At 41.5% G+C, this 144179-nt stretch overlaps 3 protein-coding genes and 1 long non-coding RNA gene across 7 annotated transcripts in view; 2 read left to right on the top strand and 2 right to left on the bottom strand.

Moving 5' to 3' along the window:
• The window catches only part of LOC307243248 (tenascin-like), a 37184-nt gene extending 30045 nt beyond the window's left edge, over positions 1 to 7139 (top strand). For all 3 annotated transcript variants that reach the window (XM_080017955.1, XM_080017954.1, XM_080017953.1), the window contains 5 exons: positions 365 to 516; positions 1136 to 1232; positions 1324 to 1485; positions 5770 to 5933; positions 6037 to 7139. In XM_080017955.1, coding sequence (XP_079874081.1) covers positions 365 to 516; positions 1136 to 1232; positions 1324 to 1485; positions 5770 to 5933; positions 6037 to 6147 — 686 coding nt within the window. In that variant the 3' untranslated portion in view covers positions 6148 to 7139. The remainder of the gene's footprint in view (positions 1 to 364; positions 517 to 1135; positions 1233 to 1323; positions 1486 to 5769; positions 5934 to 6036) is intronic.
• A 5730-nt stretch (positions 7140 to 12869) lies between these two features.
• pik3r1 (phosphoinositide-3-kinase, regulatory subunit 1 (alpha)) lies at positions 12870 to 42890 on the bottom strand. Of its 2 annotated transcripts, XM_080017957.1 has the most exons (15): positions 42751 to 42890; positions 41181 to 41658; positions 27017 to 27109; positions 26853 to 26927; positions 26324 to 26455; positions 24396 to 24597; positions 24024 to 24106; positions 17353 to 17554; positions 17068 to 17248; positions 16835 to 16960; positions 16602 to 16744; positions 16331 to 16507; positions 16104 to 16178; positions 15814 to 15984; positions 12870 to 15579 (listed from the first exon to the last, which is right to left on the bottom strand). In XM_080017957.1, the coding sequence occupies exons 2-15, from the start codon at positions 41515 to 41517 to the stop codon at positions 15390 to 15392; spliced, it is 2187 nt and encodes a 728-aa protein (XP_079874083.1). In that variant the 5' UTR covers positions 41518 to 41658; positions 42751 to 42890; the 3' UTR covers positions 12870 to 15389. The 2 variants fall into 2 exon arrangements, with proteins under 2 accessions (XP_079874083.1, XP_079874082.1); XM_080017956.1 differs by having other exon boundaries at positions 16602 to 16960.
• A 16879-nt stretch (positions 42891 to 59769) lies between these two features.
• On the top strand, positions 59770 to 60754 carry LOC307243254. The gene is made up of 2 exons (XR_013844616.1): positions 59770 to 59861; positions 60294 to 60754. It is a non-coding gene; the product is annotated as an uncharacterized lncRNA (long non-coding RNA).
• A 5573-nt stretch (positions 60755 to 66327) lies between these two features.
• Positions 66328 to 141869, bottom strand: mast4 (microtubule associated serine/threonine kinase family member 4). The gene is made up of 32 exons (XM_080017952.1): positions 141755 to 141869; positions 124836 to 124989; positions 119264 to 119379; positions 108408 to 108439; positions 103045 to 103125; positions 90508 to 90596; positions 88749 to 88818; positions 88431 to 88451; positions 88097 to 88175; positions 86331 to 86485; positions 86140 to 86215; positions 85841 to 86050; positions 84634 to 84735; positions 84405 to 84537; positions 82040 to 82101; positions 81847 to 81938; positions 81337 to 81545; positions 81078 to 81216; positions 80837 to 80969; positions 80568 to 80733; positions 79741 to 79842; positions 79082 to 79204; positions 77084 to 77193; positions 76162 to 76283; positions 74384 to 74598; positions 73945 to 74148; positions 73569 to 73795; positions 73325 to 73447; positions 73096 to 73232; positions 72516 to 72700; positions 71392 to 72138; positions 66328 to 71313 (listed from the first exon to the last, which is right to left on the bottom strand). The coding sequence occupies exons 1-32, from the start codon at positions 141818 to 141820 to the stop codon at positions 68342 to 68344; spliced, it is 7452 nt and encodes a 2483-aa protein (XP_079874078.1). The 5' UTR covers positions 141821 to 141869; the 3' UTR covers positions 66328 to 68341.
• Positions 141870 to 144179: the final 2310 nt, after the last annotated feature.

Genomic DNA, 144179 nt, shown 5'->3' with positions numbered 1-144179 from the left:
CTCGTCGCGGTTGGCCTTCTTCATTGTTGTCAGGGATCAGGCCCACCACAACGATGTTGTCAGCAAACTTGATGATGGTGTTGCTGTATACCAAAATAGCCAGCATTCAAAGAAAATAGCCAAATATACAAAAATATGCAGAATATGCAAAAAGTGACAGCATAGTTGCTACTATGGGTATAAAATGTAGATGTAGATGGATATATGTACCAAGAATGAATATGACTACAATAACACAAGCATGGATAACAACGAACAAGTCATTGTTATTACAATATTATTACCTTATCACAACATTATTACAACGTTTTTACAGTTTTGCCATGCGAGGTACAAATGAAAACAGCGTCCGTGTACTTTTCAGTTGGAAAGCTGTACCGACGTCCCAAGGACTGCGCCCAGGTCTTGCTGAACGGGGACAGCAGCTCGGGGCTGTACACCGTCTACCTGGGCGGGGAGGACAGCCAGCCCACCCAGGTCTACTGCGACATGACCACGGACGGTGGAGGATGGCTGGTGAGGAAGGGCTCTGAAGAGTTAGAACTACATGATCATTTTATTTTTATATAATAAATAATTATTATAATAAATATACATTTTAACACATGTTTAGATAGAGAGATAGACGGTAATATACAACTGTGATACTCTCATCAGCATAGTGATGAAAACTCATTATGATGATGGTCGATAGATAGATGGAGGGAGAGATGGATGATGGATGATGGATAGATAGATAGATAGATAGATAGATAGATAGATAGATAGATAGATAGATAGATAGATAGATAGATAGATAGATAGATAGATAGATGCTTCATTCATCCACATTGAGAATGTGTTGTGTCAAAGCAGCTAAAAATAGGCTAAAATTATAACGCAATAAGAATGACATCGGAAAAATGGACAAATGCAACAAACATAAGATTTAAATCTAAAAATTAAAACAAAAAGAGAAAAATTGGAAATATATATCGTGAATTGAATTGAATCTTATCCAGTGGCTCAATAATAAGGCATATTATCATGGCTTTAGGTCACATCTACAGGGAACAAGGCCACTTAGATAAGTGAGGTTGAGTAACCCACAGAGTGCCTCAGCCCTGACGCCGCACTACCCTGTGCTGTGTTCTAGGTGTTTCTGCGGCGGCAGAACGGGAAGCTGGAATTCTTCCGGAACTGGAAAAATTACACCGCCGGCTTTGGCAACATGAACAACGAGTTCTGGCTGGGTTAGTGTGCTCGCTGTCTTCTTCGTGTCGTCATGTTCTTTTCACTCTCACGGATGATCTGGTGCACTCAAGTCGCTGTCCTCTGCCGCAGGTCTGTCCAACCTCCATAAGATCACCAACTCGGGCCAGTACGAGCTGCGTGTCGACCTGAGGGACAGCGGCGAGTCGGCCTACGCTCAGTACGACAAGTTCACCGTTGCAGAGCCGCGGACGCGCTATAAAGTATACATAGGCTCTTACAGTGGAACGGCAGGTAGGCTTTGGTGTTGGTTCTATCCTATCAGGGATAATAGAGAGATAGACAGACAGACAGACAGACAGACAGACAGATAGATAGATAGATAGATAGATAGATAGATAGATAGATAGATAGATAGATAGATAGATAGATAGATAGATAGATAGATAGATAGATAGATAGATAGATAGATAGATAGATAGATCACATAAAGAAACAGGCAATAATAATAAAGCAATGGAATTCAAATATAAAAAGGAAAAGGCAATATATGTGAAAATATACAGTAAACCTAACAGTTAACTGTACACAGTAAAAAAAAATATGACAATATACACTAAACCTTATGATAAACAACAAATATCACCTAAAAAATAACAAAAACAAATATTTCAAAAAATTCAGGCAGCAATACACATGGTCCATGTTAGTAGTGTTAGTTAAGAATTCCAATTTTCAGAGTTCCTATGAAACGCAGCATCACTTCCTACTGACACCCAATACAAATTTCCAAGTTCCCATGGAACGCTTGGTGGACGTTCTGCCCACTGCGTCTTTATTGTCTTAGACTTTCAGCTTCTCTTTGGCATCTGGAACAGGAAAACACACCAACAAATTATTTGACAACACAGCTTATAACCCAAATATTTCTAAACTCAACAAAAACATCTCTTGAAAAAAAACAAAACATATAATAACATGAATGAATTACAGCTATCCGAGTTCAATTAATGCAGCATTACTTACGAGTTTTAGAGCTCCGTGAACGCAGCATCACTTCCTGTTTTGGAGCGCTTAAACCGGAGAGCCGCGTGTCCGCATCTTAGCGGAGAACAGGTTCACAAGTTAATCGATTGCGGATGGCGTCGCTCTCCCAGACGAAAAAATAATTAATGAATTTATTTATTTAATAAAATGATGGCGACAGTTTCACCTGCCACACGCTGCCCTAGTGGTGTTTTCAGGGCACTTGGACACAGAGACACAGACAGAGATGTTGCGAACACACCAGTTTATTGTGGAGAGTAGGCAAGGTGGAATAAGCCCAGAGCAGATAGAAAATGTGTCATGACAAGGGCTCCTTGCCTGTGTGTGTGTGTGTGTGTGTGTGTGGTGATGGGGGTTTTACCTGTTGCCACCCTGATCCTGGGCTCAATTACCTAGACCAGCGGTTCCCAACTTTTATAGACTGCCCTTTTTGGACTTGCGGCCCACTTGAAAAGCACAAAAGTGTCGGCGGCCCACATTCGACCAGAAGTAATACAGGAGCCAAACAGTGGGCTCTCAGAGGACGTATATTTTACCAATCATATGCATTCTCATACATACAGTGCAGTAGTGGTAAAACAACAAAAAAGAGGTGGGTTAAAACTCATGACGGTGCTGTTAAAACTAACATTAACAGGAGCACATTAATATGAACTCACCTCATGAGAAGGCTGATGTTGCACGGCAGACACCAAAAGCTTAATGTCTGGCTTAAGGGACGACAGTCTAAGGCGAAGATCTGGCTCAACATTGACTGTATTCCTGTATTTCCTCTTCAATGCCACAAGCGCCAAAAAGCCAGTCTCACAGAGACACGTCGTCGGGAAAGGCATCAGAGGTCGGACAGATTGGGATTCGCGTTCTCGGTTCAAGCGGCTTGGACATGTCCTGTTGGTGTTTTGTCTCGAGGTGACGGTGCAGTTTACATGGCTTCAGAGCTTTGCTTGACAAAATCTCAGAACACACCACGCGACGACAGACAAACGTAACGGTTTGTCTGTCGTGCCTGTCCAAAACAATCCCAATGATAAATATTCAGAGCTATATTTTCTCTGATCCTTTCTTTTTTGTTTGACATGCGGCACTGTCCCGCCTTTCCTTACCAGTGTGTCTGATGTTGGCCAACCATCCATTTTGATTATCAACTCAAGTTTAAAAAGGTACAGGTGCACGTTGATTGTGGTCTGGCTTGACGTAGTACGCCCTACCATAAGTTCCTATCTGTCAGTTATGATGCATTTTTGAAGGTTTTAAAGAAAAAATTCCATGAAATGATTTTTTTTTTTTTCATTTATAAATGTTTTTGTAATTAATAGTTATTTATTTATTTTTTCAATAAAATCGACGTCTTTTGCGCATGATTTTGCGGCCCACTGGCAATACCCATAGGTTGGGAATTGCTGACCTAGAGCCAAGACAGGGGTAGCTGCACAAACCGCACCACCCCCACACCACAATGATCTTTCCTATTCATCGCATTTCAGTCTTTTGTGTTAGGTTTGTTGTGTTTACGATTGCACATGATTGTCCGCAGTGTAGGGCTGCACGATCACCGCGGACCTCACCGGGTGCAAATGAGCACAGAGACGAAAACCTGGACATATTTAACAACCGTGTCCGTAGGTTTCAGTGATTGTCGGGTTCCAGACACTTTTTCACCGAAAAATGCTCAGGAGAATAATAATAATAAACATAGCTGCAGGCAGCAATACACGGGGTCCAGCTTTGTCCTGTGAGGTATGTATTACAGGTTTCCAAGGTTCTGATGTTCCGTAATATGAGGTTACGGAATCTGCCCTCTGTGAGAGAGACGTTTGGAGCAGACCGGCGCTTCCCTCATCCAAGTGGGATGGGGGCCGCGCCGGGCTCGGGTTGGGAGGAGGTCGAGTCCGAGTTCAAATTGCCGTTTGAGGAAGACCCACCCCGACAGCTCCAGGGGGCGTCATCCCTGCTGCGCCCGGGGAGAGAGCGGAGGAAGCCCCGGCGCTCCTGCTGTATGATTAGCTGTTCCTGTCACATGGTTGTTTCTCTACTCTGTACAATTGGCTGTTTGTGTCACATTTTCAAGTTCAAGTTCAAGAGATAATTAGCCGCATGCATATGCTTGTAAAACACTGCACGAGTTACAGTTTTCCTTCAAACGCAGCCCTGTGGACTGGACCCCTAAATATAGCTGCAGGCAGCAATACAGGGAGTCCAGTTAAGTCGTGCTAGGTACAATTTTCTGAGTTTCAGTAATTTTTTCACATGAGCATTTCTCATGCTCGACTAATCACGTGCACTTATGTCATTGAATGTTCCTCTTCTGTCGTTCAGTTTAAATATCCCTCAAGAATGGTGGTTATTAAATGGTTTTAACAATTACGATCGTTCCTGGATCATGCAGTGCGGACACAAAAGAGAAGGTCGGTTCCTCCAAAGGTTCTTCGAACTTCCTGCAGTACGAAGACGCCTTCTGTAACCGAATATAGTTTTTGGGGTTTTGTAAAATTTTGCACGGGTTACAGTTTTCAGAGTCTCCTCTAAACGCAGCATTGGCTCAAGTTGTCTGTCTAAGTGTCGCGAGTGGCTGGATGCGAATGAGTTCCGAGAGATGAAGCCTGGACTTATCTTTGGATGAGGATGTCACAAAGCGGGCCGCTCCTGAAACTAATCAAGTCATCTCAATGTCCTCCTACTTCCAGTAAAATCACGACAGTGTTTAACTTTCTGCTCCAAATGTACATAGATATCCGAACGCATCTGTCATGTTCAACCATACTTTTACTCCGAAAAATGTCAAGATTAAAAATTTAAAAATCCCATCAATAACAATATGGATCCAGCCCTGTGGGCTGGACCCTGGAAAATCAAAAAGACTCCTGACCCCCCCTAAAAATATAAATAAATAAACGAGAACATTTATGTCATATACAGTACAAACCTAATGAAATATACCTACCAGTGAACCAGAAAGATAAACCCATAAGATAAGAAAGTAAGTGGAAATGGACAATTAATCTGGTAATAAACTTACATAGAAGCCTAAACAAAATTATTGAGCATATAACCAGTGGCATCTTTACCAGAATCAGAATCAGAATCTGTTTATTCTGTGGATATTTATAGATGAGAAATTTGTGACCGTGAGGATTGGTGCATTTCTGTACAGACGGAATATGCAACAATAAAAGGTAAAAAAGACTGAATTATTTTTTTCCATAAAATGACATAAAATAAAAATAAATACAGACACATATACAGAAATATAATAAAAATACGGTACAAAAATAGACAAATATAAATAAAAATATACGAAATACACAAAGTGTGATTCATGCACAGAATAAATGTTGGTATACAGTAGGTATACTGTATAAGCCATTGCATATACCGTATATATATTAACAAATTGTATACAGCAAGCAAATGCATTTATGATTGCTTCTACCTTATCACTTAAGTACAAAGTCATACATAATATATTTTGCAGTGTGTAGCCAATGATCAACAATTATTATGTGTTGAAATCCGTTCTCTTCCCTTTAACAGGTGATTCCATGACCTACCACCAGGGACGCCCCTTCTCCACCTTTGACAACGATAATGACATCGCTGTGACCAACTGCGCTCTGTCCTACAAGGGAGCGTTCTGGTACAAAAACTGCCATCGGGTCAACCTCATGGGAAAATACGGTGATGCAAGTCACAGCAAGGTGCCTATAGATACATTTCGAATTATTCACATTTAAACCACAGTTCTGCTCTTTTGGAAGGCAGATTGTTCATCAAAATGCCCTTTTTTCCATCTTTCCACAGGGGATTAACTGGTTCCACTGGAAAGGCCACGAGCATTCCATTCAGTTTGCAGAGATGAAAATCAGACCTGTCGACTTCAGAAATTTTGAAAGCAGATGGAAAAGATCATAGAACTAATGAACACTCCACCCACCCCCATTCTCCACTCCCAAACTCATTTTTAACAATAAGGGCCTCTGAGCCCCGATTGCTCCCTCTCCGATGGTACCACTGTGCCCAGGGTGCGCCAGCGATGGGGCGCCATGATCGGCATGCAAAGCAGTGTGTTTATTTTAGATGTAGGTTATTTTATTTTAACGAAACAAGCACCGTGCGTAATGGGGACACGTCTCCGCAAGTGTCTGGCTAAAAAAATGGCTAGATCCCGCTTGGGCTAAGCCACTGATGTCTTTGCATCCCAGCAACGCCCCTGCCCCTCGTCATCAATTCACTGTCAAAAAGACAACTATGTGCCAAATGTTTAGGAAATGGATTTCAGAAATGAACATGATTATAACAAATCACACGTGAAATAAAACAAATTGCGATCCCCAGCCGCCAAAAGAAAATGTGTTTCAAGTGTTGCTATAAAATGTAAAAGTGTTGACTCTGTAATGTCTGTGTACGGCCGTGTTTTATTTACTTTGAATTCCATTAGGGAGCCTCCTCCAAACTGATAAATATGAAGCGATCAAACATACTTTTATTAAATTCTATCTTCAGTCATTACACATATTGCCAATACCGCCAAAGGGGGTAAAGATTAAATGTTTTTACTGAATAATTTTGTACAAACCACTGTGTTCACAAAGAAAATATCACTATGAAATACTGCAAATCAATTCCCTGAACCAGTTAATTTGCAATTCACAGGATCTCTTTCCAAATTTCCGACTATTGGATGCAATGATGAGTGAGTAAATGAATACTTAATTTACCTGTTGAACATGTTGAGTTTTGGGAAAAGTCAAAGCCACCAAGGTGTTTTAAATTATGTTTTGTTTGTTTTATTTTATTGGAAGTGCAAATGTTTCTCTTTAACCTTCAATATGATTAAAGTTCATTTGTAAACTGATGTCAGTGCTTTTCTTAAATTAATGATTAAAAGCAATACTGACAGGTAACACCAGATGTCGCTGTTTCTTCTCTATTCGGTACATTTCAGTAAATCACTGGGAGAAAGGGGGGTTTGGGAATTGGATTTCTTAACACTACCATGAAAGACACTTTTTTTTTTTTTTATCTATTTTTGCAAACTCATATTTTACCCATCTGGGCTTAGACCTGGGGTTGGGAACATATTGCTCATGAACGATATTGGACATTGGACATGGACATATTGAAATCCCGTAATAGATAGAATCCATACACTTTAATCGCTCTAGCAGGGCTTTTAAGGTTACACAGAAAACATGTCATGTACTGTACATCTGCACAGTACTGGCCTTGGAATGCAGCATTTTGCTCAAGGATTAAACTCGGACTTGGTCTGCCTCCTGGCAACATGACCGATTTGGAGTCCTTTTTAAAACTGCAGTGTAATCCCGTGGTTAAAGGTATTTTGGCCAACCCCAAAGTCCTCCTGCTTTCCTGTTGCTATTACTATTAGGATGAGTACCAATAACGAGTTGTCACAGGCGGATTATCCATACGGCATCGAGGGGGCCTCGTGAATTTGTGCAGATTATTCTTACTTTTTCATGAAAACTGATATATTTCTCCATATCCAGTGCTAAAACAGTTTTATCGAACACAATAGCCCAAAATGGGTTTTAGACGGACAATCCAGATCCTGTTCCTGTTGCGATGATGCAAGGGGGTTTTCCTAGAGAAAGGCCCGGCAAAGTGTTGAAACGCCTAAAAACTGACTGTTGACTGAGATGAGTGGAGCTGTGTGTGGAGCTGTAGGTTCTAATGATCTCCTTTTAGCGTAGATGTAAGATGAGTAAATACCTAGACTATTCTACTGGTAATATATGCCTTATAGATGATGTATCTCTGAATGAGCACTACTTATTTGTGACCATCTAACGTGGTGCTTGAGACAGTACCCTGTTTTTCTTCATAAAGCTAAGACATATGTTATTGATCTTAGAAGATGCCAATGGATGTTCCAACTTCCAGCCCCAGCTGCAGTGAAACACCGTCTTCATTCAACAATCACTTGTAAGGTGTTTCAAAGATCCAGATGTCTCCCAGAAGAGCCCCGAGCGTAATCGTTCCCGGTGGCTGGGGGACATCAAGCCACCGGGTCGCCTTCACACGGAGCACCGGTCTCTGGTCGCTTTCAAACGCGTTGCTGGCTTTCAAAAGCTCATCGGGCATCGAACCCTCAAGTTCTTATCCAACATCTAATCTCTTTGCGCCACTGAGTCTTATGGGCTTATGGTCGTCTCCTCCAATCAATTGATTAAAGGAACAGGGCTTGGATTGAAGATTGAAGTTGTTTAAACGCGTCCCTGTGTTGCCGGCTTTCAAAAGACAACCCGGCTGCGAACCGTGAAGCACTCCGACAGCTGCTTACCTCTTTGAGCCACTTGGTCTTGGTCCTCTTCTCCAAACATTTGATTGAAGGAACAGGACTTGGATGGGAAAACAAGGTCTTGAACTTGTCACGGCAGTTCTGGAAGGAAGCCTATGAACCATCCAGCCACCGGGCCTCCTTCACGCCCCAACACACCTTTGGGGTGCTGCCTTTGGTTGAATGTTTAGGTTAGAATCCTCATTTAGTTTTGCTCACTCAATAGTAGTAAAAGTTTTTGTCTCCTAGCTATGCTTGTATTAAGTGAGGTGGAGAAGGGTCTCACATCGGTCCTGCCTGGAGCCTCATTAATCACTAAGACCACCCCTGCATGTTTTGCACTAGTAGGTCTCTACAGTATTTAAAGTGTAGGCATATAGGCTCCAAAAGGTCATGGAGGCCATCGCAAAAAATATCCAATTTTTTTGTTATAGATTTATCTGTTTATTTATTTATCTGTTTATTTTATTTTATTTTATTTTGTTTATTTTTTTATTTTATTTTATTTTATTTCACTTTATTTTACTTTACTTTATTGTATTCTATTTTATTTTATTTTATTTTATTTTATTTTATTTTATTTTATTTTATTTTATTTTATATATAAGGCCAAATAGCGAACATGGTTCGTAGAAGTGTAACGATTATTGCTGCGCATTATGAGGTGGGCCGTGTTTGAACAGTGTTATATCACTATTTGCATAAAGAGTCGCCTCAAATGCATCCGTGGAATTCCTGTGATTACAACCATCTCCAGGAGACAGGGAAATCATATGTATGTGTGTCCTGTGCAGCTAGCTGTTGCTATACATTTGCTGCGACCTCATAGCCTCGTATAACTACTGTATAGAGAATGATATCTCCAGAATTGACAATACACAGAATTTGATCTGGCCTACATTTAATCTACAAAGTACTTAACCTGCCCATAGCCAAATAGTGTGCGGATCGATGCGATTCTCTCGTATATTCGCTTTGCAAACGCTGTCCTGTTGCCTAACAAACTCTATTTACATAAGTCATGCCATGCGGCCTCCATGGAACTCGACGAATTGCCATTAATCATGTTTTTCAGGGAAACCTTTTCCCAAGAGCCCGTGCTATATTTGAATTGGCTCCATTCTCATAGTCCAGAGTCCCTGGCACCAGGAAAGCACGAACCTAAATCATCTGGCCCTGTCAGCAGGGTCCAGACTTTCACACAGCTTTATCTATCTATCTATCTATCTATCTATCTATCTATCTATCTATCTGTCTATCTATCTGTCTATCTATCTGTCTATCTATCTATCTATCTATCTATCTGTCTATCTATCTATCTATCTATCTGTCTATCTATCTGTCTATCTATCTATCTATCTATCTATCTATCTATCTATCTATCTATCTATCTATCTATCTGTCTATCTACCTATCTATCTACCTATCTATCTATCTATCTATCTATCTATCTATCTATCTATCTATCTATCTATCTATCTATCTATCTATCTGTCTATCTGTCTATCTGTCTATCTATCTATCTATCTATCTATCTATCTATCTATCTATCTGTCTGTCTGTCTGTCTGTCTGTCTGTCTATCTATCTGCGAGTGTGCGTGCACGTTTCATATGGATCAGTGTTGTGTGGAGACACTTGCATTTATTGATGCGGTTTGAAACACTATCTCAGGAGGGACGTTTAAAATTCAAATGTCATCCATCGAAACCAACCCCTGGCCGCACCCTCCTCCCTGTCTCCCGTCGGAGGAAGGTCGGAGCTCGTCTTCATCGGGTCGTGACATAACCACCCGACGCGGAGCAAGACCCGCGGATTACGATTCATCCAGAGCCGTGAGGTTATTTTGGGCTTTAACTGGATAAAACGGGATTAGCATCACAATCAATCGTCAGAGGTCTTCTCAGATTGCCATCTGTGTTGCGATAACTAAACATAGATTCCATCGGCTGTCCTGACCGGCCGCACACCTCTCTTCTGTATTGAGTTCTGCTGCTACATTTTAATCGGATATTTGTTGTTTTCTGTCCTCCAGTCGGCCGGAGTTCTCTCAAGAACATATGTGACCTCGAAAAATTGGTGGCCCCCCCCCTTATACGTCTTATATATGAACTATGGCTGATCCTTAAATTGACTTGTAACGGCTTGGAGTAGTGTAGGAGTAGATTTTTTCTCACCGATAGCCAATTGCAGTCGTACTGTACACACTACGAAATGATCTCTCAATCTTGATTATTTTTAATCAAATGAATTATAAAAAAAAAAAAAGGGTTGTTAGCTGAGAAGAGAAGCCCGTTTAAATTCATAATCACATCCCACGATCGAAATATTCTTCAAATATCTAATAACTGGAAGTCCCACAATTTCTCGAAATATTATTGGAACGCAAGTGTAAAATTACGAAGTAAGCGTACAATTTATGTTATCCAGGACATATTATGGATTACTATCTTTTATCGCATCAAAAACATTCCATAATCAATCTAAATATTTGGTCATTTGGAATTTTATCTGTATCAACAGGTGATGAGATATTTTACTCTTACGTGGTTTCAAGAACGAGTCGTCTGGTTCAAAGACCTCCATTAACCATGAATTCAGTATAAAGAAGTCATAAGTATTGTATACACTGTCCCATTATAATTATAGATTTAATAGTTAAAGTTTAAGTACATGACATTCTATTGTTTCCGAAATCCCATTAAGGTAGACGCTTTCTTGATATGATTATTGATTAACATTATGTATTAAAAAAAAAAAACGCACTCGGAGTACAACCCCATTTCCGTGAAGACTCGTGGGGGAGTTTGGCGTAAGAACCTTTTATTATCTATATGTAGATATGGGATTTCTTTCTGCAATTCAGTTTTCCGTCATAGACAATGAAATCAGATTTAAGATAATCGGTAATTGAGACACAATCTGGGGACGCTTATCTGGTCAATATAATCGAACGGCTGTAATCAAAGGCAATATAACTCGTAAATAAATCTATTTCTTCCAACAAGAGTCTAGTTTAGTTTCCTGGATTTATTCTCCAATACGAAAAGTCGGAACCCGTTTAACCTTTTATTTGAGATCAGCTTGAAACAATGTCACGGTGGTTAATATTCTCTCGGCCATCGATAAGGGAGAGGAGGTTCATTTCCCAATTACTTGCCTGAGATCCATCCCTGGGAGTCACGCGTTAATGTTTCTGACAGAGTGGTTAAACATTAACCCCAAAAATATTGTGTAACGGGAAAAGCCAATGGTCACGCTATCAGGGCTTTAAGAAAAAGAAAGATAAGCGATTCCGAACCCGCCACTTTATCTTTCACCGAAAAACGCATGCGACGATGTCACCGGTGTGGCAATAATGCACTGCGTTCAGCTGACCCACAAGAATACGCTGAACCTCCTGAACCACAAGGCTGGAGTTTGGGGCGTTCCAAAATTGGACGTGGATAAAAAAAAAAACTCAAAAGCTATAAGTGTTCTTCAAGGCATCATTTTACTTAGAATGACAAATGATTGAATTTGCGAGTCATGTTTTTTGTAGCATTTACCGTTCCAAGTCTGTCATTATACTTGGAAGTACATTATCTTTAATACATATTCAGCTATGGCTGAGGTGCAAATTGGGCAAAGATTAAACGATAACCAATAAGCATCGAACACTGAAATCTACAGTAAATACACCATCTAAGAAATGTCAAAATAGAATGTCATCTCACTGGACTTCATATTTAATATTACTTTTACATGTTTTGCTTACTTACTTATGCTTCAATAAAAGCTCATCTGCCTCAGTTACTGAAAGTTCATTTTCAGGCGCATTGGGGTTTTGATGTTTTATTCTGCAGATTTCTTTTTTTTAACGATGGATCGTAGGTACCGACGGTCAGTGTAGTTTCCAAAAATAGCATCTTGGTATGTCTGTTAGTAAAATATAAACAATTCAGGCTTAGTCAGACTGCATTTGATGCTGATGCATAGGCTACTTGGCGCCGCCCCTGTGGTCACCTGCGAGAACGCTCCATGTAGATTATACACAGTTCAGTATTTTTTTAGTTATTGTGCCAGTTAGCTATTGACTAGTTAGTTACTTATTGTACATAATATCCAGACGCGTGGCAATGTCATTTCACTACATATCTGTATATGTATGAGACAAATAAACATCTTGAATCTTGAATTTGTGGAATTCTTTTAACAGGAACTTTCTAAGATCTAAGCCAACAAGCTAACAAGAGGTTGGCTGACATAGTTCAAAAGAATCAACTCCATATTTGAAAGTTTGCTCTTTTTGCAGATAATCAAACCTTCTGGTATCAAAAATGCGAAGGATCACATTCATTTAAAAACAAAATCTTTATTTAACAAAAAGCTCAATACAGGTTTAAAGCAAAAATAAAATAAAAAAAATAAAAAAAAACACTGGTGAATCTCAATTCCTTCCTACTGTCAAGATACCTTACACAGAAGATGAGGTTGACATCGAAGTCGTGAGGGCTGAAAGAAAGAAAATGTTTCAAAATCCAGTGATGACTTTTCCAAGAGCAGATCATGGAAGAAAAAACATGAATAACGGAATAAAGACCATGTCACCAGAACCTGGGAATCATAATAAAATCCATTATTACTTTCCGATTATAAGTGAATTGAACCAATAGCTCTGAAACACTTAGTTTTTCTTTGACATTTGTCATTCAAGCTTTTTAATGGTTGTTTTCCACTTCCACAGTGGCTGAAATAAAATAATGGGTTATAGTTTTATTAAACCAATGATCTTGTGTGTTAGAATTTATGGCTTTGGCATGAGAGGCTTTGTAACAAGAGCTCTGAAAACACACAATTGGACACTTTTCATGATATAAAAAAAAACCCCCAAAAAATGAATAGTACCAGATTTTTGAGGAAAGGGAAACATTACGGTAAAGAAAAGAAAAAAAATATTTCTCAAACTAATAATCATTATGTTTATTTATGAAGACAAAGGAAAAAATGTTAAATTTGCCAGCTATGATGGCCTTAGAGGGAGGGAAGGGGGGTGGAATTGTATTACTTTTTTTAAGGCTAATAGATCTATATGGCAATATGTTAGAAATAAAATTATTATTTAAATAGGTGGACATTAATTAATTAGTTTTAGCGTTTGTCTGGTTAACTTTTTTCTTTTACACCAATCAGGTTCATAACTCAAATAACATTTAGGTTCATAAGTCTAATTTGACGTAATTACAGACAAACTAAAAATGGACAGACAAATTTAAAGTTACGTTTGGGCCGCTTTTCAGATTTCGGCAATTATTTTTTGTTATCTTCTAATCGCTTAAGATTATAGACGTGTGAAATGAAAACGGGGCGAGAACATTTTTCGCCGCTGAATTTTCGTACCTCCTTTGAAAAAATAAGCAATCACAGACTGTTTTGAAATGAGCTAATCGACCCACAAACACGTAATGATTTTCTGATACAGAAAAAGTACTAAGTGGACAATGTGTGTGTATATATATATATATATATATATATATATATATATATATATATATATATATATATATACACATATATATATATACACATATATATATATACACATATATATATCATCCTCCTCCTACATGTCATCATATCACATCATATCTGTCCTTTTCACTTTGAAGCATTTCAAGACATCAAAGGCATCGACATAACAAAATAAATCTCTGCTTTCGAGTTGAGGGCGTCGCTTGGCAGATCCTACTCCCCGCATAAAATACTCCTCTGTTCCATATTTTCATAACAGTTGATAAAATAATCTGTTATAAAGTATACATTATTATTTTCTTTACAAATCAAAAGCAGTTTGTTGTTTTTTCCCTCCGGAATCTCGCCGCTTGACACAAAACATCCTCTTGGATTTCACAGGAAGAAGAAAAAACATTATTGAGAGCAAAAATAAAACAAAAGCTTATATCGGTCGGTTCGCAACGGAAGGAAAAAAAAAAAAAGACAACATTTTGGGAAGAGGATATAGAATTGATCAGAATATAAACCAAAACAGGAACTAATCTTTTTTTTTTTTTTTGGTATGGTACACCAAGTTTGATCGAGATATCCCGGTAGTTCTCGTTGCACGTGTGCGTCCACAGTTCAGAGTCCTCGCTGCTCTTCTCTTTCAGTCCATACTTGTGAGTTCGTACACTTTCCGTCTTTAAGAAATCAAACTTTGAGTCAAAAGTGCCATTTTGCTACATTTATCAGCTGATCCATGGTCTGCTACTCAACACTTAATACAAACAAATGTGTTGGACACTCCCCAACATGCGCCCTGGTTCTGAAGGTTTTGGTCACATGGACTTAGGACACACACACACACACACACACACACACACACACACACACACACACACACACACACACACACACACACACACACACACACACACACACACACACACACACACACACACACAGCGAGAGAGAGAAATGGGGGGGAGGGGCTTAAAAAGTTGTGGATACAGATCTGCCGTGTCCAGACATTCCAGCTGGTAAAGCTTTGACAACTACAAGCACCGTTGGGAAAAGGCCTCCAAGTCCTCCGCCGGGGGGGGGGGGGGGAGGAGTTCAGCAGCTTCTGCTCGATTCTGTTCTCCAACGAAAAAGTGTCTGAACCAAATAAATCTACATTCGGGCTTACCACTTGCTCACGGTTAGTTAAAAAAAAACAAAAAAAAAAAACACGTCCGTTTTCCCCCACTTGGCTTGTGTCCGTTTCCTCTCGCGGCAGAAGTCTGCGTGAGCAAAAAAGCGCCGGCGTTTCCACCCTCCAAGCTCGTCCATGAGCACATCGTCCGCCGGGGAGGCCCGTCCCTCCTCCCGTCCGCTCCTCACCGCCTCTGCTGGGCGTAGACGGGGTAGGCCAGCGTGACGTTCAGGGAGTCGTTGTGCTGCACCAGGGACGTGTGCTGGTAGTGGAGGACCAGCTCCTTCAGCGAGCCGTACAGGTTGTAGGGCTCAGCGAAGCCGTAACCTGAGGGTGTCTTGTTGATGACACAGTGCTTCACCTCGCTTTCCACGCTGTAGGGGGGAGGGGAGCCACGGTTAGTTATCAGGAAGGGTGCTCAGCAGAGCATTTGTACAATCAAATGTTAAACTGCTTGACAGTGAGAGCTGGGTTTTGAGCTCCCTCTCTCTCTCTCTCTCTCAATCACTCACTCAGAGCCCTATGGACAGCAGCCCACACATTACATTTAACAGATATGGATCAATGAAACGACTCTGTGGATGACAAGCGTTTGGTGAGAAACGTACACAACGCTGCAGGCGTAGCATCCCGCCTTGCTGCTGTCCCGAACCAGGAATGTTCCGTCTCTCTTCCCCCGGAGCAGGGCTTCGGCCTGCAGGCGTTTCATGTTGCCCAGCTTCCAGGACCACTCGTCGTGATGAGGCAGGTCCTCGTCGTCCTCCACCATAGAATATTGACTGAAAGGATTGCGTGTGGGAAAAAAAAAAAAGATACGTTCATAGGATTCTCGCATTAGCGGATAAATTAGGCGTCCACGTTTAAAACAAGCAAACAAAAACAGGTCGGCAGCACTCACTCTTCTGTGTTGTCGTTCTTGATTCCAAGCCACTCGTTTAGTTTCTTCTGCCTCACCCCCTTCTGGGTCAACCACCTAGAACACACAAAAAAAAAAGGCAGTCTGTTAGAAACCGTGAAGGCCCCCACTTTTTTTTTTCTTGGTTTGGTTTTTCCATTTCCTCAAGCGTGACGCAGGCTCTTCCTGTGTGCTAATAGCGGCTACGACGCACTGAACAAGTCACTCACATGAGATACTGATCTCTGGTCTTCCTGAGCTGGATCAGGTCAGGCTTAATGCTGTTCATTCTCTTGTCAATCTCCCTGTAGTCCGCCGCCTGCTTCTTCAGATCCTCCTCCAGACGCCGCTTGCTGTCGACAATCTCGCTGATCCTCGACTTCAGCTTCTCGTAGTTGCCCATGATCCTGAAGACGGTGGGAGCGTAACATCTGAGCGACTGACCTTTGATGGTCTGGAACACAACGTTTTGACGGCATCGGGAGGAGGACGAGGGCTCACCTCTGGATCTCCTTCTCGTTGCCTTCTCTCCGGAACTTCTCGATGTACTCCTTGCTGTATCGCTCCTGTGTTTGGCACTGCTCCTCGAAGATCTTGATGGTTTCATTGAAAGCCTCGATGGCGGTCCTCTTCATCTGGATTTCCTGAAAAGCAGAAAACAATATGGTTGGGTTTTTGAAACAACATTGGTGTGTGTTGTAAAAACGCATGGAGGCCACACCGTTGAAGCGTACCTGCGACGTCCTGGTGTACTCCTCGTAGAGACGGTCGTACTCCTTGTTCTTCTCCTGGTACTGCTCGTGGTACTCGCACAACTTCTTCCCCACGGCGTCAATGCTGTCCTCCTTCACGACCTGATCCTATAAAACAAAAAACATCATCATCAAAAAACATGAATGGACACAAATTTGAAGTGGCTTGTTATTCGTCATTTCGTGTGCACGTCTTGGTTGGGCTGAATTCTCACCTGCTGGTGTTTAGAAACTGGATACTGTAGTTTGACATCCAGTTTGGGGTTGTACTGAGCCAACGACTCATTGCGATAGTGGTTGATGAGCTCCACGACAGAGTTGAAAGTCAATGGGTCGGAGAAGCCGTACTTCCCATCTCGGTGGAATATTTTGATGAGCTTGTTGTTACCTCCTTTCCTGTAAACACAGAATGAAAAGCCTTTGAAGACATCTGCCAACTAGTGAAATACATTGGAATGGGCCGAGCGAGAGAGTGAGGAAAAATAAGGGGTGAGCTGTACCTCAGGGTTAGAGTGTAGTCTCCATGCATCTTTGTGGAGGCGTCTCTGACCAGGAACGTACCATCTGCAGTGTCCCTCAACTTCTCATTGACTTCCTCCCTTGAGATGTCCCCCCAGTACCACTCAGCGTCTTGGAGCGCCATGTTGTTGTTCATACTGTTGTTAATCACAGCTGTGGGCTTGGGCGGCTTTGGAGGTAGTGCTAAAGGGTCAAGAGATACACAATTCCATTTTAACAGCATAATAATACGCAGTGTTATTATTGTATACCAAGTATACACTATAATGTGGGTATATTATAAGTGAACACAATATTATTTAAGGAGGTTAATAACTGTGTTATGCTGCTAACTCACTTCTATTGTCAACCTTGAAAGGGACTTATATTCCCTTGTAATAATTCCCTTCCCAATACAATTGTATTAGCCTGGTTGGAAATGGAACTGGGTGATAATTCTGATCTTATTACATATTCATTTGTGAGTCTCCCGACTCTGGAAGCAGAGCACTCATATAAACAAAAAGTCAAAAACAGCTCTCCAAGGCTAGCACAACCCAAAGTCATTGGTTCTCCTTACTGGGTGCAAAGAAACGTGCCCTTCTCCAGTGAAGGCAGGTGTAACAGGCAATGTAACGCATGAGAATGGATTTCATTACAAGACCCTTTACATACATATCTTTCTGTAGAGATACACCTTGGAAAAAATGATTAAATACATCCTCATGAGCCTGCAATCCTGCTTATATTTCCCTACGGCTTTGAAGGTGCAATTTATTCAATTTCCTTTGCCTTTAGGCAAAAGCTCACTGTCTCAGTATCCTACACAGCATAGACATGGTGTGAAATTACCTAAAGTGAGTATCCTTCTAGTAGCACGAACAGTTTCAAAGCAACGCTACTAGCAGCACAGCTTAATCATTAGGGTATTTGTAACCCACAAATTTGCATTCCCTTTGTTTGCTTCGACTGCATTACCAGCCTTTTTGCTGCAGTGGAGCATGCAGGACTTAGCTCCTGTAGGCAGCCACAAGCCACCAAGTTAATCATAAAACCACAATCATGATAAGCAACAACATTCAAAAACGGGGAATCTGTAAGGACTGATGGACGGCTAGAAATGACAATCTGGGCCCATCTGCCCATTTGGTCCACTAAATCCTCAAATTCCCACCCCTGAGCAGTTGTATCACATGCCCTGGCAAATTGCTTCAATTTCATATAACACAGCTAATTTTTACTCATCATTTCAAGTACTGCATTTCTATCAAGAGTCAAAATGCACAACCAGAACAAGCTCTATCTGTCATGCACATTCAAAGTGAAAATGAATTGTTCACCTTTTGAATAACTCCCTAAAAATCAATTTCAGAGCCCATTAAGAGAAGCCTGCTCAGTAACTTGTTACATCACTTACCACAGCCAATCAGATTGGGGGTCTGTCACCAACTGCTCCAGCATCTTTCATACCCTGAGAGCGCTGAGGTCATTCTGAAAGACCATTAGCTTGTGCTACTAATACGACTTCCTGTCAAACCGAATCTAACCAACATGGAATAAACCCCACTAGCTAGGCTAAAATAAAATCCACCTTTGCGTCCGGCATTTTGTCCTGCTATGTCCCTGTGAAGCGAACACGATCGAATAATCTCCGGTGCAGAGCAGAGACAGAGCTGCAGCCTCGTTCATTCTCTGCCTCCGCCACGCTCTCTCTCCAGCGTTGCCTCTCAGCCTCTTGCTGATCGCTCGGCCCCTCCTCCCTCTGCGTGTCATGCAGTGGTTTGGTCCGTCCCACTCCTGGCACTCATTCAAAGCAAGCTCTGCTGCAGCAGCACGTAGGCAGCTACATCCTAAAGCTCTGACGGGTCAGTGGCACCCAGAGGTCCAAAATATGCCTATAATCCCATAGAGTGACACTCAGGAAATCCAGAGAGCCCTCTCTGTCGGGCTGAGTAACACTTAAATAGACCCAGTTCTTGGTAAGCTTTAAATTACATGAGTGGCACACTCCAGTCAACCTAGATCTGACTAGGAAAGGTTCTCTCCGTGCTCCATTTAGAAGTGATGAAACAGACTACAATGTCCAAAAGTCAATGTACATAAAGTCGAAGATAACTGCTGTAGACGAGCATGTTGGCTACATTATGAAACCGACCAGCTTTTGTTACAGTTAGGTAGTTCTTTCCAACATTAAGTTCAAAGAAACCTGGGAAAGAGTAAATATCACAAAGAGAAAACTAGATGACTTGGAACATAGCATGAATTAAATGCCAAATTAAGACTATTTCAATAGATGCAATACACTGAATGCAAATTAAAATGAACTGCGTGGCAAGAGTTAACCGGTGTGACTCTGACCACACAGCGGTGTGGAGTGATATATGGAGCCTTTAAGAACAGCTCCTAAATGTGGAGCAGCAGAAAATGCCCCGGGGAAAACCTGTTTTCTGACACCTCCAGCTGGAGACGTTCAGTAGGGAGTTTTGCACCTAAAAACCTGACAATCTTGTTTGTTTTTTATCTCAGCAGCAGATATTTTTTTGGTTTGAAATTCTTTGCAGAACATTTTCTTTTCTCTTGACCATTTCAACCATAAAGAAAGACTGGTTATTGAACTTACGTTGCATATTGTGCATGATTTGTTGGACGAGTCTCTCCTTTTAAAGCTCCTTTTTTATGAGCCAAAAATGAAATTCCCCAAAGAGATTCAAAATTCAAGTCCTCCAGTGAAGCTCCATTTTATAGCCACTCAAAGCACTCAAATGCTGGACTTTTAATGAAGTTCGGACGTGGGCGGGCAGTTCTTAACGAAATCCAAGTAATCCGCTCAAATGGAGGCAGGTGCAACACACGACCGCCGAGCCCTCTGTCTCTTCAGCTTGTGATCTGAGAATGCAAGTGTGAGGAAGGGAGGGAGGGAGGGATGGGCCTCGCTGCCTCCCCCTGCTGCGCTAGCTTGAAGCCAGCTTGTGCAAGGTGACACTCGGCTGTATCGCACTGGTGTGGAAGTGGCCCAGCCTGAAAGCCAGCCCCTCGCGCCGCACGCGCACGAACACACACACACACACGCGCACACACACACACACACACACACACACACACACACACACACACACACACACACACACACACACACACACACACACACACACACACACTTCAATGGATGCGCGCTTCCCTCGCGACCCCGTTCTCGCTCTGTTTGTAATGGAAGAGGCAGGGGTGTTCGGTATTATGATTAACTTGCAAAGCTTCAAATATTTGCTGAGCCGCACGCTTTGAGGCAGGGAGGACATGTGTATGGGGCAGGGGGAGGAGGATTTGGGGGTGGGTGCTTCTAGAAACTAGAAGCAGCCGTCTGTTAACAAGAAGTGCTCGGGAGTGGGCCGGCGTTCTGGCCAACCAAATCTAAGTGGGCCCTTTGTCACATACTTTAAATAGGCACCCGGTAGCTGGGAGGAGGCACGCGTGCACATATGCATCGTCATTCATGGAAACTCATGAACATGTCGGGATGTCTTCAGGTGTCAGGGTTCCATTTGATGCTTTTTTTAAGACCACTTTAGGAAGAAAATCATCTCTCTCTTCTTTAATTAAGTATTGCAGGTGGGTATGAAGGTAAATATTACGATCCATCCATGTGTGACCACAAAAATAAGCAGACAGCATCGAATTCATGGAAGGAGATATCATCTACTATACTTGGTATACAGCAGAGGTAAGGTTATGAACAGGAAAGTTTAGGAACTAGATACGTTTATTAACACTGTTTCCTTTAGATCAGATAGCAAGGTAAGCGATTCAGAACTGGAATAAACCCAACCATTAATTTTTTCCCCCCACAGAACTTCATACAGGTAAGTAGAAGGATTTTCTATGATTTCTCTCTATAGGCAAGTATGACAGGTAAGTATCGTACAGGTAGTAGTGTTGTCTTTCTTTTAATGTTGAATAGGATTTACTGTAGGCCAAACTTCCATATCTATTGTACTATAGTCAGGGAGATTATAGTGAAACTAGGATCAAAACATTCATTATTGTACATTCCCTAACAGTGAGGATGTCTTGTAAATTTGTGGGAGAAATGGTGAGGTTTAACTATTCATAATTTTGCTAGCTACATATAACATGGAATCGTACCTAATTCTGTCTAAATCTATGAAAATATAAAATGTTTGTATATTTGACTTTGCCTATATATTTTTTTTATCTTGTTACTATGTTTTTGGGAGGAGTTTTGGGGCTTGTGTGTGTGTTTGTATGCATGTCTATGAGTGACATAAAAATTACTTGAAAAAATATATATCTCTCTAGTTGGTTTGCAACTACCCTCCATGCCAATCAATAAATCTATCCATTCGTCCACCCGTACATCAACACGTCCTGTGTGCATTCGGTGTTGTGCCCCTGCAAGGAAAAAATAAAAAATACTGACAGCTGAGAGTGTCCCATGCAAAGGTGTATTATAAATAGTCCTAACAGGTAATAAAATGTTTAAACAGCCACACTCAGATCTGGGCCTCTACGCCCACCAAATAGAGCCCTTTTAACTAGCACTATAAAAACAGAACTCATGCAAGGCTCCGCTCTCTCACACCACCAAGCTGGAGGAAACGGCCCGTGGCGAGCCCATTCCATTGGTTAATGTACTTTTACGATGCATTGCCAGTTAACGTCCGCCATAAAGAAAAAAACTGAGAGGAAAACAAAATATAACATCCAAACTCCCCTGCCTTCCCGATTTTTCTCATGGATTGATGCATGCATCGATATTTATACATAACCAACTGAAGCCAACCCCAACCCTATCCCCTCCCAACAGATGTATTGAAAGTTACAAAGCAGAGGGTAATATCATGTGAGAATTAAAAAAAAAATTTGGGAGGCAACAGATATATACCTCCACATTTAACACAGCAGCTGTTAGTCATTAGCAAACCAACATTACAGGCAGAAACCACTGCCAATGCATTTGGTAGAAGTTCATTTTGGATGATAAAGTAGCAAAATGAATGCAGTTGGTGTAAGTGTTGCGGTAACACAAAATTGTTAACCCGTAAAGATGCCAGATTTGGCACACAATGAACGTAGTTCAGGGCTCGACATTAACTCTTGTCCGCTTTCCCAGGGCAAGTAATCTGTGTTCAGGCAAGTGGAATGCCTCATGGAGTTGTCTGATAAGGCAAGTGAAAAATTAATGGGACTCTAAAGTAATGTTATCAGAGAATAAACTGCATGCTGTATTGCTGCTTTTCCAAATGTGATCTCTACGTTATGTGAAAATTAACTTTGTACCGTATCGTTGAAGCAGAGCTTTTCCAGCTCCATCCATGCAGAAAATGATGCTGTGCATAGGCATAGATTTCGAGAGGATGCTGGGGATTTGTGGCCCTCAATATTTATAACACGTGCATTTCAGGGCGCAATCTGCACCCTCTTCTCCTTGTGCATGTCTGAGAGCCAGGCAGAGGTAGCCGGCCCCGCCCGTGGCTTGAGCAGATTTACGAATAATCATCTATCGCTTTTCGACTCCATTGATCGTGATTGACATTGATGACAGAGGATTTTTTTTGTGCACCAGAAGAAATCCGGGCATTGAAACGGGGAAAGTGCAGTTTACTGTGTTCTGAAAGTGGAGCGGAGAGGGGGCGGAGGCTCTCTTGCTCTCTGTTCAGAGCTGTTGAGTAACAACTGATGATCGGATCTAACTTCCCCGCTCTACAGGCCCGTGCAGAGACTTTAAGAGGGGCACAAAAATAAAAAGGCCCATGGACCCCAAGCTAAGCTTCTAGGCATTTTGCCGCTCTGGGAAAACGGAGCAGCACAGTGGAGCGCAGATCACGGGCATCCGTGATGCATATCGGGACTCCCATGATCTAAGCTCCACTGTGCGCACATTGCGGGCATGCCGAGGAAACACTGCTCATGAATGTGCATATCTTGCCCAGATAATCCGCTACCTTGATGCCCATTTACAGTTAAAAAACCCCACGTCTGATTAAAAGGACACCATGAGTTATCAATGGGCAAAGGGGCAGGTGCTCAGGCACCCTTCGCCTCCCCATTGCTTTTCGTTTTTTTGGGACATAATTTAGGAAAAATTGGATGTTTTTGTGTAAATACTTTACTTTTAAATAAAAAAATCCTGCAGTTCTGTAACAGGGAGACAGCATTTAGTACATTACATTACATTATGTTCTGCACAAAATGTAAATTCTGAGTCGGGTACAGCCCTACTTTCTTTCTACACACTTTCTATTAAAATTTTACTGCTCTTTTGTAGTTATTCAGATCCTTCCTTCCTTCTGGACTTCTTTGTAATGTTTACAGCATTTCTGTCAGGTTCCCCTGGTTGTTTGTGTACAGCAGCCCCTGTCTTTCAGGAGAATATCGCCATGGCATCTACACAGCACTGTGTCAACTACAAAGCTTGCGCTCTCTGGTAGTGCGTGCGCTATGAGCTGCGCGGCTTGCATGCGGCGACTATAACAGAGCCTTTAATGACACGTTAACTCCACTAATCATAGCATTTACCTAAAACCATCAATAGAATTTGCCTGCAAATCATTAATCATTAAATATATACATAATTATACATTATTTATTGAGGCAAGATGATGAACTTTTTAGATGCTAAAGCATTAATGCAAAAAAACAAAAGGTTTAAAAATACCTGGAGCTGCCTGGCATTCAATCCATTCACTGGTAATCAGGGTCTCGAGGATCTTGATGTGAGCCTCCAGGCTGGGTTCACAACTGGAGTCAGAGGAGTCAAACCACATAGGGTCAGCGTTTCACAGACAGATTTAAATAACAAAAAAAATATATATATAAAATTCACCTGTGGCTGCTTTAAATCAAACTTAAGTTAAATCTCAGAATGTGTCGGGAGAGTACAGAGCACCCATGTGAGTGCTTGGTTCGTGTGTGTTTCGGAGTGGGTATCCCAGTCAGCTTGGTGGAGCATCCGTACTTGTATTTGTGACAGACCATGTGTTGTGGGTCGCGGCGCTCCCTCGACAAACTGCGCTTCCAATGCACCCACCTGGCAGCCTGCTGTCTGAAAAAGACAGGGCAGAATATTTCTCCCAGGGCTCTTGCGGTGAGCAGGTTTTTGGAGCCGTTGTGGCACACCCTGGCGAAATGCCTCAGCAGGCAGTGTAGCGCAAGCCAGTACTGGGCCGGCAGACTGGGAGAGCTGGCGGCGCTACGCAGCAGCTGGGCACACTCCTCGGGACTCACCGCCTCTGTGGGATTAAGGGACAACACAAAGGTGTGGAAGGAGCATTGAGATTAAGATAAGACAAGAGCTTTATTAATCTCCCACGGAAGGCATTTGGAAGTTACGGCAGCTCAGTGAGAAAAGTGAATCAAGTACAGAAAGTACGGGTATACACACAAAGTTAACAGAATAATTAAATACAAAATAAAAATAAACAATTTATAGATCAAGAAAAACATAGGGTACAATGAAATAAAATAGAATGGAAATATAAAATAAAAACATGTGCAATGTAGCACATGGAAATGATATAACAGAAACCACAAAAAAAAAAATCAAATTAAATAAAAAATAAATCAAAAAACAATCCTTGCCCTACATTTTGGGCTCTATGCTGAAGAAGTACTTAGTAGAACACGTTAGTTCACACAGAGACAGGCAGTAGGAAACCACTGCGTGTTTGTGTGGTTTACAAAGAGTAGAAGGTACACTGGCAGTTGATTGGCTGGCTAAGAGATGTTACAGATAATCTCTCAGGTTTGTTTTAGTTCCCATTAACCACAGATATCCTGTTTCTGGCCATGTGACGGCAAGAGAGAACACATAGTCCTACAGAACGACGGCTGTGTGTGCAGTAATGCAGCATGTTGGTGTGCTACAGACACACACAAGACACACAGAATAAAATACATTCTTTATATTGGGTTATTATTAAAAGCACATATATTAGAGACCAAAGGCAGAGTGAGGAGTAGTGTTTTCCGTCAAGGGCCAATATCGACTCTTGAACCAAGTCCTGTGCATTTGTGAACAAAGGTACAGGTTGTTCAATAGCAGGCCATGGGTAGATTAGAGCAGCACTTCTAATTTTAGCCAATCATTAACTAGACATATGTACTTTTAGGCTGATATACGGCCAAATATGAGCCAACATTGAAATATATCTAACTATGGAAGGAAGCAGATTGTGTGCAGAAGTGAAGGGACAGCCAAGTTTTGGACATTTCTTTGAATGCACACAAATGGCTAAAGAGTGATTAAGGCTTCTTGAACAATGTTGCCATAGAGTTTCAAAAACTTGAAGGATAGGTTTGACATTTTTCAACACAGGCCTTATTAAAATGCTAGTTCCCATCATTTATAAAGGTTGTTAGCACAACCAGGCTGAACGCGTCACTATTGGGAAACTTACCATTCTGCTGCAGCATCTCACTGTGGTATTTATGCAACCCAATGGGGCAAACGTTTTTAAAAAAAGCTTTCAGCCTTTAAAAAAAAACAAACATTTAGTTCCTTGTCCAAAACAGGAAACTCATGTCAAGTCATGTGTTTTGACCAAGTTTTGAATAACATAACAGTAATAGCTCATTTTCTTTCAACCGCTTTTTGCAATTTTCATCCAATGCTAGAACAGGAAGCAGCAGAAATTCCTGTTTCTAATTTGCGCAAGTGCAAAAGACTCAACAAAACCCTGGAAAACCAGATAGAATCTACGGTTTGTACAATATTGTGAGCAAAAAGGACAGTGAACATGAAAAGTTTAAATGCTGGGAAACAATATTTTAATAAGGCTGGGGTTGAAAAAAATGACAAACCTATTACTAAATGACAGTGATTTTTTTATGATATCATAAATTAACAAAGGCCCATGTCAGAACATAACTATGGATGTTGAAATGAGAACCAACTTATCAACGCCCCAGTAAATGTTCATCAATTCATTGGTCCAGTACACCACAGCACCATCTCACCTTGGGCAGTGTGGACCATCTGGGCATAAATGGATGTCGGGATTACAGGCTGGGGAAGGTCCTGCAGGTATCTACGAAGGCCATCAGATAGGACTGAAAGTTCCAGCTGATCCAGTTCTGCAGAAGGTTGATCTGTATAAAAACCACAACACATACATCCCTCAATTATTTGGCATTTGATTAGAAATTATTTGTATGTGGATTAGGAGATATCTTGGTAGGCAACATTTGTATTGTTCTGATTTAGTGAAAAAACAAACAAAAAGAAATCCAGCTCATGATGCATACTTTCAGTGAGTTCCTAATCCTGCAAATTCAATTTGAGAGTGCAAAATATAAATATAAAAACCAATGGGGATGAGTTAAGGCAAGCCAGTTGAGAATTCAAACCGCAACTGATTTGGTAGTTCACACAACGGGCCTTCAAAACAATGGCAACCTGAACGCAAAGGCCCAACCATACCATCAGGGCTGGATTCATATAACCTCAGGTTGTTTTTGTATATATTTAACAAAAAAGGCAATTTACCGCATTCAAAGAACTGTCTGATCTCCAGCCCACCACCAGCAGTGAATGTCCGATATAATGTGGGGTTATCTAGACCTGCAAATATCAAAACAGAAGAACATTAGATGATAGAATTTATAAGCAGACTGTCATATACAGCAGAAAATCCCATGAACACGACTCACCTTTCCTTTCAATAGCCTCCAGTAGCCTAGCCAACATGGGTGGAGCAGTTTCTGGGGGAGCAAACTGCTCAGTCAGGTCCAGCAAACTAAAGCCTGGTAGGAACATAGGATATAAGACAGGATGATCAATAAGACAAAAAGGGTTGAGCACTAAATATGATGGGTAATGCTATGTTGCTTTGCAGTAAACTACAAAATAAAATGGTTTGGGGGAGGGGGACTAAATACAAAATAAAACATCAACGCATCATTGCCTTTGTCCCTGGGCTCTTTTAGACATTTATTATACTTATTCATAATATATATTTTTAGTTTATATTTATTATTATTGCTTTAACTAAAAAAAAGTACCTTCAAAGTCCATGTTTCTTTCTTAAAACATCTTTCTTTGTCCCATTAAAAACTGTGAATATCCAGTTTGCTTTGTGAGCACAGCATCGTTATTTTGGGACTACCCCCCACCTTTTGTCACAATCATAGTTGAAAAGGAGGTTTTAGTAAAAATCCAATCCAAAAAGTCTTGACCATGTTTCCATTCCACACACAGGTCACATTTCAAAATGCCAAAAATGAGGGTAATTGTATTAGATATGAAGGGAATACAGCCACACAGAATTAACTACTCCACTATGATGTGACGGGTGGATTAAAAATGAAAAAAAAAAAGTTTTTGATATGGTTTTTTTACGTTAAATTTTCAATGTCAGTTAGTGGTTTGAGCGCTACAACCCATCTACACATGGAGTGATTTGGGGGCCAACTTGACCATTAGTCAAAGCTTCAAAGATGTAGCAGGCACGAGACCAAAGGAGTGGCTGAAAGACCCAAAGGTGACCACGAGGGAAAACAAAGGAATGATTCAGAAGAAGGAGTTTCTGAGCAGGAGAATATATTAGGTTAGCCCTAGGTGGACCCAAGGACTAAGAAAATACCCTGTGAAATGAGGTAAGCCAGGTCAGAGTTTTTTTTACCCTCTCTGTTCTTCAGATCTTTGAGTCCAGGTGTAGACATGAAAGGAAGAAGTTCTGGCAAGGATTTTATTTGAATTTGCAAAAGCTTATTTTGAAAAGACACTTTTCTAAAAGGCCTTACTGTTTGAGACTGAGTCTGCAATTTCTAAATGCTGAGGGTGATGAATGAAGCCCCTTTCTGTTAGCGTTGTTTTCTTTTCTATCTACCCTGAATTATTGCAGTTAAAAAAAATAATAATATTAATAATAAAATCACACATTAACATGCCTCCAGTAAAGTCATCAAACAATACAACCTGGCCATTAGCATGGAAATACTTGTTCTCCCCAGCAAAGCTCAATCAATTAAATAAAATTGATTGCTCTTGCAAATTCTATAGCACAATTTCGGAAACATTGCACACATGTCAAACTATTAGAAGTAAAAGGCTGGATAAACATTCTTTGAGCTGCCTGATATGCAAAAGTCAATGTAGGACAACTACTCATCTGGAACACGTTATTGGGACCGAGGAGCGGGGGCTTTTCTCAGAAGCCATGAACTGTGAGATGGAACACCAAAGTTTCCCCAAATATAGATCTAGACACGCAGTGCTGCCAGCACACACCTTGGAAGTGTAACCTTTCTCCCAGACAGATATCCAGCACAGCTGACCCTCCTCACCCGACGCACTTCTGAGAATCCCAATGCATGAGCTGGAGTTAAAATTATACTCACAACCTGCTATATTTCCATGTAGTAAAGAATTCAACTCATTAAAGCATTGATCAATGTAATTACACTAATAGAATAAGTATTTTTAGTGATACTAATAAAGACCTTGTGTCTTTTATGCTTTTATACTATTTGTTTTAGACAAACTATTTCATCTTTGTTATAAAAAAGGTGTCACGAAAAATTTGACGATTCAGTAGCCGGCACAAAGACAATTGTCTGTCTTGTTGTCATGCAGTTGTCATTTACTTCTCTTAAAGCTTAGTGTGTTCTTTTTGACATGACTATTCAGATGTGTGTTTATTTAGTCTTTCAATAGTTGCCCGGTAACTGACATGGACCGGGCTGCGATAGAGTTACTTCTTAGTACGGTTGAGCGACGTGATAAGTTTCAGCACCAATGGAAACGTGTCAAGTAACAGACAAAATATGGCAGACATTTCTTAAGCCATCAGTGGTGATTTCCAGGAGGCCCTGGCACGAGATCAATCAAAGCGTCAACATGATTCTACTCAAAGCACATTATCTCTGTGGATTGATGGATAGAATGATAGAATCTATAAAGGGTTTATAATTGTTCTCTGACTCCATGATTTGGGGCATTTCAAAATAGTGCGTAAGAGGTAATTCTAAACATTAGCACATAAGACACATAGCACAAGACTATGCATCTTATGTGCTAAAATTCTGTATGTGCTAACACAAAAGTTGTAGCCTTTCTTATACATAATCTGAAAGAATGCAAATAAATTATCAATGTCCCCAAATAAATGATTAATCGCAAAATGTCTGTAATTAATCATGACTTACTTTGAAATCTCATCTATAAATCTATAAAAAAATGCATTTGAAAATTTAAGGAATCTTATATTCCCAAACAATTCAAGTTAAGTAGACACTAGGACAAGGTAAGGATGACACAAATTGCGTATTATGGTACTTATGGCTGTTGAGCTGTCTGGCAGCTTTAAACCAGCAATTTAGTACTTCACCTTTCTTATCCATCACCAGCACTGTTACTCTGGAAAATAAATGAGCATAGATCTATGCAAAAGATATAGAGGAGCATGATTTTCCCTTGTGAGATCATCAATTGTGCAGAAAGCCAAGAAGCCAAAAAGGACAGGATAAGTGCTTAGTAAAATAAAGGCTATTCATTAAAAATTAAAAATGAATAAAAAGCATTATGCTTCTTAAGTTGATACACATATTTTAACGTGTTACCTTTGATAGTCTAACAGAAAGTCTTCCTTTTCTTCTATTGTACTGCAAATATACGATTGCTACAAATTAAAAAAGTCAAGACTGAACCAATCAGGAGTCTGTTCAAACTTTCTCCAAGCACTAAAACTCTGTTGCCCTGGAAACATGGGTAAGAAGAGTAAGGGTGGCAGGGGCCCCTTGAATGTGTCTCTACAAGCCTGCATGTTGTGACTGATATTCAGGTTGAGGAAGTCCGTGCAGCTGCCTGGAGCTACCCTGGTATGGGTGACAGTCTCCCCAGTTCAAACAGTCTGTCTCAAATGCAGACTATAGTAAAGACAGGGCACGGGCAGCACGGCCAGACTAAAACATAGCACTTCAGTTTAAATTTAGACGACCAACTCAAGTATCCAGTATTTTAAGAGTTGGCCTTTTTTGATTTTGGTGTAGCTGAAGGACCACATGTGGTACAATTATTGCAAACAATAACTGCAGCTAGTACAATTATTGGTAACAACCTAAAAGCTTTCAATTTGTCTCAAGTTAACAATTTGAAATAGTGCGTATTTTAAGTTGAGGAAAGCTGCAAAAGCCATAGCTTTAACTAAATAAATATTTTAAGCTTTAATATACAGGTACTCCTCACTTAGTGACCGAGTTCTGTTCCCAGGACCAGGTCGTTAAGCGAATTGGTCGATAAGCGAGGACCCGTGTTATTTCACGGTAAGGGGGCGTGCCATTGTGAACGCTAGTGTAGTGAATACTGACAGACTGTGGGAACGAGACTGAGACTGACAATGGTGATAAGAGGTATACAGTATATTTAGTGTATATAGTATATAAAAGGGTGATGTGCGATGACATGCTTGACGCTGAGACGCCGCGGTATTGTACCCAGCCTACCTTACAGACTGGTCAGAGAGCTGGTCATAAGTCTGAACAGTCGTTAAACAGGTAGGTCGTTGAGTGAGGAGTACCTGTATACACTGAATGCAGCAATCTAGAGCAACACAGCAGCATCATCCAATTTCCCTCCGGCGGGACACTATAGCTCAGTAGTTTAGACAAATTAGTGGAGGGATGGCAGAAGTAAGTTACTGCTAGCTGGAAACAACAGTACCAAAATTTGTGACAGACAGTGGTCAAACTGTTGGTCTTGCTTAGAAAAATTTTACATTTTTACATTTCTGACTTAACATCCAAGAAGACTGGAAAAGAATAGAATAAATTTGGCTGCAATCCATTTTGCAAGCCAAAGCCACAAATGAGAAAAGGTGAACTTGTGTTTTAATTTTGAAAATACCTTACCACCTTTATGTCAACAAAGGAAAGTATTACTTGAAGCATTGTGATTCTCTTGAATGATTCTAAATTGATGCACAAAACTCAATCTAACTTTTATAGTTCTGTTGTGCTGTATAGGCTGTAGAGGCTTATGAACGAATATTGTATAGCCAAAACATTTCCAATATATGCAATACAATCTAAAGGATAAATTGGAGGATCATTTATTAAGATTATTTCTGACAATTCATTCTGCACTTTGCAGCTAGTGCACACATGGGGATTGATCAAAATAACAATGCAGTTGCATTTTTGTTGTGAAAAATGACAGGTTGGAAAAGCAACTACGATTTAGAGAGGTGGTCAGAGAAGATGGCAGCTGTGTGATGGCTGTGAAGAACTGTACAAATATGACAGCCATAAGAGAGACATCCAACATGGCACGACATGTGTATGGACTGGGAAGCCATCCCAGCCAAATAGGGAACCAGCAGGTGTTTCTTCCAGCTGCCCCAGACTATATCGTCCTTCATGCGTGGTTAGTCTGTGTTGTGAAGGCTATCTACTGTGCTGGAGAAAAACTGAATGCACATAAAAACCTTAATTTAACGTAACAATCTTCATTTTCAAAAAAAGAGAACCAACCCTCGATAGCTGCAAAGTTTCAAAATTCCTCTGATTTATCGAAGTTACAGTCAAGCAAATTCATGAGATATCTATAATGAAAGATGACAACTGCAGTGTAATTTTGTTTAAGCACATTTTAAAAAAAGAAAGAAGAGGAAACTCCAGGCTCCAGAGGTAAACCTGCGTCTCTACTGGACAGCCACTATGAGATTTGAACCTGCGCCGTCTAGTGGACAACTGAAATAATTAATTTCACAAAATTAAATACATAATTTAATGCTTTAAATGTAGATGCTTTACAAAAATTATATTATGGAGTATGGAATTTGGCCATTTAATCAAAAAATATTCTCATTACTTTACAGACAGTTCTTGGTAGTGGACTCCGATTTTTGTATCCCAGTGTTAGGAGAGAGGATTATAAAGGATCCTGCTTTGGGCTAAAGGTTAAAGCATAAAACCTTGAACGGTGGGCATGCGAGTGTTGACTCAGCATTAGAAATGCAGACTTTGTCTCCCCCTGCAGGATGGAACTTGTAATGCAGAAGCCCAGGAGTGACCAATGCGAAGCTTGTTGCTATAGCGTGACCATTAACCCTGTAAGGGCCAGAACACAAAGGAACTAAAGAACTTAACTTCAACGGCCTCTTTTTATAATGTGCAGAGTCCAATCCAACTTAAAAAAATAAAAGCTGACATCTAGGTGAAAGATTTTCTTCCAGGCGCTAAAGCATATAAAAGATAATACCCAACCTCATGAAAAAAAACAAAAAAAACATATTGCTGCAATAGATCCCTGCTATGATCCATGAGTGTAGCTTTAGTTATTATATAGTCCTCAGAATGACCCGAGGTTTCGGGAAGCCTATGATCTGCCTTATTTTAGCAGTTACATAATGCCACACCTCCGCAGCACAAGGCTTTCACAGAACCTAGCAACACTGGCTTGTGCAATCGGAAGCCGTTCTAATTCTCTCTCCCCCTCCCTCTCTCGCTCCATCTCCCTCTCTCCAAGACTCGAGTCTCTAGAGGTGATCCAAGTAATGAAAGACACATGTGCACACTCTCACGCACAGTCCCATGACAGTGTAGAACATTGGATGCATTAAAAACAAAAAAAAAAAAAAAAAGAACACAAAAGCAATTTATTCAAATTAGCACATTAGCCTCAGCTTTGTAAAGAGCACATTTTATGGTAGTAATTTAAACATAAGAGGCTAGATTCGAAGCGAGATATTCTCCAAACTTTCATAATAAATACAGAACTGAGAAAAATGGTCCTAAATAAGCTACCTGCCAGTAGCAAAATAAAAGCTGTTTAATCCGTAGCAATAGCAAAAGGCAGCAGGAGAGTGGATGACCATCCACATGGTAAAACAGTGGTCATTGGCTCCCCATTCACTGTGCATCCATTTTGGCTCTGGCGCCATTGTGCGCCAAGTTACTGCAATCAGCACTTAGTACAATACTGATTCATCACAATGCAACAAATTGGTCCACCACGCAGTCTGTGTGCACCCCTCTACCACCATCACATTCCCAAATCCAGTTGATTTTAGTCCTATATGTTGTATTAATGCATGTTAACAGTTTTTAGGCTAGATGTTTTGGGCTTCATGAGATATGAAAGGCATAGGCCTTCGTGTAAACAGGAAACTCAATTGTGATAATCCAATATAGCAGGAAATGACATTTTTTGCATAAAAGCAAACACTAATACGACAACAAAAAACTCCAATGTTGAATACAGCAGATGTTTGCCTGCGTGCTGAGGAGGCCTCCAAAAAGGAGAGACACATTATCTCAATCACTAGCTATGTAGAGCACTCTGCACACAACTGCCTCAACTGCAGCCTACTCCTTACAGGCCTTCTCAACCACCAGACGCAGTCCAAAACCTTACATTTGGTACAACCAGCACAACTTCAAACATGGTCTTTGTGTGGAAAATAACTAGGTCAGTAACTGTATAAAGCCTGTTTTATATATAAGGCTTTTTTATATGCTCACAAAAGGACAGTAAATATGTACCCTGATACACCTCGGAAGGATCAGAAGATAACGGCATCGAATATTTCTAAAACAAGCCCGAGCATGTACTTTTACAGCCATGACCAGCTATGTAGACTTTCAACTCATTTTAGACAAGTAGTCCCTTAGAGAGAATGTTGGAAAATAGGGTGGAAGAAATGTACCATAAATAACGGAACTTCAGGGATGTGACAAAAGAACATTTTAATAATTTAAAGCCTCCATAAATCAAATACATTCCTTGTATACTGCCTACTGCCTTCAATCCTCATTTAGTAAAAGAGCGATGTTTATGTCGATAAACACAGAAGGCTAGCATTTCCCCTCAAAAACAAAATTCAGGCCCGATCTGCAGACAGAGTACAGATCTACATATGCAAACAGAGACGATGCAGACAATAAAATTGAACCATTAACTGTTTATTTAAATTCAGCAATTTTGTGTCTCATTCCTAATATGATATCGGCAATATATATCGGCCAGCGGCCACCATGCTCGCTAAATATCGGCATTGACACCGGCCATTAAAAAACCCACATCGGTTAATCACTAGTATCCAGTAGATAAATTGAAGACTGCGTCGTGCGATCCAAACAAAACCAATTACAATTGTGTGTTTTTATTGGAGAGGTATTTTCTTCTATTTTATTTTCCGACATTTACATGAAACTGTGCTGTGTCCTTGTCCCCAACAAGCTTGAAGCACACCACCGAAAGTCTCAAAGAAACCCTTTTAAATTAGGCCTTGTAGATCTTATGAGTGAAGATTCAGTAACTGGATTACTTATTTCTCGCCTCAAATTTGTTCAGAAACAGATTTTGGTGGACTGATAAGGTAAAGTCAGTGAAAGTTTACAGACAAAATTACAACGGAACTTGGAAATCAACCTCAAACCCCGGTGGCTCACAGAACCCGGAACTTGCGCTCAAACCCCATTGGCTCACAGAACTAGGGGCCTCAGAAGAAAAGCAGCACCACTAAACAGACTGTCCTGGAACAGGTTGGTTTAGAGGAGGTGTGTCACGATTCTCAGAATCCACAATTCGATTTGACTTTCAATTTTAAGGTCACAATTCGATTTTAACATCCCCCCCTCCCCAGCACTGACGGCTATGCCATTGTTATACTATCGATTGAGTCTTGATTTGTGGAGAAAAACACTTGTTTCGCATTAAGTAACATTTATTTGAATACATTTTTAACAAAAATGAGAATATTTACACAGAAACTTAAACAGCTTCAGCAAAACTAGACTTTAGAGTAATAAACAATAAGTTACTTATTACACTACTTTTAAGTTACTCACCAAAATAAGTGCAGAATAAAGGATGCTATTTTTGCCAGGGGACAGCGCTGGTAGTAAAAGGCAAAATACTAGCAGCTCCGAACAGAGTGATCTTTTCTCCAAACACGACAAATAACTCTCTCGATGTATTTTATTTACTCTGTTTCCTGCTACTGCTCTGCTGTGGAGCAGATCGCAGATCGCCACTGAAAAATCCCACCTGCATCGTCACGGTCCAGTGGCAAATTCCCCACGGCCCGGCACAGTCCATGAGCCGGTAGTTGGGAACCTCTGTACTAAAGGACATTCCGTCAGTGATGGTCGAGTTTATTTCCCACTTTCATCACCACATCTGTGGAATTACTGGACATTCTGGTCAAAGGCGCACTCTCCCTTGTACACACAGTGAAACGCTGGAGGAGAGGAAAACACGTGTGCTAGTGCCAGGTGGACGGGTGCAGTGTGCGTTGAGGGATGCAGCATAGCGGACCCCTTTGTGGAGCTGCAGCTTTCCCAACTCTGGAGCAAATTTCATTAAAGTCGGCTCGGAGCCGAGCGAGCCACAGTCTACTCCCTCCAGCACACGCTGCATTTGTTTACCGGCGGATCTTGACACTCCCAATATGGCGACCATGTCGAACAACATTACTACCCACAAAAATACGGGGAGAATCGCAAACCTGTTTGTGGTTTTGGAAATTCTAAATCAACAAAAGATCATTACAATCGCTTTTCTATTTTGAATCGCAATCGTGACCCCTTGTTTCGAGGTATGTTACAATGGCTAGAATGCGTAATCTGAGTGGTATTTTTAGCAAAGAAACTTCAAAAACATGTTTTGGACCTCAGAGCAGATATTAACTGCCTGATGTGCAATTCAACTTAGAATTTGCAACAAGTAAGCTACCATACAAGATAACAGTAGGCTTGGGCAATCATGCAAAATTCCAATCACTGAAGATTTTATTGGGGTGAGGGGTGTTTGCACATAGAATATAATGTAATGTGGCAAATGCGGTCTCCCCGTTCCAGAAGTGCAGGATTTATTAAGTTAAGTCAGGTATTTACACAAAACATCCAGTTTTTACTAAATTAAGTCCCATAGCAACAGAGAGACGTGCCATCCCCACAGTGTTTTTTTTTTTTTTTTTTTAAACGGGACAGAACGTGACAGTCCCTTAAATCAGACGTGTTAAATTTTTTTGTTTAATACATGTAGGAAACAAACAAAATTAAATAGATCTAAAATAAAAACAAGTTACAGGAGCCAGGTTCTAGCCAGGTATGTTTTTCATTTTCCATACAAGAAAGAAAGAAAGGAAAAAAAACCAAATTGAAATCTTTCTCTATGAAATTGTATTATATATTGCTTTATTATAATCACAAGATTTGCCTATTGAGCAGCAGGCACATGCGGGGGGGGGGGGTCTGGGCAAGATATACATATTCATGAGGAACGTGGTCCTCGGCGCACTCGCAATGTACACACGGCAGAAGGCAGATCACCCCCGCGATGGTGCGCATCGGGACGCCCACGATCTGTGCTCCGCTGTGTGTGCTGCTCCGAATTGCCCAGAGTAGCAATATGCCTCGAAGCTTAGCTGGGGGTCTGTGTGCCTTTTCTTTTTCTGAGCACCTGCCCCTTTTAACATCTCTGCACGGGCCTGTTACGATTTAATCGTAAATCTGCCCAAGCACAGCTAACAGCAAACAAACATTTCACACCAAGCAAGACTGTCAAAATGCTAAACATTTCTCAAGCACAAATAAAGTTAAGTGAAGGACCAAAGAAAGAAAGGACAAAAAAGAAATGAGCAGAACTACATTCTAACATTTTTAACCCTGCTCTTGCCCAGTGTGTCCAAACACACATGTATTCTGAAGCGAGAGGCCCAGAAAAGGAGCAATTCACTAGTGTTTTAAAAAGGCTGAAGCTGGAATGAGTCTAAATAGTTTCCCAGCGCAGCGCTCTCTTGTTCTCTCCCTCTCCTTCTCCACATCTACAGCTCTGATGTAAACCCCTGTGGCTCAGAGAGGCCCCTTTCCAAGGCTGAACTCTCCACCTCCATCGTCCTGCCAGAGAAGACTCTGGGAACATTATCAAAACAGTAAAAAAAAAAAAAAAAAGAAAGGAAAAAAAAAGATAAAAAAAAGAAAATGCTTAAGGGGTAGGCAAAGGGGAGTGGGGGCCCATTGGTGGTTGTCAATAAATCACAAACACTGTGGAGCAACAAGAAGCCTGACTATCTCAGATACACCAGACCCCACGGCCCCTTTGCTGTCCCTCCCAGGAGCCGTTCCCCCCAGCCCCTCTTTCAAGCCCCCAGCTATTCTGAAGCACTGATCCCTCCGCACACTAACCCCAGACACACAGAGACTTCTCTTCTCCTGGTGCTACATTCACACCCGCTCCAGGCTTAGCATCACCGCCTAACCACGCAGCAGCCATTCAACACATGTCCCCTTCATATTTCTCCTCACCCGGCCAGCAAGCCCTGCAAAGAATTTCACAATCACACCACAAAGGGCAGAAAGTGGAAACCTGGCAACCAGAGCTGTCCATTTAGGTGAGCTAAAAGATTTAAGCACAGGCAGATGAAGGCCAGGATGTCATAAGTTGCATGGTTTAATTGCTATAAAAAAGCATGGTTAAGACTATGGTAATACCTTATGCTGGCTTCCAGACTGGTTGTGGTTACATGCAAATTACACTTCGAGGTATTAAAAAGAACCTAAGGAATTAGGAAATACAGCACCACTAAAAGTTTTATTTAACCCAATTTAAATATTTACAAAAAAAGCTCAAAATCCTGAAGGGTGTTTCTAGAGGGCAACGTTAACAGTTTCCTGTCACATGGTGTCCTTTGCTTGTCCAAAAAAATGTAAATGTCACTGTAAATGTCAAATAGTCAGACAATATTGTGACACAACGCGGAAACGTTTTGCTTCGAAATTAGGTTGCAGCAAAGAGGTTGAAAAACATTCACCAAGAAACAGACGGTGACTTGGGAGTTGGATTAAAAAGTTGGACGATGTGGTTGCTGAAGATAGCAATAGTATGATGAACTTTATCACCCGTGCTCAATAAAAGACTTCATGTGTCATATTAACGTAAAAAAACAAAGAAAAGAGTGATGTAAATCACTAAGAAGAAGAGCAAGAACAAAAGGCTGATGGCAGGTGCGGACTGGCAAAGGCCAGTGCTATTGTCTATCATAATCATTAGCATACAGCACTCAGCCGGGCTACTGGCCGTCAAAGGATGGAACAGCTTTGAAAATCCATTAACTCTCTCTAAATTTCATAGGGCTGATATTTGTGATAATTGAATATTCTAGGGATTACACTGACATTGACAGGGGGGTTAAAGTTTACCTATTATGCTCCCCTTTACACAAGTTAATATAAGTCTCTGAGGTCACCAAAACATGTTTTTGAAGTTTTTTGCTGAAAATACCACTCAGATTATGCATACGAGCCATTCTAACATACCTCTAAATCCATTGTGTTCCCGATGCTCTGTCTTAGTGTGTGAGGGCACCCTCCATGAGTTCTGTGAGCTAATGGAGTTTGAGCACAAGTTCTGGGTTCTGTGAGCCAATGGTGTTTGAGCATGGCTTCCGGGTTTCGTTCTATGTACTCCATAACTTTCACTGATTTCACCTTATCAGTCCACCAAAATCACAGACACTGAGAAGCACCGGGACTCTCGCACATAGGGATTTTTTGATTCATTGAAATGTCGGAAAATAAAATAACATTTGGCATTAGTATTCCACTTACTGTATTACGTTTTAGGAGTCAGTTAGTCGGTCTATTAGAAAGGAATTTTCTACTTTTTATTTTATTTTATTTTTTTATTTTTTCCTAGGACATATTGTGTGCTATCACCGGGTGCGTTGCATTACATTTCACTGCATATATGTATGGAAGTATGTATATGTATGTGACAAATAAAAATCTTGAATCTTGAATCAAATAAAAGAAAAATAAAACCTTCTTGGTTGTCCTTTGGTAAAGTTAACAGCCGGTGTCGGTGAGTGGATAGCCCATTCTCCTGCTGCTATCATAGGACTATGGAAATCTATGTGCTACTTGCCGCAACACATCTGGGTTCTGAGTGAATGTCAGCATCGAGCTATGGTTTCGTTTCTATATCTACAGTGTCACTGCCAAACAAGAAAAGTTTGGCCTTTGACAGCTGCCATTGTGAAATTGCAAGTATTACTCCAAGTATAACTCTCAACTTTTAAAGTGCATTATTTGAAGTCCATGATCATTAGATTTGATCAGTGGCATACATTAAAACATTGATGGTTGACAATAATCATGTCAATAATCAACCAAGGATGTGGAGGAAATGATTGAAGTAGAGCCTTTTAAACTTTGCAACACTCTACCTCAATTTGTTCACGTCAAAGGTCCCTCTATGTAGAGAAGCCAAGCAGACCAGTTGAATATCTGTACAAAACTGCACATGAAAACTCCCTAAAACTGGTAGTATGGCAACATTCTGCCTGTCAGCACAGCAGTGAACAATATCATATACAAGCATCATCTTTGGCCAGGGTGGGGGTGGCACCAGCGATGGGCGTCTGTGATCGGCACGCCAAAACAGTGTGTTTTTATTTTAGATGTGGGTTATTTTATTTTCCGTCTCCTTATGGAACAAAACAAGTACGTATGGAACGGTAGGGAACGAAACCGTGCATAATGGTGACACTTTCTGTGACCCTCTCCCGGATCACCCCCTTTGCATGCTTTATGCGCAGTAAATAATCTTAACAAGTCCAGGAGTCATGCACGGTTCCTCTGTGTCACGTCCCCCCACTGTGTTTTATTTGGAGGAACGGGGCACGGCAATCGGGGGCACGGAGAGCAGTGTTCGCGTCCGGATGCAGACAATTTATATGATAATATATTTATGATTCCCCTTATTTATAATTCCTCATTGAAATGTTATCCCTGTGCATTTTCTAAGCTTCTATCTGTTACATCCTGTTATTTTAATGCACAGTGATCTCAGTCGACTGACGGGCTTTTCGACTGATGATTCGACTCGTCCACTTTCAGGGGGCAACCCTTATTTTAAGCACTTCTTAGACAACTAAATTACTATAGAGTGGGCCTACATGTCTACAGCACATAGGTATTCACCTCAGAAAGAAATGTGAAGTCTGAAACAATCACATTACTGTGAGATTTGCCTAAATATTTGGAAGCTTTACTGAATTTGAACGCTACGTGTAGGGTATAATTTACTCTTGATAGATAAAACAGTGCTTCAATAAAAGTTTGAATAGTATTTCACGCAATCTAGCAGATATCGATTTAATCCACAACCAGATTCAGAAAAAAATTCTATACATCTGTATGTGAGTGGTCACGTCTCTCATTACACAAATACACAACTTGATTTCGGTTAAAAGTATTTTCAGTAGTAAATCTTGGAACATAGGTAGACAGCATTCTTTGGCTAGGGCTGATCTCAAAGATACCTACGATTGATAAACAAGGTGTTTGCAATCCCCTATGGCCAACACTTCCTGTTCAGACAAAGTGTTCTCAAACATAGTTTTGCCACGGATTTGCCCAAATAGTGGACTTTGACAATTGTTATTTTAAAAAGCAGAAGGATCAATTTTTAATTTTTTTTCCCCTCATAGTTAAAGAATTCTAATTCGATTATACGTTAATGCACAACTCACACAAACAATTGTCAGTCTCTTTGCAGACCACCGACTGACAAGTAAATTGTTGCAAAAAATGTACATCCCTAATTCCGGCTGTTTAGAATTCATAAACACCAATATCTATAGTGATGTGTCTTGTAAAAAAAAAAAAAAAAAAAAATACTGTTGTGGAAAAAAGTAACCATTTCCTGTTTGTGTGGTCGAATGGCCCTTCCCCCACTCGATGCTCAATCACTTAACAAAAAAAAGAAAAACAACCCTCATGCATTTAACTTCCTCATGAAATACAAAAGTGTAATGTGTTTAAATTTACAAATCTTTGTAAAGCATCTTGCGTCCTGTGTTTCACTCACCTTGCTCGGAATCAGAGTCGGTTTCTGCTAGGAAGGATCCCGGGGCTACAGGTAAGGGCCGGAGGGGTCTCGGCTTCGGGGTTGGAGGAGAGATCCATTTCCTCCCAATGTACTCAACATATGTCCCAGGGAAGTCCCCCTTCTCCTGGGTGCTTTCATTAAAGCCAGGCAGCCAGCCGATGTCCTCCGGCCTCTGCTCCAGACCGTCGCTGCAGTTCAGGGCCACAAGGGCTCCTTTGCTGACGGTCAGTATGTCCCCAACATGCAAGTCAATGTCCTCCTCCCTCTCCTTCTTGTAGTCATACAGGGCTCTGTACTGGTATCCCTCAGCACTCATGCTGATCGATTTACGTCAAGGTATTCTTTCTAAGAAAGGAAAGTACAACCTCTGAGATAATAGCTTGAGGATCGTTCAGTCATGTGTTGCCCAGAGCGATGCGTTCCCATCAGTGAAGGGCCCGCAGAAAGGTACTGAGACCTGTAGGGGGAGAGGAAGACATTTGCAAAATGTTGCATAAGCTGGTTGAATCACACACAATACTAGTGAGTGCACGCAGGGTAGAGCTGACACAGCACAGTTGGTTTAGTTTCGTTTATCATGGAATGAGGGGTTATACAAGTGTTTAGTTGTATATTATATATTCAATAACTGCAATAACCTCTCAACGATTCGTTTTCACCTGACGTGTTTGTTGCTTCAAGCTACTTAAGTTATACTGGAATAAAACACGACTGTTGGTTGTTCTTGACAGCTTCAAACTGTTGAACTTTCAGGTTGATCCTCTGACATGGACAATGACATTACCATGTCCAACGTCCACTCACAACGCACAAATTGCATGCCTTAAAGAGTGATATACTTGACAAGGAAAACGTTGCCTCCGTCAAAGTCGCTCAACAGTAGCGGGAGTGAATAAGGAGGACTTGGACCTGGTCAGCTGTTCCCGTCTCCATCCCTACACTGACACATCAGGCTGAGGCGAAGACAACTACACTTCAGTTATCATATATATATTTATAACCCAATGTACAACCCAATCTACTTCATGGCAGGTTATTATATAACCGTTAGATACAGTAACACCGCCTTCAAACTGCACATTGTACTCGCCGTTGAACACTGTACGTACTCTGTTACACTACTGTACATACATACATATACATGGATTTTTGGTAAATTTTTTGTTATATTCTTTCTTCTTGTTGAAATATATATCTTTTTTTAAATTATTCTTTCTTAGTACTTTTCTTTCGACTTTGTTTCGCACAGCCCTTGGTGTTTCCCCTTTATCGTTCCACTGCACAGTGCTCTTGTTGCATGTGACGAACACAACTCTTGACTCTTAAACTTACGTCCAACTGGTCAAAGAGATGGGTTAGCAGGTTAGCCTGCTAGCCTGTTAGCAAGAGGACGTACCTACGCGACCGCCTTCCTCTTGGGTTTTCGGGAATCCTCCGCGAGCCGACGTCTCCAGTTCGGCAAACTCCAAAGTTGCGTATTGTTTAAAAAACTAAAAAAAAAAAATAAAAATAAAAACTAAAAAAAAAAAAATCAACCCGAGGAACTCACCCAAAACTCTCAACGCCGTCTCTCGCAGCTCCCGCGCGTCGAAAAACACCTCGGACACCCGACATTCGCCGTCGTTTAGTGGGCTTTCACTCGAACTCCCTCGGTGGGACCGACCTGCAGCTCCGACCTGCGGCTCCGACCCGCGGCTACGACCTGCAGCTCCGAGCCAGCATGGGGGACGGCGGACGGGGGACGGGGGACGGGGGACGGCGGACGGCGGACGGGGCTGGAGCTCGTCTGGCGCTGCTGTCGCTCAACCCTACGTCATCACCCGCTCCGGCCCGCGCGTTGCCTCCCTTATGCTGCGTTCACGTCCCGCGGAAGTCACGGAGGCGAGCGCCTCCCGTCGCGGGGAAATCGGTGCGGCCGCAGACAACTTTCTGAAAGAACACGGATGCATCCCGGTGCGAACACGGCGTCCGGAGTAGCAGCGTCCGAATGTTACATGAAGTGTTCGCTTATTATGTCAATTTGTTTCCACGTAAAGGAATCCACTCGACTTTGCTTATAACTTGTGCTTAAACTCCCCATCTTGTGTGCACATTTCCTGTATATGTATGTCCTTTCGTGATTTAAACGTCCGCGTTTCCGATATACTGTTAAATTGTTGTTATTATTCGGTTACAAAGGCTGAGGCGAAAGCTTTCCCGTTGCAGTAACAACCGTTCGCCCACAGCGGCGTGTGATCCGAGGGGACTTGAATGCGGCATAAGGTAAAGCCGTCAGTTCTACGTGCGCGCAGACCGAACAGCTACGTCCGTCAACGAGGTTACGCAAGCAGAGCGTGCGCCACGGGTTTTAATTTCAGCATTGTTTCGGTATCGCACATTCTCACCTCTGACATGTCGTCTCTATTGTGTGCAAACGTTTATGGTTTGCATGGGGTAAACAGACTTGCATTTAAATTGCGCAGAAATTACATTGTTAAATGTAACTTTTAAAAAGATCAATAGAGGAAATATTTTTGGTAAATCAAAGTGATGCAATGATCAGTCGGGGGTGGCAGAGAAGTAGGTAAGAGTGGTACAGGATATGTATGAGGGCAGTCAAACAGTAGTAAGGTGTGCGGTAAGTGTGACAAAGACATTCAAAGTGGAGGTTGGAATGCATCAAGGATCAGCTCTGAGCCCTTTCTTGTTTGCAATGGTGATGGACAGGTAAACAGATGAAATCAGGCAGGAGTCTCCGTGGACTATGATATTCGCGGATGACATTGTGATCTGTAGCGAGAGTAGAGGGCAGGTTGAGGAGAGCCTGGAGAAGTGGAGGCATGCATTAGAGAGAAGAGGAATGAAAGTCAGCAGGAGTAAGACAGAATACATGTTCCTAAATGGGAGGGAGGGCGGCGAAAAAGCTGAGAATGCCAGGAGTGGAAGTGGAGAACGCAGATGAGTTCAAGTACTTTGTGTCGACCATCCAAAGCAGCCGAGGGTGCGGGAGAGAGGTGAGGAAGAGAGTACAGGCAGGGTGGAGTGGGTGGAGAAGAGTGTCTGGAGTGATCTGTGACAGAAGGGTTCCAGCAAGAGTGAAGGGGAAGGTGTACAGGACGGTAGTGAGACCAGCTATGTTGTACGGTTTAGAGGCGGTGGCACTGACAAAAAGACAGGTGGCTGAACTGGAGGTGGCAGAGTTGAGGATGTTGAGATTTTCATTGGGAGTGACAAGGATGGACAGGATTAAGAATGAGTACATTAGAGGGACAGCTCAGGTCGGACAGATTGGTGGAAAAGTGAGAGAGGCCAGATTGAGATGGTTTGGACACGTGTGTAGGAGAGTTGAGAGTTACATTGGGAGAAGGATGCTGAGGATGGAGTTGCCAGGCAAGAGGAAAAGAGGAAGGCCAAAGAGAAGGTTTATGGATGTGGTGAGGGAGGACATGGAGGTGGTTGGTGTAAGGGAGGAAGATGCGCAGAACAGAAGGTATTGAAGGCAGATGATCCGCTGTGGCGACCCCTAACGGGAGCAGCCAAAAGAAGGGGAAGAAGAAGAAGAAAGTGATGCAATGATCGGTTATATAACGTAAAAGCCAATTGAGATCATACAGGCAAATGACTGGCCGTAGAGGGCTGCATGGTGCATTATTCCAAATGTCGGTTGCCTAATTATGGAGGGAAAAGCAGGTTAGCCTTTAGAAATCCCCTATCAAGGCCTGGCTGAAGCCGTAAGCAGCTTTCTGCAAGTGCTGAACATACTGTAGCCTCCTCCCCCAGAAAAGGAAAATACAGCACAAAATCAACAATGCATAGGAACTACATTTATAACCGGGCCACTGAAGCTGACCATTATTGCGCAACACTGTATAACATTTTAAGCACAACATGTTATGTCTTTTACATCGATTCAACAGTTATTTATATAATTTTCTTTAATGTTATTATTGCACATGGATTTGGAAGGAGCCTTAACCATAATGAGTCATATTAAACTGTTACTATAAATTAGACCGTCCACAATTTTCACTTCTAGTTTTCCAGGTCAAATGTCAATATTATTAGCAGCTTTGATATCAAATTCCATTTTCTCTTTCTTTCAAAATAAAATGAGTTAAGTCAAGTAGTGAACAACTGAATAGAAACGTATTGTTTGGATTGAAATAACAATCCATGTTTAACTCTCTGGCAGAGTTAAAAATTTGCTCTCAGCCTGATCTGTTGTTCTAAAGAAGAACCTCAAACCACACCCTTCAGATTGCTTTTTTTCCGTTTCACACGGAGTGAGAACATTTAAAGGGAAGGATTTATTTCACTCTGACAGTGAGAGACATTGGAATGGTTCCTGAGGAAGAGTATGACAATTAGGATCTTGGATTGATATGAGGCTGCATAAATATATTGAGTAATTTTCTACACACATTGATGCACTAACATTTCTTATGGTTATTAATAATAATATATAATAATAATGAATAATTATAATTATTAATTAATTGTGGCGCATTTGTCCTCAATTGACAAGCCATATTACAAAATAATAGGTTTATTATTATTAGTATAATTTTATATATATAAAACATTTATGATAGGAGAAGATATTGTATCATATAACCTTTAATATGCTATATGCGGAAAGATAATTGTGTTTCATTTGTATTTTGATAGGGTCAAATTCCACTGGTGCAGATACCAAAGTGTCCAGTTATTAGATAGATAGATAGATAGACAGACAGACAGACAGACACATAGACAGACAGACAGACAGACAGACAGTTAGATAGATAGATAGAGAGATAGAGAGATAGATAGATAGATAGATAGATAGATAGATAGACAGACAGACAGACAGACAGACATAACAAACAATAGAATATAAATGAAAAGTGCCAATATCTGGGGGGAAAAGTGAAATATACAAATATGGCAAAATATCTGAAGCGTTGAAGCAGTAAAACTGAATTTAAAAAATGAAAAATGCAGTAAACAGCAGTGTTTACTGCATAAACTGTTTGCATAATGTTACAATAATGTCAACAATGTGTTAAAAATATAATTATTAAGTAATTTCTAAATAGAAGTCAACTCACGGTGTCCATGTTCACACAATCTATTGCACTCATTGTATTGGACACACAAACAGACAAAAAAAACCTCACGAAAAACTCCCCTTTTCAGTGCTTGTGCAAATACATTTGGGTCTCTGATGGGCCTACTAACACACACACTGTGAAATAAGACAAGAGTTAGTTTTTTGTGGGGTCCCTATTTCAGAAAACATGTGTATGGGAGTCTCTACCCACTGGTAGGGGTTGAGGGAGGGAGACGGAATCTTTCTGGCGGGGGATTGCCAACATGGGGAGAATCTTTATTAACAGTTCTAAACAGAAGGGCTTTCTGGCCAAAAGGATAAATAATAAGGATAAACGTCTTTAATCAGGGTCCCGGGGGAATCTCTGACTCCCGCGCCTTTGGTGCTGTGACTGGGCTCCTCGTCGCCTTTTAAGCCTCGTATGCCTATCCCCTTTGCATGTCGAACAAAGATTAAGAAAGCTCCCTGCCCAGAGTTGAACCAATCACCGCCGGGCAGGCACTGATTTAGCCGACTTGAGGCAGGAAAAGGGTCATGCTGCCGTCTGCAGCAGCGGCTTGACCACGCCCCTTGGTCCACATACCCGCACCGCCTGACTGAAGCCAGGGAGCCGTCCGAGAGCCAAAGAGCCAAACTGCTTCCACTCCTTCTTGGTCTTGGGTCTCGGCGTGTTCGCAACTGCAGCAACTTTATCAAGACGGTGTCGGATCAGGCCTTCACCCAAGTGGTACCCCAGATACCCTACCTTCCTCTGTCCCAGGGCACTCTTTTTTGGGGTGGCAGTGAGCTCCGCCCGCCTCAGGGAATCAAGCATTGCGCCTACATGCCGCATATGCCCCTCCCAGGTGTCGCTGTGAATGATTACGTTGTCTAGGTGGGCGGCGTCGTATGCTATATGTGGACGCAGAACGCGGTCCATGAGTCTCTGAAAGGTGGCTGGGGCACCGAATAACCCGAACAGAAGTGTGCAAAAGTGGTACAACCCAAACGGAGTGGAGAACGTAGTTTTTTCCTTGCACTCCTGAGACAAGGGAATCTGCCGGGAGCCCTTGGTTAAATCCATTGTCGTGAAAAAACAAGCCGTCCCTCACAGGTCGAGAAGTTCATCGACCTGCGACATTGAGTTGGTGTCAAACTTTGACACCACGTTCAACCTTTGGTAATCCACGCAGAACAGGGCCGACCCATCGGGCTTACTCACCAGCACGATGGGACTAGACCAGTCACTCGTGGACTCCTCTATTACGCCCATGTCCAACATAGCCTCTAATCACACCTGCACGATCTTGCGTATATATCGGGCAGGCAATACAGCCGAGAGCGCACCTTCACCCCCGTGGTCTTCTCCACATGGTGGTGTATGAAGGACGTGAGGCCTGGCAGGGAGGAGAAAACGTCAGAGAAACGATGCTGATGTGCGGCCAAGTCTGCCCTCTTGGACATAGAGAGATGGTCACTTAACATGGCTGCGGTATGATCTGCTGCTTTTTGAACCTCCGGCCCCAACTCATCCCGCTCAATGACCAGCGTGACCAGAGCCATGGACGTCCCCTCCCGCCATTCTTTCAAGAGATTCAGGTGATTAATCTGTGTCGCACCCTGCCTGTCAGACCGTCTCAGGTCCATAACATACTGTATCTTGTTTTTACTGGTGCCAATTGAGCGGACGCCCGGTAACTCATAAAGTTCCTGAAGTGTACGTGACATAAAGGTAGTGCCCTGGTCGTTCAGGATTTCCTTTGGAATCCCGACTCGGGAGATAACGTGAAACAGTGCCTGCACCACACTTTTGGCCGTAATACTGCACAATGGCACCGCTTCTGGGTATTGGGTTGGATAATCTACTAGGACTAACACAAAACGATACCCGTGGGCAATGCGGTCTAACGGCCCGATGAGTTCCATACCGAGTCTTTTGAATTGGACCTCGACTAGGGGGAGAGGCCTTATCAGCGCTTTTGGCGTAGCTAGAGGGTTGACTAACTGGCACTCAAGACATGCAGCGCACAATTATGAGAGAAAAATGCATTCTTTGAATGATGTTTCACATGTTTTATATAGGACAATAGCCTTTTTGTATGTTTCTTATTTCTGTAAATATGTGCATTTGTCTAAATATGTGCAATACTCTTTAATACTCTGATTTCTATTCATGTTGTTTCTACTTAGGTATATATTTTTTTATATTTTATATTGCTTATCGTGCTTGCCTTGATTCTTACTCACTTTTAGTTACTACAACTCTTTATTGATGCTCTCTATTTTCTGCTGTCATTATTTGCTGCTGTACCTGTGCAAATTTCCCTGTAGTGGGACTAATATAGGTTTATCTTATCTTATCTTATCTTATCTTATCTGCACAGTTCATTGCACTGCTGCCTCACAGCAAGAAGGTCCTGGGTTCAATTTCCGCCTGGGGCACTGTTGGCACCGTGCTCCGGGTGGGTTATTTCCCAAATAGGAGCCTGTCTGTGTGGAGTTTGCATGTTCTCCCCGTGCTCAAGGGGGTTTCCTCCACCTAACGTCAGTAAGGACCCCCACTAAAAACATGCACACATCATCGTCTGGCAAGCGATGGACACTCGTCACCAGGTCCCCGGGCGTGTCAACTCATGCTGCCCACTGCTCCTGGCTGCCCCCCTGGAGGAAGGACAAGCCAGGATGGGTTAAATGCAGAGGCCTCATTTCACCGGCCACCATCCAAAGCGTGTGTGTGTGTGTGCATGTGTTGTAGTGTAGTGTGGTGTGTTGTGTGATAATTAAAGATTCTTCATCTTATCACATCTTTTCTTATCTTGTCTTTTAAAACACATTGCCTTGGGGTTGAATGAGTCTCTCAAAGCTCATATGAAAAGACGGTTCTTTCAGATAATGCTACACTGTATTATAAAGACCAGATCACATTCCATCTTCACTCAACCTCGTTTGGAGATAGGGGTAGCCCCAGGGGGCTTGACAGAGCATTGTGGTTTGTTTTATATCACAGTAAGACTGTACCTATCAACTGAGTTTGACTGTTAAACCATTGTATGAGAGAAACACCCGGGGATATGATTGAGGGGGTATAGTACAGTAAATGACAAGCTGACCAATGGTACACAACTGTCACAACTGTTTGAGTCATTATCTCTGTTTTTTAGCTCATAAAAGGACCATTTGTGTAAACACTAAATGTATGGTTTCCCAGCACTGATAGTGTTCAATATTTTTCTTTGTTAAAACATATTCTCAGCTGTTACTGAAGGCAACAGCCAATTACATGGCTAGTCTCAGAATGGGACACAACCTCTCATCGGTATAAAACCTTCTTCAGCAGAAGCAGGGGCAGACCGATCAGACCACTGTTTTGAAGCAGCTCTGTATCTTTCTTTTTATTCTTCAGAATAAATATTTTTAATACTCTGTTTGTTTTCCTGTAACAGGCAGATTAATCTCACCGATCATGCAATCTCACCGAGAATTCTTCAACACCACTTACATACATCTGCCCAAATGCCAGGCCAATAGAAGCGGGCCATTTTCCGCTGTTGTGTTTTATCGTGACCGAGGTGACCGGCCATTGGGTTATGGTGGGCCGCCTGGAAGAGCATTTCCCGGCGGCTCTTTGGCACCAACATCTGGGTTATTTCCGCTCCTGTCTGAGTCTCACGACTCACTCAATATAACCTGTCCATAATGACCGAAAAATATGGGTGAGTGAGCGCGGAGTCTGGGCACATCAATGTGCTATAAATTTTAACTACCCCCTCAAAGGCCCGCCATAGGGTGTTGTCCCGTGACTGCTCCAGCAGAAATTTGTTGATAGGGACAGTCAAGGGGACTGGGGGAGATCCTACTTGGATTTCCGCTGCCCCCGCACCTGTCGAGGCCACCGATGACCCCTCTGCGTCACTGCGCGCCACACTCTCACTCACATCTCACTACCGACTGTGAGCGCACTCCCCCAGCCTCTCTCATCAATGTGTCAAACCCTGGCCAATCCGTGCCCAAAATCAGGGTGTGCAACAGGCAGGAACTAACCGCAGCCTGTACCCTATGTGTTTTCCCCTTGTAACAAATTTTGCGTCGGACCATCGGATACGTGTGAATATCCCCATGCACACAACAAATTTCTCCACGTGATGTTTCACCAAAGCCCCAGTTCGAACCAAGTGTTGCTGGATCATCGTCTGTGAAAAGCCCGAGTCCAGCAAAGCCTGATGTCTCCCCCGGCCTCTTCCTGACCGGGAGAGGGGTCTGGAGGGCCGGCGACCAGGACCACCGGGCAGTCCCGGCATTCGTGGCCAGGCAGCCCGCAGTGCCTGCCGCCCAGACCAGCTCCCTGATTCCCCACGGCAGCACCGCCCTGGGAGCTAATGGGGGACAGAGAGGGGACAGCACAGTAAGGGGAGCCAGCGTCCCGTGTCACCACATGACCCAGCTGGTAGACATCCGCCGTCCCCCAGGCTGGTGGCATGGGGATTGTTGGGGAAAGAAAAGGGGCATCTCCTGACGCCCGTGAGTGCAGTGGAGCCCTGGCCGTTCCAGTCTGGGGCACCGGGCCTGCATGGGTCCTGGGGTCGGACGCAACGGCCCCCTGGACATTCACCTCTGTGGCATCGGAATGCGCCTTGGACCCGGCGAATCCTGCGTGAGTCCTGGGGTTGGACGTGTGTTTGGTCCTCTGGCTGGCTCCTAGTTGGTGGCCAGCGGCTGGTCGCAGAGTGCTCCCAGCAGCTCACGCTGCCGAGGACTCACTCCAGCTGGCAGTGGAGGAAGTCTCGTTCCTCCTCCAGTTCTGCGAGGCGCTTCCGCAGCCAGCGGATCGGCACCGGGGCACCTTTTATTCGGCACCCTGACCCTCCCGAGTCCCCATTCAGGCGTCACTTGTGGGAGTCTCTACCAACTGGTAGGGTTAAGGGAGGTAGATGGAGTCTTTCTGGCAGTGGATTGCCAACATGGCGAGAATCTTTATTGACAGTTCGAAACAGAAAGGGTCACTGTCCAAAAGGAAAAACAATATGGATAAACATTTTTAATCTGGGTCCTGGGGGAATCTCCGACTCTCACGCCCTTGGTGCGGCGCTGATTCAGCCAACTCGAGGCAGCTGGCCGTGGGAAAGGGAGCAATGCTGCCTTTGGTCTGCCACAATGGGATTCAACAAGCTGTTCAGATGTACCTCCCCTTCCTACGTCACATGGGGCCACCGTAGAATTAGTATGTTTTAATAGTAGATGTATTTATTTATTTTATTTTATTTTTCGATGTTTACACAAAACAGAAAATCCCTGCACCCGGATGTCACACTGCGTTGCAGTGGAGTATCTGTGTCCCACAAGCTTGGAGCACAGCAGCGAAAGTCAGAACAAACTTTAATTAGGCCTTGTAGATCTGAATATGAGCGAAGATTCAGTAACTGGATTGTTTATTTCTCACCTCAAATTAGTTGAAAAACTGATTTTTATGGACTGATAAGGGGAAACCAGTGAAAGCTACAGAGAAAATACAACGAAACCTGGAAGCCATGTTCACAGAATCCAGAAGTTGTGCTCAAACCCCATTATCTCACAGACCTCAAGGCCTCGGGAGGGTGGCTCCTCCCACAAAACAACAGCGTGGAATAAAGGTATGTTAGAATGACTCGAATGCATAATCTGAGTGGTATTTTCAAATAAAAATAAATCTAAAAATAGGTTTTGGGGACCCCAGAGACCTATTGACTTGCGTTAAAGGGAGCATAATGGTCCCCTTTAATTAAGTATACAGAGTTCAAGATCCAGTTTGTCTCACTCTCTTCAATTATTCTTTTATTACTTTTGTGACCCAAGCAAATGATTGACAGCCATGCCACCTGCCCTCACTTACTGGAAGGAATTTGTGGAATACAAACAACACGACAATACATTACCGTCATAACTGCGACAAGCTTTATTGAGTGCATTGCGTTGGACATTGGACGGCAACTTGACTTCATTATTGCGGCAATTTAAAAACAACAGAAACATTATGATGAACAGATGGACGAGACTTAGTTATTTTATTTTAGTTATTTAGTTTATCTTCGCCAGAGTGACTCCCGACTCCCGAGTCATTAAAATAATAATTAGTTAAATAATTTGTTTGGTACGATCACATCGTTCAGCAGTCTTGCATTACTAACTATCTGTAAAAAAGTGTGCCGTGGCAAGGCTGGGAAACACTGAGATAATACTTTATTTGGTGCAACGCAGAAACTACTGGAGCCAACGAATGTACGAGAACCCTCCCCCGATCCGTCCAGATAGAACATCGGGCAGTGACATGTTTATGGCTGACGAGTGCAGGCCGGTGATTTCTGCAGCAGAGATTGCAGCCTTGCTCCGGCGGCCCTGTCATTTCAAGCACCGTGGCTTGAAACCATTCCAAAACAGAGGAAACTCAAGCGCTGCTCTTCCTCACCCAAATCTTCTTCTTTGATTTCTCCGTCTATCGCGTTCATTCTCTGATATTCCTTGACCACTCAACACAGTATCATTCTACCCCCATGGGCGTCGCAAGAAGTCATCCAACCTCACAGTCATAAGTCATAAGAATTGCGAGCATTGCATCTTAAAAAGAAAAGTAAAATGAGCAGGATTTTGTTAATCATTCAATTTTTTGACCCGTCATCCTGCCAGACTGGTCGGCATGACGGCATCGGCGTATTCGTATTGCAGATGCCCGATCTGTAATTACAGGCGACTCCGAAAGCGACTCGTTGTGAGATTCCCGTAACCTTAGCAACTGGGGGGATTAAATGCGCCTCGGAGTACGAGTAAACACAGCCCGACTTCAAAAAGGGGAAAGAAATCGTTTGCAGAGCGAGCCACAACGTGGCTGCTCCCTGTGAGGTAGAGATGAATCACGCAGATTGGAGGGGTGTTCTGCCAGTGACCTTTCTATGTCGTAACTCACGGACAAGGAAACACATTTTTATCCTGAAACGATAATTTTGGTTTTGACATTAATAACATAGTTTGACGACCCACGAAGAAGGATGCACCACCTAGAATAGACATTCAGTACTTTTTTTCTTTACCATTTTCCTTCACGATGCCTTTTGGTAATGATGTGGTTATAGTGACGAAAAATGATGAAAAGTTCCTCTCGTTTTGGAGATTGGGCTCTCTACGAGAGACTCTGTAAAAAGAGCGGTTCAATTTTTTGAACTGCTCAAGAGTCAGTTCGGAGTTGCGGGCGGAATTTTCACAAGAATAATTTAATTCTGTGAAAATGATTTATTTTACTGGAATGCAAAGTGTAAATCAGACACATTCAATAAGATTCAAGTCGAATGCTTTCACCTTTTTTCACTTAAATTGAATCCTCAGTAATTATTTTCTCTTTCAAGGAGGAGAAGATTCATTCACTCATTCTCTCGCCGATTCAACTCGTTAGGCACTCGTTCGTGACTAATGCCATTCGCGACTGAACTTGTGAGTATGCAAATTGAAAGGCGAGTCTCAGTTCAGACTGTCTCCGGTTGCAGCAAAACGAGCCGCAATCTCTTTAGACAGAGTCACTCTAGGAGCGACTCCCAACTCCCGAGTCATTTAAAGGATTCGTTCGATACGAACACATCGTTTGCGAGTCGTGTGTCACCAACTGGTGATGCTGGGGAGGATGTTTAAAGTTGTATGCAGAAGGAATGAATACAGTAATTTCAGAGCATATATTACTGACCCATTAATTAGTTATCCAAAGCAATTTTGAAGGCATCAATTAGTAAGGATCAAAACGAGATGGCGGGGCTACATCCTCACCTCGCTAACTTTGAACATTAGAAACATGTGGCAACCAAAAAATAAATAAGCACAACACTGCACAATATGCAATGAGCTGCTAATGTGACCGCAGAGGTAAATGGAAGGATAGTATTCTACATAGGCCAAGGACCTATGCTGTGATTATTAACCCATTAGATGACATACTTTTCTGTAGAAAAAAAAGAAATCCTTTAAAAATAAATACCTTAAGTTTCCAAAAAATTGATCAAATGACACCTTTTCATTTCTTGTGGGATTTTCAACAAAACGCAGCCAGGCACAAATTCTCTTTAAAACCCTTACATGTCGTCTTTCAGAAATGCACAATTCACATGAAAAAAAACAAAAAATTGTTCACATTTGTATATGATCAAATAAATGATGTGGCTAATTATGTTGAGGATAATTAAAAAAATATTAAAAAAAAAAGAAAGATCTTGACCCCCTTTATGTATTTATGTACATTGTTTTTTTTTGGTCTTCAACCAAGACCTTATGCAGAATCACATCATTCATCAGGCCTGCGGCGGAAAAGAAAACTTCAGTTTGGGCACACACCATCTGCCCCGCCAACACTCCTCTGCTCTAATCTTTATACATTCCTAGGCTTAGGTTATAACGGTCACATATGTATTAGTAGATCTTACTGAACGACATAAATACCCTTTGTTTTTTGCTGCGTCACCACCGCACACGGGAACACATATGTCAACAATTGGGGCGCAGATGGGAAAACACACCCTTAAGATAGGGTGACCACATTCTGAAACCTCCAAACTGGGAGCCTTACAGTAAGTGTACCGCATGTTGGGCACGCTGTTGGTGGGGGGAAAGGGCCGAGAGAGTGACTGAGAGAGCGTCCCTGTAATGTATGGTGCTTTTTTTGTTTTGTTCGATAAGGTAACAGTGTAAAAAAAAAAATATATATATATATATATCTAAGAAAAAAAAACACGATTCTTTTATTTGCTTTATTTGGAGCAACAGGGCATGGGGACGTGCAGCGGTACTGTACCCACACACACACACCCCTGAAAGCACACAATTCACAGCGCGTGAGCGGGCGTGTTGATGATCTGCACGCTTACTTCTCCTGTGGGATCGTTGTGAACGCAGTGCAGCTGCTTCCTGCTCCATTACTGTATATATGTAGGTGCTGAAAACAAGTATAATAATATTATTATTATTTCAGTTGCGGTGAAAACCGGGACATTGTAGTGTTTTGCAGACATCTGTCGGGACTCTGGTCACCGTCACCCAAAGAAGCTTTCCTGTCTGTAATTTTTGTACTTTATTTATTATTATTATTTTTAATGGCGATGTTCTGCTTCCCCGGGTTTCACTTGAGGAACTTACTTCACTTGAGGTTCTTACTCGATGTTGAATGTTCAATTTGTAGCCTCGGATACTGGCCCTATGGGGTTTAAAATGATAGGGTTAGAGTTCGCTTCAAAATCAGGCTCTTGTCTCGCAGATCCTCCTAAGACGCTGACATCATCCTTAAGGGATATTCTATTCAAAGTGTTGGGGGGTGTTTCAAATCGTCGGGAGAAAAAAACAGCAGCACGGCCATCGTGCAAAGGCTGCAAATCTGCTCAAAATCCCATTGTGAACCCAATTGTATCATCCATTTTAGAGAGGTAGTGTTTATTTTAGCAGAGAATTGGGAGTTCCATGGAAAACTCTGGTTCATACTGCAATTGAGACCACCATTGACACCGCCTTCCACCCTTAAGGTGGAAGGCGGTGTCAATAAATGTGCTTTAAAATTCAATTATCTTTCATCTTCTGACATCTTTGGTCTGTTGACATCGGACACATTTCTCATGGCATCTTTCACTTTGATCTTTTGCAGTGGAAATATCTCTTTCGCACTGTTGTCGGGAAATGAACGCAATGCAATAATGAAAGAATCAAATAAACACTGCTTTTTTTCAGTGGTTAATGACCCTGAACTGGAAAACCTGATCCAGCCCCGATATATGTGTGGGCTGGAGCCAAACGTAATCTACGACATTTTTACTTTGTAGATAACAGTCTGTGGTGTGGCAGTGTTTTTCCTGATCCTTTTCCAATTACACCGAGATCCTCAACAGATAATGCAAAAGGACACATGCGCAAACCAAAACTGGACAACAAATGACCTGTCCCCTTGTATAAACCTTTTAAACACGTACTGCAGTGGGTGGGACGCTTGATTTTGATGGAAATAAGTTCCTCTGAGAACATTGTGCTGTGTTCTCGTTCAGAGGCGTGAGTCATCAAACGTTCCCTGCAATCTGTCGAAAGCAGACAAGACAAACTAGACATTAAAGTCATTAAAATGGTTCCAGTGCACCTGACTAATCACGCCACCATCTGACTGGTGACCACTACAAACGTCAGAAGCGTGGAGAAGTGTGCTTATTATTATCATGGCCTACTACAGTAATAGTTAGTGATGCCAGACTCGCAAGCGAATGGAACGTATATCTTTTTCCACGACTCGGGAGGCTGCAGTCACTGAATCTTCCGCTCACGAACTAAAAATAATTCCCGAGGACTAAATTAGGGTCTGAGGCGAGACAATACATGCTCTCGAGCGCGGGAGCACCACAAAACCGAGTCCGTCTGTTCTCCGTCTTTCGATTTTCGTTCCTCAAAGACAGCAGTCGTTATGTGCGTGCGCGGAAGAGACTGAAACTCTGTAAATGTCGGTCGAAGCTCCTTCTGATGAGCACAGAGCTGCTATTCTGTTTGCAACTGGTGAATTTGGTGAATTGGTGCAGCCTTGCAATTTGGATCTTGCAACACATAAGCTAATTTTTATTATTTAAATATTTCAGTCGTCGTTGGTTGAATGTGTAGTTTCACAGTTCGGTTTGTGAGAAAACACTCACCCTGAGAGTGGTTATTCGCTGGCGCAGGCAGCATCGGCAGATGAGGCCGAGCAGATCCTAGTTCGTGACGCCACTTTGTAGTTTCATGATGAATTTGATGTGTTGATGAAGAAGGAGAGAGCATTGACGCTGACTTGAGTAAAATAATAGGTTTATTACAAAAGGACAGCATCAGACCAGACTTTCCTCGGAAGTCCAGGAGAGAACCGAGCCGGATGGATTCTCTCTCGAATGCATCTCGGGCGGGTCTTTTATACTGGCCCACACACAACATTGACTATTTGGTTCCCCTACATAGGTCACAGGTCACATTTCACCTCCCTTATCACCGGGACCCCTGGTGATGTGCTCTCTCTCTCTGGGGACCCCTACTCTTAGTAATTATCTTACACGATGGGGCTGTCTTGGGACGGCACACATTCCAAGACACCTAAAATGTATGTACATTTGTAGCTGGGGTGCATTTGATGGAAGTGGACAATCCGGACATGTTACTCAGCATAACGCTGGCTTGACCTTCCTCCTGTTGCAGAAAGGTCAGCATCCCTGCAGGCCACCTAGGAGCATGGGATTGTCTTTCCCTAACACCAATACCCTCGTCATCTTGTTGGTGTCCCATTAAAAGTTCAGGATCAGAATACGAATCACAATCAAAATGTGTTTATTGGGCCGAAAGCACATTTTCATGTACAAGGAATTTGTTGCTGCATTATAGTGCAAACGGATAGTTTCATAGGAAAGGAATGCTTAGCAGTCAAAAAAAACAAACAAGAAATACAATATAAACATAATCTACAAAATGTGCTCTATGCATCAGATCATATGGATGAATTCTAAAAAATCAACATTAAGTTGAGGAAAGAAAAAAAATGAGCCAGTTTAGTGAGTTTAGAGCCATTGGCCCTCGATGCTGGCTGCAGCTATGACTGCATGAAGAGAAGTCAAAATCTTTTAGGAGACAAAGTCTCCCTCTTTTTCTTTTAATACCTTTGTTATCTGGGACAACTTCAATCCTGCATTAGTGTTAATCCTGCGTTTACACAGAATTGTAATTGGTGCCTCTGAGACGAGCTCAGCGGAGGAGATGTTTTCGGCGAGTTAGCCGAGGCCTCTTGCGTAAGCCTGGCCAGATGTGACCAGTTTACACAGCTCCAGTGGAAAGGCCCAGTTTTGAACGATTCAACACCAGTAGCTACATAAGGTTTAAAGGTGATGGTGCTGGTGGAGGGGGGTCAGGTAAGTAATTAACTTCTCCAGAAAACATTATTTATCATGTGATTTTTTTATTCCAAATAAAACTGCATTTTGTCCTTTCTTATTATTTATTTTTGATTACTATTTTAAAAACTTTCCCCGCAGTATTTGTATTTTTCATATTTTTATATATTTGTATTTTATTTCTTACTTTGATGATTATTATTTGCTATTTCTTTTTTATTCAAAGCCTAATTTTCTTAAAAATACAATGAAAACACACCGTGATATACAAAGGAAACATGAGATGCTGTTTTAGCAGCATGTGGTGGTTATTTACGGTCCGACTGTTTGTTGATATTTCCCCATTTTTCGAAGCTACGTTGACAGAAACCAGCCTTCAGCATTGCTGCTTCCTTCCAAGACTTCCAGGGCCTGGGATTCTGAGATTTAGTGGAACATTTTGGTTCCTCCTAAATAAATAAAAAAATAAAAATAAAAAAAATAAAAAAAATAATATATATATATATATATATATACACACACACACACACACCCACACATATATACTGTATATATACGTATATACACACACACATACAAGCACACATATATTTAGTATATACATGTACATACATATATGTACGTACGTATATATATATACATATATATATATATATATATACATACATATATATACATATGTATTAATGCATATATACATACTGTATACATATATACATACATATATAAACACATATATACATATATATACATACATATATACACACATATATATACACACACATATATATCTAACGAGCAACAGGTTAAACCCGATCCCCACACACACTCAGGAGAGGAGCCCTGTAATGACCTGTGTCCATCTGCTCCAGGGCTTGTTCTATCAAGCCTCCTCTCCACAATAAAACTGTGTTTTCTACTCTGACGTCTGTGTCTCTGTGCTGCAGGGCCCTGAACACGCCACTTGGGTGGCGTGTGGTATGCGAAACTTCCACAATATAGATACAGTATAGACATACACATACACACACACATATAAACATACACGTGTATATACACATATATATACACATATATACACACATATATATATACATATATACACACATACATATACATATATACACACACATACATATACATATACATATATACACATACACATATATATATATATATATATATATATACACGCACACACACACAAAAATATGTACACATATATACATTATAATTTCAAATTTCTTGAACAGAATAGAATTACATGAATATAGAATAGAATATAGACTTTCTCCTTGGGTTAAACTCTAGTCTAGTTTATTTCCCAAACATATCTCAGTTACAAACGTAACATCTAACAATATTCTGCTGCTGATGCATTGGCATTATTCTTTAAACGTTCGAAAAGAAAACATTTCAGAGCAGTGTTTAATGTTTGAAAACATAAATCTTGTTCCCGCACCCCCCCCACACACACACACACACACACACACACACACACACACACACACACACACACACACACACACACACACACACACCGGTGGATTACAGCCGCAGTGGAATGTGGAGCTGTTTCCTTCCCCAGCCCTCAGGCTAAACCCCTCTCAGACAGGACTCTAATGCGCTGCGTTGGACCACACCCGCTCTGTGTTACTTTCCTAAGCTCCGACGCTAGTGAACACCATGATATTCCCCTCCTCTAATCCCTCCCGTATTACCGGACAGGTATTATTATCCCGGCCTCGCGTCCGTCACTTTCACCCACATTTGCTGCTGATATGTATTGTAGTGTTTTAACGACTACGTAACATCACGAAGGGTTTAAACGTCAGACGGACAGATAGGCAGGTAATAATGTCTATAACGGCTTTAACTCAATTCACTGCTTTTTAAATTGAAAAAAATCGGAACCACAGAGTGCTGCGAGCTTTGTTGACGTGGCTTTCCGTGAAAGACACGTGGACGGTTAAAACGCAACCGAATACAGACTAAATCCAAACTCTCCGTAAGCACCTTGAGGCCTTTTTGGCCGGACGGGAGCTCAGCTGTGACACGGGGACGGTTGAATACATGTCATCCAGAATCAGAAAAAGAAATAAATAAATAAAATGTGTATTTTTTTGGAAAACAATGTTTGACTTTCCTGTTTGTATGAAGGGTCAGTCCCAGCCTGGTCGGCCTGGACGGGAGCCCGAGCAGAAGTTGCAACATGAGACATTGGGAGCTGGAATGGGGGCTTTGGCCGTTTCCCAAGTCACAGAATGTACTTGAACTTCTTCCAGCATCAGAAGGGAATACGGGCCAGAGCATTTATCTGTCTCGTGTTACCAGCAACCAGAGGAAGGCGGACATCTTTCCACACCAAACCCTGCAGTGTGTTCCCAGTCTATTAGCAAAAATGGAAAACCAACATACATTCAATTTGAATTTGATTTAAGATTGATTCAACTGTAGGCAGTCAGACGGTGCTGAAAAAGGGAAAGGACCACCGCTTCAAATATGTAGCATCCATAAAGCATATATAAATAAATGCTGATTGGAAAGTGATGATCATATACCCCTGAAATGCAATGAATTTGTCTCTAATATCGTTATTATTAAATTAAACTTGATCATTAGCCGAGTGACTCCCGAGTCATTTAACAGATTTGTTTGCCACGAAACGAGTCATTCGCGAGTCCTGCATCCCTACTTGGCTTCAGGAGGGCAAGGGTCCCCGGCCAAAATTTACCTCATATTTATCTATATTCGTCATTTGTCTGATAAGCTTTGTGAAATCCCGAGGCCTTTTTCCGTGAACGGAACTAAGACGAGTGATCTTCAACACGGCGCAATCAGTGGACGCCACCTTCTCAACCCGTCAGCCTGTTCAATTTCTGTCCCGCGAATGTTGCCCCGGTCAAATGTAAAACTTTGTTATTATAAAGAAGGAAAAGCCTGGGAGCGACGACAGATCATCCCATGGCGCTGAGCTCACTGCTACTGAGTTCCCTACACTGTCCTTTGGAAATGTTTATTCGGGAGCTTCACAAAATGGTCGTTTCCACGGTTGAGCGGCTGCGCTCACAAGCCAGAATTGATCATGAGAAATGTTAAGTATCAGAGTGGTGTAAAGCTCACCACCGCTGGAGCCTGGTTCCACCGTTGGACTCTGGAGCCACCGAGGGGAGAAGGTTTGAGGAGGAGGAGTACTGCTCTGGGGCGGTTTTACACCGTTTGGCCTTTGGCCCCTTAATTCCAATGGAGGGCCTGTGCCTCCATCCATCTTTGTCGCAGCAGCTTCTTGAGTGAGCTCCATACAGAGAAAGTGCTATGGAACAACTTGACCAGAGCCCACGACCTCAACCTCCATCTCAGATGAAGGAATCTGGCAGCGAGACACGGCAGGCCCGGTCCTGCTGCCCGACATCACTAATGCTGCCGTGGATGAATGGAAGCAAGCCCCCGCCACCATGTTCCAACATCCAGTGGAAAGAACTTCCCAAAAGAACGGAGGCTATTCAATGTGGGAACGGGGAGAGGAAATCCATGTAATTACATTTTTGGAATTAAATGTTGGACGAGCAGGTGTTTATATACTTTTGGCAATATGCTCATGTTAACATATCAAAATGTATTTATTTATTTGTTTATTTATCTATCTATTTATTTATTTTTAACCTGTGCTGTTAGCATGCTGGGCATACAACACAGAGTATTTGTCTGCCACTGCATTCAGGACAGAGTTAGTCTGCAAGTGGAGTTCAAGTTCTCAACCTGCAATGCAACTCTTTATTCATTCTTTAATCATCAAGAACTGCTGCAATAACTCTGTCCTGTGGACGACCTGTAGAATGACAAGAGCACAGTTTCTGGTTATAGAGAGCCACCACCAACCCCCGTCTTTGGAGAACTATTTATCATGTTTGGGTCTATAAACAACTGATCACTACTCCAAGAGGAGGAGAATCACCACGGGTGAGACAATTAAACAGAAACAAACAACATTTACACAAAAACATGAACATTTCACATGTGTTGAAAAAACAGCGAATTAGGTCCAGGAAAACTGGAACTACAACTGGTCACGTGGCCTCTTCCTGTCATAATTATGGCAGCAAATGAGGGAGGAAAGGAGAGGAAATGCAACCAGGAGGGTGCTGGGGTGCACTCCAAGCAGGTGTGGGGGTGTGTGTGTGTGTGTGTGTGTGTGTGTGTGTAAGATGTTCGCCGGTGAGTGTACATGACTTGTCCCCATCGGTACTGGTATAGAAGGTCAGTATTATGTCGTGGCGCCTCCAAGCAGCGGAAAGGGCCCCGAAGCCCCCCTGAACTCCGCAGCGTTCTAGACACCCTACAGCTGGAGGAAAGCCCTGAGCACCCTGCCCTGCGGCCCCAGAGAAGCCAGGGGGACAAGCCGTGGAGCAACCCCCACGCCCATCCCCGAGGAGCATGACCCAGTCCCAGGGAGCACGAGGAGGCCCCGCACCCCAGGGGCGCACACATACAACCCACCCCCGGGTGCAGGCACAGGACGCAGCCGCCGACACAGAACCCAGGCCACGAGCGCCAGGAACAAACTGCAGGCCCGGATCCTGGCCCCACGGTGACAGACCGACACCCCGCCCAAGCCGCCCGCCCCACGGGCGAGCCGGCAGGACTCCTATGACCACCTACGCCCCGAGCAAGGGGGAGGCCTGTCCCACCGCAGCGAGTCCTTCAGGCAAGTGGAACCCGAATCACTCGCACCCCTCTTGTCCCGCAGACCCTGGTCCGATGGAGTGTTGTTCGGAGTAGGATTGGTGTGCCAGTGTATGTGTTCTAAGCCAATGTGAGTGGGATTTAAATTTCGGGACGGGTGAGAAGCACGCTTGGGCAGGAGCGGGACAGGCAAGATGGCAGCTGCCTGCGGCATCTCCACCCACCATAGCTATCGTGTGGTGTATGTACTGAGTATGAGTTGTGGCACTGGGAGAGATAGGCGAGTCGCGACCGGATCGATCCAGGGGCGCAGCAGACCGGGGAGCAACCACGCGGACGCCCTCCCCCCGGACCCAACTGTGCCCCAATGCGCCCACCTCCCGAACCTGGTGGCAGCCAACATACAGAGATCAGCCACGGGCGCAGAGCGCTCCGCCATGCGCCTCTGCCATGACGGGCAGCTCTGCGCGCCCATCAGGCCCCTGGTCAGCCCCCTGCTGCCGACAGCCCGACCCCCCAGCGACGAGCGCCCCGCGCACAGAGAGCGTCAGAGGGCAGGAACCCCGGAAGCCCGGTGTGATGACAGGAGACCGGCCCCCACGAAGGAGGCCACATGGTGAGCCCCGTGCCTAGCACAGACAGCCATTTATTTATTTTATATTTAATGGATATTTAACAAGGCAGTCTTAAATTGTGATTTGTTCAATTTTGGCATAAATCATGGATGATGGATCCAAAAAAAAAATCGTAATTTTATTCGTATTTATTTTTCTTTCATTTTAAGTTAATTTATTAGGACATTTCAAATTGAATCTACTCATTCATGTGTATTTTAAGCAGTTTTCGAAGTAAAAAACAAACAAAAAAACACAACTTCTTATTTAAGTGTGGTATTACATGCAATATTATTTTTCAATATATTCAACTTAATATTATTATTATTATCATATCATATCCATGATTCATTATTTAAGGTACTTCTGATTAAAAAATATCTCTATTTATAGATTGAATACATAAGTGTTCAGATTAAAATGGAAGTCCTGTAGAAAATCTTGATGGAGGAATTGCATAACAGCTGACCTTTAGTCGACATAAGTAGATTCATAGACATCGAGGTAGTGCCCCCTACTGGTTGACACGAAGTAAGTCAAGGCCAGTTATCAAATGAAAGGTGATTATTATTATATAACCGTTGTATAACCGTTGTATACATTTTTCATTCAGTTTTAAATTCACACTTAAAGAATGAGCGAAAATGAAAGAAAATAAATCTGACTTTAAAATAGACTGGAGTATGATCGAGAATGATGCTTTCAAACATTGAATTTGCAAATTCTTCAAATTACTTATTCAAAACCCCATCGACATAATTAGAAATTATTGATATTGAATATTATTTATGAATGAATTCTGTCTGTGAAGATGTACCCTCAGTTATATTTCCAAAGCTTTCCCCACTGGATTATTGAGTGGAATTTACTTTTTAGTTCAAGTTATTTGATGATATTCAAAATAACATTTAAAATGATTTCTAAAAAGCAAACATTGACAAAAATCTATATATTGCAGCTTTTGAAATATATTTGGAGTGAATGGCATCACATTGCATCTCCCAGGCATGATGATAGATACTAAGATCTGAGCATATAATTATGTTATAAGAACAGGAATATATAACTTTATTCTGTATTTACTTCATACACTGCTTCCCAGAAATATCTTATCAGAGGAAACAAGCTGACGTCACATTGCTGGAGCAAGCCACCATATTTGGGGGATCAGTCGCATTAACTGGCATTTTTTTGACTTAAAAGATGGCTTGGAAGGCTTGTTAGGTCAAAAACGGACAGAAAATCTTGCCACCGTCTTGTGTGGAACATCGACCCTTCTTTTTCTCCCGTCCTCTCTCCATTTTTGTACATTTCAGCTATTTCACCATTCAACTGAATGGAAGTGAGCCTCCAACAATGGCAACCAGAGTCCACAGCAACTGTAAAACTTCACATTCCCTATAATCACTTTATTACTTGTGAAATAACATTTTTGTCCCACCCTAAAAGCCCCCATTTTCTATCTGCTACTCCAAAGGCATTGCTGCTTCTCCCCGTGAGGGATTTTATTTTAAGGGGAATTCCAGGTGATTCACTTGTTCCGTGCTGGTCCTGCGTCATGGCAGTTCAGTGTCTGATGCAAAGCGCTGCCAGAAGCAGCGCTGGAACCATCTGCAGGAATCCAAACCCTAAATAAGGTGCTGCATGCAATCCATGGAAATGTCACTTATGTAATGTATTCCAAATGTATTGGAACTGGACTTAAAACCAAGTAATAAAGTCATTATTTACTTAACATGTATAGACTTATTAGCATTAACGTTGGATGACATTTACGATGAGGAACTCTCGAGCAAATTGTGGAATTGTCACACCGCAAACACTTGTTCATGGAACACGGTGAAAGCTCAGCTGAGCAAACTACTGTTCTGGAAAAACCGAGCTCTCTCATTTTCTGACATTTTGTTATTCAAAACTCACTAGGGGGAGGATGGGACTGTCGGATGTACTTTCGGATTTGGTGTGAATAAGGTGGCGCAATAACTTTTACGGCTTCTATTTATTTTAACAAGTAAAGTTTAAGTGGCAACCAATAATACAATTTGAGATTTATTACTGTGGTTAACGTCTCAGCTTCACACTTTCTCCCGTTCGAAATATTATACTCTATAATTTATACTAATAATAATTAAAACCTTTATTTTTATGGCGCCTTTCATAATCAAATAATTTAAAAAGCAAAAAAGCAAAAATGCATTCAATCAAAACAGGTAAACATACTTGCATGCAAAGGTACTTTTAGTTTTGCGTCATCAATTTAGACCTTGAAGGATCATGATCATTCCTCAGTGAATGATTTTAATCATCAATACTCCTCACTGTAGTTTAGTATGAAATCAGCATTAATAAATCTATGTGTATATAAGTGACATGTGAAAAAAATCCAAACAAACACATTTACTTGATCATTGCGATTTATTTTTCAGTATTTACGCAACATTAGAAGTATAAATATTTGTTTTTCTTTTACTATACAACATCTATGACATCCATAGAGCTTTTTCCTTGGGCAAAATATACAAAAACTCAAACACTTTTATTTATTGCACAGATCCTAAAAGACAAACCATATTAAGCGAGTTCATCGAATACTAGTTTCCCCACAAAGTAAAAGAAGAAGAAGAAAAAAAAAAAAGAAAAGACAAGCGGGGGAAACGTGACGGAAACAAAGACATTCACTGCACAGACAGAAGTGTTGAGTAAAAGAGCACGACAGGGCGAGGTAAGCGACAGAGACGACTACAGACGGACGACATGGATTTGGCAAATCAACAATATACAAAATATACATCCATTATGCTTTTGTAAACAAACATTGAATGTGCTTCGAGGACTTAAATGCCCCCAAAAAATAAAAAATAAATGGATGCCCCTCCCTCCCCCCCCCCCAAAAAAAATACACTCAGTGATCCATTTTTTAAAATGTACAATTCAAGTGAGTCCACTCATCCACTTGTCGTCCACAACATTAAGGTGCATTTGTTCATTCACGAGACATGAAGGTATAACATTTAAAATATCTAACCCATGGAGACGTCAGATCGCGGTAACGTTTCATCTCTACAATGGTGTTTTCTCTCTTTTTTTTTTATTTTATTTTATTTTTTTAACAGTTTGTATTATGGGATACATTAGGTACGAGGTGTTTCAGTCCTCCTCGAAATTAGAGGTTTTTTTTGTGTTTTTGTTGTTTTTAAATATAGCCAGCACAACAGAGCAAATACTGCATAACAGAGAAATCTAGGCTACTTCCTGGTTGACATTTAGGGGTTTTGCAATTAAAAAAAAAAAAAAAAAAAAGTCATCTACAGTATAGAAACATTATTTGCATTATTAGATGAAAATGTGAATTTTGGCTCTAAAGTACCGAGCGTTCTAGCATCATCATGAACAGAACAATATGGACATCAACAATGAGATATATATATAGATATATATATATATATATATGCGCCTCGGTGCAGCTTTAAGCCAAATGTTGCTCAGTGTAAGTCATTTTATTAAAAAAAAAAAAAAAAAAAAAAAAAAAAAAAAAACACTAAACACGACTGACAACTTTAAGACTGAAGCTTTTGCAAACCAGACTTGGCGGCGTCTAAGCCACCACTGTTTTCTAGAAATCACTGTACTGCAGGAACAACCAGCGCTGGTTCGTTGTATTTATTATTTTATCCCACTGGCTTCCAACAATCATGGCATTTCCATAGATCCACAGTGAGCCACAACACCAGTGGGTGACGCAGAGCGCCCCCTCACAGTTTTACTTCACGATGCTACATTATCAAACGCCCGGTTTCCCCACTTTTCAAGCTCAGTTTGACCCATTTTATAAGCCAGAATGCCTTTTTGAAATGAGCCACACATAACATCACTTCAGCTCAATTGGGACTGCGGAGACATCAAGGCGAACATTGTGCTGCGATATATAAACGAGCCTACAAATGTGATGGCAAAATATCTACATATAATATAAACAACTCTCATGTAAGCCCATGTATCCCGATTACAGTATTATCGTATTTACAGCATATTGCATAAAAATCAAATATTTCTAATTGTACATCATGTGGATGAGTGGAATGTGAACAACCCATGACCTGCTAAGAACAGCAGGTCTAATTCCCCGTTACTCTAAGGCCCCGCTCTCTCTTTTGAAACGTTTCAGGTGAAAAGCACAGGTTTACGCGGCATCCCTTGTGTGTACCACTACCCAAAACGAAAACCAGTCCAACTCTTAGAACAATAAATTGACCCTGAACAAATAAAACAAACATTATATTTCCCCTTTTTTAGGTTGAGTGCTAGAAAATTACGAGTCGGAAAGCAAAATTTGGCGTTAAACGACATTGTTTAAGTGGTCTGCATCAGTAGTCCTATCACCATCAACACACGGTGATCCAAGGAAATAAGAGTGCAATTCAAAAACGGTTCATGGCACTGGCTTTTAACAGCACAGCACAGCGAGGCTCCACCCATCGTCCCTGACACACCGATTGCGCAATGCATTCGGCAAAAAAAAGAAACCAACTAGAAAATCAGTCGCTAGACAAAAAATAAATAAAAATTCTGAATCAGGACTTCAAAAACCACATTATCAGCAATTCCAATGTCTACATTCAGTCCCATAGGTTTCAGGGTTTTCTTATTAAATGCACATTTTCAGAGCAATGCTATGTTCACACACACACACACACACACACACACACACACACACACACACACACACACACACACACACACACACACACACACACACACACACACAACACACACAAACAGCTTCTCCGGTCATCAAATTTAAAAATCATTAAAGGCATGATGATGTGATCGCAAAACTTTTTTTGTAATGTTTTCCGAAACCGAAAATCTCTAAAGCTAAATATTGAGATGCTAATACAACCGGACTCTGCTTTACCTCTTGTTGGGAGACTCCTTCAGCTGCTTGTGCCTCCCGGCGTCTTTGTCGGAACCTCTATCGCCTCTCCACGCCTCCTTTCTTGTGCTGATCTGTGGCGGGGGCCCAGCGTCCGGGGCCACGTCTTTTCGCTTCCTCTCCACTGGGTCCCTGCGATGGGAGGGTGGCTGTTGTTTGTCAGAGCCGCCCTGGCCTGTCCTGGACGCTGAGATGTCGGCCCCGTGTTGGTCCTTGTGAGGATCCGACCCGAGCCCCCGGGGTCCCGGTCCCTCCTTGGATGCTTTGATCAAAGGCTCTCGAGCTGTACTGCCGGGAACCTTGCCGCACGGAGGATGTGCCTCTCGTTTCATCATGGCCGCGAGTGGGGGAGTAGCGAGTGAGGAGGAGGAGGAGGAGGCCACCTCTGTCTGGGACAAATTTTGTAGACCAGAAGTAGAAGGCGTAGCGTCTTTGGGTTTGGCGGCCAGATGGTCTTTAGGAACTGCGCCCCGAGGCTTGAGCGAGGCGTCCTTGTGCTTGGCGTCCAGGCTCTGCTTCACCGTCGGGGGCGGAGCTACATCAGGCTTTACAGTTTTTGGAGTGAGATGTTTTTGTTTGGAGTCTGTGTTTTCTTTCGTTACAGGGGTTGACGATACTGAAACGCTTCTGGGTTGGTGTTCCCGCGGTTTGGCCTCAGCACTCGGCCTCGCGGCGACAGTGATCCCCGGGGTCGGTTGTCCCGCCGCTTTTTGTTTCAAATCCGAGCCAGATCCAGTGGATGGAAACAAGGTCTCTTTCTGTTTGGAGACTGTAACTTGAATGTGTGAAGTGCCCTTTGTGGCTGGGGGACAAAGAGATCTTCCTTCAGAGGTCTTTGTCTCCCTCTCCACCTTTCGGACAGTGTGCGTCAGCGGCTGTGTGTCAGGTCTCAATTTGGGTTTAGGACTTAAAACCTTTTCATTTGCAGCTGCTGAAGTTGTCTGTCTCTGTTTCACTGGGATACTGGCATGAGTAGTGTCCTTCACACCAACTTCTTTCTGTTCCTTTAAAACGGGACTTTCTTCCTCTGGTGCTTTGGGACTTCCTTTCTCAACTAGATTGTTTGTGGAACACAGCTTCTCAGGTTCTATTGTTTCCAACCCTGTTTTCGGGCTTTTTTTAGTCTTTGGTGATGTCGCAGGTTCTGCCTTGTTCTGTTTTAATATGCTACTACCCTCTACTGTACATGCAGCGACAGGCTCATTTAGATTTAATCTCATTGTGGCTTCTGCAATTCCAGTAAGAGAGGTTGCTGTGTCAACTGCACCTTTAGAATCAACCTTAATATCCATGTTTGCCTCCACTCGTCCAGATCTGTCACATCTAAGCGTGGTAATGGTCTTTATTTGCGTCACCGAAGAGTTACTTTTGCCACTTGCACAACTCGTAACACCGGTCACTTCCAGAGGTTCTCCAGCAGACCCTAATTCCCCTCTGTTAAGTGATATTGAATTACAGGACTGTTCCTCTGACTTTGAGTCCCAGGTTTTGCCAACCTCTGCTAAACCAGTGGATGGGGTTGGAAGTGAAACTTGTGGTTTTCCATCAGAAGGGTCATAGAGTAATAATTGCTGCTTTGAAATGTGCTGGGGATCTTCCATAATGTATTGTACAGTCACAGGCTTTTCTTGTACATTCCCTTGAGAGACCGAGGTCGTGTCTGAACTCTGTAGAGTTAGAGGTTTTTCATTGCTCAAAAGTTGAGTTTTCTCCAACCCAGAGTCAACCTTGTTATTCAGTGGCACACGTATGGGTTTAGTAACAGTTGCAGCTGTGCTCGCCACTTGTTTAGAGGCAGGGGCAGCGTTTATGCCCGTCTCTAGCCAGGAAAAAGTTAAAGAGTTGGCCAACTTGGAAACATCACAGTTTTCTGTTGAAATAGATATTGTTACTTTCTGCTGTTCCATTTCATCCTCTTGATCTTCATTGCTGACTTCTCTGATAGAGGGTGTTTTTCCACAGGAAGTGAAATGGGGACCATGACGAGAGCTCCGATGTTCATGAGCCAGTGATGAATTTGACTTCATACTTGTCCTGGACTCCAGTTTAGCACTAAAGTTTGAAGCCTCCACCTTGGAGGCAGGCCCCTTAAGAGATTCATTACGTCTATCTTGAGGTTTCTCTACAATACTACTGCATTCGAAATCTGGGGTCAAACAGCTGGGCTGCTCTTTAGAGGAAACTGTGCTCTTGAGAGAGGAAACAGGTCCAGGACTCATGGCACAAGCCAGGGGGCTTTTTGGCTTTTCTGCAAGTTTTAGCTGAGGGCTTGTTATCTGTCGTTCAATGGGGCTTTGGAGCCACAGAGGAGGCCCTAAAGAAGCATTGTCAGATGAGTTTTCTGCCATTTTAGATAGACAAGAGTCAGTTTTAGAAACTCTAGGCCCAGAAAGCAAGCCAATATCCAGGGTACCTTCGAGCGGTTTGAGGGAGGAAACAAGGCGCCCTTCCAGTTTATATTCAGAGGAGGTCTTCCGCAGAGAGCCTTCTGATGAAGAGATTAGCTGGAGCTTCTCCACAGCGCTTTCCCCTCTACCAGATAGGAGCTTGGGGACTAGACATTCAGGGCTGGAGTGGACACTCCCCAGCACACCCTTCATATGTTCATGAGCCATTGCAGAGTCTAGCTGGAGACTCTTGGACCTGGTTGAGCCAAAATGGAGACTGTCATGGATGCTAGGAGACAGTCGACATATACAATCTTCACGTTCTTCAAATGACAACCTCTTCCTGGTAAACTCTATGTTGGGTGCTTTGAAGTCCAGTCTCTCTGGCTTCATACCCTCTTTACCCTGTCGAGACAGCTGCCAGTCTGGGTGAATAGAGCAGAGGGGTGATCGCAGGACCACTTCACTATCAAAACAGCTGGACCCTGATGGTTCAGGGACATTCTCACAGACACGTGGTGTGTTAAGTTTCTTATACAGAACATCTTTAAGGGTGGTGCTTGCTGCTTTGCACTCAGGTTGGCCACTATCTGGGCTACTATAGGATTTACTTATACCTCTGATAATAAAACCTTTGTCACCATCTTCTACACAATTGGAGGAAGAATCACACTCCAAGAGGGAATCTTGCTTTTGCAGAGATTCCCTCCTTTCAGACCAATCCTGCCTCTTCACCACTACCTTGGTCTTGAGCTTTTCTTTGTCCAACTCTTCCACAGACTCTTGACGCCCAACCTTACGGCTAACCGGCCTTTTCAGACAGCCTTGCTCAGCAGGCCGGACTCGGGTGATCGCCACAGGCTCACAGTGCGTCTCCTCAACATTCGTTGAGTAATCTCTGTCACTGGGCCCACTTTCCTCCCCTTGTGTCTCTTCCTGTGTCACCTCAAGACTGAGTTTCCTGGTACACATGTGCTTCTTTTCTCCCGTGTAGGAGGGTGATAGCTTCTCCTCAGACTGGACCCGTTTTAGCAGAGGTGAGCGGGGTGGCTCAGCACTTTTGGGGCGCACAATGTGGCGAACAATTGTGGGCGGGGAGTGTATCTTAGTGGGGAAGGCTTGGGTTGTCTTGGAAATCGTAACAGGGTGTCCACTCAGAAGGGGAGAGGGCGAGCGCTGAGGAGACGTTGGTTGGGGAGTAGGCGAAGGCGTTCGGGCAAGAGGAGAGAGGGGAATGCTACCAGCTGATTTGCGACGTCCCTGGCGGAGCCGTTGTCCTGTCAGTTTTGGGCCGAGGCCATGGAGGGTGCTGGGGCGGATGTGGCCTGAGCCTGCTGGGGAGTTTGGGGCGCTGGAGCTGGGAGAGCTACTCTGAGAGGAGTTGCCACCTGAAATTCAACCCAAAACAAGGGGACAGAGGATGAGAACAATCCTAGGCAACAGATGAAAGGCTGCTTTATAGTTCTGCGTCGAACAGCTGGCTTAGGTACACTGTGGGTCTCTACGTCACCAGCGTAGACTGCAGAGGCCGCCACCGAGGCAGCTTACATGTACCTCTCCAGAAATTAATTTGTGCTAAAACAGACTCGACACTGCCATCTAGCCTTTCGGTGGACTACATGAATATTCACTGACGCAGAACCATAAATACAAGCACCAGTGTAGACATCCACGGCGTACCAACGGCGGCTATTTTCGACGCAGAACTATATAGCAGCCTTGAGTAGAAAAAGCTGAAAGACCGTTTTAGAATGAGAATCTCCACCTGATTGATTGAAATCTGGTGTGGGGCGAAGGGCGGCGGTAGGGGAGCGAGGGGACAAGCTGTGGGTAGGGGAGCCAGGGAGACTCTCACCAGATGACAGAGAGTGGTTGAGTGAGGAGAAGCTGCGGCTGGTGTGGAGCAGAGGTGAGGGCTGCATGGCAAAACGCCTGAACAGGGAGCGTCTCCTAAAGAGAAAGAGAAGCCCATTCAGTTTAGGAAATATTTACATTCGTCAGGGTACGTCAGGTGATATTTTCAATTCCTCTATTATTTTAAAGCATATGACTCGCAAGTAGCCAAACAGAAATACATAAAAGACACCAAACTGGGACTTGTATTTAGAAATACAGTGCATATTTTCGGTTATTTTTCTTCACGTTGTAGTCAAGGAAATTGGGACCTAGGCTCAACCATAAAGTAAGATAAAAAAATAAAAAAAGTTATATTATGAGAATAAAACACAAAGATGACATGTCCCCAAGACCTACACAATAATCTGACATTTTTCTATTATAACATTTCTGCATACGCAACAAATCTACAACATGCACGCTGCACTTGGTGTAGATGAAACCTTTACCTTTCTGGGGTCTTCTCTTTCTTAGGCTTCTTGGTACATCTGACCATCTTGCTCCTGTAACTATTCCGTCTCGCGGGACCAGTTTTAATTGAGGTATTCTCAAAAGGGGTTGTGGAGATTGCTACTTTATTACCACTCTGAAAATAAAAAAATTCAGATGCACCAAATAAATCATTTCACAATCATAATATAGGAAATTGTCTGGACAGATAACGTGACCCTCACTAACCTTTAGGAGGAGTTCCACCACTTCAGTGTGGACTAAACCATGAACTGGTTCTCCATTGACGTGGGTGATGAGGTCTCCAGCTTTAAGCCCAGCCTTGTGAGCAGGCCCACTATCCTCTACATTCTGAAAAACACACACATGAATTAAAGTATGTAATCTTGTAGTACATACCGTTGTTTATGCTCAGCCTTGACAACACAGAGACATATTTTATAACCAATGAATTAAGTCAATTAGTCCTTACCCAGACCATGTGGTAGACTGTGTACATGTCACTGTCACAAGCGTAAACCCGGATGGCCCTCAGCGTGAAACCAAACTTCTTCCCAGAGCTGTGGATGACGATGGGCTGTCGTGGGTTGGCGGCGCAGACAGAGGACTCTCTGCTCGGTGAGGAGTCTCTGGAAGATGGGTCTGAGGAAAGGGAGTAAGGGGATAGGGGGCTAGCCAGCGGAGACACCGCAAAGATATCTGGAAAAGAAGCCGGGGACACCACTTTACACACAGCGATCAACATCCATCACATGAATCATTACAAAGACAATCAATCATTTTTGTCAAACTTTTCTAAATCTGATCTCTTAAAAGACTACCTAGATTCTATCTTTCCATTTTCTTACCTCCAGGGATCATAAGGGAAAGGGCACCAGTTGAGACGGATTTGGGGACTTTAGCCACAGTGCCTTTCTTCTCCCCAGACCACCCAGGACGTAAAGAGGCGCTTTGCACCCCTGGGTCTACAGGAGTCTGACCGCTACCGTCCGGGCTCTCCATGCCCTCACCTCTGGAGGACAGCTGGAGGTCCAGATGTTCTGAAAAACTCCCTGACAAACAAGACATACAGTTTGTACTTCAACAAAATGAATTGAAATTCTAATGTCTGGAAAACTCAAATAAAATCAATCCATATAGCTTAATACAAGAACTAAAATAAAATAGATGTAAACAAGCATCCATTAACAAATATCAGAAGAATTCTATCACATTGTACATATGAACATCAGAAAAGTATGATTTAATCTATGTACTGCATGTGAGTGTGTGTTATGATATTTGTACCAGAGAGTGTAGCTGCACTGTGGATGCTGTCTGGAGTGGTGAGATCAGGCTCATCCTGGGGCAGCTCCCCGATGGAGAAAGACGTCTTGCTGGGGTCTCCGAAGCCCGAGGTCTCGTCCCCTTCGCTCTCGGCAGAGATGGAGAACTTGGGCAACAAGCCGGAGTGAGGAGCTTGACCCAGACTCTCTGTTTCCAAGGAGTGGGATAGGGAGGGCCTAGTGGAGAGATGAGGGAGACAACAAAAAAAAAAGAGGATCGGGAGGTGACATTTGTTAGTATACGCAAATGTTTATTGGTCGGGGACACATTAAACCCATGTTGTATTGACATTGTAGGAACTCACATAATGTAGCATTGATTTAGCATATAAGTGCCCAAATACTTAATGTCGTCCATGCATATCCATTTTTATATTATGTGTATTATTTTGAAATGTTTTGACACTAATATTATAGTAGTCTCTCTAGTATAATATTAGTGTCAAAACATATCAAAATAATGGGAGCCGAAATATAGGAAGATAGGCCACATTTATAATAATGTTCCACAATTTACTTATTTTAGGCTTAGGAGTATTACTGTAAGCTTAATGTTTGTTCAGAATAAATTAGTCAATAACAAATCAACCAATAAATAAATTGTGATGTTATTCGAATAAACAGGTGATGTATTTCATTAAAGTTCAGGTGAAAGAATATAAGAGTTTGGAATTATACTTAGCTTAAATAACTCCTTATAACTAAATTGATCCCTTATAATTGTCAAGGTGGTTAAAGTCACTGTAAAGTGAATTCAGCGATTTGTTCGAAACGCATTATACATGTTAAAAAGTAATTGTTGAAAACATGTGAGAAGACTGAATGATGTAATACTGAATTGTGGAGTTAGACCGTTAAACTGTTTCTCACCATTTTTGTGGTCCAGATTTTTTGGGCGGGGCTAAATCATGACTCAGTGACTTGGAGTGGTTATACTTGGCATGGCCCCTCCCCTTAACACTATATAAACACCAGGTCAGAATCTGAGAATCAGTGGTGAAATAAGCTAAGCTAACAGCCCAGAGTTTTGGATAAGACGCTGATTTTGGAATTAACACCTGGAGTAAAAGGCGTCTTCAGGGAGACCGTGAAGTCAAGCCACAGACGCCTGGAACAAAAAATAACCGCCTCTTCAGTTTGACCGCGTGGGTTGATTATGTTAGCATTAGCTGCATGCTAGCAGGCCGTGAAGCTCCTGGTGAGGAGCAGTCCCGCAGCCGACAGCAACACTTTGAGGTGAGCAACTAGACACAAGACAGTGTTCAGCACAACATTTAAACATGGGGACGGTAGGGGATGGTAGCTCAGGCGGTAGAGCTGGTGGTCTAGTGATCTAAAGGTTGCTGGTTTGATCCCAGGCTCCTCCTGTTAGCATGCTGTAGTGTCCTTGAGCAAGACACTTAACCCCTAATTGCTCCTGATGGCTGCGTCCGTCGATGTTTGAATAATTGTAAGTCGCTTTGGATAAAAGCGTCTGCTAAATGTAATGTACTCCAATGTACACGACTGGCCGTGGTTTCATCTTCAGCAGACAACCTCAGCATTTCAGAGCAGAGGGTACTGCCTTTTTTTTTTGTTCACGATTTTGAAACCAAATTTTATATACTTGGCAATTTCTTTAAATAATTTAAATTTGGCTGGGTCGTTAATAACCCATTTTTCTGTGGTGTGACAAACTCAGAACACATTTCTTGTTTTACAGGGACTTTAAGAATAATAACGATTTAAAACTTAGCGTACATGTCAGTAAAGTCCGGAGTGCAGCTGAGGGAGTCTACAGTGAGTGGGCTCTCACTCTTCTTCTCCTCTGCCTCTCCTTTCTCCTCCAAGTACCCCCGGGACAGATCCAGACTGCTGTACACCTGGTAATCATACACACACAGATATGGTTGATTATTTATGATTTCGGCTCAATTTAAACATACATAGTTCTGAAAATGAAACTCCTGAGATGCAAACACTAGGGCTGTACCCGACTCAGAACTTTGTCAGTCGAATCGGATTCGGCTGTTCTGATCACACCCTCTCCATGCGTAATTCGCAGAAAATAAAGCCGTGTTAATTCTGCTCTTCATTTGTTTTTCTTCTTTAAGTATCGGATCGATAAGCAGTATTGGGAAGCGTAGTAGCACCATTAAAATCCGGACATGGAAGATTCAGACAAAAATATATTTATAATTCCTCATTGAAATGTAATCCCTGTGCATTTTTTAAAATTTCTATCTGTTTTATCCTGCAATTGTAATGCACACTGACTGACAAAAAAAAACAACCAATACTACTCGGGGGGGGGGGGGGGGCAGCCCTAGCAAACACCCCATCTTCTTTGGGTGTGATCAATGTATATTTTACAAAGACCATTTACACTAGAAAAAGATTTTGGTGACAAGTAGCGAAGTCACAGTGCAGATGAATGACTTTTTTCCCCCCAAAACATTTGTTTCTTTTGAGTCTCTGTATGAGATTAGGCATTCAACATTTATGCAAAGCCAGGTTGGTTTTGCACCAAATACTGAAGAAATAAATGGGAAAAAATATTTTATAGACAGATCTGCATAAGAAATAGGGTTTGATTTCTGCTTTCCGATGAGAATTTCCATAACAGGAGCACCTTTGGTGATGTAGTTTGTAAGAATGATGGTGGAAAAATGCATAAACGTACTTTGGAGAATCTGTGGGAGCAAGAGGAGAACTGCCGCAGCTCTACGTTGAAGTCTTCGTCATTCGTATCCTCCTCCTCCGTCTCAAGGTGGTGGTATCTCTCAGAGCGGGCTGGGGTAGGAATTAAAATACAGACCTTTAGAGCTTTTTAAGTTAATAACCATGTGCAGTTTATGTACAATGCAATATTCTTAAAATAAGTGAATAACAATGTAACATGTATATATACACTACTCACAAAAAGTTAGGGATATTCGGCTTTCGGGTGAAATTTCAGGATGAACCTAAATTGCACTATAACCTTTACAGGTGAACTTAATTTGACCTTCTCTAAACTTTTGAATGCACATGTCCAACTATTCAATGTTTCAGTACTTTTTGCACAACTTGCTGTTCTCTCACAAGGAGCTGAACGGAAAAATTCACAACAGGTGTTTGATCCATGAATCGACCAATACATTTCCTGGTTCAATTAGAATTAGTATTTAAACAGTCCTCTTCATCATGCTGTTCACATTTTGACATCATGAGACCAAGACGACGCCTAACAACTGATCAACAGTACCTCACCATTGCGAGGCTTCAAACAGGATGTTCTCAGAGGGAAGTGGCCACTGAGCTTAGAGTGTCACAGAGTGTCATCAGCAGGTTGCAACAGAGAGACTGGAAGAGTCACAGAAAGGCATAGAAGTGGACGTCCTTTGGCCACATCCCACACTGATGAGCGCTTCATTGTGAACAGTGCCCTGCGGAACCGGATGATGAATGCCACTCAACTCCAGGCACATACACTCCACCCACCACTGTTGTTGGCTTTTGTTTCAATAAATTGTTTGAGATGAGGAAATCAGCATTGCATGCTTCCACTTAAATGCCCTACTTTCATGATATAATATCACTGTAGCATGACTTTTTACATTTTCCATAAATGTCACCCGAAAGCCAAATATCCCTAACTTTTTGTGAGTAGTGTATTTGTAATATGTATGAAATAATATATATGTATATAATATGAGTGTAGAAAATGTATAAAATATATAATATGTATAACATACTGTATGTAAACAATCAGCCACAACATTAAAACCACTGGCAGGTGAGGAGAATAACATTGATCCTCTCGTTCCACTGGCACCTGTCAAGGGGTGGGATATATAAGGCAGCAAGTGAACAGTCCGTTTTTGAAGTTGATGTGTTGGATGCAGGAAAAATGGGCAAGTGTAATTGAGAGAATTTGACCCAGTGGTCTAGCCTTCACAATTTGGCCCTTCTCAGAGCTTCTCCAAAATGACAGGTCTTGTTGGGTGTTCCCGGTATGCAGTGATTAGTATCTACAAAAAGTGGTCCAAGGAAGGACAACCGGAGAACCAGCAACAGGGTCACGGGCGCCGTCATCGGGTCATTGATGTGCGTGGGGAGCCAAGTCTAGCCCGTCTGGTCCGATCCCGCAGAAGAGCTACTGTAGCACACATTGATGAAAAATTTTATGCTGGCTATGATAGAAAGGTGTCAGAACACACAGTGCATCACAGCTTGCTGTGTATGGGGCTGCGTAGCCGCAGACCAGTCAGAGTGTCCATGCTGACCCCTGTCCACCGCTGAAAGCACTTACAACGGGCACGTGAGCATCCGAACGGGACCATGAAACAATGGAAGCAGGTGGCCTCGTCTGACGAATCACGTTTTCTTCTACATCATGTGGATGGTCGGGGTTAGGGTCCAATCCGATCAAGCATCTGTGGGATGTACTGGAACAACAAGCCCGATCCATGGGGGCCCCACCTCACAACTTTAAGGATCTGCTGCTAACATCTTGGTGCCAGATACCACAGGACACCTTCAGAGGTCTTGTGGAGTCCATGCCTCGATGGGTCAGAGCTGTTTTAAGCAGGACAAGGGGGAGCTACACAATATTATTGGTTATTAGTAGTAGTTTTATTGTTGTGGCTGATGGGTGTATATGTGTACTATGTATAATATACAATATATAATAACTCACTGTCAAAGTAGCTGGTGTCGTCCTCAGACTCTAGCTGTGGAATGAATTCTGCCTTCTGTCTCAGGAGACTGTTCCAGTCCAGGTTGTAGAAGAACTGATGGTGCTTCACCTCAACAGCGCCACCTGCAGGTGCAGAAAGAGGATGAAGATATGAAAATTAAATGCAGTCAGACAATGGCCTTTTGCATTATACACTTCTGGAGCAGAACACTCTGCGGTACGTTAAAAGTAGCTGCAGGTCAAAACACGCATTGCGGGTATAAATTATTCAAATCCAATTCTGCGTCCGTGACCTTTTCCACAGTGGCAGAGACAGCCGTGAATGGCAACATGGCCGCTGGAGACCGCCATTAAACACCCCCGATTGTGTTCCCCGGGATAAGCTGTATGCCAAGCAACCTTTAGTCTCAGGTCATGGACACAATTTTGCTGTACGGACGGGTGGCGCTAACAGACTCAGCGTAGGGCAAGGTTGAGGCTGGACATAAAATAATTATTATTGATCAAAGGGAAAAGGTGAGCAGGCTACATGATAAATGTTCATCTTAACGGACCTAATTTCTCTGGGAACATAATGAGCCTTGCTGAACTCTGTCACACTTCTGAAAATCTGTACGGATAATTGGTGTGTGTGTGTGTGTGTGTGTGTGTGTGTGTACCTGTGCCCATCCTCTCCAGAGGGTTTTGTCTGAGAAGCAGAGTGATGAGCTCCTGAGAGTCGGGAGGAGGGGCGTCCTCCCCTTCAGGCCAGTTGATCTCGTCTATAAACAGCCAAACAGGTACATTTAACTATACTCAACATATGGATCCCAATAGTTCAGTTTTGTATTTGTATAAGCTTAAAAAGTACAAACACATTGAGAATCAGACTTTATATATTTAATAATTAAACAATTCTTAAGGGTGCATTTAACACATTACACGAACACTGTTTATAACAGGTAATTGAAAGGACTGTGCACAGGGGCCGGATTTATGTCAAATGAATTTCTAGCAAACTCCTTCAACTCAGTCAATTTCACAAAATGTGCATCACAGGAAAATTGTGTGAGCATTGACATTTTACATTCATTTAAAAATACATCGCAGTGAACTATGCAAAAAGGGCTCAGAGAAAGGATAAGGGGGCATGTTGGTCGCCTCTTCAACACCACACGCGTCCTATTTTAATGAAATTTGTGTGAGAGCCATGAATATGCATGTGTAGCTGGTGGCCATAGCAGCATGTATTCAGCGTGTTCAGGCCCCTTTAATTAACAGTCAGTCCCACCGGCGCAGTGGGATGGAAAGCAGACCATATCTGCCACCCAGAAACTCAAAACAACAAATTTTCTCCAGGATCATGAATATCTCAGAAAATATAAAGAACTAACAAACCAATAAACAAACAACAAAAACAACGTCTGAAGCTGCCGAGGAGCAGATGACACAAAATAAATGATGTGTGCTTTTCCAATAGCATTAGTTGAATTAAGGTAAAACTGACCGCTGATTACTTGTCCGAAGAGCTCCTCCGGTGTGTCGCCAAAGAAGGGCACGCAGCCCACCAGGAACTCATAGAGGATGATCCCCATGGCCCACCAGTCCACGGGCTTCCCATAGCCCTGCCTGAGAATCACCTCCGGGGCAATGTATTCCGGTGTTCCACATACCTAAATGTTCCAAACACACACATACAGTATATGCACGCACACATACAGTATATGCACGCACACATACAGTATATGCACGCACACCCACATCCACACACACTACCTGCTTATCAGAAAATTCTCTGGCATCTTTCTCTATATGGCCCTCATAGAGGTTTGTTGTCATGTTCATCAGTCCCACTTTGGACAGACCAAAGTCTGTCAGCTTTATGTGTCCCATGGAGGTCACTAACAAACTATGGAGAAAGGGAAAAGGAAAATAAGGTGTGAACAAGTAAACAAACCAATGTATTTATTCTCACACACACACACACACACACACACACAGACACACAGACACACACTTGTCTGGTTTGAGATCTCTGTGGACAATCCCATAGCTGTGAAGGTACTCCAGAGCAAGAACAGTCTCTGCAAAGTACATCCTGGCCATATCCACAGGCAGGGGACCCATGTTCTTCAAGAGCGTAGCACAATCTCCCCCTGTAGCCACATACGCACAGACACGTAAATGTCAGCGACACAATGTGCAAAAATAGTTTGACAGATACACGTGCGTATCACCTTAATATGAAAGTATATGTAGAAAATCCCAGGGCTGACCTTCAACGTACTCCATGACCATGCAAAGGTGACGCCGCGTCTCGAAGGAGCAGAACATGGAGACCACGAAGGGGTTTTCAGCAAAGGTGAGGATGTCTCTCTCCACAAAGGCTTGCTGGATCTGGTTCCTCAGAATAAGGTTCTGCTTGTTGATCTTCTTCATAGCAAAGCGCTGTTTAGTTTCCTTGTGCCGCACCAGATACACAGCGCTGTGGGGTTAACAAGGCCGACAGTCACTTTAAGTTCAAGAATTTTTTTGTCACATACATACAATCGTACATATGCGCAGTGAAATGTCATGACACCTGGTGATTACGCACAAGCTCTATAAGCTCAAAGTGGAACTCTAGACGTCCTCAGGGGGTCTGATATTCAAAACTACCAAAGCCTTTAGGGTCAATAACCATTGTAACACGGTGGGCCACCAGGGGGGGAGGAACACAAATCACATTAAATTTATTATCTATAGTGAATGATCTGATTATTATCTGTGTCATCAAATGGTCTTACCCATAGGCACCATTGCTGATGAGTTTCATCATCTCAAAGTCCATTTCACAGGGTTTACGCCGAGACCGCAAAACTGAGCTCAGGCTCTGAGACTGAGGGCAGGATGGAAAGAAGAAACAGGTTACACTATAAAATTTATAAAATGCATTTCACATATATGTATATGCATGTACATTTAATAATCTTGACTCACAGAGTCATCTGCCTCAGGAGTTTCTGCAATCCCACTGTCACAGCCAGTTAGATGAGCAATTTCTATGGGAAAATGTAGAAGCAAAGTCCCAATTAGTGCAAACAAATGACAAATTTCAGGGCAAAGAACCTCTGTTACCATATGTTATTTCAAGTAAAGTGCTTTCCCCATGCTGAGTTCAGACTACATGATTTTGGCCCGATTTTCCACTTGCGGACAGGCTTTTGGAGATCGCCGAGCAAAGCCCCAGATCGGAGGCAAATCATAGCGTGCTCCTGTGAGCATCGAGTGTGTGGTGTGAACTGCTCAGAACGCGATCCGACCACTTGCCCTGCAATGGCTCGCAGACGTCAGCGAGGTATCAGGCTGACTTTAAAAGGTGTTGTGGCATTTTCGCCTGCCACACAGCACCCGAGTGGCGTTTTCAGGGCCAGGTGGAACAGATCCGTAGCAGATGGACAACATGTCATGGCATGACATGTACTCTGCTGTGTGTGGGGATGGGGGTTTTACCTGTTGCTCTTGATTAGTCTAAAAAGCAACAGGCGTACAGCCATTCTGGTCCCGGGCCCAATTACTGAGACCCAAGAGCGGTGTGGCTGCTTAAACCACACCATCCCTACACAACATACCCCAAACATCAAACTGAGGCCAGGGAGAATCCCTGGCCAAAGCCTACTCCCTCCCAACCCCTAACCATCCAGAGAAAAAAATAAATAAATGCCGGACTCTCAAACAGGGTTTGCATACCTGACATAATAAACACCCAGATTCTGAAACAGGGTTCCCATACCTAAAATAAAAATGTCCAACAAAACAGAAAAGGTCCTCGGAGACCTGGTTCCTCGGAACAGCACAGTCCATAGCAGACCCACCCTCACAGGGATGAAGCAGACTAACCCCTCCCTTACGGAGCGTGGGTTCCTTGGGCTGCTGTGCTGGCTGGTCAAGCTGTAGCCGGGCTTGGCTGTTGCAGGGGTTGCTTGGAGGGGTGGCCTGGTTGCTGGGCGGAGCATCTAGCTGCAAGCGGTTACCCGTGGTGGTTGCTGCGGCTGCTTCTCCTCCGGTCCGTTTCTGGACATCCTGGGTGCGGCTGCTGCCAATCGGGAGAGAGCTGGTGCTAGGGCTGCCCATGACCTGCTGGTGGCACCAGCGCATCTTCAGGCGGCCCTTCTGTGTCCCTTCCCCGTGCTGGATAGTCCCTGTCCAGGTGTCACTGTGACAGTTTTGCCCGCCACACGCCACCCGAGTGGCATTTTCAGGGCCCTCCAACCCAGAGGCACTTAGACCAAAGACAAGTGTGGATGCTTAAACCACACCACCCCCACACCAGTCGCATGTCCATGGCATAAAGTGTGTAATGAAAGCGCTGACACAACTCATAAAATGTAAAGCCCACCGTTAAGACTTTTTTGACTGTACCTATTAGGTTTAAGATGCTGACGCCAAAAGACACCGAATGGAGAACAAATGGAGTGGAAATAAGGAGTGGCAACACATGTTCAACATCCATTAAGAAAAACAACTCCATTACAAAGAACTTTACGGTGTGTTTGTTGGGGGGGGGGTGGGGGTTGTTGACTTGTCCCTTGACAAACATGAACACATTTCCAATCCGATGCAACATCTGTCCTTCCTTAGAGGTCTACTTCAAACACTTAGACTTTGGGGCAGACGAAACACTGGACAGGCTCCGGGGAAATGAACAGAAAGAAAGGCTGATGAGGAGGTTAGTGAGGCGGCCTGTGTGAATGTGTCCACGGTCTGTGGGGAGGCCATTTCTTTCTAATTAGTCATAATGACTGCCTGTTACTGAATCAAGAGAGATGTGGGATCATTAGGAAGGCAGTCTGTTCGGTGAAGGACATTAGTCAAGACATCTTCGTCCCTTCCTCAGCTAAATCGGCCTTCTTAGCCAATTCTGTCCTAGTGACTTATTTCAGTATTTGCTGTAGAGCGCCACGGTCAACACTAGATGTTTTTAAATAGCTCCTGAAATAAAAGTGCCTGAGCTGATCATCGAAGTTTGAAGTAAACCCTTGAATACCATTGAAGAAGAGTCACCATATCTAAAAACCAATAATAGTGCAACCAAATAAAAGATTCTGTTGCAGCGATGCTAATAACAACCTCCAAATGTTAAATCCAGTTATAATGTAATTATTCCGCTTTATCGAACATTTTGAGGACTTTTTTTTGGGAAAGTCTAGAGTGATTAAAGGAAAATAAAACATTTGAGAGTTCACTGAATTCTGAAAATGTAATGTAAAGCTGAAAAATGCATTTTGCCAACTTAATTTGAAAACACAGGGATAGCCCTCAGTTTGTAGTCCAGTCATTAACTGCGACCCTCCACACTCTGTACCTTCCAGGGGGTCTCGCGTGAGGCCCAGCTGGCTGATGATGTAGCGGGGAATGTCCGTCTTGATGCCCTGGCCCTCCTTGGCCTGGCCCTCGGCAGCTTCCAGAAGGTGGTAAAACTCCTCGGGATCAAATTCCTAGAGGCGTAAGAAACACGTTTTTATATTATACTCACATAAAACACTGAAGATATCATTTGTTGTGGTACACGGGTGAAATGAAATGATAGCTACCAGGCATTCAAGTAGCCGAGCTGGCCGGGCTATGACGATGAGAATCTTCTTCACCAGTTCTTTGATGAAGTTCACCTCCTCGCTCTCAGACCTCTCGGTGGACTAGAGAAGGAAGCCAACAGAGGAGACACATGCAACATGCATTTCACATGTAAATGCAAGAATATCTGACTTTTGGGTTTTACAAATAGCTCAGGCTAAAGACTTAATGGGGTGGTTTCGTGGACACAGATTAGGCCTAATCTTGGATTAAATCAGACTTTTAATTTGGACTAACTGAAATGGCCTTTCTCAGCCATGGTCTAAAACTGTGTCAGATTTGCTCTATTATTGGTTTAAAAAAAATAAAAAATCTGATTTCCAGAAGCAAGATTAGGGCTAATCTAGGTCTAAGTGAAGTCTTAAATTTAACCTGGCCAGAGTCAAGCTTGACAAAAGAGAAGATGGATTATCGGGACCAAGACCAGACAGAAGGAGCTGACTGGCCCTTCATTGCCTTTCCTAGTCCTACCTGATTTCCTAGTCTAGAACAATTTAAGCAATGCCTCAGAAAGGCACTTAATTTTAATTCTGGATAATTAAAGTAGGATTAGTTTAGTCCCAATTTAGATTAAACATCATTACGGTTTCCATGGTTATCGGCGTTACAAGGTGTTCGGGTGTACACCGATTACGTTACTTGCTCACTGCCCCCACTGTCGTTTAGCTATTTCTTTTTATAGAAATAAAACCCATTTATTTAATTTTTGCGTATAAGAGCAGACATTAATCAAAAAGAAAAATCAAATTAGTTAGATACTAAGCGTGTTATCAATACTTAGTCAGACTCTACAACAATGAAAGTGAAAGTGTTTGCTTGTGCATGCACAGCAGAGTCACAGTACAGTCTGCTTATCACGGGAGGTAAGGAGGAGAGAAGGGAAGGCTATAGGAGACCTGTCTCCCTCCATCCGCAATAACTGCATGTTGTTTATTCAAAGTTCATTAATATTAGACTGGTCGCGTGTCCAGATTGCAGCAAATTCAACACTGCACGTCATTGGGTCCCAAGCAATACAGCCGCCAAGTGTGAAGTAGATCCGACAAACGGTTGTTGAGATAATCGAAAGACATACATACATAGGTTCCTTCCTTTATTAGGTAGATGGGTTGGACTCTGATGGCCTGAGCACTCATGTAGTTGTGTTAGCTCTAAACAAGATCCTACCTCCTGGAAGAGCCTCTCCAGTTTGTCAGTGAGCTCGCAGAAGTAACTGGAGGTGATGAGCCCAAGCCGGCTCTTCTCCAGACAGTCTCTGGCCAGCTCGATGATCTGGTGGTGGGCAAATCCCAGCACGCCGTCCGCCAACGGGAGGACACTCTCCGGAGAGTTGCTGCGAATTATGTCCTGGATCCTCTCCTCCATCTGAGCTGTGGCCTGACGTCAGGAGGAGAGGTTCATTTAAGCCAAAAGGTAACTGATGGTGAAACAGGGCCGTGAGAAGAAGAAGCTATGACGGCCATCACCTTAGGAAATCTTTCCTTGTAGACGTGATTCATCATGATAATCTCATGGTCAAAGCATGATGGAGATCGTCCAGGGCTGAAAAGAAAAAATGAGATGTCAGCCAAACCTTCAAAATCACTTGCTGCGGTGTTAACAATATGGGACAATACAATGTGGAGGCATTATTTTCTGCATTTCTATAACCCGGCACCTGAGACTACGTGAGCGGGGTCGCATGGCCGTGGCTCTGCGGCATTCGTCTCCAGAGATGCTCTCGGTGCAAAAGTGCTTGGAGAGGAAGTGCAGTTCGTCAGGGGTGGGCTGAAAGGGCAACTGGTGCAGCTTCTCCTGTGATGAACAGGATGACTGGAAATGAAATAAATATTTTTGAACAAGAAAAGAAAAAAAAAAAAAAAGCAGATGACAATGTATTTTACCATCGCATTTCTGCTGTATATTGGATGAAAGATTATCGAGTAAGTATTTTTGAAGAATTTAACTACAACCCCCAAAACACCAACTGCAAGCAATTTCCAAGTCTGCGTAAAGAAATACCTGCATCTTCACACTCACTGAAACCCATCTGAAAAAACAGGATTCAGTCTCCCATCTCAAGATTGGCGGCTTTCAACGGCAAACCACGGTGCTTGAATCGTGACCCGCAAGGGACCGGTACAGGACAAGCAGCTTGTATCTAAAATGTTATTTGTTTGACTAGACATTGTAAAGACTGGACATTTGGCTTGGACCTACTGATCAGGCCTACCACTCTGAAGGAAAGGAAACTCCAATATTGGGATGTTTTTGACTCCTTACAGTAAATCGCCTGCTTTAGTGTATGGATTGGGATCTCTTCAAATAATCCTCCAGTGATTTGCGTTTAAAAAACTAAAATAAACTAAGTGATAGTCACAAATGAAATTATTTAATGTTAAAATTTGCAAATTCCACCATAATGCATAATGCCCATTGTGGTGTGGGGATGGTGTGGTTTGAGCAGCCACACCTGTCCTGGGTCTAGGTAATTGGGGCCCAGGATCAGAGTGGCTGCATACCTGTTGCTCGTTGGTTGGTCTAACAAGCAGCAGGCAAAACCGCCATCCCCACACACACCCAGGAGAGGAGCCCTTGTCATGACACACATCTATCTGCTCCTGGGCTTATTCCAAACAGCCCACTCTCTACAATAAACGGTATGTCTGAAACCCTGTCATCTGTGTCTCTGTGCCGGAGGTCCCTGAAAATGCCACTTGGGTGGCGTGTGGTAGGAGAAACTACGACGCCCATATATCATACAGCAGGGAGTCAAGAAAGAGAGAAGTTTTATTGCCTTTTTTATGAATGTATTAATGTACTGCATGTTGTGGTTATATATGCGGTTGATCGTATTTTACATGGAATTTTTAAACAGCAGGCACTGTTGTGTCCAAGACAAATTTCCTTCGGGACAATCAGGTCTATCTTATCTTAGCTAAACTCCGGTAAATGGTCTGAGAGGAGGGTGAGCTGAACAAATGAAACTTATGCTTGGCTTAGGAAATAATTATTTCAACGATTAAGATGAAAAGAAAGGGAAGAGCATATGGTGGTAGCTGTTTAATTAGCAGAAGATTTCAATTCTTTCAAGGACATTTATCAGATTAGAGAGCCATGGATCCATGTGACAGGCCTGTTTTACAAAAAGAGCGTTCGATTTCCATTGGAGGCACACTTCCCCTGAGCCAAACCTGGAATGAGGACTAAAATTGATACCAATATTAATATACCTTTCACGTTTAAAAAGCTAATCCAATGTTAATTTTAAGGAACCTTGTAATTCTTTATTACATATTATTTATATATTTTTTTAATGGAACTGTTATTCCCATGTAGTAGATGTTTTAATTGATGGATTGTAAATACTTAATGTAGTTTTCCTGTTTGTGTTTAGATTCGCTTGCTTGGAATCATCGGTGTACGTGAGAAAGCAATCCTTACCGAGACAGTGGAGCTTGGTGTGTTGGTTCCATAGCCGGAGGAGGGAAGCGAGGCCAGCGACCAGCGGCGACCATCAGTCCTAGCATATAATGACAAACACAAAAATGAAGCACTGAGTGTATTATCACAATGCCTGAAAATATTTTATTCAATGAATTAACAACAATTGTACATGTTCTGTAAATCACATTTAATTCTCTATGCTAAACATAAAACCCATAGGATGCATAACAGTGTGGTTAAATGAATCAACTGAGGAACATGCGGAGGTTAAAAACGAAAATGAGAGATGATTAATACTTTATGAGTAAATGGAAGCCTAACATCAATTTACCTGTCTGCTCTGTGGCAGTGACTGTAGATCACATTAAAGAAGAAAGAAAATATTAAATTAAGTATATAAAGAAATGTATAAGATTCAATTTTTTTCAAAAAGTGTCAAAATATTCAAAGTGGTGCAACATCAGTTGATGGAATTGTAAGTTTCAGACTATTTTTGGCGTTTGGCTTATTTCAAGCACAGATGACCCGAGGTTTAAAAATAGATCTTAAGAGCGTCAGGTGGAACTGCAGTAATTACAGCATTTTGAGCATGTTTATTTAGCGTTTTTTGCTGTGATTGGCAGTGATGTAAAGTATGTCGCCCGCTTACCTTCGTGCAAAAGAGAAATGAGCTGAGGCACTCGGGGAAAAGTTTCTGGGACTGTCTTGTGGACTCGTTCCTGCAAGGATAACACGTTTCAGAAATCAACCATTACACGTACCGATATTATGGTACTTGAAAAATTAATGGTAAATAAACTATACAACTCGTCCTGACCCCCAAGCTGGTGCTACTCCAGCCTGCTGCCCCTCCTACCCCACGCCAAGCCCAGGCACCTACCAGGCCCGGCCCCCCCAGCCACCCCCATGAGGCTGTTTTGAGGGTACAATGAAAAATTAACACTAACCAAATACCCAAGTTTGTCCCCAGAAAATGTGATGTATTACAGACTATGATGCTCATAAAATATCTCAACTGCTGTTTTTTTTAAGATGTCCACACTGGATGTCATAATTGTCTCTAAATAAAATCTTTATGGTATAGTAATTCTATAACACCATAACAGTTGTATTGTTATTGATTATTTACCATTACATAACCCTCAACACATATATATATGCATAGTGTATATGCATCCAAGAATGACTTAATGCACATAAATAACTGCCTTAAACACGAAGTGTAGCTTGGATTAAAATAATTTGAGGAGAATTAAATGTGTTTAGCATTTCATAACAAAAATAGTGGAAATTCAGACAAAAGCTTCTGCTAAATAACATTTAGTACTGGCTCTCCTCCACACACACACACGCTACTGTCACAGTGGCATCATGTGGATCTGTGGGATTGTTTGGACTTCTAAGGAACAATGCTTTGCCTTGCGAAGTGACAGTTTCAAGACAAATTCTGACAAGCATGCAACTTATCGACCTCTTCTAAGATGCTATAAAAAGCCTTAAGGGAAGGGAAGTAGGGCTTAGAGAAATGACTGAGTTTAAAAGTTTTCTTTCTGAGAGTACACATTAGATGTAGCCTGGCATCGCCACACTAATTCACAAATGCGTATAAGTATTCATTTTTGATTTCCAAGGGGCGTTACCAACTGGCGCAGACCAAAATGTCTCTGACCTACAACCAATCAGTGCATTGGATAGACCTACAACCAATCAGAGCAGCGGATAGACCTACAACCAATCAGAGCAACAAAACCTGTGACGTGGCTTGAGCGAGTCAGTCGATAAATTTTACCGACTTTTACTGTGAGAAGTACGGCAAACACATCTTTCTTATAATAAGATATATACCATCTAGTTGGTTTAATGCTATTATGAGTCAACAGACCATTCCACATCAGCGGCAGCCATCTTGGTAAGGTCCGTTTTCTGGATAGTCATCATATCAAACCTGCCCCATATTAGATAAAGAGTTGTGACTGGCTCGACCCTGGCAAGGTCGGGTGGAAATCTTTTTAAATGGGAGGGTGGCCAGACGTATTCTCCAAGTTAAACATGAGGTCACAGATTCATCTGGTTCCCAGGCTACTTTAGACGCTCTAGCACATGTTAAGCCTCACCTGCAGGGCTTTGAAGCCTAATAAGATAACAGAAATAATAATGATGATAATGTCTAATTTAACATGAAGCAGGGTTCATTCTGACATTACAAAATGAAATTCAAGGACAAACCAGGGGAAATATCACAGGTTTTCAATTACCACATTTTGCATTTCAAGGACTCTTGAAGCATATCAGCACAAAAGGGGCTACTTTTATAAGGCATTCCAGTACTTCCATTTCTGAGGATGAAATTCAAGCACCTCAGGGACCTTGTAAGAACCCTGATGATGAGCCACACATCCCGCCCTTACCAGTGAGCGATGAGAGGGGGGAATGGGGTCGTGGCAGCGCTGAGGACTGACCGCTTCCGATCAAACTCTTCCTGTTGCTTGTTCTGCAGCTGTGAAACCACGGAGAGGAAACATCAGGCTCGGAACCATACTACTCAAATACATTCCAGGAATATTCCTCTTAAATCAACATACAACACAAACTGTAAATGGGATCCAGCAAAATTGTCCATCGTATTGGAAGTTCACAACACTGCCTCATGGTGTCATTAAGTCGTTAAATAACGTTCCCTTTAGCACCTATACAAGGGCAGGACATCCATTTGGAGGATAATTAAACAAAACACTGAACACTAAACACTGAAAACTACTCAAAGTAGAGTGGGGACATTTTGAATAAAGCTTATATTTACACAGACAACATCTGAAAACAATTTTGTGACAAAAATATATTATACATGACATTATAATATACAAAACGCGATCACAAATGTAAGCTATGTCTTAATGGGAGAAAAATAACTTTAAGGCGCTTTATTTTAGACATTGATGGTCTGGACCCTCACGACCTCGGAGCAGGGATATGCTGTGTGGATTATTTTCAAGGTCAAAGCTAAATGACAGCTAAAGGAGAATGTGCCAACACAGAACTTCAATATTTTATTAGACCATTGTTAATAATTTAAGTCATGAACCTTATATGGACCAAAACTATTGAAATAAAGACGCTAACCGTGAAAAAAGAAGACCTTTGATGAAAAGCACAGTGTGACGCACAGTTAAAGGGAAAGACAGACAGAGCGTTTTAGGTGCAATGTGTGTACATGGGCATCTGCACTGTAGCACATATGATTATTTGTATTTACTGTACAGATCTACATATAAACTATCAAAGTGTACAAATTAAAAACAATTTAACTGCCATGTCTACATTTTTCTAGTCTCTCTCTCTCTCTGATCACATACCTAATTGTTGGGCCTATATGAATGTATGTAATATATATATAAATGGCATCCCATCTACTTCCAGATCAAAAAATTGCCTAATGACAGAATGCAAAAGATTGCTCCTGCTAATTTATAAACATCTACAAATTAATTTGTCTATTTTTCCCAAATAGGCATTTGTTGCCTTGCATACAAAAAAATGCAGAGATAAAAGCAAAGTTAACTAGTCAATCAATGTCAACACTAACAGAACAAATTATGCAGAGTTCAGATTTTGGCCAGATTTTCCACTCAGACAGTTTTTTGGAGATCTCCAACCAAAGCCCCAGATCCCAGTCTATCGTTGCTCACGGAAGTGAGCATCGATTTGGTTATGTGAACTGTTGAAGACGTGATCAGAGAGTTCGCCGAGAGCTCGTGAATGCCTCGCAGATGCCCGGAAGATATCAAGTAGGCTAAATATCTGGTCCTGTCGAGGAGTCATGCAACGAGGAGTCGTTGAGAAGGAGGGACGGAATTGCACTGGAAACGCAGCCAGAACTACATGGAACATGACAACAACAACTACAACATGGCTAGGGGATATTTTATAAATAAATCAAGTGATCAACATTTTTCACCATTTTACAGACCAAACAAGTAATCAATTAATATAATAAGTTATAAATGATATTTATTACTTAAATTTTTTATTAATTTAATTTATTTTAAGTTATCTTATAAGTTATAAGTTATACATAATCAAACAACTTGAACCACTCGTTTCTTGCAGACAAAAATCCTGTCCCGCGCATGGTATCGCATCACTTCCCCTTCACGTCCCCTTCCCTCACTTCTAGCGCGTGTTTTCATGACAAAAAGGTCGTTTGGAGACGCGACAGGCTTTCGGAGACTTCTCCTGGTGAAAGATCTTGAAATGTGTGACCCCATGTCGCCAAACACTCATGTCATGTGCAAACCACAACAACTTCAACATACCCGATCGCAAGACAAAGTATTATAGTTTGAACAGTACAGTGATCCGGTGACTTTGAAAGTCATGTAGTGTGTCCTTGGCATTAGGTGAGGAACCAAGACAAGTGTGAGGATATGACAAAATGACATAAGCCATGAAAGGTCAGGAATAAGCCCAAAATCAAATGCCAGACAAACCACGCACAGTACTCAACCGAATTATCAAGATGCCAACGCTTTCACAAAATAATAATATTAATTATTATGAATACTATTAACAATATTGATAAATAGATGCAAGAGTACACAGTATGTTATGGAACGGTTCGGTACACCAGCTATGGTTCAATATGCAGTATTGAACTGCAGTGCAGTGGACTAATGGCGTACCGTTAGTCCACTATTGGAGCTCTACCAGCCGTGTGTGTGTACACACATATACTTTCACAAAATAATATATATATATATATATATATATATATATATATATATATATATATATATATATATATATATATATATATATATGCCCCACAATTTCAATCAATAAATATTATTATTAATACTATAAACAGCATTATTATTAGTATTAATAATAACAGTCGTAATACAAAACACTTAAAAAGAATTGGAACTATGATCTGGATTCAATGTTTTAACAATTATATGCTGTGAATTACATTACTTTTTGTGTGTGATATGTTGCTTTGAAATACTGATCCAACAATCACATAAGAGATATAGATTTATAACCTTTATTTGCTCAGCCCATCCCAACTCAACTAACGAAGTACCAAGTAAAGTAGAACGGGCTTGGTTGATCTTTGCTTATCCAGGCGGTGACCCAGGACTCACATCATTCCATCACAGGCTTTGAACCCGTGGAAGGGGAGTGCCAGCCGTACACATTATCTGGTACACAGGTGCTCCATGGAACAGGATCCGATTTAATAACATCTATTTATACCCTCTCAGGGTGGATTCAACTGGGAGAAGGCCGCCCTGCTGTCCAATCGCAGCACTGCCGGTTTCACTCATTCTCAACGCGTTTGTGCCGACACGCCCTTTATTCCACCGTCGAGCGTCACTCAAGGCGATCAGAGTTGACAGAAAGAGAGGAAGAGACAAAAAAAAGATTTTCTGCAGCTCCAGCAGGGCAGCAGTCACGTCTGACGCGACACTGAGCTTTGTTAGGAATGGCACTGTCGTGGCGAGGAGAGAAGAAAAGGAAAAAAAACAAAAACAAAGAAAAAAAAAAAACATGATTGTCTAAAAAAGCTTTAAAGAGGATAAAGAAGCCCCTGGCAAAGATGATAGGGAGAAAGTAGGCCAGCGTTGTGTTACTGCAGCGCAGATGTGAGATTCCTGGAAAGGATCCATATGAGGTTGGCCGGGCTCATTCGCACTCCACGAGAAACCGTCTCGCCGATGACTTCAAATCTACCCACTTTCTGACTGAAAACAGAAAATGTTGACGCTTCAGGATGCATGGTTGAACTGCATTAGAGACGGTGTTTCTGCATTGATTATAATATCTTAAATCTTAAAAAAAAAAAAATACTAAAAATGTTATTGTTTTAGCCTCAAGATTAGTCTTAAGGTGGTTTTCTATGTTAACTGAAATAAAAGCAAAAACAGATCTTTTCTTCCCTTGCACCTGACATTTTTACTTCAGACAAAACCCAACGTCATATAAAAACATTAAATCCTAGTCCAAATAGGCACCACATACAAAACTATGGCCAAAAGATAAGTGTGTTAAATACAGATACTGAGTAATGGAGAGGAGTTATTTTGATATTAATATGTTTTGACAATTTCTTCACTGTCATGATAATTCGCTGTGTTACGTGTGCTTTCCTGTCCTATCAGAAGATGACAGCTTCAAACAGAACTAAGTCCACTCCAACACTGCCCGGACAAAGGCAGGCCAAGACACTGTACCTGCAGTTATTTGGGGTAAATATGTGAAATTTCAATACCAAGTGCGGCAGATATTTGTTTAAAGGGAAAGAGAAGTTAACCATGACCTACTATCATAGCATTTCTGAAATTAAGAAAAAACTAAAAAATAAAACAACTTAGTAGCCAGATATTGCAAAATCAAATTGAAAGGGAGCCGCAAACACCCATCCTCCATTGCTTCTTATATCATTCTCTATATAAGAAACATTGGGTGATTTATTACAAACCCATGTCAAAAAGTATCAATGTTTTATGATCTAGTGAAACCCTTTAAGTGCCTTGAGGGGACATAATTGCACTTTTGTTCAATGAATCCTTTCCCATTGTCTGTACTTTGCCGTTAAACATGTCTAAACTGCATCCCAAACGCAGATACACCTCAGCCCTATTGGACATCATCCATTATACCATTCACAATCAAAAACATCAAACATGACCTTTCATTGATTAAAATGGTCTTGGTTATCAGACCGTAGTTCTGAACGTCCTAAAAGACAGTACTTTATGTTAAGCGGTTCACTACCATAAAATGGGTCAGCCCGCAGATTAAAAATAGTATTAGTGATATGGGCTGTGGAAATACTGCAACCTAATCCTACACAAAAACTTTAAGCCTACATCTATTAGGTTACATTGTTGGAACATTGTCGTAGTCATCGATCAGACGTACTGTTTTAGACCAAAGCGTTGAAGGAAAAAAAAACAAACAAAAAAACATTCATTCCAGGTTGATGCCAAATGTGAGAAATTTGAATAAAATGGAAAACAGTAGCACACAGAACCACAAAAGTATGCCTAAAAACCACATAATAGCATTTTGGTATACAGTAAGCTTACAAAGCAAAGTTAAAGACAAGGACTGCACAGATCCTATGATTCAAATTGTTCTCCAAAGGCATCTTGGATGACCTAAACATGATAAAACTACTTCTCTTTCCTGGTCCAGAATAACGTCTTGAAATGGAATGCCTATTGTTCTCATCCATTTCCCTTCTGTATTGAAAAATACAAATAGGGGCACATCCAGCACTCATAAATCAAATTCCAAAGCCTTTTAGAGGTTACCTCTTTGACCGCCGGAGACGGGCTTCACTGAAGAAGTGCGGCATGTTAAAGTTGGACAAAGCGGTCCACAAACTGAAGTCGGACATAGTGTGGAGGTCATACCATCCTCCTCCGGAGAGAGGAAGGTGCGCGGGTGGCCTGAGAGGACCGGGCGAGGAGAAGTCCAAAGCCGGGGCAACCCGCCCTCCGACAAAGTCCTGACGAGCTCTGCTAGGAGACCTCTCCTCCTTCAGTCGCAGCTCGTTCTGAACAGGCACATCTGCGGCCAGCTGCGGCCAGCTGCGGCATAAAGACATCAGAAGAGCGAGGACGCCGTGTCCTCTCCTGTCCTCAAATAAAACGGTAAATCCAGGGAGGGTTGTGCGAGCTGGGTCAGGTTGTTGCGAAGCTTCCGCTGTGCTTAGGATGTGACACTTTCTAGAGCTGACTGTTTTGCCTTGCTTTTGCTCCCTCTAAAAACACACACACGCACGCGCGCACACGCACACACGCACGCTCCATATCATGTAACAGGCATCTACCATTTCACAGCACAGGGCACGGGTGGGGGGGGGGGGGGGCATGTGATTCAGAGTGGTGCTGCATCATATAAGCAGATGCAGCTTCACAAGCTGGCATCCTTCCCAAAGCCCTTGGGTCAACCCTATTAAGCAGGTCTTATTTGAAATGGAAATTCTTTGCTTTTCCATGAGTATGTTCAGATAAGAGATACGCTTTGCCCTAAACCGCCTCCAGCATGGACGAGCTTGACAGCTTCACTTTAAATGAAAGGGCTACGAAAACTGTGCTTCCTTTTGAAGCTTGGAAGCCACCATAGCCATGACCTTGTTCATGATCGAAACAGACCAGACATCTGTTCAGAAAAGGTAAAATCTTTGGAAATTGAGCCCTCTCAAACATATAGTGGGGCAAAAAAGTATTTAGTCAGCCACCAATTGTGCAAGTTCTCCCGCTTAAAAAGATGAGAGAGGCCTGTAATTTTCATCATAGGTACACTTTGACTATGAGAGACGGAATGGGGGGAAAGAATCCAGGAAATCACATTGTAGGATTTTTAATGAATTAATTGGTAAATTCCTCGGTAAAATCAGTATTTGGTCACCTACAAACAAGCAAGATTTCTGGTTTTCACAGACAAAGGACACCAGAAACAAAATTGTAGACCTGCACCAGGCTGGGAAGACTGAATCTGCAATAGGTGTGTGCTTGTTGTGAAGAAATCAACTGTGGGAGCAATTAGATTAGAAAATTAGAAAATGGAAGACATACAAGACCACTGATAATCTCCCTCGATCTGGGGCTCCATGCAAGATCTCACCCCGTGGGGTCAAAATGATCACAAGAACGGTGAGCGAACATCCCAGAACCACAAGGGGGGACCTAGTGAATGACCTGCAGAGAGTTGGGACCAAAGTAACAAAGGCTGCCATCAGTAACACACTACACCGCCAGAGGACTCAAATCCTGCAGTGCCAGACGTGTCCCCCTGCTTAAGCCAGTACATGTCCAGGCCCGTCTGAAGTTTGCTAGAGAGCATTTGGATGATCCAGAAGAGGATTGGGAGAATGTCATATGGTCAGATGAAACCAAAATATAAGTTTTTGGTAAAAACTCAACTTGTGTTGGAGGAGAAAGAAAGCTGAGTTGCATCCAAAGAACACCATGCCTACTGTGAAGCATGGGGGTGGAAACATCATGCTTTGGGGCTGTTTTTCTGCAAAGGGACCAGGACGACTGATCCGTGTAAAGGAAAGAATGAATGGGGCCATGTATCGTGAGATTTTGAGTGAAAACCTCCTTCCATCAGCAAGGGCATTGAAGATGAAACGTGGCTGGGTCTTTCAGCATCACAATGATCCCAAACACACAAGGAGTGGCTTCGTAAGAAGCATTTCAAGGTCCTGGAGTGGCCTAGCCAGTCTCCAGATCTCAACCCCATAGAACATCTTTGGAGGGAGTTGAAAGTCCGTGTTGCCCAGCGACAGCCCCAAAACATCACTGCTCTAGAGGAGATCTGCATGGAGGAATGGGCCAAAATACCAGCAACAGTGTGTGAAAACCTTGTGAAGACTTAAAGAAAACGTTTGACCTCTGTCATTGCAAACAAAGGGTATATAACAAAGTATTGAGATGAACTTTTGTTATTGACCAAATACTTATTTTCCACCATAATTTGCAAATAAATTCTTTAAAAATCAGACAATGTGATTTTCTGGATTTGTTTTTCTCATTTTGTCTCTCATAGTTGAAGTATACCTATGATGACTATAACAGGCCTCTCTCATCTTTTTAAGTGTGAGAACTTGCACAATTGGTGGCTGACTAAATACTTTTTTGCCCCACTGTATTGCCATCTACTGTATATGCACAATTCTCACTTCATTGTTGGATTTTACTTTGTCAGCCTACAACTATGTGTGAATTTGGAGTTAAGCAATCCATGGGTAGGGCAGCATGTTAAGGCGTGCTGTGCAGCAGTTGCCATGGCTGAGGGAAAAAACACAATGCTCTCATCTAAACGTCTAACACCCTGAGTTTAGCTGGCCAGACTTGCCAACTAAACGGCAGCTAAGTCTGCCAGGACGCCATTGTTTTTTTTAACTGGAATCAGTGTTTCCACAATAAATCGACTTTGAGTCTAAGCTGTTCTCTTGGGAGCACCTAGACATGAAATAACTTGTGTACAGTATTGAAACTACACGTGAAGGCCCTGCTTGCTTGCAGGTCATCGCAACTGCTTCATTCTTATGCCATTCCTCGTCACCCAGAAACCCTATTACATTCTCATAGGGCTGGTCGATATGGCCAAAAATGTTATCACGATATACATTTTTTTATATTGATCGATGTCAATAATTATCACAATATTTAGCTATAAAGGAAGGAATGACTGTCGGCCCTTTGATTGGGCCGACTGGCCAACTGGTCATCCCCATCTACTTCACACTTGGCAGGCGTAATGCTGGGGACCCAAGGAGGTGGTGTCAAATTTGGTGCATTTTGGACATGCGACCAGTGTAATATTTATAAACTTTCAATGAACAGTGAACCAATGGGGGGGCGGGGCTTCAGGGCATTGCGACAGCATCACTTAAATTTTAAACTGACATGTACTAGTATGTTTATTAATAATAATTATAATAATGCGTTAAACACGGAATACATTTAAAAAAAAAAAATCAATATGTAAACAAACAAACAAAAAAAAAAAAATTATATATATATATATATATATATATATATATATATTTATTATAAACACACATTTAAATATATCAAATATATTGTTGTCAGAGAGCAGTCCAAAAAGTTCCCAAATTTGCACCCTGTGATTACATGCAGGGACGTTTGGAGTGGGCCGATGGATGCTCTCTGACTGTGTCAGGAGGATGGGGGCCACCCTAGGCTTAGGTTGGGAGAGGGCGAGTTAGAGAACTGGCCGTTTGCAAAAGACCCACCGCGTCAGCTCCGGGGGGCCTCATCCCTGCTGCCCGACCAGAGAGCAGCGCGGCCAAGGAGAGAGCGGAGGAAGCCCCGGTGCTCCTGGACCCTAACACTGATCAGACGACTGGCTATTTGTGTCACATGGTTGTTTCTCTGCTCTATGATTGGCTGTTCCTGTCATGTCTTTGTAGGTAGAGGAAAACTGACTCAAAAAACGAAAATATATTTTATAAATTTATCGTTGTTACCATCTTAAGACATTATCGTGAAAATGATCTAGCTCATTTCATCGCCCAGCCCTACATTCTCACAAGTCTCATACAAGAAAAAGGCTTTTCAATTGCCAAGATCTGTAGCACAATCGCTTTGTTTATACAAGCCAATCCATTACCATGGAACCTTCTGCCAACCAACCCAAATAAATGGTAGCCACCTATCAATAGTGGTGTAACGAAACGTAGTTGATCCGCGCAGATCACCCCACGGTTCGGCTCGCATGTGAACCGCGAATCAATTTCAAAATTTTGCCATCATACTGAAGTACAGTTTTACTGCCGCTGTTACTTTTTAAAGTAATAATTCTATAAATCTGGATGCAGAGTTGCAGTGAAAAGAAGAGACAAGACAGATGTGTGCTGTGTTTTACTCTGAAGCACAGTGAGTGGGTAACTTCACAACATATCAGGAAGCAAATGTTGCCGCTTTGCGTCTGCTCATCCACCATATTGGAGCGGTCAAGATCGGCTAGTAAACATCATACCAACATACAATGTGTATTGACAGATGCAAACTTGTCGACCTAATAGACTGTAACTCGCATAATTCTGAACCGGTTTTCATGAAATTGTTTGTTTGTTATGAATCCTTGCTGTAAGTGTTTTACAGAATAAATAGAAAGCAAAGTTATATTTGTCTCCTTTTAGTTAAAATTTTTTTGGCTGGTCTGAAAAATGATCCGATCCGTGACTCAATCGCGATACGATCCGTGAGTTTTGTGATCCGTGGCACTCCTACCTATCAACCACAATGTCTATTGATAATAACAAGCAAGGTACAGTAGAGTACGAGTTGGCGCAGAGTATGCAAGTTTGGCGTAAGTGCATGCTTCCTATCGAATCGACTGCTAGCGCTCCACTGGCCACATCAGCCCTATGGCGTCTGCACGGCATTTCTCTATTTTTGCGGGAGAGGTCTTTTTTTTTTTTGCCCTTCAACTGCGCGAGGCTACGCAAGCCTCGTCCATAGAAACACAAAATAAAACGACATAAAAATGTTTTTGTGAAGAGTGCAATCAATCAAGGCGTCCAAAAATAACCCCCTGAGATGGCCGTGTCCCTTTTTATTACGAACTTCTGTTCAGACACTCCCGCTCAAGCAGGGACCCGTCCCCTAGACACCTGGGCCAATTACCCACTATCCTGGACACCTCCTGTCCAATCACATTAACTTATGCAAACAATCCAACAATGAACTTAAACCCCCGTCTCCCCATCCCCCGACAGTCATACACACTGAGCGTTATAGAAACTACTATGAAATTATTATTTTTTTTTTTTTTTACACCTTTTTATAAAGATACTGAAACCGTACAGTCACCACGGCCCAAAAAACGTGATACATACCAAACCCTGGGCCCACAGTACCGTTGCATCCCTACTATAAATATAGAATCATCTATTTATTGTTATGTCTGTACAGTAGGCAGTTAGGGGTAAGTCTGAAGGGCCTGAGGTGAAACATAAAAATTAATTATTAACAATATTTGTATATCTTATACACAGGGAATAATTGTATCTACATTCATTTGGTTATTGATCTTATCAACTCAGTAAGTCTTCAATAAGCATCAGTGATGACAATATAACCTCCAGTGGTGTGTTTTGCCTTTAAATGACCAAACATACTTTGTGAATGTTGTCTCACGCTTTATTATCAAGCTTAATGGGTTTATCTGTGATGATTTGCTCAATCATTGTGATTAGGTTTCCTCCACCCATTATGAAGGAGTCAGTATTCAATGAAGAAATTAAATAAAACCCCTTATAACCCTGCCCAGTAACTGTAGGGTGTCTTTAAATTATGAAATTATTGACACACACTGTTGAGGTCTGGAAATCTAAATTATTTTGAAAGATCTCCCTATTGGTCAACAGGGCAATAGGTTTTGCATTCACTCTGAATAGATAATCAATGATTTAGCTTCATCCTTCTAGAAACATATGCATACAGTTGAAGCTAGATTTACAGTCCAAGTAGGATATCTGCATTAACAACGATGTGGAGTGAGCGTGTAACATTTCCCAAAATACCAGACCATGGATGAAGGCCATGAATGGAACCACAGGATCTTCTATGGGCAGAACTAAGGAAGTGCATTATGAGAGTCAAGAACCTCAGGGATTTGGCTGATGACCGTAATAAATGCCAAAAGAAACTGAGTTGTTAAGTAGGAGAAGCCAGTGCTAAGAGCCATCACTTACGTTTTGTTTTGAGAAACACACAGCAGATCGTGCTCTGCAGCCTATAGATTATCAAGTGAACACTTTTTTTTTTTCTTAAGAAAGAAATACAGAATTATTTGTTAAATACTTACATTTCCACCATCTGCAGTTTCTTCACGGACAGTTGGTATTAATTCCTCTTTTTTTTTTTTTCCTTCTTCTTTTTTTAAGATTTGTGCTGGTGTTTTATTTCTCCAGCCGTAGGTGGAGCTACTCTCAGACGGAGGGCAGTTCTAATTATACTGAAGCCCCCCTTGACATAGGAAAGGGCTGCAAATCTGAACGGGTTGTTTCACAACATGTTTTCTAAAATAGACAGCTCACAAAATCTGACTGAGTTGTCCTATTTGACAATGTGTGTGGTAACATGGGAGTTGGTGTCTTCACCTGTATGTTTTCTTTGCGTTCTGTAGCTGATGTCCCCGTAAAGTGCAAATGGCAATAAATAATCGTGCTCCATGGAACAATAGTTAGTAGAGCAGTATATTAGTAATAGGAGTAGTAATAGTAGAGCAATACAAACAATAGTACAATACAGTGGCTAGCTAATGTTGGCTACTTTCTCGAGTCCCCTCCTCACATGGTCTTCCCCTTGTTGCCCCGGAGCAACCTCTACTTATAGCAAGTAGAGGGGTAAAGGGGATATGACGCCATTGAAAGGCGATCAAATAAAACGGACCGTTACCTATATTAAAATTATGGATGTCTCTGGGTTTGAATAGTGTAGAAAATAATTAAGGAATAATTAATGCAAGTACACAACTCAAAAAAAATACATAACATAGGTCTAGTCGTTTGAAGACATTATAATGGGGAAAAGTTACATATTACACTTTTGAGATACCGGGCAACAACCTCGCCATCAGAATTTATATATTCAATGAAGCAAGATAGATTCAAGCTTAGTCACCATAATCATTCTATTTATACAGTATAAAAATGAGTTAAACCGCATAATCAAAGACAGATTTGGGGAAAATGTTTTTTTCCTGCAAAGAATCCTTCAGCGCATTGTGAACTGCCAACATAAGTCAATACCCGAACACGGGATGCCATTCCACTTTTCAGTTCTCCCCAAGCACTTACAGGATGACTAAGCTTGCCTTTGAAGTCATGACGTCCATCAGCTGCCAGATGACCTGACGGGTCAATTCAGCATTTTTTACATTAATATTACAGCCTTTATATTATTATTCATATTTTAAGTATTAAATGTACCATTGGAGAATCGTCTGGAAATCAGGAATGTTACGATTTTGAGCAGGACTTCGTTAAAATGTAATTAATGACCACAAATACAAGAGATGGGTTATAAATGATAGCCTTTCAAATGAACCAATCTGTGTGGTATCCAGACAGATTGGGACTATATCTACCACTTTGATGTGTTGCAAATGCCACAAATCCTACTTAGCAGATGAAAGAGAAGCATAAGCCCGACCACAGAGCAGAGTTGGGGGAAGGGGGCACTAAGAACATTATATAAGCTCTCCTCTTTTGTCAAATTCCATTCCAACGGCAGACCATACGTCCGGTCCCATCACTCCTGCCGCATTTCAACTGCATGTACTGCGTCGAGATTGATGCATGCTAAAAAAAAATGGCTTACTCAGGCTTCCACACAAGCAGGAGCTTCCTACAAATGAGTTCAACACAACACAATCGCAGTCCAAGGGCTTACCTCCAGAAATGAAACGCGTGCAGAGGGCTGCACGGACTGCAAGGGCTAGTGGGAGTGGGGCTCAAACTCCGCGGTGTGAGGCTGCAATTTAAATGTAGTAAAAAAAATAAAAAATAGTGATCCTTTAACATATATGGTGAGACATGACACTGAGGCAGAAGCCTTTGTCAAAATAAATAAATAAATAAATACATACATACAAATCTGAATCACGTTTGAGGGCAAGACATGGGTCTTGCAGTACATACGAATACCATTCAATATGGATTCACCCTCTGGTGGTCTAAAATCAAACTAAAAACAAAGAAGAAATTGTCTATATATTCATTATAGATGACACACAATGCCTTATTAACAAAAATATAAATGCATTGGTTCAAATTCAGTTATTTTTATCATTATCAGTTTGTTTCTATAAATGACTATTTTTTCCTTGAATGTAATAAAACCCTCCTATAAGGTGAACCACAACACATGCCTTGATGTCTATGAAATAAAAACATTTCATGGTCATGGTTACCATTAATATCAATCAATGTACAAGCAAAATGCAAGTTTCTCTGCACGTGCCGATTGGCAAGACTGAACTAAAGATTGATTATATAGTGTTTTATTGTCTGATTGATTGAAGTGATAGAGGCCTTCTCTGCTTTGCAAATAACTGATCATGACCACAAGCCCCTGTGAGTTGTTTACAACGTGCAGGGACACGTATGTGCAACGGTCCATGTTCTATAATGTCTGATAAGCATACTGCAGCTGTGGCATACCTCGGTAAATACCCAATCTATCAATCTGGGTCTCCCACGCCACCTTCAAATACAAAGACGCGCACCAACCCGTGCAGACAGCGAGCACATGTTTGCTTTAGAAGGGTCTGACATGAGACCTGATACTGCAGATGCTGCTGATGCTGATGCTAACGCTAACGCTGCACAAAGCCACGTTCCCCACAGTGAAAACAAGCGCGCGAGAGAGAGACAGAGAGAGAGAGAGAGAGAGAGAGAGGGAGAGAGAGAGAGAGAGAAAAATTAAGCATGGAGGGGATGGCCACTGCAGAGGAGCTGTCAGCCCCCTGCCTGGTTCAGAATAAAGAGAGAGGAGAATACTCACTCTAGCGTCAGACCTGGAATCCTCAGCCTCTCACGCTGGGCTTTCATGGCTGGACTGCGCTGCACTGCTCTGTTGTAGACATGCTATGATGTTCACCGCCTGCCTGACAAAGAGCCAGAGCCCTGTACCACAGAGTGGTGAGGCAGACTACTTTCTCTCTCTACCCTAAAAAACAGGGATGGTAACAGGGATGGGAGGGGTGGGGGGGGTGGTTCTGCCGGGGCTGGGGGTTGGGGGGGGATTGCTCTTGTTTTGGTCCTCCTCTGTTCCACCTTGAGGCTGTTGGAGGAGACGTCAGTTTCCTGCAGAGGGCATGGGGGGAGGAGGGAGGACAATACCATCCGAGCCCCCTGCATCCCTCCCCTAGCACACGCCCCCTGCTCACGCAACCCCCCCCCCATTCCTTTCTCTCTCTCCTCCCTCCCACCCTCCTCCACCAGCTGCAGATTTGCTGCCCCCCCCCCCCCCCCCGCCATGTCAAATAACATGCACTAGATCTATGTATATTAATTTCTGCCGTCACCTGGACCGATCCCAACACAAGCCACACGTGCACGGTGTGATGCAGTGATGCTGCTACAGAGGTGAAGTCATCCTGAAAAGGCAAGATGAAATGTGCCACTGTCACTCTGCAGGAAAAATATATATAAAATAAATGGGACAAAACACTGGTGTCTGAAGCATTGCGCACGCCTCACGAAAACTCCAGAAAGCAAAGGAGATTGGTCTTAGCGCACGTGTCTTCGTGCAGTTCAGGAGTAATGCTGGTCTGTTAAAATCATTATAACATCTTTCAGCCTTCTGCAGCGCTCTATGATAACCCATGGTGTTTATTAACTAATAACACCTCAATCCGCTCCCCTCTAGCCAACCAGATCAGATGTGTCCAAGTGTAACAGAACCAAGATCCAAGGCAGTTTATTTTTCCTGGTATTACAAAATGAAATTCAAGGACTTTCAAGTACTGTGATGAGCACAATGATTGTGATCTACTATAACAAGTGTCCATTTCCAACAATGCTGTTAAATGTACATTCCCCTGGCATAATCTATCATAAAAACGATTCTGGGGAAAAAACAAATAGATTACATTATGATTTGAATAACAAAACCAGGGGGAATATCACAGCTTTTCAATTATTGCATTTTCTCAAGGACTTTTCAAGCACTTCAGCACAAAAGGGTGTACTGTATTTGCAAGATATTCCAGTATTCTGAAAACACCTCAAAGACCTGGTAAGAGCTCTGTAAATAATAGCTCATCTGCTTTAATAGAGAAAAGCTATGACAATAAGTGAAGCTTTGATTTGCAATGAATGCAATACAAAAAAAGATTGCTGAACTAAAAGTTCTGTTGCCCATTTTATTAAAATGGACACGGATAGGTATAGAATTACCAAATTAAATATCGTAGAATGCTTTTGGAAACACTTTTCAATCACTGCCTCTAAGCAATGGAAAAATAAATTAAAGTTTAGGGCAGATAGAAACTAGAAAGGAACTATGCTGGACAGAGTCAAACAAATCTCCATTCACACTTTCCCTGCATCCTTCCCACCTCCCACTCCCATCGTCAACACCTATACCATCAGCGCCGGATGATATGATTCAGTTTTATCATTGTTATGTATGGAATCTGTCCAGATCTGGGTGAAACTCATACAGTATCTCTTGACATGGGGGATACTTACGATGCATCTATAGAGGTCTGCCCTTCACTGCACCCTTTTCGGTAGAAAGGTATGAAATTTTTCTGAAAGGATTTCATTGTTCGCTCTAAACCGTGACAAATGTGGTTAGCGCGCACGTATGTAGATGGGAATCAAGCAGCTATTGATGTTGACCCGCTTATTCTCTTCAATATAACCCGCTTTGATGACCACGTGATATTTACTTCATCTGACATTTTTTTTTTTTTTTTATTAAACCAAAGAGTAGACAGTATTTCAATGCCATTGTTCATATTTTAGGATATTTAAAGTAATTTTAATCATCTAATTTTTTTCCCCCCAATCAAGAAGCCCCTATGAGAGAAAATTAACACAGGACCCCCCTTCACTTATGTCTCAAAAGTGTTCAGTGTAGTATCATTTAAATTGTCAATGAAACACTGTAGCGACACAAAATATCAAACACAAATCAAGAGAAATGTACTAGAGAGACATGGTGGCGAGGAGGTGCACATGGCGGGATTTGTTTGTCTCAAAGAAGATAATGATATACAATATTGCATAAAAATATTATGTTTCTAAAAATTAAAAGATGTACCCCTTCAAAGAACACAAACAAAAAATAATTCACGGACCTCCTGATGAAGTGCCACGGAACCCTGGGGGTTCTCAGACCCCACTTTGAGAATGAGTGATCCAGGACACATGAAGCAACAGCAACTTTACTCTAATATTGAATAAAATCAAATGTATTGAATGACGTGAGCCATGATAGTTTTTAGTAATTATAAGCAAAAAGATTCTTCATATCATTATGAATCAAATAGGAGCTGGCTCAGCACAAACTTATTTCATATAATATAATACTTCACATCTTATATCCACTAGAATGTAAGGTTTCAAGGTTCCACAGAAAACCATGAAGCAGAACTACGTCAATATCCTCTTAAGCATGAAGCTATGGCCATTGAAGGGGAACAGCGAAGCCTTGGGAACTTCAGTTTAAACTTGTCGACACCAACTGTGTTAAAATAAATAAATGGAAAAATAATCTGGAAACTGTCACAAAATGTGTTCGGTATCATTGGGTAACCTGGATTTGCGTATGAGATATTCCTGACGTTGAGTGGGGCCGAGCAAATGATTTCCAGTGGCTGAGGACAGTCTATCAATAGATTTGAAAACAACTCATCTACAATTACTCAAGCTGAAAATAAACCCACAAGACGGACTCAACACACAAATAAACATTACATTGAGAAATTGACAAAAGTTGAATTGCAGAGGAAAATCTCTTAATGTACCCGCTGCAGTCTCCAAAGCAGCAACTTACCTCCGCCCCTTTGTTGTCTTTAATAAACAAGTTCTGATGGATGTGAGATGGATGCATCAAGACTCCACAATCACAAATGTAGCCAAGAACGGTATGAAATGTGTCACTCAAATGTGTCAAAATTTCTTTCTTGAAGGAAGAGGACAGTGTTCAGATGTAAATGGCTAAAAGGGATTGCAAAATACAGAGCATCTGGACTTAAGTTCGAAAGAATATTTCGGAAGATTCAAGACACAAGATCATCATCATGAAATACCAACACAATATCAACCTACAGAAGAGTTTAACTCTATAAACACCCTTTGGATGAACCACGTAGTCGAGGAAAACTCCTTTATCAAACAACATTGCCTAAGGTGAATCTACTTCCTGACAACTGTTTCGGGTATGAACTCCCCAGCTTTTCTCTGGATACTAGAGCCACAGATATTAAAACCAATCTGATGCAATGCGCTTACTGTGGCCTTTTCAGCATCATCTGAGATCAGGGTGAACTATGCCTCTTATGTGTTGAATTGATTTCGCTAAGTAAGCGGGAAACGTTCAGCTACTCTCAAAGACCAATAGAGATTCTAAAGAAACACTTTGTTACTAAATTAAATGAAACCCTGCCTTCATCAGGGTTATATAACAAGGCAATAGAGCCCCTTTTTGATTAAATGCATTTTGCTGGTTAGATTTTTTTTGTTTTAATTCAATTCTGTATATTAGGTTATTCTTACCCTGTTTCTAATGTATTGCATTCTTTTAATTATTTTATTATTCTGCTTTGTAAATACATTTTGCTTGTTTGCTTTGCTCTTATTGTGACATTTGATGGCCTTCTTTTAATGTAAAGCACTCAAGTTGCTTTACAAATGAAGGTTATTACTATTATTATTATTAAAATAGTACAAACCCAGCTTGAATGCCTCAAATGCTTCCGTCTCAACAATCTTCATGAACAATCATAATCAGATAGTATTATTAAAATATAAACCTTTGTTCTATTGCTTTTCTGACCCCATATTATTTTGAGTTAATAACTAAATGGTTGAAGGAACCGCTCTTACATCACTGGGATGTTTAGAAAGATTTAGTTATTTACTGGTAATAAAAAGATTCAAGTTGCTTATCAAAATTTCATAGTGTTCGGATGATTGACTATTGAATCACCAGTGAAGAAATTGAAGGTTCCCGTTATCCTATTCCATGTTTAACTGAGAGACATTACATGACAAGTTTTCATGAGATTTGGGGATACTTACAAGCTGCCTCTTCTGGGAAGGCTCAACTCCTTCTGTGAATGAGGAAAAAGAAAAGTAGAATATATCAAAATTGGTAAGATCATGACTCATCACTGAACATCTTAAGTTCACACCAATGAGAACATCCAATATTCCATACATCAATCCATTCAACTGCATCACCTGCAATATCAATTATGTCATACAGTACGTTAACGCATCCTCTTGCAAAAGAAGAATGCAAGTTTTATTTGTCATATTTTGGAAAACGGTTTCATTCAACCATTTAACATACCTTGAACTTATCGAATGACCAAGAGCGACAACTTCTACATTCTAACTTACGAGACAAAAACTTGTTTCAGAACCTTCATTAAAAGGCCTATTTATAGAGATTCATTAATAATTCCCTTTGATTTTGACTGAGTTTCTCTTGCATCCCAAGATCAAAAGTGCATTTGGCATGACGCCAAACACACTGGCCCAGTTCCAGTGAAAACCTCTATATCGATACACAATTTACTTATATTATAATAAGATCAACTTCACAATGACTCTGATCCGATTAAATGAGTTGATAACAACAGATACATTTAAAAGGAAAGTATCACCCTCTGGGCTAAATATGACAGTGAGGGAATACAACACATCACGTGTGTTATTCCCAACCTTAAGTCTCAATCTGCAGTCATGAGTTTACGTTGACGTTTAAGCCTGTGCATTCAAAATACATATAAAAAACAACAAGTTTATCAGGAAACTTATTCAATGTTCCTGTACCCAAGTAAAAATCTTATTTCAGAAGACAGAGAATTCATCAACTTCAAAAATACATAAGGAGGGTGGTGTCGAAAAAAATATGAAAAAAAGGATGAACAGATTTCTGAAGATGGAGATGAACTTCCTCTGGGATCCACTAGAGGTTGCTACCGATCATGTTTACTGTAAGGGGTCGGTGTCATTTTAACTAATAATAGCTTGCTGTTATTTACTTTGCTTAAAGATTTGCTGCTTACACTATAAATGAAGTTCATTCAACTTTTAAGCTTTTTGATCATTGTTTTACCCAAGAGCACTTCAGCAAGATGAAAAGGGAATTCAGTTCCACAAAGTTCTTCCAAACGGCACTTTGTCGCCTCTATAACTACATTAGACTTAATGCCAGTTCTTAGTATTATTTAGGGCTGCCCCCAAATAGGTAACCAAACATTAGTAGATGAGAAGAGTCTTAGTCGATCAAATTTTTGATTGGTCAGTTGGTCGCAGGGGGAGAAAAAAAACAAAACAAAAAAAAAAGAAAAACTCCATTCAGGAGCTGTGCCCTGTCAAAATTAACCTTAAAACCTATATGGCTGGAGCTGTGTATGAAACGCGAGAGGGCTTTTAATTTGAAACAAATTTTAAGAAAAAATAATGTTCCGTCTCCTTGCTATTTGTTTTGACACATTCAGTCGAATAATTACAGCTTTTGATGGTAATTAACAGGTGGCTCCCTTCATACATGTGTGCCACGCAGCGCTTGTAAATGAAATTAATTTATCAGCAACACCAACACAATTAACAAAATGTTTGGTCCCCTTGTTGGTTGTTCAAACATTCAGTATAGGGATGTTCCTAAGGACTAATTTCCCTGATGTTCAAACGGAAGTTTAAACTTAGACTGGACAACTTGTCTAAAAGTCTGAAAAACTAATGAGTATATTATAAAAATACTGCATACATTATAAGAGTCATTTGAAACAGTTAATCACACTCTTCAATAACCAAATCTTATTTTAAATGCCCTGATTGGACAGGGTGGAGGTGGGCCGGCAGTGTGCCCCAGGGGGCCGGGGACGGGAAAGGAGCAGCGAGGAAGCGGCCACAATGAGGCGCCCAATGAGGGGTCCCTAATGAGGGGACGCGACATGGTAAAAAGGATCTTCCGTACGCCGCGTTTCAGTGAAAATGATGTCAATATGTAATTTAAAAGTGTATATTAATAAAATGATAAAGGGCCGAATAACTTTAACCAAGCTTATATTAAACCAGTCTTATTAACAGGTGGCACACTTTGTGCGCGCAGCGCTTGTAAATTCTATTTATATTTTAAAAGCTAGTGATTAGGTTTTGTATTTATCAGCAATGTAGCACCGTGTTGACAATGTTGATTATAACATTATTTCTCAGCCCTAGAACTCTTTTCTGACTCCTCAAAACATATTTAAATGATTAAATTAATATCATAAACGTGCAACAAACAAACGACTGTCAACAGTCGAATAATGGCTTGAACTGACGACTAATAGTCGACTAGGAAAACCTTCAGTCGGGGGCAGCATTAGATAATTCACTTTAAAAACCACAAAAGTGTTAAAATAATCAATGTGTAGCTTTTGCATTTGGAGATTGTGCAAATACGGTAATATGCACCATATCGCTATATCTAGGCCAATAACTATAACTACACCAACAACAGAATAAAAACTTCAGCCAGAAAAGCTTAAACAAATCAAACACCTAAAATGAAAGTGGACATACTGCTCAGACGTGAAATGGGTTGAATTATTTAAATTTTAATTATTTAAATTATTTAAAGGGCACCTATTGTGAAAAACTCACTTTTTCAGTGCTTGTGCACATGCATTTGAGTCAGATAGGCCTACTAACACACACACTGTGAAATAAGACAACCCAGTCAGTTTTTAGTGAGCTGTCAGTTCAGAAAACGTGATTCAACAAGCCGTTCAGATTTGAAGCCCCTCCCTACGTCAAGTGGGGGCTTCATTAGAATTAGAACCGCCCTCTATCTGTGTAACTCCACCCATGGCTGGAGAATAACGAGTGCCGCCAGGAACTGCTCTGTTGGTTTCACAGTTCAGCACAAATCTTTTAAAAGAAAGAGGAATTAATACCAACTGTCTGAAGAAACTGCAGACGAGGGAAATTAAGTATTAAAAAAAAAAAAAAAAAAAAAAAAAAAAAAAAAACATTTCTGCTGTGCTTTTTTTAAAAAGGTTTATATTTTTTATTTATATATGCACGCTGTGGCATAGGATCCGTTGTGCGTTTCTCCAAACAAAACCAATAAAAATATTATTATAGATGTATTTATTTTAATTGTATTTTCTGACATTAACATGAAACAAAAAAATCCCTGCATGTGGTGTACCGGTGCGGTGTCCTCCACAAGCTTGAAGCACGGCAACTTAAGTCGGAACAAACTTTTAAATGAGGCCTTGTAGATCTAATATGAGTGAAGATTCAGAAACTGGATTGCTACTTTCCAGCCTCATATATGATCAGAAACAGATTTTGGTGGACTCATAAGGTGAAATGAGTGAAAGTTTACAGACTAAATACAACGGAACCCAAAAGCCATGCTCAAACCTCATTGGCTCACAGGACTAGGGGCCTCAGGAGGGTGGCTCCAACCACTGAAACAGAGCGAACTGGAGCAGGATGTTTTAGAGGCATTTTAAAATGCAAAATCTTAGTGGTATTTTCAGCAAAAAACAAACTTGAAAAACACGTGTTGAAGACCTCAGAGACCGTTATTAACTTGTTGAAAAGGAGCATAATGGGGTCCCCTTTAACATAAATGAGAATCCACTCTATGTCTCCATAACATACTGTCTGTCTGACAAATGTTGTTAGACTAAATCATGCAGCATCTAAATTGCTTAGAATCTGTGACATTGAACATCTCATGGTGTGTGTTCAAGTTATATCATATCACACATCAATAGAGAGATGCACCGATCCACATTTTTCCATTTCCAATCTTGATACACGTCTCAATACCAATACCAGTGTTCGTTGGTCTACGTGGAGTGGAGAAAAAGTTATTTTTCAAATATTTTTTTTTTATTTTCCAATTTTTTTCCCTACTCCACATAGATCATAAACCCTAGAATATAAAAATGACTCATTGAAATCAGTTGAGAAATGTAAACGTGTAAGGGTTTTTATGCAACAGAAGTGCAGTTCCCCTGTTTGATTGTATTAGTTTACAGGCCAGTCTTGCCAGTTCCAATATGGCGGCAACGTCGACGTATCGCAGCAATGGCCAAAGCAGTCAATGCAGCGTCTATGGCGTGGGGTGCGCAGGTGTTACAAGAACTTTCAGTGAATGCAATGGTGAAAGAGCTCATCGGGAAAAAATACAAAATCACCTTTTTAGGATTAGTTTGGTTTTAAACCGGACGCAACCGACAAGCCGAAGGATGGATCTGTGTCATTTTTAATGCTCATCCAGTGATTTATTTCATTCTGGCACCACATGAATAGAACTACAACTCCCAGTAGCTCTACGGCAGTGCATTTAATATATGTCGGCATCATCCAACAAAGCTGAATGGCTGCTTCAATCTGTAACGGTTTGCCCAACCCGATACAGATATTGGATTGGAACCATCTCTAATAAAACCATATGTAAATTTTTACAGTTAACAGTTTTACAGTTTCTACAGGCCTTGTAGAAAAAAATAAAATAATAATAATATTAATTGTTACTGGTCCAGTAAATAAATTAAATTGATTGGTGTAACAGACCATCATATATGTACATCCAATTTCCAGCAAAACAACATAGCTCAAGAACCAATATATTTTTACAGTTTGGTGCTAAAGATGACGGAAATATCAAGGAAAATCATTTAAGTTAGATTACCCCTCAATAAACTAAAATACGTGTTCTCCATCGGAACGTAGAATGAATGGGAACAAAACGAATTAATGAGGCAAAATTAGCTTTCCTGGTAGCTAGAGTAAATGCCTGATAGACGTTAAACTAGAATCATGACTTGATGTGTAATTGTAATGTTACGTTCATACATGTTATGGCACTGTTATACACAAAAAATAGCCACATGAAAAAATAAAACACAAAAACAACAAACAAAAAAGATAAAAAATAAAAAACTTTCCTATAACACTAAACAAAAATGCATGCAAACCAGTTCAAATCGCTACATTCCATAATTCCGTCATTTTTCCCATGAATCAGTGCTGCAGTCGTGTTTACTTTTGTCAACACAGAATATGCAGAGCACAGACACTCACAGGACTACGCTCTATGAGCCCACACTGTCATCTGACAGAGCCAAATTGTTATTCACTGTGTGACAACACCAACAACCCGGGTGTCTCTGGATGTGTCAGCCGGCACACAATGTTCCCTTCTAGCTGTCCTTCAGCCGGCCTGGTTTCCCCTACCTGTAGCCCTCGTCTCCTCAAAATGCTGGACTCGTCCATCCCCCAGCTACCGGTGCATAGCCACGCTACCGCTACTACCGCTGCTGCCGCCGCTGCTGCTGCTGCTGCTGCTGCTGCTGCTGCCTCTGCTTGGATCCTGCCTCCAAACACCTCTCCTTTCTCAGGCTAAATCGGATCTTAGTGGCTGCTAAACACTTCCATCACAACTTATCTGATTGGAGGCTGCTAGTCAGCTGACCCTTTCCTCTCGTTCTTCGCCTCTAACTTTGTGAGTGTGACGGGGTAGAGAGAGAGCATGAGAGAGAGGGAGAGCGAGAGAGAGCGAGAGAGCGTGAGAGAGAGCGAGAGCAAGAGAGCGAAAGCGAGAGCAAGAGAGCGAGAGCGAGAGCAAGAGAGCTATTAAGAGTGGCAGAGGGAAGGTGTGACTTCTGTGAAATAAGAGAAGCAGCTTTAATTGAGAATAGGACCAGAGGGAGGAGAACAGACCCATTTCATTGTGAAGCGGCACTTTTGTGTTCCCCGAGTGACCGTGAAAAACAAAAAACGGCGGACATCCTTCCCTGCATTGTTCCGACTCAACCCATAAACAATGAAGCGTGCATCCTGCCCGGGGCAAGCAGGAAGAGGGACTCCGGTGGTCAACTCGCTGTCAATGAGTCCTTCCCCTCATCTTTCACTTTTGACTGAATCCTAGAGCAACACCTGAAGGTGAAGGCGTAGATTTTGATTAAAACGGATAGAGGCAGCAGTTTTAGTACATCACATCCAGCAAAAACAAAGAAATTAATAAATAAAATCCCTGCTCCTTCTCCACATCTTCATGCCTGATGTACAAAAGGTTAATGAAGTTAATCGGACGGGTTTGGACGAGAGAGGCTCTAAACCCCAAAGAAGAGAGGACATCACAGCGTCTTTCTGGAATCCAGTGTGTCAGGACACCTCTGCCCCCTGCCATGATGCAACTATCATTTTAACCATCAGTGCTAGCACTCTCCTCCAGGGCGAACGACCAAAGTTCTCTCCGGTCAAGAACCTACATCCCAGTCGTGCAGCGTGAATTAAAGGCATTTACCAAAATAAGACGTTTCCAACGCCAAGGCAATTTCAAAATTTCAGTCTACACCGTTTCTCTCCCTCCTTCATCCCTCTTTTTGTAGCCGCTCCTTCCTGCTCATTTCCATTCACTGTGGTAGTGCTCTGTGAATATTAAGTGGGCCCCTTCCATTCTCCTCATCTCCAGCCAAGCTCAAATGATTTCTGTTACCAAGCACGGACCGGACTGACAGCCTACCCACCAGGCCTGAGGCAGGTGACCGCCGCTAAACCTTCTGTAGGGTTCACCACTGACGGTGTGCTGCAATAACTTCTGTTGGAGTTGTGATACAAAAGATGAGTGTAGAGAAAGGGACTGGGGTTTTCTTGGGTTATCAGGGGTTTCCCCCCCCGACTGGGTTTGAAGATTTCCCTCCAAGATAACCTTCAGCAATTCAAGCATCCAATGTATGTAACTGACTGATCTGAGGTTTTCTGTTGCTTTAAGGAACAATTAAAAATCACTGTAGAGTGAGGATGAGAAACAGCAGGAACACTGAGAAAGGTCAATGGGCTTATCCAATATCTTTAAAATTAACACAATAGCTTGCTGGCTACAACGGCTCCAAGCTTAGTAAGTGACCTTTAAGGATAACGAGTGAGGACTAATGAGTAGAACATAAGTTAGGGTTAGTGTCGTGAGACGTTGGTCGTCTCACCAGTGGCCTTAACCAAGAGGCACTGTTTGCCTAAGGGGCTTCTGATGACACCACCCCCCCCCCGGCAGGTGGGCAGCAGGGGCACTTTTCTCCCTGCCCAGAAGGATTCCGGGAGATTGTGACCATAACCGAGAACATGGATGGGTCGACTGATCCAAAGACACTTCTCTCCATGAGCTTATTGGACCAAGCAGCGACCCGCAGGTCCAGTGGGAGCAGAGGGTGGCTGTGGCCGCGGGTTTCTGTCCGAAGCAAGTTCTTGGAGGAAGTTAATTCCATTCCACCCAATTAAATCCCATAGAAGGCCTATGATAGCTCCTTGCTTCCTCCCTGCTCTGGATGAGAAACATTGCGTCCGAAATCTGGCATTTGTAACATGCCAGCTTGACTACACCAGGGAAAGCCAACGATGTACTAAACTCTAGTCCCTTACCACTAATACCTTGTATCGTAAAAATATTATTTTTTAGAAGTGCACCAAAAAAAAAAAAAAAAAAAGACAACCCTCTGTGTATATCGTTTCATGAATTTTTGAATGTTAACAAAAGCCATCTCACCGTTGTGGTTTAACTTCAGAATCTGTCAAGTAACAAGACTTGTATCAGATACCATGATAATAAATATATTCAAGTTAATGTTTAGCATTGAACATTAGGATGTTTGTTTGCATTATCGGTAATTCCTAACAACGTTGTGTAAATGTGGTCTAACCTGAAATAACACTACTATACACTATTTTCACCTAGGTTGTAGTGCAGACAAAACTGTCTTATCAGAGAAGGACATCACTGACTTCATTAATAAGAGGGAGTGAGAAACAACCCACGGATTATGACAATCTTATCTCTGCATCACGGCATGAGTGAGATATTGATTTCCTGTCACAACAGATCACAGTGATGTGATGGATGCCGGCTAACCCGGGGCGGAACGACAAGGTGGAGTGGAAGAAAGGAGGGAAAGACCATCCTGCAAGCCCTGCAAGGCAAGGTGACAAAACACCTTTGAGAGAGGAGACCAAAAGAGAGGGCCAAGACAGCCCAAGGTTATCTGGACACAGTTTCATATTAAAAAATATTGCAAAGAATTTTGTTTCTGAGTAATTTCGATCACTATCTCACAAATTTGAAGAATTTGAACTTTTTTTTCTTCCTTATCAGGGCCACATTTTCCCTTTGATAGAAGTACATAAAAACCAGCTGGAATAAGTGTGTTTCAGTCATTTTGGTCTTTCCCAAGGTCAAACGATTCACTAACTTTCTCAACGATTCAAAAGGCAGGACAAGGCAACAGTGGTAGATGCCCGCCTGAGGTTTCAGACCAGTGCGGTTTACTTCTCAGATCAGGTCAGGACGTGGCGTATAAATTAGTCATTCTACTCATTGCTGCTGCTGTTGTTGCTACGGTTGTTGGAGTCGCTTTTATTGTTGTTTTTGTTGTCGCTGTTGCTTTTGTTTTAGGGGCATTCTTTTGTAATGACCAGCTGACAACTACGCTCTCTTTCTTTTTTGTATTCCTTTGTAAAGCGCATTGTGTTGCCTTGGTATGAAATGCGCTTTATAAATAAAGTGTGACTTGACTTGTGACTTGACTTAAAAAATATAATAAATGAGACTATAGGATGGGACGTGTGATCCGCTGTGAGTTTCTCCAAACAAAACCAACAGAAAGGGTTTTTATCGTAAATGTATTTATTTTATTTCCCAACGTTTACATGAAACAAAAAAATCCCTGCGTGCCGTTGCCCTGATGGGGTGTCTCAGAAACGAATTGCTTATTTCTTGCCCCAAATTTGTTCAGAAACATTTTGTATAGCACTATATCGCTCAAACCCCATTGGCTTAAAGAACTCGGAACTTGTGCTCAAACCCCATTGGCTCACAGAACTAGGGGCCTCAGAAGGGAAGCGGCACCCAAAGAAAACAGTCAGGAACAGGAGGGATTTGAGGCATGTTCGAATACATCATCTGAATGTTATTTTCAGCAAAAAAAAACAAAAACAAAAAAACAAACATGTTTTGGGGACCTCAGAGACCTATATGAACTTGTTCAAAAGGAGCGTAATAGGTCGTGTTTAAGCTTAAAATCCTGCATTTCAAAAAGGCAGGGCTTCAATCTGACAGGTTGTGACGGATAGAAGCCGACAGATGCTTTCAGATTCTGCGCTTTGTTATTTGCCACAGAAATTTTCATTAGCCCCATCAACAGAATAATCTGGGAGTGGTGGGACCGTGTTGTGTCCCCCTTTTCTGAATCATAATTATAATTCTGCTATTTGATTGACTTGCAATATGCGATTTATTTCCTGATGGAGTGGATTGTTTTGTGAAACCATGTGATTTTAATATCACATTCAAATGGAAGCCAACATCAAGAAAAAAAAAAAATAAAAATCACACACACACACACACACACACACACACACACACACACACACACACACACACACACACACACACACACACACACACACACACACACACACACACACACACACACACACACACACACACACACCTTCCTAAGAGTTAAAATGGTCATAATGTGTTGTGTCACCACTGTAATTAATCTTAATCTTTTCATAAAGTAGTTAGTGTGCTGGTGCTCATTGGGGTCTGGCTCCTTGCTTTATTGTTAATTGTATATATAAGACAACAGATGAAAATGAGTCTTACGACCAACTCTTGTGCATTTACAAAAATGTGATTGATGTCTGCCGTCTCTGTAAAATATACAAAACAAAAATAAATTACTCCTATGGGCTCCAGCAGCCAGTGGACTTTATGGGTCTTGTACACAGGCTGGAATACGTCCACATTTAAAAAGATACTGATGTAAGAGCATTAGCGCTCTCTGGTGGGGGGAAAAGAGTTCTCTTGTTGCTTCATCTCTGTGGGTTGCAGGGATTGCTATATTGAAAGTTCAATTTCTTTAATATGTTTGAGTCATTCATAGTCTGCAGACCATATAGCATGTGTAAAAGATAGAAATAATAAACAGAATTAAATATAGGCGTTCTGTAATCTATTGTTAACTTGGTTACTGAGCAGTCTGTCCTCCACGCCTAGTTCAGTTTACAGGACACGAGGTTGATCTACTCAGGTCACCAATGGTAGAAGTGTCAGTTTCATACAGACTGCTTACAGTCAACATGGAACACACACACACACACACACACACACACACACACACACACACACACACACACACACACACACAAAGATAGACATGCACACACACACACACACACCATTTTTAAAATAAGACAAAATGGCTCTCTGTTGACTGTGAGATTAACACACACTTGATTTGGGTGTTTGTGCTTTGCACGAAACAAAATATTTTCTGATTAGCCTACGTTAATTGACAACGTTTAGCATTTATCTCCCTCTCAAAGCTCTGACAGGGCAAATTACAGGGTCTGACGAGACTACATTGGCCCGTGAGCACCACACTGGGCAGGCGTAGTCTAAACCAACAACTTGAAGTACGGCTATCATCATATGGTTTTTCAACACGTGTCTGAATTACGCATCAAGAGTTGGGTGCAAATCTACAATCTGCCTTCAGCGCAAATATTTATTTCTAAATTAACTGTTTGTCGACACTGTTTTTATTGCATTTTCAGTGTTTTTACCAGTGTTTCACCCAAATGGGTGACTGGCAGAATTAGTTTAATTGGTTAAGGTTTTTGCACCTAACAGATTGTGGATTTGTCCCTCCATCACTTGCATTAAACTCCTGACGGGAGTATGGTGCCATGCATCCAGTTTGGGAAAATTAAACCTGATTACAGACTAGATGAGGGGTTAATTTAAACTTAATAATACCCCAACTATTCCTTCTATCAGTAGATTTAAATGACTGTGTAATGGGGAGAAACAAGCCTAAGCAGGCCAGGTAAGATGTCATGATTTAAAGTGTACTTACCAGGGTGGAGGTGAGGGAGGGGTCTGACTTTCCAAAGCTTTGGGAGCACAGCCGGACCAGGTTGGATACCTCAGACGCTGGCTGTTGCGGGCTGGCATACGGGAGCAGGTAGTTGCCTGGTGAGCAAGAAAACACGCCATGATCCGAAAATCATGGAAGATTTGCTATTATAGAGTAATCTAGATAGGGGAAACACTGAGGGAGATTGTTGTCAACTGGTTTAATACAATACAGCAGGTTGCAGTGGCCAAACCTAGATGGCAGCAGGAGCTCAAATTCCACTTTGTATATTTTAAGGGAAAAACCTATAGTCTCACGTTAATCTTATGTACTAATATTATGACAAGCTCTAACACCAGTCAAACGCTGGAAGCCTGACACTGTGAGCATTTGGATTATTATTATTATTACACTGTTGTCACATAAATTGGACTCTGCAGATGCTTCTCTTCCCATATGTATATATTTCAGTTTCCTGTTGAAGGAAAGGCGCCAGGAGAAAGCCAGGAGGATTTAAACTCTTTGCAGTGATGGACAAAGACTGAAAACCAATAAGTAAATTACTCCAGGCTTTCCATAAACTGCATTAATGCCTAAAAACAACAAGAGACAGACAAATACCTTCTTCTCTAGACTTACCGGGAGACAGAACAGATACAATACAAAAATAAGTTTTACATTTACAGAATAACATTCTATGTTGACAAAATAAATAAAACTGTAGTGTGTAGCTAAAAATGTAAAGATTGGTGAAGGATGATAAGGTATCTGCACAAATAATTAGCAATTGCATTGTGAAAGAAATTTGCTAAAGAGAGTCTTCATGTGACAAGAATTATCAAGCACTTTTTGAAGACTCGGCAACAAGCTTATAGTCCATCTTAAAATTAAACTAAAAGAAAATAAATCATGCACACAGAATAAGCAGCGGAATATACAACTAAGTCATCATTGTTCCTCACAAACCGATGACTTAAATCTGAACCAGCTTAATGTCAGCAAATTTGACTCAAACTGATGCAGATGTCAATGAATCCATTGGTATTGGAAAGGCAAATTATTTCAATTATAGTATCGTCATAAGACTTTTAGGTATTTTGGTATGATGAGCCTAAAAATGAGTAATTTTTACCATCCTCACTGGAGGGGTGCAACAAAATAAATATTGTCTTGGCAATCTTAAGCTTCTAGCAGTCATTCAGAATAAATGGTTTGCTTGATGGTAACGGGGTCAACATTTTTATCAGAGCGGTCCAAAGTCCCCCAAATAAACATGCCTGGGAAAAACAAACAGAGAATTAATGCCCAACAACAGACAGTAGTAGAGAGTTCTTCAGTTGTCTTTGTTTGTTTCGCCCAGTTGCTAGAAACCGTCTCACTTTAAAAAGGGGTTACTCTCATTCATGACGGGCTTAAATTTGCGACTTTCCAATTTTATGGATGCCATATTTTTAAAACAGGGCCCAACTTTAAAATATGGGCCTACATGTAAATCATCTTTGATGAATGGCCTGCGATGCATTTAGCTATTATCTTTGATCCTCTCCTCTTTCATTTAATGAGTGCCTCTGATAAGCAAAACAAGATAAGCCGGCTCGCTTTCGGTTTTTACCTCCCACACTCATGACCAAAACTCAAGCGATTTTGGCACGGTGCAAATTAGAGCCGGAGATTAATTTAGCAACAGCAGAATAAAGACATTCACGACTTGTACATACATGTCTGCAGACTGTTCACCTTCAATTTGCGGTTTTTGAGCCTACAATTTATATCATAGCAGCCCAATTCTGCGACTCAACTAGATAAAGGAAGGAGCTAAAAGGGAGACAGATCTGCTGGAAGGTGTATGACCTACGGATAAACACACACAATGTAAAGTTAATGATTTAACAGAGATAACACCTCAAAAGCCATCTTACTTGAGACCTGTTCTAAACTTGGTGTTCACAGTGACAAGAGGCTTATGTTGTATTTGTCTAAAAACGCATCTGTTTTCTAGATGTATTATATAATCAACGTTTTACAGCACAAATTATATGTTGAACAAACTTTTTTAGTTATTCTATGAAAGTATTTGTGTATGAAAATCCTTGACTGAAATGGCGCAACCTAAAAAAGGTTGAGGAACCCAAATTACAAGACAGAGCTGAGTCATCCGGCGCTAGGGCCCAACAAAAGCAGCTCTGCGGTGCAATGTAGGAGGAAACAACTGTCTTACACAATGAAATCATTCCGTTTAAAAAAAAAAGGTGAAAGTATGACCAGGGTTGACACTTACAAGTCAATGTCATTAAAATAGATCCCCAGATTGTAGAGACACTAATGACTTGCTGGCCAGACTGCTACTCATTATGAAATTGTGGTAGTTGAGTCAGTGCTGATCTGATCACACCTCCTGCTGTTTTACGGATTCTGAGCAGAGTGGAACAGTTTTAAGGAAGTGTTCCAAACCAATATAGCAAAGTATTCAGAATAAGAGTATTGTCTTGCTTAACTCAAAGTGAAAAATTTATTTGACACCGTGCCATCATGTCAGTGCTAATGTGACCTTTGTAGAGTATTGCGCTCCATTTTCACACACACACACACACACACACACACACACACACACACACACACACACACACACACACACACACACACACACACACACACACACACACACACACACACACACACACACACACACACACACACACACACACACACACACACACACACACACACCAACAACTGGATCATAAGGATTACTACTTGTTTTTTGAAACTAGCATTAGCGGCAGTGTGGTGTGTGAACAAAGCACGGCTCCTCTCGTAGCTCACCTGCTACAAAAGATTGTTTTGCCCCAAACCGTAATACTCGCTTCAGAAAAATTTGGAAGAACTTCCCGACACTATAAATGTCTGCCGTCAGTGAGCGGATACAACTTAGCACGGCAAAACGGGCTCAAAATAAAGAGCTGTCCACAAATGACACTATAACCTTTCCAAAGCTTGGAAAATTTGAAGCCAGCACAATGACAGACTAAAGAATACAAACTGCTGGCACAAGTTCAGAGCAAAGCCCAAGGATAAAAGCAAAGCTGTAGTTCAGTATGGGATGTGATACAGATATTTGTTTGACTGAGGCTGCCGGTACCATTATTTACTAATAATTCAAGGATATATTACTGCCTTTAAATGAAGAATTCACTTTTTGATTATTCATTTCATAATGAATAATCCTGTTGCTGCTCCAGCAGCAACAGGAGCAGTTCTGCACGGAAAACTGGCGTGACAAACCTGATGGCCATTGTCCAAACAGATGGGTTTAAACTCCCTTCATCACCGATCTACCCCCTGCCACCATGTTCTAGTATGTCCGTGCTCCATCCCAGTATCAGCAGCTCGAGGCCAACCACTCTGACTCGTCTCCTGTCTATCCACAACAAACAGTCAAAGGACACTATCAGAGCCAGGATATTCCATGTGGCCCGCCTTTGGAAAACAAACATCGGCCCCCTTCTCTCCCGTCCTCCAGCTCAACCCAACCTCTTTTCTCCTGCCGTACCCCCCCCCCCTCCTTTCTTCCATTGGCACTCGTCTAGGGTTCACAGGCAAAATGAAAGAACATTTTGATGCTGGTATCAAACTCACCCCCCCGACCCATTGACCGGCCCCTCCTATGTAGCGCCACCATACTACCACATTCAAAACCATGCCCTCCGTCGCTCCCCCGCCCCCTGCCCCTCGTCCATCTCTACTCCGGTTACCTGCTGTCTGTCTGCGCTCCCCTCATACCAAGCTGGGACGAAATGTTCTTTTTGGAAAACCACGCACTGCCGGCCCACCATCAACACCAATACCTTTATGTCAGCACATGCAGCTTTCCCCGTTCTTGTTTTGACTAGAAGCAGGCCAAATAAGATGTACTCAACCCACTTTCTGATCCTAATCACCCAAAATAGGCTTCAGACCTTTTTATTAACACTTAATTAGATTTAAAGGTTGGGTGAAAAGCAAATCATTTTTAATTATCTTGGTGTCAACTACCTGCATCAACACTTGATTTGATGCTTTTAACTGAAACTTTGTTCGATGAAAACAGCAATGCCACATTTATTGAAGCGGGTCCTCCAAATCATAACCTTAAGTCAGTGAGAAGGTCGACCGAGGAGAGTTTTTGTTTTTAGAATATCTGGCTTATATCCAGATATAAGTAAAAGGCTCAATGTTTCTCAGTTCCTTATGAAGTTTTACCATTGTTGATTTATAATTATTTGTAAGTCAATATACAAATATTGATTTTTGTTTTCCTGGCTAGTTCACAATTAAACACCAAGCCCTAGTTGTCAATTCATATTTTCCTTATAGAAAGTATATATAGCAAATCAATTAAGTAAATTAAATGCTTTAAAATATACTAACAGGAAACGCTATATGCATTTTTTGCCTTGCAAAGGGGTTCATTTTGTGGTAAATTTCTTCACTACAGCACATCTGTAGACAGCTTTGAATTAGAACCATCTAGCTCAGAGGTTCCCAACCCTTTTTGGACTCGCGGCCCACTTGAAAATCTCAAAAGTGTTGGCGGCCCACATTCGACCAGAAGTAATACAGGAGCCAAACAGTGGGTTCTCAGAGGACGTATATTTTACCAATCATATGCATTCTCATACATACAGTGCAGTAGTGGTAAAACAACAAAAAAGAGGTGGGTTAAAACTCATGACGGTGCTGTTAAAACTAACATTAACAGGAGCACATTAATATGAACTCACCTCATGAGAAGGCTGATGTTGCACGGCAGACACCAAAAGCTTAATGTCTGGCTTAAGGGACGACAGTCTAAGGCGAAGATCTGGCTCAACATTGACTGTATTCCTGTATTTCCTCTTCAATGCCACAAGCGCCAAAAAGCCAGTCTCACAGAGACACGTCGTCGGGAAAGGCATCAGAAACTGTACAGCTCTGTCGGACAGAACGGGATTTGCGTTCTCGGTTCCCATACATGACATTTTGATGACTTTCTTCTTGCCTTGATACTCCTTGAGTTTATTATCGAAAAATTCCAAGTAGACGTAGTACGCCCTACCATAAGTTCCTATCTGTCAGTGATGATGCATTTTTGAAGGTTTTTAAGAAAAAATAGCATGAAATTATATTATTTTTATTTATTTTTTAATCACATTTAAAAACGCTTTTGTATTTAATATATATAATTTATTTTTGATTTTTTATAAAATCAATGTGCTTTGCATGATTTGGCAGCCCACTTGCAATACTCTTGGCCGCGGCCCATAGGTTGGAAATTGCTGATCTAGGTTCTTGTCAGTTTTCTGGGTCCTTAAATTCTTAATACTGAAAATATATTGGGATAATTTTAATATTAAAACCAGATAGAATTTGATTATCTACAAACATTTAAGCAAATTATATAATAAATCATATAAAACACACCATGTAAATTTCTGTTCCCATTGTAGGCCTTGTATACTAAGGTCTAATCAAATAATCTGCCAACCTCAGTCTGTTAAGATCCAACCTGTGATTAGGAACCATGCAATGGTCTGATGATGAATGGAGGAGTTACCCGTCAGTGCTCCGCCTAGACTTCCTCTTCTCAAGTGTTTCCCATCTTCACTGAGTTGCCTTTTAAACTTGAGTGCCAGGCTGGATCCAGGTATCACCTCGGGGTTACTGGTCTTCCTTAACGGTATGGAGGGCAGATAGAGGATGTTGTCCAGCTGTAGAAATAATGGAATACCAAAAAGTAAGTCACAAAACGCAAAACATAAACCTATCATTAAGTCATCTACATTTGGAGTAAAACGATATTCCCTTACTGGAATGGATGGAATAGGGGTCAAAAAAGCAGAAATTACTCTCCCTTGAAAACCAAACAATAACATAAATAAAGTCATTGTTCAGGATCTCAGAGTATCACTTCCTTTAGACATTTGAGCCCACACACATGACTTTGCCGGGGAGGGCATTCCATGTGTTGTTAAATTATGGATGAAAGCTGTGCTTGGGTGACTGAACCTCAAGATCCTGGAAACAATAGGCCAGAGCCTCTCACATCCTGGACACTGGAAGCACAGAGAACAAGCGCTGTTGGAGACAGCGGGTCGCAGGAACTTCTCTTTATGACACAGAATTATATTATAAACTGAAAACCCAGTTTAAAGTCATCACCCAATAATAGAGGACCCCCCAAAAATAAATCACATCCTGCATTAAGCTAAAAATTATCTGAAGTGGTGGTGCTGTATCTCTTATGTGGATCTTGCCTGGTGATGCAAAATTCTATAAAGATGAATCAAAGAGAAGAGATTGGCCAACTGATAATGTAGTCCTACTGTATATTATATGACTGTACATATTGTATATGATTTAGAAATTTAAATGTATTCATTTATTTTAATGCAGGACTAAAAGTGAACCATTAAAGAGCAAGTTATGCATTATATGAAAAGTATACAACATTTGGGAGAGAACGGCAGAATAAAACCAAATGGCAAATAACTTTCCACATCAAATTGGCGGATTAGTAAAGGGATGTATTCTTTTTTTATATTAATAATAAAAACAACACACACATACAGCAGAATACACTGTTTTTCCAGAAGATAACCTTCCATGAGGCTTGGACCACATAACAATATCCAGTGGTGAGGAAGAGGCCCTCCCTGTGAAAACAAACACGGCTCAGAGGTGAGTTCTCCAAAAGGGAAACGCCCTCCATTCCCATTCTACGGGATGATTCATATTCCTTGTACAAGCAGAAAAGCCTCCGGATTCTGAAACCCAATTGTGATGAACGCAGATTTCCAGGAAAGCTATTGCATGACATCTCATTTAATAAGTGACTGGAAGAGGAGGCTCAGGACAAATGTTACATAAACCAATATTTGTGTGTGTGTGTTTATATATATACACATATATAGATATCTATCTATCTATCTATCTATCTATCTATCTATCTATCTATCTATCTATCTATCTATATCTATATATATCTATCTATATCTATATCTATATCTATCTATCTTATAATTACTATAATTTGTTCAAATTACCTAATGATACCCTAATTTATGGGAAAAAAAAAAAAAGATTGTTATTGTTATTTAGATTGTTCACTACAACTTTGACGCCCTTCACTCCGTGACAGGAAACTCTAAAAAAGGAAAGATCTCAGGGTGTAACTACCGCAGGGCAAAAAGTCATTTCAAGTGTTTGCACTTGAGTTGGAACAACTCAAGTGCAAACACTTTCATAATGGATCTTCCAGGCAACTTGCATCAGCATCTCATGACCTGCTCCAGCACAGAGACCGTCTGCCAGTGTTTGTCCACGTTCACTAGCGCTGCTATTTAACAGCTTTGTTAAAGAGTATTAGACTATGTTTAAAGATGTAATTTATTTTTACTTGTGAGGTAAAGGGGACTTGGCCTTTCTTGTCATATGAAATTCTGACTTTAAGTTTCTCTAAATGAGTCAAAGCAAAAACCAAGTTTACATCCCCACCACAATTCCTGAAACCTTATAACCGCATTGAGGCAATTTCTCTCTGCGGACCACAAAGGATTATCATAACATGTTCACAATTTATGAAAATATGCCAAAATATACTATAATATGCATTTTCATGGTAATTAATGCTCACATTGCCTCTTCCCTGCAACACCAAGCTCCTATTGTGTAACATCTGTGTAAATCTAACGATCATACTGTATAGAACAAAAACAACATTTCTAAACAGCTGTTGTGCAGCTTTTCAGAAATGGAGCCAAATTATCTTATTGCAAAGAAAATAAAGGTTTATTGTGATCACACTAGAAACAATCAATATCCACATGGGACTTGGGGCTATTTTCGGATCGGGTGTTTTAAAACAAATGTACTTAGATTAATCATCCTGATGTCTGGACTGGACAGAGAATTACATAATTTATAGGGAAACAGATAATAACTAAGCATTAACCCCGTAAGCAGCTTAAGGATTTGGAGTAAAAACATTCACGGGCGAGCTCCCGTATGAAAGCCATTGGAGAACGAGAGAGATTTGGACAGACGCAAGACACACCGAGATTCTTAAGGAATACAGTTATACAACATCAGGTCCCGTTCTCCTCTAATAATTTTCAAGGTGGCCGTTTGAACACAATCATGAAGTATTGTGCAGGAAATCAAAAAGATGTGTACCCTGCAATTCAGGGCTTGGCAAAGTAAGAACAATTGTGTATTTAGATGAAAATCAGAAAATAATAGCACATAAATAAATATCCTCACACTAACAGTTAATCAGTCACTCAACTTTAAAATACAAATTTCACTCAATTCAATTAAAAAACCTTATCCAAACACAATTGTTGTTTTTTTTGTTGTTTTTTTTTCATTTGTGAGACTAAATGCCCCTTGGCGTGAATACTATCAAGGAACAATTCGAGGATGAGTGCTGAATGTGATGGATGTGTATTTTGTTGAGTTCAGTGTGAGCTAGTGAAGTGCACCAATGTCTATTGTTCCATTAACACAGGTGCATACACTCCACAAGACTGTCTCACACTCAAAAATAATTGCAAACATTTTTTTTTTCCCCATACAGCATTTTTGTGTTGACACAAAGTAAAAAATAAAATAGGCGGTATTCAAGACCAAACTTGACCCAGCCATCCCTCCCATCACACAGAGTGGACAGTAGCAACAACTCCTTGTTGTGAAAGCAAAGACGACCGCAATATGGCAATATGAGCCACCTTGAGCACCAGTGCTCACGAGTAAAGAAAGATTTCCTGTTCAAAAAACCCTATTCAGTAAATTTGAGTTTAACTTTGATGTGGTTCTGTGAATCCTAATGTTCTCATGTTTATACCTTTAATTTCTTGATATAAACATTCTCGTTGAATTCTACTATTGAAAAATCTAGGACTAAGACAAAGAATTTAGATGAATCTTTAGACCATGTAATGACCATCAGTCATACAATTAGACCATTAGAGTAATATATAAGAGCCATATAGGGCTGCACGAACAAAGTAGGAAAGTTAGCCATTATACAATTAATGCAATTATGGAGGGACACACCACCAGTTAAGGAGACAAAAAAATTCATATTAAATATTTAAACAACAAAGAAAGAAGAGGTACAGAGTTACGCCACAATTTGAACAAAATACTATAAACAACACGCTTTCAGGATACCACTTAAGCTTTTCAGTAACTTTTCCCCTAAAAGCAGTTTCTTAAGAAGAATATCCCATAAGCTGCTAAAATGCTAACAACTAAAAAAGGTATTGTTCTAAAGCCTGCTTTATACCAAACCTGACAAACATGGACAGTTCACAAGTCAGTTTATTCTCATGGAGAGTCGGATTCTGCACGCGATAAGCTATGTGCTGCAGGAATTCACGCATAGGATCAGGAATCCGCTATGCGTTCACATTATTCAACTCAAGCAAGAAGTTTCGGTCCGACACTACAACCGAAAGTGACGTTAGTCAAGTTTTATTTTTTATTGTAACTGGCTTGACAGAAAGTAAATAATTCACGTACATAAAATAATAATGTTAACGTTAACCTTGATGTCACCATAAGCACAATCAATAATCGCTTCTCTTTTTATATAATAAATTGTGTGCATCTTTTTTTTTAAATTCGCACTTCGCAAACAGTATATAAAAAGAAGTTTTAAACTCATTCATGGAACATGGTCAATGTCAGGCTGAAAGCCAAGCTTTTATGTCACAAAAATGTGATGCGACACCAGCTGGTTTGTTCAGTCCATCCAATGGCCACTAGGCGGGAGGATGCAATTACGTATTCGGTGTGAAGTGGGCTAAAATGGCAGTATTTGGCCTTGTATTACCAAATATTTCTCATCTTGATTTCAACACTGGTTCTATGGGATACACAAATAAATCTATAATCATGTTTACATAATTTTATAGTAATATACAGTATGGTATTCTGCAACACACCAAGTAAAATATCAAGCACCCCCACCACTACTCCTTTTGCAATGGAGAGGTATACAAAGAGCCAGGGCATGACTATTTACAGATTAGGATATTCATCCTCTTTGTAGTGTTTATGCAGAGATGTTGTTTATCATTTCAGTGAGATGGATGAAAGGAACATGTTCAGAGTGAGAACAAACTGTTATTATTCTCTCTGGTTGCTTAGACACCGCCGGTACACATCTATAACAGGATGGGACACAACATACATCAAGGGACGCACCTCCAGACCAGACTGCTGTATTTGTACTCCAGTCATCTCTCTTCCTGCTGTGGCCCCTCCCCCCTTGGTTTCACTCCACACATGGATATAGCATATATTATATATAACTTAACTATGCTGAATGTGACTACTTCTTCTGAGTTAATGACATACGCTGCTTCAAAGGCTTGAGGACATAGAGATTCAAGCATAAAGAAATAGATAGTCATGGATAAATACTAGGGATAAAAATAAGGATAAAAGGTACTATGGATGGGCCAAAAAGACAAATAATGAAATCTTCAGACAACCAGTATATGCTAGATATGTCGATTTGCAGCTCTTCGAGATACTTTCACCTCCTCCAGGGGACCAATTAATTACTTTTTTGCAGCCTACTTTTTTGCACTCCTATAAAAGGCAGACGCAGCATTTGAAGCAGGGCGCTTTTAAACATCAAATGATTGAGGGGCCAGTTTTTTTTATTTTTTACCGTCTGTGAACCCAACTTTAACAGATAGTCAATTTATATACAGGTTCAGTGTAATCTCTATGGTATCTTAAATCCTTTGTTGTTTACCTTTTCACATGTTGAGTCTATTGCCCCACCCCTACATTTTGCCAGAACTCCACAACTGCGATTTTATTGAACAGGGAGATAAGTACCCAATGTTTACCAAGCTGGGGTCCTGCAGGGTGAAAACAACACTTCAGATAGCTATATTCAGGAAATAAAAATCAGCACATAACATAGAAATAAGCCCCGGAGCCAGACGATTACAGTGTCTCTTGACCTTTATACCTAGACACAAATTGAAGTGGAAAAAAACAAAACATAATGTGTTTGTAATAAAAATGTGTTTGTGTACGAGTGGTCCTTGAAAATGTGTTCAGTACATTCATCCAACTAAAGACAACCATCATTCCCACATAATGGAGTAAATAAGTATTAACATTAGTATCAAGGTATTCTATGCAGCAAAGGAACTAAAGTTACAATAGAAAATGTTAAATATTTTATAATTCAGTCTGTAAATAACTCATTTACATTAAAATACATAGTTTCTGTTTGGCATCTTCACAAATATATACACAATAAAAGCTATAGTGTGCCTAGGGTTGGGCAGGGATATCGTCTATGATTTTGATTATCGTCATATTGATATATAGTTAAATGTCTTCTAGTAAAGTAGAGTAAAGTTAATTCATTCAATTTTATCTACAGCCTGTTCTAATCAACGCCTCTACTTGCTGGGTCATAATATCCACATTACACATGATTTTTACTCCAATATTTATTGTGTGTAAATATCTCATGAAAGCACCAAAAGTCATCCCAAAATATCAAAGTATTAATATCAAGGTAATCTGCATAAATATTTTGATATTTGATTTGATCAATATCACCCAGAGCCAAGGGTGCCACACCATTCAAAATTTGGTGAAAGGATGTTTTGAAATCTCTCTCCTCTCATCAGTGACACAAATTTCCTAAAAACAAAAGGTTGTATAGGTTGCCATGAAACCCCTTTGCAGAAAGGTAATGAAGAGAAAACGTACAATGTCACACTATAACATGCACTGCACAGTAACAAACACTGTGGGACACTGAGCACATCGGGCCATAGGACTGCTGCTACTTTTCCAACCCCAGAATAACCACAGCGCATGAAAGCAGCAGTAACATGAGAAAGGCCGCTACACACCAGGGCGACCCTAGCAGGGCAGGCCTTCAATCACAAATCCAAGCGAATGATAGTTATAGTTGTGATGGATGACGGTAGGGAAGAAAACCTATCCATATCTAGGACCATTTGCTGTCAAATGTCTACGTTTTTCCAGACATCATCTTTGTTTACATAGAAACACATGGGTCAACACTGATATGCAGTGGAAACATTACTTGGCTACCCTAGAAAATGGTAGCATTGCTAAGTTTATATGACAATAATAATAATAATAATAATAATAATAATTATAATAATAATTATAATAATAATAATAGCTGCAGGCAGCAATTCAATGGGTGCAGTTTAGTCATGTTAAGTACATATTACAGGTTGCTGAGCATCTGTAAAACACAGTTTTATATTGACACCAATTCCAAATTTCCAAAGTCTTCAATCTCAAATGTTAGACCAGTTGAACAAATTCGGCTTTTCCTATAGGCGACCGTCTAGGGAGCCATCCCGAGAGGGGCCACGGAGAGGGGCCACGCCTAAGGTGCTTGCGACAACTGTTTTCATTTTAGATGTGGGTTATTTGATTTTACGTCTCCTTATGGAACGAAGCAAGTGCGTATGGAAAGGTATGTAACAAAATCGCCTGTAATGGGGACACTTTCTCCACGACTCCCTCCCCGATCACCCCCTCTCCATGCGTAATGCGCAGAAAATAAAGCAGTGTTAATTCTGCTCTTAATTTGTTTTAGTTTTTCCTCTCAAATAAAAAAGAACTGATACGAGTACTGTTAAAGTACCGGATTGATAAGCTCGGTAAGAGTAGTGGTACTGTTAAAATGTTAACAATACCCATCCCTACGGAGCCCCGTTCCTCCGTGCCCTGTCCCCACACTGTTTGTAGTTTATTTGAAGGAACGGGGCACAGCGACCGGGGGACATGGAGAGCCCTGTTCGCGTCTATGTCCGGATGCAGACAATTCACACATAAAAAAAAAAAAAATAAATAATGTTTATGATTCCCCTTATTTATAATTCCTCATTGAAATGTTATCCATGTGCATTTTGTAAGCTTCTATCTGTTTTATCCTGTTAATATAATGGACATTGACTGACAAGAATCTCAGTCGACCGACGGGTTTACGACTAATGATTCGACTTGTCGACTTTGAGGAGCAGCCCCATTTATTTCTGCTCCAAATGTACATCGATATTGGTCAAACTTAAACAACAAGATGTCTGAAATGTACCGGTTCCAACGAGACCTCAACCATGTCGGTGCGTACTGCACCAACATGGTTGAGGTCGGTTGGAGTGTTTCAGATACTTTTAGCCCGAAAATGCCAAAAACGATTGATCCCTGCGGGCTGGACCCCTAATAATAATTAAGTACCTGTAAAGTGAAAATAAAATTGCGGTCTGAGTTCGTCACACCAAAGAAAAATGTGTTATTAACCACCAAGCCAAATTTGAATGAAGAAAAATTTGCCAAGTATATAAAATCATATATATAAAATTTCAAAATTGTGACAAAATAGCCAGTTCCCTCTGTTCTGAGACGCTGGGGGCGTGTCCACTGAAACCACGGCCAATGGCGCCAACCTTGTACACAGCGGAGCAGAGAATCTCCACTGTGTGTCTCACTGTGCAACACCGGTGGGAGCACCGGGAGGCACCCACGACGCCAAGACTTGGCTTGAGTTCACGGTCTCCCTGAAGACGCCTTTTACTCCAGGTGTTTATTCCCAAAACAGCATCTTGTCCCAAACTGGACTGTCAGCTTAGCTTACCACTAATGCTGTTTCTGATGGTGAGACATGGTGTTTATATAGTGTTAGGGGAGGGGCCATGCAGAGCATGACCGCTCTACATTACTGACTCATGATTTAGCCCCGCCCCAGAAATCCGGACAACAAAATTAGTGAGAAACAGTTTAACTGCCGAACTCCACAATTCAGTACTACATCGTTCATTCTTTTCACATGTTTTCAGCAGTTACTTTCTAACATGTACAGTGTGTTTACACAGACAAATCAGTGAATTCACTTTACAGGGACTTTAAGTATTGTTCAAATACATTTTTGGGTATGCCACTGTAAATTTACTGAAGTAAACACCAGTAAACTCAAACTGAGTTTAATTCACCAGTACCCAAAGAAAAGTGATGTCATCGAACATTTAATTCTAAATGTCATTTAATTTAATCAAAACAGATATAAAAGTGCAAAACAAATTTCAGCTACACCATTTTTTTGTGAAAGTGTATGTAAAGCAACATTTAAAGGTCTGCTAATTGGTTAATTGGATATAACAAGTTCTAAGATTAGCCCAGGCCTGTTTAGGGAACAATACATCCAACACTGTCCTTCAGTGAATACTGGGGAGAGGAGAATGATCAGCTTATATTTATAGCTAATATATATTATCAGAGCATGTTTAAGTAATATCCCCATTCTTCACAGCTACTTAATAGTGGTTAGCTGGAATTAGGTGCTAATAAGTAACTTCCTTGACTGAAGAAGTACACCTTACTGAAGTGAGTATCTCACAATTAATCCTACATTCCCAGAATGATTTAGGATTAAAAAGTTGTGAAGGATATTTCATACAGCATTTCAACTTGCCAGTCAAATTCTCCCATACATCAGGAAAGCAAAGCAAAAAAATATATCCCAATACTCTCCATTTGGTATGTGAACACTGGACCAAAATATATTCGTAATAGAAAGATGTAATTTGGTCTTTCCAATTTCCACTATGCTTTTTGAAGATAATGCAAAAAGTTTAGATTGTAAGACACCGCCTACTTTCCCCAGGCTTCCTTGAAACTGTCACTACCACACCTCCTTTACCAACGACCACATTTTAGGGTTATGGAGCAAGAGGGACACTAATCACAGAATATGACCATTTCATTGATGCTTATTGTGACAGGCACTGCATGCAAATACTACAACTAAATGGTTTGATACGAATAGGTCCTACCAATTACTTATTATATACAGTAGTCTTTATATAGCATAATCTAATAACTTTTGCCATTTGTGTTACAAATGGAAGCCACTGTCTCGGAAGTAGGAAACAGAGGCCCCGTCTACACATGGCAATTAAATTCATTTGGGGTGATCCGATCACAAATGGACAGCTCTGAGTACAGGTGTGAACGCATCCAAGAAGCATTGAGATCTAATCGCTCAGACCACAGTCTGAGGTGGTCTGGGCTACATATGGCCACATACTTTTAGCAGTGTGTAAATGTCTCCTGGGCCACATTGAAGGACCGCCTACTCAACTGACGACCTCTGTGAGAGCGACAATACACTCATTTTCACGCCAACGTTGTCATATTAAACTACCTAACAAGAAGACGAAGCCAAGACAAAAGGCAAAATGGATTCTCGTGAAAAGAGTACACGGGAACACAAGGTCTTCCATTAGGACCCAAGAGTCAGTACAATGTAAACCAGAAGATATATATCGCAACTGGCCGATTTATGAGGAGATTTTTTATTTTTATATCTTTTCTTTTAAAGCTGGAGAGGAACAGGTACAGTCGATCATGGCAGCAATGCCAATGTAAAACAAAACATTTGGTCTGCAAACGGAAACAATGTGCATTTATTGGCATATAGAGCAGGGAAGTGGAGTCAGACCACAAGTGGTTACTCTAGACGCATTCTAATGCCAGGTGTGAACAGACATACTTAGAGCTGTCCACTTGTGATTGGATCACCCAAGACACATATTAATGCCAGGTGCAAAAAGGGCCCGTGTGGGACATTTGAATAAGGTGTCGATTGGTCCGTGTCAAAAGTCATCACAGGTCAAATTTAGCAAGGAAAACCAGAAGCACACAAACAGAGGAAGTGATGATCTCCCAATCAATCCTATACTCCCACAATGATTTGGGAATAGAAAGTTGTGAAGGCCTTATACATTTCATACATAATTTTAACTGCCCATCCAATTTTTCACGTTCATCAGGAAAGCAATATACATAAATTACTTCCCAATACTCTGTTGTGTGAACACGGACAAAGAAATAGTCGTAATAGAAAATGGAAATTTTGGCTTCTGAGTTCCACTGTGCCTTCTGAAGAACAACAAGCTTTTCGACAATTAATTCCATTCATTCCAAAGGAAATCATTACTTTGCAAAACATGTTTGAAGAAACATAATTTGGCACCAACACATTCGGTAAAAATGCATCTACATTTAAGGTTTCGCTTGCATAACTTAATTCTAGCAAAAACTAACAGTCCTATAGTTAAGTAAAGTGATCATATTCCTTCATCCAGCTGATTGTTTGATACAGTTTGTAAGGTACGACTTTCAACACTACGATTTCACCTCTAGTCTTGTTTTGGCAGAGAGCATACAACATACTCCATTAAATCAACACAGCGCCAACGGCTGAAGGCCATTCTCCTTCTGACAGAAAGTGACCACCAACACCCCCTTGCCCCCAGCAGGGGTAGCCCGGCGGAGCGGCAGGGGGCTGCTGCTTGCATCACTTCCAGTGGAAGGAGAGGAGTAACATTTTGTTGACATTGCTGTACCTACTGTGGAGAGCGTTACATAACAGGAGGGAGGAGGCGTTCGGACCTGCGGGGCATGTTGCAAACAGAAGCAGGAATATCCACAGATCTACTAAATGGCCAAAGTAAAGATTTTAGTTAATATCAACTGTGCTCAATAACTTAACCCTCAATTAGGTCTGTACGATTATGGCTCAAATGACAATCACAATTATTTTAGGATTAATTAATTATTATGGATTATTCATCCAATTTGGGTAACAAAGCTCTTGTATTGCACATTGCATATCAACAGAAAACTGCCATCACAATAATAATGTATTTTATAAGCCTATAAATAAATCGTCATCTTTAAATCAAAATAGGACTTCTTCACTTTAATTCAGTCTTGAGAGATATATATAAATAAATAAAAAACATTTTACTATAAAAAAATGAAAAAAAAAAAAAAAAAAAAAAAAAAAAAAAAAAAATGCAACACATGGCACCAAAATAAAAAATATTTTTCCCGAACAAGAAGGTCAGCTAATTACACCACACCCTCCACGCAGCACCCCCAAGAATTTCCCTACAATTTAACGTTTTCATTAAGCACCCTCAATGAAAATAACTACTGTGCGACAATTATTTTAAGTTTTATATTTATTTAAGACTGATTATTCGTAAAACAGGCAAGTGTAGAGCAGTGCCGTAAATGGACACTCCAATACGCATCTCACTTCCGCTGCGCGTGCTGAGATGGCGCAGACAACGAACAAATTCGGGGGGAAATTAAAAAAAAAAAAATCATCCCCGGCCATGATCAATTAATTATGGAGGCCAATATAGACATTGCGATTAATTGCGCAGCCATAATCTCTGTTTCTGTCGTGGTCATTCCACAGACATGCAGTGGCTCCATCAACATGGACGAGTTCCAAACAAATGTTGGAAGTCTCCGAGGTCTAAACTCAATGAACTCCAACAATAGATCGTTCCCTCGCTCCCTCTCTCTATTCCTCTCTGTTGGGGTCAACCGCTCTAAAGTAAACCCTGAGAAGGCTGACCTTGTCACCAAAACATCTGTCTTCAACTTTCCCCTAAATGCAGTCTGTTCTCTCTCCCTGTACTTGCTCCCCACACTGAGGAGCTCAGTGTTTACTCAGTGAGAAAACAAGCCGAGCAAACTCAATCTCATATCCAAATATGTGACTTCAACTTTCCCGCTTCATGTTCCCATTACATTAACAAGGGTTTGAGTGGACAAAATAGAATATATTAAGCAACAATTGCAAGTCAACACTTGCCATGCAAAGCTATGTTCTAAGGGGAATTCTGTTTCCATGATCTCATGTTGGATAAATATGGTAATTTCCTTCTTCATTTCAACAGAAGAAGCGCTTTGATACAATCCAATGTTACCCCATACATCGATTTATATGTATAAATATTGACCGCCACATATTTATTTTCAATTTTTTGTACCATTTAAAATGGGTAAAATTCCCCGCAGGGTTGAAAGCGCATGCGCGCACAGATACAAGCACTAGTTTTTCCTTTTTCAAGAAAGCAAAACAAATATAATCAATTTGCAATGTGATCATTGACACACATACACACACACACTTTTATTGGAACTCGGTGAAAGTTTTATCTTCTATTATTGATCCATAGTGAATAATGAAACAATAAGAGTGTCAAAATCAGCAATCTCACTATTATGGTAACTGAAAATTGGGGGTCTGTTACCACCACAAATATGATTAATTCTGTGGATAATTGTGCACGCATCTTTTTTTTTTTTTTTTTTATACACACACACACACACACACACACACACACACACACACACACACACACACACACACACACACACACACACACACACACACACACACACACACACACACACACACACACACACACACACACACACACACACACACCTGATTATTTTCCAAATGAAAAAGATTTAGGAATAACTGACCAAATTCAAAATCATGTATTTCTCACACTGTACATCATGCCAGACGACTTCAGTACACTAAAATATTGACCATATCACATACAACGGAACGTGATTGACAGAGAAAATGTTCAATTGAAGTGTGAATTTGAGACGTTGCCCATATTTATTTTAGCCACACATCTAATGGGTTTTAAGTTTGAGCGTACTCCATCTTATGCAGTGTCATGGAATTCCGAGGGCTCTAATGTTATTCTGTCTGCAGTGGAAAGTTATAAAGAAGCAGATGAAAGCACTGACAGTTCAACAGTGAGAATAAATAATAATTTCCAAGCCTTTTCCTCAAAAAACCTCTGTAGCGCTTGAACTTGTGTCTTGATGTCTGGCTAATGCTGCTCTCGCTGTTGGGAGATTGGTGGTTCAGTCATTGAAGTGTGTTTCTCAGGGATGATTTGCCTTCAAAGCTTAAACGCATCCTCGACGCGTGTACAACTTCATCAGGTGGACCTGAGGAGCTGCCAGGACTTCCACCGACGGGAGGGAATCGATGCGTAATCTTCTTTACTGTGGAGCCGCGCAAACAGGATTTTGGCACAGCGCCATATTACGTCCAGAGAGGGTATGTTGGTGTAGTGGGTTGTGTTGTTGCCTCCTAAGACCGGAGTTCATCTTGCCTCACAGCTTACAAGTGCATATGTTTACTCTGTTCTTTGTCTTTTGCATTGTCTATTTTCGAAGCAATAAATACAACAAAATATATACACACAGTATGCACTATATTGATTGGTCCTCCAGACAACCAGCTGTAGTACTGGCTGCTCTGGTGTGTTAAACGGATAATTACCCAAGTATGTTGACTTGGTTCATAATTTTCACTATCAGGCTTGCAATACATTTTCAAATAATTTATCAACGTAATATAAGCATTTTATGAAGTAAAATTGTCAATAGCATGTTACTAATTTACTAGCAGGTCTTCCAGTGAACCCTTTCAATTCTCCCTCAAAAGTAGAGCTGACTCTAAGACGTGTTTCAATAACTAAAACTTCCAGATTCACAACAAAAGGATAGGGCGTTTGGATATAGGGATACAATTGGAAAGATAGATACTTCAGAGTCATCCCGGGAGGGAAATGATTCCCAAATACATAATTGTGTTCTTGGTGAATATAAAATTATTACCATATTCTTCTTAAGAATTAAACCTTGCCTTTAAAAACCTTGCCTTCTTCAACACGGGTCTAAGATTAGCTGCAGTAGCAAGTAATTAGTCCCGTTCAACTTAAAAACAACTGAAAGCAGTATGCAGACCAGAATTATATAATTAGAAAGTAGAGTAAAGTCTTTTGTGGTCTTTACCTTGCTTGGTTCCGATGATGCACATTCGGCCATCATTAAATTCCGGCGTAGGGCCATTAATAAAAAAAGAATAAAATAGAAACCACCTAATTTCTGAAGAACTTCAAACGTTCCTTCAGAGTTGTCTTCACTCAGAGAGAAAACAGCGCAGAGGAAATGAGTCAGAAATCAATGCTCCTTGGATGTGAGGTGAGAGGGCCTTAACCAGATTGTGATAATCATCTTAGCCACTATAAGCCCGAGGATAACACCGGATGTCCCTTTAATCATCCCCACTAGCCGCCAAATTCTACAGCCATTGACTTTGTTAAAGGACAACGGCATTAGTTAGATATTGGATGGACCATTGAATGGATGAAATACTGGTAAGCAAAAGCAAATGCTGGTACCAAAGCGCTTAAAGCCTGTGAACAACCATGCAAATTTTGAGGAGGGGAAGAAAGAAAACAAAACAAAAAAAAAACAAGCTTAGCCAGATAAATTCCAGGGATTTTTGCCTTCATTGCACAAGTTCTGATAGTGAAAAAAAGTGCATTAAATAAACCCTAACACCAATTATAGGAATAATATGGTTACCATTAAAGTCAACGTGGGACTGATGACGGAATACAAGCAGGAGTGGGACACGGTCAAACCTTTACGTCTAGTTGTAGGTTGTTGGCCTAATTCTACATCTGTAGGTCATGCACGGAGAGCTCTCGTCATTTACTGAGAGCTGATGATTTGGCATCCAGCCTGTCCAACGCAGCGCTCGAGAAAGGGCCCAAAGAAGCTGCAGAATGTGCAACATCCTGTGTGAAATGAGAGGAAACAAGGTAAGAGCAGCATGACACGGAGAGGAGAAGGAAATGGAAGGGAGGGCTAGAGAAAAGAAGCGCTGCAGATCACAGAACTGGAATTGCCTAGTTATTTGTCCGGGAAATAAAATGAGAAAAAGTGCGAAAACCACATGACCGCATGTCAGCCTTCCATGAAAACATATGTTTCTTGAAAAACATTTGCATGTAGTATTATTTACTAGTCAGTACAATTATAAATGTCCAATGTGGACCAAGCTTATACATGCATTCTTTAGAGTCCATTGCACAAGCATATTATAAATTGCTTATCTCAAACTGATATTAGCCATTTCCTCAAAACTTAAGTTATACGGTATATGCACATTGAGGATGTTCTGGCATGATTAATAATCAATGCACCCACTTCTATACAAATGCATTTCAAAAGCATTATAATTGGCTAGTAGAGGTAGGTAGTAGGTATTTACTGAGGAGCCTAATCACTGCAGGGTACCAAGCTGATCCTCTAATACACTGCACCAGCGCCGGGTCAGGCAGCAGAGTTGTAATCGAGTCAGTCAATCCTGAGAGGTGATGTCATACATAAGTGGGTTCCCAGAAGCCTTTCCTTCTTTAACTACCGCAGCATGTCTGATTTAAGTCATAGGTCAGAGTTCCCCCGTCAGACCTCCAGCACGGCAATTGGATAGGACCCGTTCACCGCCCCAGCCACCTGACCTCGCTTTATCAAGCATGGAGCTGTGATGGTAGCGTGGCGGGTCATTTTACAGGGCACACTTCTCACTCCCGAAAGAAGAGGAGGTTATGGGTTTGGTATGGGGAATTTGTGATATTACGGCTATATTATACAGCTTATTCATTATGCAGAACTGTTCTCTAATTGTAAATCAGAAGGAAGAGGATAAATGGCGCAAAAAAAAAAAAAAAATTTACTTAATTGGTTGGTTAGTTAGTTGGAAATATAATAATGAACAAGCTTTGGGAAATAACATTCATCAACATGTCAATTATGAAACTAAATGTGTGAATTCAATATGTTTGAACTAAAAGGAAACAGTCTTCATATGCTCTGGGTTTTTTTTTTTTTTACCAGGTGTGTTATGATCATTATCAAAAGAATGGTCAAAACATCACATTCACCGATCAAAAAAAAAAAATAATTTCTTCCAGGCGTGGTGTTTTGAATTCACATGTACCTATCAAAATCATATGCATTACTTTTAAGTTAGCAGGAGAAAGTTGTTCATTTTGTTTGCTGATGGGTTCAATTAATCACATCTTCTTCATATTCCCGCAAAACTTGAGGGTGTAAACTGTGGAACGTGTAGCATAAGCCTTCTGGCATTACACAATGAAATTCAAGCACTTTCAAGTACCTTCCCTAGCACTATTTTTTCCTTTCCAAGGATGCAAAACAAATAATCAATTCGCAATGTGATCTTTGTTATTCAAATATAGTCTCACACACACACACACACACACACACACACACACACACACACACACACACACACACCTCAGTGTGATCTATTATAAAGTGTCCATTTTCAACGATGCTGGATTCAGTTTACATTTCCCTGGCATCATCTTTGTCGTAAAGGCCATTCTAGAACAATTTAAATAACAATATTTGAACAAAGATTTGAACAATAAATCCGGGGAAAATATCCCTGGTTTTCAATAACAGAGGTTCGCGTTTCGGGACATTTCAGGCACTTCAGCACAAAATGGTCTATTTGAAAGGCATGCCAGCGCTTACATTTCCGAGGAGAACTTCAAGCACCTCAAGGACCCGGTAGAAGTGTTACGTTGTGGTTCTCACTAGAACGGTCCGTGGTGATATGGTGCGGCGTAAACACCGAGCACCACTCCCACGCAACAAGTGCCACGTTTAATTGGAATACGATTTAATGAAAGGGGCATTTCAAAGTCTTCAGTTCGTCAATAAAAGTGTGTTTCCGACCTTTTCGTCTTCGTCGCCTTTCCCCCGTCCGGTCGCGGTCCTTTCCCCGTCCCCGGGTACGTCCATATTCGAAGGATAACCGTCTCGGTTCCGAGCTTCGGCGCCCGGCAGCCCCGGCCCCTCTTCCCCCTCCGACAAGGTGTCCGAGCCGGAGGACGACGGACTCAGACGGAGCTCGAACTGCTCCAAACGCTCCATAGTGTTTACAAACGCGGTGTCACCGACGCCTACAGCGGAGGTGGGGAGGGAGTTAAAACACACGGCGACTCCAAGTAAAAGCGACAACAAACAAAAACAAAAAACAAACAAAAAAAAAGGCGTCAAACCCGCGGGTGTTCGCTGCACCTGTCCCGAAAAATCATCGTGGCTTCTCGGTCGCGGGTGCAAGACACACGGGTCTTCACGGGCGTCCCGCGACGGGAGCGTCAGAGTCTCTCCACGTTTAAATACTCAAATGGTGGCGTGGACACATAGTCGTAGGGTGAGCCGCCGAGCAGGAGGGCTGCGCGTCGCGTCGGTGTCGGTGTCGGTGTCGGCGTCGCGTCGCGTCGCGTCGGTGTCGGCGTCGCGTCGCGTCCGAAGCCGCAACTCCGGCGGAAGGCTCGAGCCCGCGGCTGGAAGTTTCGCCGCTTTTTATACGCACGCGCACGAGCACGCGCACGCGCCCCGCCCACCAAATAGGAAGCGACGCGCTCCCATCCCGAAGATGATGATAATAAATGACTTTAAAAAGTCAATTATATTTCTTTAATTGTGTTTTTTTTATATATATATATATTTTTTTTGTTTGTTTGTTTGTTTGTTTGTTTGTTTGTCTGTCTGTCTGTCTGTTCACTTCGAGGTCTTTGTTTGCGTCGACGTCGTAAACAGTACAAATATAAGAAACCGTAGTGAGAAATCGAAGGTTGAATAAAATTCACGAAGTAAAAAAAAAGAATCAAAAAGCAAAAATAACATAAATAATAACACAACGCAGACATAAAATGTAATGTAAAAAAGAAACAAAAACAGAAAAAACGGGCGGCATGGTGGAGCAGTGGGGCCTCCACTTCCACAAGACGTGCAGGTGAAGGTTACCTGGACATTCTTACATGCCTCTGCCATGAGTCCTGTCCTGGCTCTATCTGGCCCCAAGTGCCCTGGCTGCTATAAGAATTGCCCTGGCACCCCTTGCCCCTGGTGCCCTGTCTATCATAAGCCTTGCCTTGGCACCCCTATCCCTATTGCCCTGTCTACCATAGGACCTGTCCTGGCCCTACTTCCCTGTCGACCATAAGCTCTGCCATGGCCCTCTCTGCCCCCTAGTGCCTTCTCCACTGTAAGCCCTGGACTGCCCTTCTGTATGTCACATCTCTGACTTCATTGTATTTAATTTGATCGCAAAATCTCTTTCTAAAAGTCAGGAAAAACTATGAATTTTCATCAGCTGTTTTGTGAAACGTTCTTCCCGGGGAAGGACGCCCCAGACCCCTTACCACCCCAGTTGGTAAGATATGTTCCCCACCCCAATGGCACTGTAAAGCCATTAGTTAGGGAAATCATAAGGGATGGCAGATTTTTTTGGACTGGTTTGTTACTTGACAGTCTATGCCTCTGAAGATCAGGAAGATGTCCATTCGGTTGTTTTTTTTCTTTCCCTGACCCTGAAAGGCACGTAGCAGCCCACTGCTCCCAGATACTTCAGATAATGGGATCATTCAAATAAAGACAACTAATTTCCACCGGAGGGATTAATAAGGTAAAGATTCAAGATTAATAAAGATGAATAAAATAAAGAAAATTTCAATCATCTAATGTTTCTTCTTTTGGGGTTCAGAATGCAGCCAGAGTAATTTATTCCAATAGCCTTATACGTATTCCATGCCGTAAAAAAACATACTCAAAATCCATCCTTATCAACGGCTTCTCACTCATAGTTAATCTTTTTTTTTTTTTTCACCCTCAAAATTGACTTATTTAAATAGCAGTAATCATCCCCATGTCAATTTCTTTCTAGGCAAACCATCCATCCTCAGGCTCTACAAATACTGAATTAATTTCCCAAGGAGCCCTTTGCCCATGAATGTTTGTAAACTCACTACTTGACTTTTTAATAGCTTTCCTCACTCTGGGACTTGATGGTTAATAGTGTAAATCTTTTCATTTTCCTCTGGATTTGTGACTGTTGCATTCAAACCAATACGTGAAGATAACCCTCAATCTAGGTCTTGCATCGATTTGGCGAAAAGGTTCACGACTACTAGTCGTAAAATTTTACTAGAGTAAAATTTTATATTATTATATCAGTATCATATTATGATATTACACAAATTAATTTGACAAAATATATTGTACTATATTTTACTACGTCACGACATTTAAGGTGAATTACATTATCACATAACTGAAAACTGGTATTTGCAATTGAATTTTTATTTGTGTTCCA

Source organism: Zeus faber, assembly GCF_960531495.2.
Source record: "Zeus faber genome assembly, chromosome: 17".
NCBI lineage: Eukaryota > Metazoa > Chordata > Actinopteri > Zeiformes > Zeidae > Zeus > Zeus faber.
The sequence above is the reverse complement of the archived record's forward strand: the minus strand, read 5'-3'. Positions and strand labels throughout refer to the sequence as shown.

What these genes read in the sequence shown, in the direction of transcription:
- mast4 (XM_080017952.1), bottom strand. Translation starts at nt 141,820, where the DNA reads ATGGACGTACCCGGGGACGGGGAAAGGACCGCGACCGGACGGGGGAAA. An exon ending in CACCAAGCTCCACTGTCTCG is followed by an intron (nt 86,486 to 88,096) that starts GTAAGGATTGCT and finishes TTTCATTTCCAG; the next exon opens with TCATCCTGTTCATCACAGGA. An exon ending in ATCAGCAATGGTGCCTATGG is followed by an intron (nt 81,546 to 81,846) that starts GTAAGACCATTT and finishes TTAACCCCACAG; the next exon opens with CGCTGTGTATCTGGTGCGGC.
- pik3r1 (XM_080017956.1), bottom strand. Translation starts at nt 41,517, where the DNA reads ATGAGTGCTGAGGGATACCAGTACAGAGCCCTGTATGACTACAAGAAG. An exon ending in CAGACAGTTCTTTGAATGCG is followed by an intron (nt 26,456 to 26,852) that starts GTAAATTGCCTT and finishes GTTTTTATACAG; the next exon opens with ATCAACCTTCTGCAGAACTG. An exon ending in AACGAGAAGGAGATCCAGAG is followed by an intron (nt 16,508 to 16,601) that starts GTGAGCCCTCGT and finishes CACCGTCTTCAG; the next exon opens with GATCATGGGCAACTACGAGA.